At 32.6% G+C, this 139020-nt stretch overlaps 1 protein-coding gene across 2 annotated transcripts; it reads right to left on the reverse strand.

Annotated features, from left to right (window-relative positions):
- Window positions 1-50482: 50482 nt before the first annotated feature.
- On the reverse strand, window positions 50483-121606 carry mdy (diacylglycerol O-acyltransferase). Of its 2 annotated transcripts, XM_085824628.1 has the most exons (16): window positions 121166-121606; window positions 109160-109247; window positions 103767-103807; window positions 103594-103679; window positions 96178-96230; window positions 93015-93117; window positions 88525-88674; window positions 86993-87061; window positions 82226-82329; window positions 80265-80345; window positions 76801-76845; window positions 71199-71311; window positions 67420-67573; window positions 65835-65897; window positions 64942-65052; window positions 59693-59830 (listed from the first exon to the last, which is right to left on the reverse strand). In XM_085824628.1, exons 1-15 carry the CDS (start codon window positions 121276-121278, stop codon window positions 64960-64962), a joined length of 1356 nt encoding a protein of 451 aa, XP_085680754.1. In that variant the 5' UTR covers window positions 121279-121606; the 3' UTR covers window positions 59693-59830; window positions 64942-64959. The 2 variants fall into 2 exon arrangements, with proteins under 2 accessions (XP_035224200.1, XP_085680754.1); XM_035368309.2 differs by lacking the exon at window positions 64942-65052 and having other exon boundaries at window positions 50483-59830; window positions 121166-121601.
- Window positions 121607-139020: the final 17414 nt, after the last annotated feature.

A 139020-nucleotide genomic window follows, 5' to 3' on the forward strand; every position in this document is an offset into this window, starting at 1 on the left:
AATATTTACAAAGTAAAATACAGTGTAATAAATTCTAAAAGTTCCAGGACTTACCAAAAAAAAAACAGAGGACAGTCCTTTCTTCTTGCTAATTAAATATTCAAGACTCTTACAAAAATATTTTATTGAATAATACAGAATGTTTCTTCAAAACAAAAAGCTGCAAAGAACTATAAAAACCTCCTCCAATTTGAAACGATATATTAAACAGAAGCTCATATAAAAACTCCCCACCGCAGTCAATTGTACTCTAAATACTAGAAATCTAAATCTAAATTATCTCTGATAATCTTCTTCTCTTTTATCAGAGATGGACAGTCTCTCCAAAAAGGTTCGTGATTAAAATCCACCTCTCTACCAAATTTTTCAAAAGCATCTTTACATTTAATACATTCTATATTATCACTCTGACATTCTTCTTTCCGTGCTTGCCAAAACACTTAGAACAGGACTTATCATTTTTACAACACTTCCTTAAGTAACCAAAGCGTAGACAGTTCATACATCTCTTCGGCTGAATAAAAAACTTAGCTTCATAGCCTTCCAACCAAACTGTACTCGATTACAATTCAAAATTTCCTCTTGACATTTAGGAGAAATTTCATAAATTTTGTGTGATACACCATATTCGCTTGTTTTGATGCGAAAAAGAGAACGTACGAATTACCATCGCAAACACAATCCTCTTTTATTCTAGAACTAAGGGCATCATCTTCAACCATATCACTAACATTATATATAATAATCTTTGGTCTAATGTATTTATTACGTCGTGTTCGAACCAAATTTTTTAACTGTACATGGTCCTGAATTGCATTTTCCAGTTTAGAGACATCCGATCGATTCTTTAATTTCAGAACAATGTCCCCATTCTTTTTTCTAGTTCTTGACACCTATATCACTGGGTTGTATCTGATTGCATAACTCATCATAAACGTCGATGTCATTGGCCACAGGTTTAATAACTAATTCATTTGCCTGTTCCCTTTTTCCTTCTTTTAATTCAACAGAAGAAACATTTTTACTTTCTTCTCTATTAGAGGAACTTAATTCTAACCTTCTAACTGGGGCATCACACTGTATCATAGTCAACTATGGGGTGCTGACTCGGAGAACCGAAGGGGAATTGCGGTACTCGAATTCTTGGACAGTAAGCATTTCATTGTCATCAACGCTCAGGACTCACCGCCTACCTTTGAAACATCTAGAGCTCGAGGGTGGCCAGATCTAACAATATCAACTCCCAATACAACTCCGTACATACAAGATTGGACAGTGAGTGACCTGCCGTCACTCAGTGATCACAAAATTATTACTTACAGGCTGGATACTCCTATAGACTACATAATAAAGAAAAGATTCAAAACGGCATTTGGAGGACATTCCGTTTTACGGGAACACATTCGAGCGCATGTAGAGAAATTTATCAAAGATTTCAACAACTGCCACGACAGAAACTCCTTAGATAATCTCTACGACTTACTAGTTACAAAAATAGTGCAAGCCGCCCACAAAGCATATCGTTTGAAATCTGTAAAGGCAAAACACTCGATATCCTGGTGGTCACCAGAGCTTAACACAGAGAGGAGCAGAGTTCGAGCACTTCGCAGAAAAGCACAATCCACGGTAGATCCATATCTACGGCAACTCAAAATGATAACATACAATAAAGCCAGAGCTTTATATAAAAGAAAAATTAAAGAGGCTAAGTTAATCTCATGGAGAACTTACTGTAGTAATGTCACTAAAGCCTTTGGACCTACTCAAAAGATAACATGTAACAAGGTGTTTCGTCCTACGACCCTTTCGCCTATGGTCAATAGCACTGCCTCATCCAACATCGAAGTAATCAGTGAGATCATAAATGCAGTTTTTCCTGATGATGATGAAGAGGATTTCTTAGAGGAGCAAGAGGAAGCGAGAAAAACCTACAGTATGAAATTTCGCCAAGTTACCAGAAGAGACGAACTCCCTCCTACGCAAATGGAAGTGGATAACATCATACATACTCTGGCACCCAAAAAAGCTCCAGGTCCGGATGGAATTGATACTATCATCATTAGAGAGATACACCGGGAATTCCCAAACTATTCCTTGCGGTCATTTCAGCTTACTGGAAACATCAGTACTTTCCTAAAAATATGAAGTTGGCAGAAGTGGCGTTATTCCTAAAATCAGGCAAAACTCCGGCAGAACCTACATCTTACAGGCCAGTCTGTCTACTGCCAGCGCTCGGTAAGGTATTGGAAAGAGTAATTCTTTACAAATTGGACTTCTTCCTGCAAAGGAACAACGCCCTGCATCCCAACCAATATGGATTCCGAATGGGCAACTCAACTGAACATGCCATAAAAGACTTAATGGCCACTATCAAACAGAACAAGGATAACAATTTGCACTCACTGGCAATAGCCATTGACATCAAGGGAGCCTTTGACTCCCTATGGTGGCCAGACGTAATAAATTTGCTGCACAACATGGCGTGCCCAACAGCCATTATTACTGTCCTTCGCTCGTACCTTCAAGATCGAAGTGTACAAGTAACATCAGACAGCGGCATTTATGTCAAAAATGTCTTTAGAGGATGCCCACAGGGGTCATGCCTTGGACCAACACTGTGGAATATAGTGGCAAACTCGGCATTTCGTCAGTTTGAGAGCGTAGAATACGCTCGAATCATAGCCTATGCGGACGATTTTATGCTAGTTGTGGCAGGAAGGAGTAACTTCGAAATGAGATCTCAATACTGTCTTGATCTGTTCTCCCAATGGGCCAGAGCACATAAGCTTCAGATTTCGGCAGAGAAAACTAAAGCTTTGCTCATAGGACGCAGCAGGCAGCTAAGACGCAACCCAAGCATTAAACTCCATGGGATACCGGTAAAATGTTTCCCCCAATTGAAATATCTTGGGCTATTACTCGACAACAGACTTTCTTGGATGCCACATGTCAGGAATCTTAAGACTCGAATTAGCATCCTAAGCAACAACATGAGACGCATGACTTCACATAAATGGGGTATCTCATCTAAGCTACTAAAAATTTGGCATAGAACTATTACAGAAAGAGTAATAACTTATGGACCAGCAATCTGGGGTGGCGAACTTACCTCTCATATGAAAAGATCCCTGCTCTCTATTCAGAGACAGCAGCTACTTCAAGTATGCAGGGCCTACCGTACCACGTCAACACTAGCCCTACAACAACTAGCAGGAATTCCTCCCCTAGATTTGATAGTAGAAAGGGAGGCAGCTATCGTAAGGGTTACCAGGCTGGGTCAAACTTCAACACTCTGGGGTCATAATTATCACCACTCGGACTACGAGGAGCAAAACAACTGCAATAACTTTCATCGAGCAGCTTTCAATCTCTCTGACGGTATCAGTATAAACGACCAACCAATTCAGAGGTACAGTAATAACCTTTTCACAGATGGCTCCAAAACTGAGAACGGCACGGGCAGCGCCTTCTGTGGACTAGAAAATGGAGTTGTAACATTCGAGTGGAAAAGGAAATTAGGCTCGAACAACTCGGTACACCAAGCAGAGCTTCTAGCTATCAGTGCTGCAATTAGATATGCGAACACGTGTCAACAGGAGAAATTCTCCATACTCAGTGATTCGGCATCAAGTCTGGCGGCTATCGCAAGTCAAAACAGCCGGAGTCCATTGGTATACAGAATTCAGAAACAGCTTCTGACAATGCCTATTTCGCAAAGACCCACTTTAAAATGGGTTCCCGCTCACACAGGGATTCAAGGCAATGAAGCCGCTGACCTACTGGCCAAGCAGGCAGCCAACTGCACGGATATATTAGAAAGACCAATTAAACTTCCTTGGTCTCATATTAAGCGAACAACTTTGACAAGTCTGCTACAAAATTGGCAAAGTAGATGGACAGAGGCAGAGGTAGGACGAAGGACATTTCGCTTACTGCCAAAAGTTAACATGGAAATAAAGACCCACTGTGCTAGCCTAACACAGTTCTTGACAGGTCATGGACCATTCCCAGTATACCTGAACAGATTCAGACTTAGGGATACTCCTTTCTGCGAATGCGGAGAGGAAGGCGACACGGACCATTATTACTTCCATTGTGTACATACAAGAACCTGGCACTTGAAGAAACCAGCGGACTCTGCCTGGGCAATGTGGACGACTAACACACTCAAAAACAGAATAGCCCTTGATAAAATAGAGAAAATCTCAGGACACTGCCTAAGCAGAAACAACCGTGGATAATATTATAATGTTTCAAAATTTCAGAACTTAAAGCAGATAACCAGAATAACGCTTAGTGCCTTGCAGTTAACAATATGTAAAAACTGTTATTAGTTTATAATATTCAACCTTGTTACTCTGGAGTCTTCCCCGCCGTGATGGTATATAATTCCGTTTGGTTCATGTCCGTGGTCGGAAGCCATCATAGCGGTGCACTCACTCACTCACTCACCTTTCCACTAAATTTATTTTCGATGAATCTTTATATTATGGTAACTTGGCAAATTTTTTGGCGAAAATTTGGCAACCAACCCTGCTACAGCAACCTGCTAGTTTTGTTTTGGATGCCATTTTGTTTTCACAAAATAAAAAGTAAAGGCTGCTTTTTTTTTTTTTTTTTTTTTTTTTTTTTTTTTTTTTTTTTTTACTCAACACTTTTCCAACAATCTGCTAGCCGAATAGCCGAATTACGCTTATACTAGAACTTTTATGGAACAAAAATGCTTAATCATGACGAAGATTAGGTGCAAAATTGGGAGAAAGTGCAGAATCGCAAACTGCTTGCCGCGTTTTTAAGAATTGCACACACACGGTATCCATGTACACGTCGATCTATTTTCACTTAAAAAAACATCCCAGAATTGCACAAAAATAGCATTGTGCACACTCTTGACTTTATCTATGTACATATCGACCTATGTTCACTTAAAAAGTCAAAGAAAATTGACAAAAATCCAATTCTTCTTACCTTTGTAAAAAGCGGCAAACAAATAAGTGGACGATTCTGCACTTTAGTAGCGAAATTGTTTCTAAGTGCTTATTAGCTAAAATCACGATCGGAATTTTTCGTAAAATGTCACATTACATGTCTCATAATCTCGCATTTCTCTGAGACAAAATAATCTATGATTCAAACTGTGTACTTCTCAGATTATTCCTAAAGTCCTAGTTAGTAACCTTTATCGCCTTACCAAAATATCGCCAAACTACCTGTTACCATATTCTAAAGATTAGCCTTATTTTCTATCATCTGTTTAATTTCTTCTTTAAACTCCAAAAATAATGTTCCTTCATTATTTCACCTTTTCCATCTCCAATAATCTCAAAAGAATTCCTACGGGCCCATCTAGAAACAGCATCAACCTGTTCACAGGGATCCCTAACTAATTCTCTTGGTATACGTTTAGTCTTTACCTCTTCGGTACTTACGTATTATCGCAACCAGGTTGGCGCTATTTGTAACTTTGAGTAAAAAGTATGAATAGAAAGAAAATGTACATTTATTAATTACAGATAATTTTTAATACAGTTTTTTATATTATTTTGTTTTAAAATATAAATAGCAATTAAACCCTTCCGGTTTCGAATTTGAATAAGTTGAACCCTACTTACGGCAACCCTACGTGTTATACGTAGTTTTGTAAAAAGAGCATGTGGAGATTCACAAAATTTTCCTGCATTTTCGTGCAAATTTTTGTAATTTATGAGAAAAGAGCAGTGTACATGGATAAAGTCAAGAGTGTGCGCAATGCCATTTTTGTGCAATTCTGGGATGTTTTTTTAAGTAAAAATAAGTCGACGTGTACATGGTTATGGCGAATACGGTTTTCAATCAGTGCTAAACGCAATAGCCAAAAGATTTATTAAATCTTAAAAAATAATTCTGCAACTTATTCAAATTCGAAACCGGAAGGGTTTAGTAAGTTGCAGAATTATTTTTTCGGCGGAAATCTTTTGGCTATTGCTTTTAGCACTGATTGAAAACCGTATTCGCCATAACCATGTACACGTCGACTTACATCGTCGTCGATGTTTTTCATGTCGATGTTCACACGTCGATGTTTTTTTAAGTAAAAATACGACGACCAGAATTGCACAAAAATGGTATTGCGCACACTCTTGACTTTATCCATGTACACTGCTATTTTCTTATAAATTACAAAAATTTGCACGAAAATGCTGGAAACTTTTGTGAATATCCACATGATCTTTTTACAAAACTACGTATAACACGTAGGGTGACGTAAGTAGGGTCGCCAAATTTGGCAATTTATGCGAATTTTGGCCTGGTTGCGTTAATACGTAAGTACCATTTCTTCAATAATCGTATACATTCCTTTAACAATATTAAATATTTCCTCATCACTTTCACTCATTTTCTTTAATAAAAACGTACTATTTAGAAAATACAATAATATATAAGTACTGTGGTAAGGGGAGATAAATATTAAATCTAAAACATTAAAACATTGATCATCAAATCCTTAAAAAGCATGGTCGCTTAACACACACAACAAATAAAATTCTTTTTTATTTACACAAGTAAAATCTATAATTACTCACCATTTAATTATTTCAACTACATTTTTTTCTTATCTTCAGTAAGAAATAATTTTTATAGAAATTCACCTTTAAAAATTCTTATTTTCAATGGTTTCACTCTTAGAAGCGCTACGATATTTCTCAGTGATCTTTAAACCAAATTAAACAAGCAAAAAACCGCTTTAAAATTCTTATATGCATGTAAAACTCTAAAAAACATTCAAAAACGAAAGTTCTACGCATAATCCAATAAATCAACCGGCGGGCAGAAAAACGTACTAGTAATGTGGCTCCAACATATCTAGTACTTCTTCCTAGTAATCAATAAAACGTTCTTACAATTTTGGCAATAGGGCTTGCCAAACTTTTCGAAAGGCTTATCGAGTCTTGACTCACCATTTTTATTAATGAAAATAACATCATCAAAGACCATCAATTCGGACTTCGCCAGGAATTTTCAACGACTCAGCAGATCGCCCGAATCGTGGAATTCATAGGTGAAAATTTTAATAAAAAGGAAGTAGTTGCTGCTATTTTTATGGACATAGAGAAAGCCTTCGATAAAGTTTAGCATCGCGGTCTTATCATCAAGCTGATGAACTATAATTTCCCACCTGCCATCATCCATCTAATCGCTGATTGTTTAAAGAACAGAACTTTTCAAGTTAAGATTCAAGATATAACTATTCCACCACAAGATAAGATAACTATTCCACCACAAGAAAAATTCACGCGGGTTTACGACAGGGGTCGGTAATTTCCCCGCTTCTCTATAATTTATATATTAATGATCTTCCTAATATTGAAAATATTCTCATTGCGTGTTATGTCGACGACACAGCACTTTTATGCCACTCACTTAATCCATATCATGCAAGAAATAAACTACAGAATGCCAGTGATTACATTTAATTCTGGTAAAGGATGGAAAATAAAAATTAATCCCGAAAAATCAAAAGTGATTTCCTTTAAAAAAGAAAATATCCCTCAAGACTTAGAAGAAATTACGCTGAACGGGCAAATCGTGTCTCGTGACCACCAAGTAAAATATTTAGGTGCTTATCTCGACCAGAAGTTAACTTTCAAATTTCATGTTAATTATATCAAAGCACAACTTGCCTTAATGAGCATTTACTCTTTAATGTGCAAATATTCCAAGTTAAATATCAACACTAAATGAACACTCTATCTACAAGCATTCCGACCCATAATTCTATATGCCGCCCCGGCGTGGGCAGCTACTGTACGTTCAAACAGAGCAAAGTTTTCAGAGTAAAACTCTCAGATTCCTATCAAACTCTCCGTGGTTCGTTAGGAACACTGTCATTCATAATTCTCTAAAGATTTTACCATTAGATGCCGAATTACTAAAGATTACATTCAAATTCTATGAAAAATGTGATTCCTCCACTCACGAAGTTATTAAAAACATAGGGAAGTACGACTATCTAATCGAACAACCGCATGTTAGATGGTAGTTCTTGTATATATTTTATTACTTTCAACTATTTAAAGTAGATTTTGTTTCATCTTTATCATCTTATTGCGGACTTTGCCCGGTAAAGAGGCTACTGACTTTATCATCATTAAATTCGTACATCACGAGACAGTCTACTTCCCTATGAGTACTAAGTAAGGTGACCAGATTTTAACATTGGTAAAGCGGAACACAAAATTTTCAGGGGGGGATTTTTATTAAAAATTTGGTCTATATGAAGCAACATAAATTTTCATAGAACGTAAAAATAGTATTGCAATATATTTTTTTTTAATTTCAACATAAGTACAATTTACAAATATAATACATTAAAAAATTACGTACAGTATTAATTTATTCTTTGGCCAGTTCTCATTTAAGTGAATTATTTTAGTAGATTGCTGTTGTATTTTGTTGAATAACTTTTGGACAACTTCTGTAAATCTGAAGGAGTGATTGTGATTATTAGCATGAAAAGATTTGCTAATGCTAATTTCATTTCTTCGTCTCCATAAATTGTTTTCCGAAAAAATTCCTGCATTTTGGAGGAAGATGCAGTAGTATTTAAATATCTTTTATGTTTCTGCACCCCTCGACTGTTGTGAAATATCATTCTTCCAGCCGGGCGAAATAGAAAATTACATTTCTCACATTTAGCACATAATCGCTTTTAGTTTTTTTAACAAAAGGAAATTCACTTCTTAGATCATCTTTGAATTTGCACCTTCTGTTCTTATTCATTATGTTAAAAATCTAAAGAAGTAATTTATTATAAATTTATAAATTGTACTATAAATTTTTGTCTATATATATTGCTTAAAAACACAGTAAATAGGTACATAATTACATGAACAAATTTTATTCTTAGTTTAAAAATTAAATTAATTTTTTTGTTATAAAGTAACTATATTTTCAAAATTATTTTAATTTGAATCCTATATTTCTTTCTAAATAATAACAATTCTAACTTGTATTATTTTTTCTCTGAATTTTCCGTAACGTTAAATCGTAAGCATCACTTTGAAGGCCGACGCTAGACCTTTTGCCGCCACTATAAAAATCACTTTAAAATTCTTATATACATGTAAAACTCTAAAAAAACATTCAAAAACGAATAATTCAATAAATCAGCCGGCGGGCAGAAAAACTTACTAGTAATGTGCTCCAAAATATCTATTACTTTTTCCTACTATACAATACAATAAAAATACTGTCTGCTAAATTCAAGAAAATAATAAGAATACTGTCTGCTAAATTCAAGAAAATATATATGCTTATGAAATAAATAAATAAATCACGTTCCTAAATTACCTGAATAGCTGATTTGTTGACATCACTTGTTTAACTAGCACTAGCACGCAGTACGATGTGCATCGCCTGAGAGACAGTTGCAAAATGTTTTCGTCATTGCCAGTACCAAAAAATGCTATTAAGTCCAAACAATGGTGATCGAATTCTAACAACTGATCAACAATGCGAACTTTGATAAGCAGTTCTCGATAATCAGCTGTCAGCAATTATTTGTTATTATTAAAATTTAACATTATAAAATTAACAAAAATAATATAAGACTCATATCCTGACAAATTGTTAAAAATCGGGACGTCTGGTCACCTTAGTATTAATATATAAGTACTTTCGCCTCAGACGAAAGCACAAAAATTTCTGAGACTTGTTTTATTATTTTCTATTTTTACGTTATACGATACTGTGTCAAACTTACGATAATGTGTAAAAGATATGCCAAAATTATCCCTGACGATATCTAATTGTTATTATTGCTTATTCAACGAAGACTTCATCCGTGGCCGATAAATGGCGCCGCGCCTGATTAACTTCTTCACTACGGAAGACATAGCACTTTCAGTATAACTGCACAGGATTTTTTCCACTTTTATGGAATTTAACGAACTTTTACAGGTTCTTAGGGGAATGATAAACATGTAATGGTAAAGGCCTTAGGGTCGAACAATCACTTAACGAATGATGATCTCCGACAATGGGGCTAAAAGTCAAAAACATGAAGTGCAAAACCCGACAGTTTCAAATGTAAACAATTGTCCGCCACGTTAACTCTAACGTCACTTCGGAAAATAAATTTCAAATATCTCTAAAAATACAAGCAATACTTCGCTAAAATTTGATATGCAGATAAATAAACAAGTAAGTAATCGTATTTAAAAGTCAAATTCAATATGCATAGTCGATGTAAAGAGAAGAAAAAGCAAAAAACTCACTTAGAATATGCTAATGAGCCATTCCGTATGCATCAACTTTAAGTATTGCCTTTTCTTCAAAAATAACGCTTGTAATCCAAATCCGAGTAGAAATATTCACTTCATAACTTCAAAAATCTTCATAATATTACACTTGCACAAGAAAAAACACAATAATTACCAAAATATAGACATTTTTCTCGGAGCTCTAGAAATCACCAACCAACATGGATGCTACCATGCGCAGAACTGCCGCCCAGCCGGTATAGTGGTTGGCGTCATTGACTGCCTTGGCACGGGTTCGAATCCCGAAGAAGGCATGGATGTTTGTAAATTTGTAGTGCCCATGCTGTATGGGGGCATTGTAAATATGCGGCAAGTCGAGGGTTGATGGAAAGAGAAGAGGAGTGGAGTGGGAAACCCTCGGACCCATCTTTCCCAGGGTGCTTTCCATTAATATTTGGGGGCCGGAAGAGCTAAATCGCACTGTCACCTGTAAGATGCTCAAGACTGTTACCAACGGCAAGCGCATCTTCGCTCCTTCCCACGGGAATGTCGTAGACTTCGCTGACTATAAGGTCATACAAGTGAGTATTAGTCAAAAACAAAGTAAAAAGATGCTGCATTGAAAACTTGGATTAAATCAACATCGTTTACATGCTCTCCTTCAAAACATCCCTCTCTGTGCGCAGTACATTTATCCAAAGCAATTTTGGAATACATTTATAAGCCCATTCCTTTAAAATTTCTTAAAAATATTCTAAAAAACGTGTTAAATATTGAGAAACGCCGGAAGTTAACATAATATTACTCTACAACAGTAACGACTAACTTCCTCGAGAGTCAAGTTAAGTCCGTCTTCGGATCAGGCATCAAAATATGTTATAGTAAATAAATGTCTTATATACTGTTACGTTTTTCCTATTCTTCTGACACCAGTTGTTGCGTTATTTTCTTCCTTCACGTTCGAACGGGGTTCGTAGATTTGGAGTGAATAACGACGACACTTGATGAAGTATCGAAACACACTTTATTTAGACAATACGCAATTAGACAGCTCCAAAACACGTTTCACAGTCGTCGATGAACTACTATAAATACGCTGACACGATCAGCGACACAGCCTTCAGGTTATCAGGCTATCACGGTGGAGACAGCTTCCTGCAAAGCACTCGAGCACAGCTCCCGACTCTGCTTGGTCGTTCTCGGAACTCTACGTACTCTCGAGACTCTCCACGCTACAACTCGCGATGCACTCAACGACACACAGAGCACAGCTCACGACTTTTCGGCTCAGTCGTTCCCGGAGCTTAATACACTCTCTCGACGATGCACTAACCGCGATACAGTAAGAGACTCTTCGATGCACTTGACGACCAATTCGGCGCTAGACTTCGAGACACTCGCTCAATGACTGACTATCAACTCGCTAGACGAGACACACACACTCGATGAGAGACGCACACTAACTGAGTGCGGAACAGCAGGGTTTATATAGCTTTCGGCTTGTGTTCGGGAACATTCTGTGCTAAACCGGTAAGAACTCGTTTCAGAAGGTTCTCTATCCGTCCATGGTATATCGCCAATTTTGTCGCCGAATGGGCGATTTCTCGCCAAATGTGGCAGCCCTGCCTTCCTTTGCCATTCTTATGGCAAACCTAAAACTGCTTTGCGGGGAAGCTATCTTCCCGCGCCTGTACATTTCGTAACAATACTATTAAACAGCACATTTTATTTTCCTTAAGTACGGTATGTTATGTTCAGCAAATAGTTACGTATATATCCTTGAATAATAAACATCATTTATTTGATGACTTCGGATTGATTTCAAGAAACCTTTGTACTAAAGCAATACTGAGATGATTCGAAATATGAAAACATATAAAAATTCATAAATTCCTTCAGTTATAATATACTTTGCAAGGATTTATTTATTTTTATCTAACTAATTATTTTATATTAAGTAGCTTTAATGTCATTTGTGGCCCACCAGCGGCCGAGCGGTAAAGTCGCTGAACGCTGGTAGTTCGGTCCGAGGTTCGAATCCCGCGAACGGACTGGCTGCATGGGCGTTTTCGTGATTTTCCCCATGTGTAACGTGTATACGAGGCCTGTTTCCCGTAGAAAGTCCTCCATGGAGGCATCCCTCCCCTTAGGCAGATAGCCCTCGAGGCTTTGCCATAATCACACACACAATTTAATGTCATTTTTTCCGTTTACCTACCTCCTTAAGTTTGTGCATATCAGATAAGGTAGAAAGAGATAATACTTAAAGGAATGTTATAGATTGTTGAATCAGAGCGTGTTCCGCCTGCTGAAGACCACGTTACTAGTTGAAACACCTCGATATCAGTCTGTCTAAGGCGTTGCGTTAGTCTTGCCATTAGAGTTTGTTATACCGACATAGGTTAGAGCCAACTTACCGTTATGAGTCTGTGTAGTCTTTGGATAACTTACGACTTAACTTAGTTGTAATTTGAACTCATTACTTTTCAGTCATGCCATAAACGCTGGCGGGTTTTATAAACACAAGAAGTGCCTTCTGTTAAATTACTGCATTTTAATAAAAGGGTCTTTTACACCCGTCTTACGTTCTCTGTTTTCTTACTCGATATAGCGATAAGTCTTTCAGCTTCAGCATGAGTCTCGATTTAATTTACGCTTCCCTAGACAGTGAGACTCTGCAACTTTACTAACTTAACCAAATAACTTTTATTACTTTATAATGTGCCTTAACAGTGTTCGGTTTGGCTTGTTTAACGATGGCAAAGCACTCGAGGGCTATCTACGTACAGAGACTGTTCGCACATTTTTTAGACGATTTTGGTAAGCGGTAATAAAATCTCGTATGCTGCAAAAGAAGTAATTGCAATTTTACTATGCTTTTAAAAGTCAAAATTATCGTCTGTGGCTTGAAAGTTTTGTTTTTATTCAAAATGGCGAATTTAACAAAGCAGTGGTTCGAAGGATATATTTACACTCCTTTCGAAGAGAAATATGCATACTCCGTTATCCAAAAACGATGTGAGAATCATGGTTTTGTGATATCTAAAGCGTCGATAGGTAATATCATCAACAAGAAAGGAAAAAATTTCAAACTGGAGCCTCAAGTGGGACAAAAATTCCAAACAAGTATCCAAGGAAAAAACGGACATCTTCGACTATTGTAAAGGTACGTTGTTTAATGTTAAAAGAAGATCCCCCTAGTCAAAGGACAGTTGCAAAATCATTAAAATGCTCGGTGTCCACTGTAAACAAAATGACAAACGTTGATTTAAATCTTAAGAAAGCGAAAAAACGCAATGTGCATCGTCTTCTTCCAAAGCATATCGCTCAACGCAGGACACGCTGCAGAATTCTATATGAGAAACACTTATCCAAAGAAAAATGGAAAACAATTGTCACAATAGGTAAAGCATGGGTGTATTTAAATGATTGTAACAAAAAAGAGCCATTTATTATCATAAAAAGGGAGAAAAAATTTAAGTACATGGTTCAAAGAATCGAAAGAAAGTTTTTCTAAGGGATTCATGATTTTTGCTGGTTGCAAGTTAAAAATAAAGAGAGTGCAAAAAAATGTCCAGATTAACTCCAAATACTATCAGGAACATATTTTATCGCCAATTTTTCTGAATGAAATACCATCGCTTTACACACAGTGCCATCAACCTGTGAGACTCTATCAGGACAAAGCTAGCAGTCACACATCAAAATCCACTGTAAATTTCCTAAAAGAAATGGAACGAAAAACTGGTATCAAGGCCATACCCTTCACTGATATCCCTACTAAATCTCCCGATTTAGTATTTAGTATTTTAGTAAATCTCCCGATTTCACTGATATCCCTACTAAATCTCCCGATGTGTCACCTATGAATTTTTGTGCTTTCGGACTTTTAAAAACTGCATTATCCAAACGTTGTCCCAAAACCCTAGCAGGATTCTGGAAAGCTGTTCGTGAGGAATGGGATAGAATACCTCTTCTGCCACTTCAAAAGGCATTATTATCCTGGAAATTGCGGTGTCGAAAGATAGTTCAGAATAAGGGATGTCAAACAGAACATTTAAAACACAAGAATTTTATGTAATTTAGTTTTGTGAATACAATATACATCGTCTAAAAAATGTGTGAACGGCCTCTGTAAGAGGAGGGATGCCTTCGTGGAGGCTTTTCTGAGGAAAACTGGCTCGCATACACGTTACACATGGGGAAAAGCATAAAAACGCACGTGCGTACAGCCAGTCACCAGGGGTTCAAACCCCGGACCGTACTACCAGAGTTCAGCAGCTGGTAGGCCTCTCTTTAATAATGAATATAAACGTGTTGATGATTATTTCTATAACGATGTTGAAAGCCTACTATCGTGTGACAATCATTCACATTTTCTGTTCCTCCTTTGAAAGATTTATGACAGTAAAAAAAACACTTGGTCCTGCTAATTGCTTCATGTGGATAAGTCTGAAATAACTTATTTATGGCCTCATTCTACTCACATGCCCACACTATTACTATACAAAACGTATTATAAGAAAAATACTCATTAATCCTATAATACTTTCATTTCAAAAAATGTCAATTCTTTTCTTGTAAGCGATGAGCAATCATTTTGATCAAGCCATGTGTAGTTGGAAATTTCGCGGGTGAGTTTTTTTCCCTCTATCTACAGCAAATGAAAAGATTTTCACTGAATAAATTGTAATATTTCGGTCTCCTGTCGCTCATGTGAGATAAGCGGCGGGGGGGCAGTATTAGTCCTCGGGTTATGCTGACCTTTGTCACACAATTGATATTGGTAACAATAACACTTGTGTAACAAAGGTAACAATATCACTCTTGTCACAGTTTATTTCATATTATTATTTCATTATATTAAGAATTATCAATTATTTTTTTCGGCATGAAAATACCATTCTTGTTCTATGGTTAAAATTGACTTCTAATCCAATGAGTTGGCCATATTTTTAGTGCGATGACATGAAAAAATTTTCAGAATTTTTGGGAGACATAACTTGTTTTATTCTTCCAGAGATTTCTACAAAAAGTTTCATAGCATCAACCTTCGAGTTCAACTGGATTTCATGATTATCTTCTGATTTGTAACTCCACTCGGAACACTTCTATCTTTTTTCCAATCTTTCCCCCCACCCCCAATAATCTAATTTTCTGTACTTTCGAATTATTACCTGAAGCAAAAATGATTTCTTATTTAACAAATTTGGTAAACAGATCCTCTTCCTTTGATAATCTTTAAACGAAATTTCTTATATTAATATTCGTTTCCTTTTGAGATCTCATGTCAACTTCTTTAGTATTCATTTTAAGGATAAAAATAAGGGCGAAATTTTACTCATAGAATAATATCCCTCACACCTTTGATACTTAGATGTTATGCGTTTCACCGCATAATTTTATGTGCTATTTCTACCACCGGAACTGGTTTATTTGATTATGGCAGAATACTTGAGGGTCAACTTCTAAAGCGAGGACTGCCTTCGAAGGGAAACTGGCTCGTACACACACGTTACTCATGGAGAAAACCACAAAAACGCCCATGCAGCTAGCCCGTTCGCGGGATTCGAACCTCGAACCGAACTAACAGTGTTCAGCGACTTTACCGCTCGGTCAACACCTTAACTGAGTCCCAGTAGTGACACCAAGCGTACGAAATCCTAAACAGGTACCCAAATTTCGAGAAATGCAGCAAGAAAAATAAATAAAATGAGGCTCAGGCTTCGCGAAAAGAAAGGAAGTCTCGCCAGTGAGGAGTAGAATTTTTTGTCACAGAAAAACCTTTATAAAAATTACTTGCATAACATATTGTCTTAAAAAATGAGTGGTAGTTATAAAGACTTTTCCTGAAATACAACTGCTTGTTCTTTTTTGCATAATCAACAAAATTCGCAAACTTTACTTATTAAAATAAGTAATTAATCAAACTAAGCATGAAATTAATGAAAATTAATCAAACTAAGCATGAAATTTTATAAACAGACAGGGGCGTAGCTAGAGTTTCCAGCGCCCGGGGAAAACTGAAGAATTTGCGGCCCTTTCTGTGTGTTAAAAATGGGAAATATTTCATTTCGGAGACAGATGTCCCCGCTTGCACTACCCTAGCTACGCCACTGCAAACAGAGAAATGAAATCGTCGTATGCATATTTCTTCCAAGTGAAGTTTTAGTAGCTCAAGAGCAGGCATTCTCAACATTTCTGTCTCATGCACACCTTTCACCATAGCTAGACCATCATTCTCCCCTTCCTTCCCCAAGCTCGAAATATATATATATACATTTATTCAAATTTAGAAACAAAAAAATGTTAATAAATACTAAAACTTGAACAAAAGTAGCTTTTCAATACTCGTAAACTAAAACTAAATACTTAACAGGTAAATAAAAGGATGATCTCATTACCCCCTAAAACTATGAAATCCCCCCGCGGTTGAGAACCCCCGCTCTAGAGGTATGAACTGGTCCTCATAGGGCGGCAGCAACAGCAAGAGCTCCCGATAAGACCCATTCCTCCAATCACGGCCTCTTAATATAGCGCCCATTCTCTCCAGAGAGGCAAGGTATGAACTCCAAATTCCCCAAGAGACATCTGAATGGTAGTTAATCTTAAAGGGTCGCGTTGCAGCTCATTGCATCCCAACGGGGAAGCAAATTCTCATTAAACTGCTGCGAACAAGGGCCGAAGGAAACGGGGTGGGGAAGCTGCATTCGAAGATTAGGTATTCTGATATATCCCTGCCCGTTAAACGCGACACTTTGTGCATTTAGATCTGTTTCGAAACTGCATTTGCTCTCAGAAGCAGTGGTGCCCAGCTAGTTATTCGCGACCCCTCCCCAACTCATTTCAGGTAGTGAATGAGTTGGGAAATAATGATCGGCACTATTTCCTGAGGAAACGAGGACTGACAGTACCCTGTCCTCTACGAGGAGTTTAATTGGTCCTGTTTGCAGAAGGGAATTATCCGGATTGGAGAGAAATATCCGAGGAATCCGATTATAACAAAGCTGCACCTTTATTGTGGATGGTTCATTCAGAAACGCTGAGACCAATGGCTTGTTATGCAAACGGTTATATTCAACCTCAAGAGAATGATAAAAGCGAGAGAAGTGAATGATTATCTTTCGCACAGCGGAGGAATTACTTGCCGTGTGATGATCGAGAACGGCTAGACTTCCAACTACGGAAGGTATTAACAAAAGCCTTCTTGAGGTTTTAGTTTTCAAAAGCAATACCAGTGTTAAGAATTTTTAATTAAGTTATTAATGCCGAATTAAACACCTCAACGGGCATTCATAAATATGCAAAATAATACTACTTTCAGATTAAAATTCAAGAAAAAGAAATGATTCTATATTTGGTAAGAAATATATTTTATCATACACAAATTAGATTGCTAATAATCATAAGAAGTATCGCTCAGTTAAGATTTTTTTCGAAAAAAATTAAATCAGATAAAATATTAAAAAAATAAGCGATGAAAAATAATTATAATAAACAGCTGTAGAGAATAAATTATATCGATTAGCCACTTTATTAAAACTAAAATAAAAATGTTAATTATTTAAGAAATGCGTTTGCTGCATTAAATCGCATGACTTGTCAAAACATGATGGGCTGATTAAATTTTAAAGAGGAATTCAAGACCTTAGCGAACGCCCACCAGCGGCCGAGCGGTAAAGTCGCTGAACACTGGTAGTTCGGTCCGAGGTTCGAATCCCGCGAACGGGCGGCTGTATGGGTGTTTTCGTGGTTTCCCCATGTGTAACGTGTATACGAGCCAGTTTCCCTTAAAAAGTCCTCCATGAAGGCATCCCTGCCCTTAGGCAGATAGCCCTCGAGGCTTTGCCGTAATTGAATAACCTAACCTAACCTAACCTTTAGCGGACGGAAACACTGTGAGAACTGCTTACACACAAGATTGAGAAAAAAGTGAAATATTATATAAAGATTTCATGTTTCTGTCAAAGGCATCCTCCAAGGCAAGTGGTTGATATATATATATATATGTGTGTGTGATGTACCAGCTTTTGTCTGGAATAAATAGAATGGTGAAGAATCATAAATGTAGTCGTAGCTTAAATTATCAGACGATAAATTTAAAAAACAGGATCCATTTATTATTGGTCAGGAGAAATAACAGTTACAAAATCATATTTCCGGAGTAAATAAAAAAGAATTACTAATAACTTTTTGTATGAAGTTTACTGCATCGTTATATTTAAGAAAAAGCCACCGATATTCCTTTGCGAGTCCTTTTATAGTCTCTGGAAAGGCGGAGCTTCCAAGAAATGACGTCAGCCAATCCAGTTCGCTTTAAATATTTCCAGAACATTCTAAAACTGTACGTGTAGAAAAGGCGGGAAAAACAACTTAACTACCGGGCTGTGGATTTAATTCCACGTACTTTCAAATAAGAGAACGTCGCCATTAAAAATGAAAAGAACATACAGTTAGAATTTTAAGTGTATTCTTGATTATGGAATTTTATTATTACATATATATTTTAATATGTACAAAATAATTACATATATATTTTAATATGTAATAAATAATTAAAATTTAAATAATTTACGAAAGTAAGCAGAAACAATGTAATATTGAATATAAATTATTCTTATATTGCATTTCCAATTTGGGAGGTTGCAATAAATTTTATTTTAAATTTTATTCATACTAGAGCGGCTAGCCGCCTAAAATAGGTATAAAATAAAATAAAAATATATGTAGTATGATTTTTCTGAAACTAGTTAATGTAATTTTATGGGTCCCGCTAGTAACTAATAATAATTAAATTGAATCTGGGTTTATTGATTTTAAATAGCTTAGTTTGTTAATTAATAACGGAATAAATTTGAAAGAAACATACCTTACCCTTTGCTGAACGACAACACACTGCCGCATGGAAGATAAAAAATGTTTATTTTCGGACAGTGGCAACAAATTTCATTTATATCACTGAGGTGTGGGTTTAAATTTGAAACATCAGTATCCTACATTTTGAAGAGTGGCAACGCAAGCTTTAAAATCGCTGAATTTATTAATCAAATATTCATTAAATTTTCACAAACTAGAAAATTAATTAAAAAGAAATTCGAAATTTATAATTTGACCTTCGAGGTTCACATATTTCGCTGGAAGTCTGTCTACGTGTGTTGACACTTTGGTAGATCTATATGCCACCGTTTTTCTAGAATACGAGGAAGACACACACACATACATACAGATTTTTTATTATTTAATATTAGAGATAACACATATTTTTTATTTAAATGATCCTTTCTATTGCAAATTGAAAAATCTTTCAGAACTTTCAATTCTTACACAAGAAATGAGAGTATGACATTAAACCGATCGAAATAAACTGAAAGGTATATTAAACTGCCCTCAAATTTGTGAATGGAATTTCTATATTTTTTAGAATGTCGCATGATAAGAAATATATATATGTGGTGTACCGGCTTTTGTTCGGAATAAATAGATTGGTGAAGAATCATAGATGTAGTCGAAGCTCAAAATATCAGACGATAAGTTTAAAAAACAGGATCCATTTATTATTATTCAGGAGAAATAGCAGTTACAAAAATCAGATCTCCGGAGTAAATAAAAAAGAACTACTAATAACTTTTTGTATGAAGTTTACTGCATCGTTACATTAAAGAAAAGATTCCGATATTCCTTTGCGAGTCCTTTTATAGCCTCTGGAAAGGCGGAGCTTCAAAGAAATGACGTCAGCCTCGTCAGCCAATCCAGTTCGCTTTAAATATTTCCAGAACATTCTATAACTGTACGTGTAGAAAAGACGGGAAAAACAACTTGACTACGGGGCTGTGGATTTAATTCCATGTACTTTCAAATAAGAGAACGTCGGCATTAAAAATGAAAAGAACATACAGTTAGAATTTTAAGTGTATTCTTGACTATGGAATTTTATTATTACAAATATATATATATATATGTTAACTCTTTGGTACGTGCATGGGTATTTATGTAACGAAATGTATTTAATGTAAGTTGCAAATATTTCGACAAGATTTCTGGGGAGTTTCTAGTGTCAAAAAGATGAATATATTAGTATTTCACATATTTAGTATTATGTAGTTAATTTGATATTTTCAATTTTATTTTATATACATTATTATGTATTTAGCAAATATGTTTTATTTTATATGTTTATTAATGCATAAATTATTTTATTTAATAAATATATTTTCAGGAAACGATTTTATTGATAGTGCTACATTTGTATATTATGCTTTTGAGTTTTTCATAGCCCTTTTGGGTCGCATGATTTCAGATGTTTTTTCATACTCTAATGTAAGCTTTTCTACAGTTTAAGAACACCAACTTCGTATAGATCAACTATTTTTTACTTCCTATAAGATAACAGCCCTTTAAATCACTTTCAAATTGATACAAAATAAATAAAAAATAAATACCAAGAAAAAGATTCAAATGTTATTGCAGCAATTAATGGGAAACCAAGCCCTATTAGGTACGAAACATGTTGATTAAATGCCTGATGTATCAAACGTTTCGATACCATTTGAAGTTGGAATATATACTACTAAGAGGTGGGCAAAACCGCTCTTTTATGATATCAGATCAGAAATGTTCGCTCAGTGAACTGAATAAGTTCTTTACTTACGACTCGTCGCTCAGTAACAATCACCTTGGTGAATAAGATCGGGAACGGGGAGTGAATCAAGAACTGTCAGCAAAGATGAAGCGGAAAGAATCGAACAAGCAGAGCATGTGATCACGAGAATAAACTCAATCAAACGTAACTCCCTGGACTGATTTCTTTCAAGTGCAGTAAAACCTCTTTTCTACATAGAACTAATACTAAAATTCTAGAATAAAAAGTGTTCAAAGTTTTAAGAAGATAAAAATTAAAATTCACTCTCCCTGAAAAGGGATCCCATCTTGGCGAATCTTTGGAATATGGTAACAGGTAGTTTGGCAACATTTTGGTAAGGCGATAAAGGTTACTAGCTAGGACTCTAGCAGTGTACATGGATATAGTCAAGAGTGTGCGCAATGCCATTTTTGTGCAATTCTGGGATGTTTTTTTAAGTGAAAATAGGTCGACGTGTACGTGGATGATACCGTGTATGTGCAATTCGTAAAAACGCGGCAAGCAATGGGCGATTCTGCACTCTGTCCCAATTTCGCACCTAATCTTCGTCATGATTAAGCACTTTTGTTCCATAAAATTTCTAGCATAAGCGTAATTCGGCTAGCAGATTGTTGGAAAAAAAATGTTGGAAATGTTGAGTTAAAAAAAAAAATGCCTTTACTTCGTGAAAACAAAATGGCGTCCAAACAAAAACTAGCAGGTTGCTGTAGCAGGGTTGGTCGCCAAATTTTGGCCAAAAAAATCGCCAAGTTACCATAATTCAAAGATTAACCCCGATCTTCCCTGCCACGCTTCCAGCAAGAGCTCTTGGTGGTTTGGTTTAATTTAATTTAGGAAAGCACTTTAAGACTATCTGCCTAAGGAGGGCGATGCCTTCGTGAAGGATGTTCTGAGGGAACTGCCTCGTATACACGTTACACGTGTGGAAAACACGAAAATGTCCATGCAGTCAGCCCGTTCGCCTGAATTAGAATCCAGGTCGGCACACCAGTGTTCAGCAATTTTACCGCTCGGCCGCTGGTGGCCGAGAGCTCTTGGTGGATGAACACTAAAAGAATTGCCGATCTTTTTTGACCAATCAAAATTTGCTCGCTCAATAAAGTGAATCTATTCTTTGAATCAGTTCAACTCGCAAACGAATGGCACATCTCTACTGCTCACATGAGAAATAGCTCACATGAGAAATAATACAGCTGCCTACTATTAATATGTAATGAAAAGTCAAGAAACTAATTACAATCTCAACTTGTTACTATAAAAGCTTTCTGGTGACCACTAAATCATTAACAGCTAACTGTGACCCTGTTGCCTTCTACTATCCGGCATTATCTCCTCAAGTTTTAAAAATAACCGACTTGTGTTTTCGGTCGTAGTTATAGGGAAGTCTTTTATAGCTTGGATTGTTACTTCTCGCGGCCTTGTTTGACTTTGTCCTACTACAGGACCTATTCACGGTCGTATGAGCAAATTGAGATTTCGAAGGCTTAATATGTAGTTTAGTAATTTTCATATTCTCCAAAATAATTTCTAGGTGCTTCAAATGTTCTTCCTTCCCAGGTTTCGGAGAATACTGCGACATCGTCAAACTCCAGCAGTTTTCGTTAATATGGGTATAGTTTCAAACCGTTTATGGTTTTTCAATGCGCAAGGAAATGTGGATGTTGACTTTCGAAAATTTCGGAATTTTTTCACTGTAACCAAAACCTTGAGAGCTCTATTGTTTCAAATCTTCACCAAAGTTATATTGGATGAAGGCCCACGTCGGCACCAGCGGTAATGAAATTGCTGGTAAGCTAGCCAAGGAGACCGCCAATTCTCACGGTCATTGCGGTTGCAGAAATGCCTTAGAAACACCAAAAAGAAGAAGACCACGAAGTCTATCATTTAAAACATAACTTTATAGAATCTCGTATTCTTTGGTAACATAAACTAAAAGCTGTAGAATGACTGTAGACGAATTATCCTCAGATCTTAGGCTACAGACAAAGTCAGAAGAAAGGTTTAAATGACGTTTTCAATTACGTTTACAACTCTACATAAGCCTATATCTTATTTAAAATATTGTGTTGAATCTGATCTTATTTCATTATAGAAATCAAACTGGAATTCAGCAGACACAGGAAGAAGAACCTTTCAGTTTTTACCAATTCCTTAAAAAAAAAACCTCATTTCTACAAGTCGCTGAATAACTCTGTTTCTGGCAACCCACAATCCATTCATTGCTTATCTCCACCGCTTTGAGTTTCATTTTACGGGTCTCACCTGGAACTGTAGACCATTATTTGTTTCATTTCTCAGTAACTAAAGACTTACGCAAGAAAACGCTAGACTACGGTTTTCACAAAGTCTTAAAAGTACTATCTTAAGGAATAAACTTGAATCACATATAAATTATCTCTCAGTAAACAATGACAATTTAAAAGCAACGTAAACGTTTGAATTCAATCTACTTATTCCTCACAACTGTTATCGCATAAGTCGTTATTTAATATATTATTTATGTTTACATTCTATCTCAAGGAATAAGCTTGAATCACACATAAATTATCTCTCAGTAAACAGTGACAATTTAAAAGAACGTAAACGTTTTAATTCAATCTACTTATTCCTCACAACTGTTGTCGCATAGGTCGTTATTTAATATATTATTTATGTTTAGATTTTATCTTAAGGAATAAACTTGAATCACACATAAATTATCTCTCAGTAAACAGTGACAATTTAAAAGAACGTAAACGTTTTAATTCAATCTACTTATTCCTCACAACTGTTGTCGCATAAGTCTTTATTTAATATATTATTTATGTTTAGATTTTATCTTAAGGAATAAACTTGAATCACACATAAATTATCTCTCAGTAAACAGTGACAATTTAAAAGTAACGTAAACGTTTGAATTCAATCTACTTATTCCTCACAACTGTTATCGCATAAGTCGTTATTTAATATATTATTTATGTTTACATTCTATCTTAAGGAATAGACTTGAATCACACATAAGTTATCTATCAGTAAACAGTGACAATTTAAAAGCAACGTAAACGTTTGAATTCAATCTACTTATTCCTCACATTTGTTATCGTTAAAGTCGTTTTTTAATGTATTATTTATGTTCACATTCTATACCATTTTGTAATCTTTAGTATAAAATTTGGTGTAAAAATCAATGTAAAGCAAACTGATGAAAATTGAAATTTAAATAAATAGTCCCACATATAGGTAAACAAGTCGAAAAAGCCTAACTAGTGTACGGCAGCCTATACTGTGGTTTCCTCTCCTGTTTCAAATCATCGCAATCTCGAGCGAATACCTTCAAATATCTGAAATTTTATTTTGATTGAGCGGGTTAGTCGCTATAGCTTCACATATATCGGGAAGTTATTTTTATGACCACCCTGTATTTTTTTAGCATAATATGAAACTTATACAAAATTTTCGAAATTTCATTGTAAAATAATTTGGTAAAGGATTTTGCTTAACTGTAAGCTAACCGTAAATTTACTTAATATATTTAATATAGGCTAGACTGAGCTGCAATATCCAACAAATTCCTAAAATTTGAACATTTACAAGTCCGCTCGGTTTACCATAACTTATTCTCATCCTAATTTCCAAAAATACTTCATTTATTTCACTGACTAGTAAATTTCCATAAGGCCAATACAGTTTCACATCTCATTTAATGATGAAGAACTTGTGGAATTAAATTCCTTCTATGTCTGGCATTCATTCTTTCATGAAATTCATTTTCGGAACAGATGAGGTTTCCACTTTGCCTTAAACATATATCTGTATTAATTCAAACTAACATTTTCTTCATCGTCATTTCATGCTCTTTAAATAAAGGTTTGTTGCCAAAGCATTTTACGTGAAATACCAAGGTATTAAATACTTTCTCCAGTTCTGCTAATGAAAATATTATCACTGGCAAGAGATTTATATCTCTTGTCTTGGATAAATATTTCTCTGGCCCCAAAAGTGCAATTTTCCTGACACCAAACATGCTGCTCTGTAATCCAGATTAACGACTTGAATGGGATTTGGGTGGGCATGAGAACTATTTAAATTTACTGTGTGTTTAAACTGTGACCGCAGTTACTCAGAAGTTAAAGCTTCTAGTAATACTTTATAGATGGCTGCACCTGTTACTTATGTTACATCCATGACAGAGCAATCCACCGTTCCTTATTAGGTTAATCAAGAGACTTACTTAGTTACTTAGTTTGTGATTAATTGTTTACTTCTAAACTGAAAGTCGTTTTGACGATACAGGTCTTATCTTACGTCTCATTTTAGGAATTAAATTTGAAATCGTCTCTTTATTAATTTCTTATAATTTGTGATTTTTTTGCGTTAATGCCTAAGTAAAGGACGTACAGCAATTGAATTTGAGCTGAAAATGTGTGAAGTATCTTCTGAAAATGTTTATTTCATGATAAGTATTCACAAACCACTTTTAAGAAATTTTGGTACTTTTCCGTTTTGCCGGCGCAAGCGATAAAGTCGCCAATAATGGTACAACCGATGCCAAACGGAATATTCTCGCTGGTAACCTTTTACGCCTCATTTTCAAAACAAGTCGCAGCTTTTTCTTATCAGATTGTTTCTTTCAATACTCGCATATCATTACATAGAATTTTTATCAGATAGTTCAGTTTTATGTCTAAGGCCATTTTCTGTATTTAAGCCAATTAGGATGCAATCACAGCGCTTACCCGAAGCCGAAAGTATAGAAAAGGTAAAGTCAAGGGTTAAATTCATCAATTCTAATGAGAATGCATTAGCGAAGTAAAGCACTGAAGTTTTACATTATTTCTGAGTAAGCTATTCGTACGAATTGAAATATTTCTTGCATTTAAACTTGTGTTCCAAATTAAGATTTAACTTGAAATCAATGTAGATAATTACTGAGAGCATTAGATTTTTGTAGAGTAGTTTACGTGAGATGAGATCGCTCGGGGTCACGTGATATGAACCGGCGAATCAGGATGTTGAACCATGAAAGCATAGTAAATTCTTCAATTAATGTCTTTTTACAAATTTGTTGTCTTTATTTATTGGCTTTTTATAAAATTTTAAGCGATATTAAAATGTTTATTCCTTCTTTTTTAAAAAGAATTCTTAGAACTAACATTTTTCTAATAATTTTTATGTGTATACTGTATGTTGTCGCCAATAAAGTCTGCTTGGCGAGATTTGCGCCTGCGAAACGGAAAAGTGCCGAAATTTTTTAAATCGCTCAGCGATTGTGTTGTCATTTGTCTTTCCTTCCGCTACGCTTTTAATATTGAAATAAAAATTTAATATTAATATTGAATAATATCTTAATCTCATATTAACACTGAATAAAAACTTTGACTTGAGAAACGTTCAGGTGTAAAGGTATGATGGTTTTATGAGTTATTTGAGATACCACAGAAATGCACAAGACGAGCGCCGCATACCAGCGGCCAAGTAGTTACGACCACTGAAGATTGGTAGTTTGACCTGGATTCGAGGGTAGGCAAACGGATTGTGAGGTTGGTTTTAGCGGTTTTCTCCATGTGTAAAGGAAAAGTGAGCCAGTTTCCCTCAGAAAGTCCTCTACGAAAGCATCTCTTTCCCTAGGCAGATAGCTTTCGTGTGCTTTGTCATACTCGAATAACCTTACTTAAAACCATTAGACAAACACCAACAATTAGTCTTTTGCTCTTTTAACAATTCGGGACAAGTCACAAAATAGATATTTAATGTTAAGCAAATATGGCTAATCTTTTGAATATGGTAACAGGTAGTTTGGCTACATTTTGGTAAGGCAATAAAGATTACTAGCTAGGACTTTAGCAGTGTACATGGATATAGTCAAGAGTGCTGCGCGCAATGCCATTTTTGTGCAATTCTGGGATGTTTTTTTAAAGTGAAAATAGGTCGATGTGTACATGGATGATACCGTGTATGTGCAATTCGTAAAAGCGCGGCAAGCAGTGGGCGATTCTGCACTTTGTCGCAATTTCGCACCTAATCTTCGTCATGATTAAGCATTTTTGTTCCATAAAAGTTCTAGCATAAGCGTAATTCGGCTAGCAGATTGTTGGAAAAAAATGTTGGAAATCTTGAGTTAAAAAAATAAAAAAAAAAAAAAACATGCCTTTACTTCGTGAAAACAAACTTCGTGAAACTAGCAGCTTTCTGTAACAGAGTTGGTCGCCAAATTTTCGCCAAAAAATCGCCAAGTTACCATGATCCGAAGATTAACCGCAAATATATTAGAATATTTAACTGACAGTTGAAGTTATTTGAAAGCAAAGAAAATCGCCCCCAAAGAAGTCAGAAATAAGTTACACCCTCGCTGAAAAGCCAATCGAGGATGCCACTGGCTATAGGCCGCTACTTATGCTATAGAATAGGCACTTCAAGGTCATTTTCCTCATCTGAATTCCCTCGTAAGTATGTGCCTAAGATGGCAGGAGTTGTTAAAATCCCCTAGTTTACGTTACCAAAAGTTGCGGCGATACTAAATGTTGCGAGTTAACTGTGCGGTGATAACGACACATGTCGCGAACAGAAGTAATTCCTCAGTCGCTGCGACCATGAAGTGCCAAATCTACATTCTATTTCGAATGCTTTAGATGCAACCGAGATCTATGTTTAAATAAAACAGATTTTACGTAGACTTCTAGATGTCAACGTGTGTAGAAATACTAATTATGATGGGATAACTGACGTGGACCATATTCTCACGGTCAATGCGGTTGCAGAAATGCCTCAGAAACACCGAAAAGAAGACCACGAAGTCTATCATTTAAAACATAACTTTATAGAGTCTCGTATTCTTTGGTAACATAAACTAAGAGCTCTAGAAAGACTGTAGACGAATTATCATCAGGTCTTAGGCTACAGACAAAGTCAGCAGAAAGGTTTAAATGACGTTTTATGCAATCACAAAGAGTTGCAGAGACGACCCCATTCGGACTTAAGCCAAAACTTCTAGCTTTACTTAGACAAGTAATATTGAACTTAAAATAAAATGTAATTAATGTAGCCTAACGAATCATTGATAATTTAATCGCGCAGGAAGGCTCTGACTCGTAGAAGCCGGCATGAACAAGCTTAGTGGCTAGAAGAATTCAACACCACAGAATCAAATTACTATTAAGTCAAAGCAACAATGTGGCCTTCAAAAAGGCATAACACGCTCTAAAATCAACTTTGAAACTTTTCTTAAATAGCACTTCTTTCTCGCTTTAACTTGAACGCACGCTAACTGATCCGCATTTTGGCAGAAAAGCGTGAGTGAAATGGAATGAGAGTAAAGTTAATTAAATATTAACTATTAGTCAAAATACAGGGTGATCCATAAAGAAGTATACAGTTTCAATGCATTGTAAATCAAGAACAATGTAAGATATTATATGTTACCTGATTATGGGATTATTTTAAGTTTTGTTAAATACAGTTACAGATGTTCTGCCTGTGAACCCTTAGCCACACGACACACATCGAAGCGGTAATCCATTTCAGCCCAGACGCGTGTTCAGGTATCTGAATGAAGTCCATCGATAGCGGCTGGGATACGCTGTTTCAGCTCTGCTAGATCAACAGTAAGGGGAGGGACGAATACCTTGTCCTTTAGGTAACCCAACAAGAAGAAATCTGAAGGTGTTAAGTCAGGACTTCACAAATTCAAGAACACAAAAAGCCTTCTCCACTCCAGACGTCGCCATTTCGACTTAGTCACATGACACGGCTACAGCCGAAAACATCGCGGACGAAAACGTCGCAGAGAAAATAACGCAAGGCGAAAACGTCGTGCTACAAAACATCGTAGGAGAAAACATCGTAGGAGAAAACATCGCAAAGAGAAAACATCGTGATACAAAAAATCGTCGTCGAAAATAAAGCGGTTCAAAAACTTCGCAGTTTGAAAACATCGTCGTCGAAAATATCGTGATAAAAAATAAAGTATCTACAAATCATCGCATGACGATAACATCGCAGACATGCTTTTTTCAGGCTTTAATAACTGTAAATAGATATTCCCATAATGATTTGTGAGCGAAAGATGTAAAGAAGGATAAATTTTACTTTCACACTTTTTTATTAACTAATAAAATTTTGCTGGAAAAGTAAGAAGGAAACTTAAGCATAGAAAATTAAATGCAACTTATAGATTATAATTTTAATGAAAAATTACCGGTAAAAACTTTATAAAAAATGATTTATTAATGGTCTTTGTTAGTTAACTATGTCGGTTTAAAATTCTATTAAGTGCTATATAAGTTGCATTAATTTCCTATGCGTAAGTTTCCTTCTTATTTTCTCAGCAAAAATTTATTAGTTAATATAAAATATGAAAAACAAATTATCCTTCTTTCTATCTTGCGATCACAAATTATTATGGGAATATCTATTTACAGTTATTAAAGTCTGAAAAAAGCATGTCTGCGATGTTATCGTCACGCGATGATTTGTAGATACTTTATTTTTTACCACGATATTTTCGACGACGATGTTTTTAAACTGCGAAGTTTTTGAACCGCTTTATTTTCAACGACGATGTTTTGTACCACTATGTTTTAGAACTGCGATGTTTTCTCCCACGATGTTTTTGTAGCACGACGTTTTCGCCTTGCGTTGTTTTCTCTGCGACGTTTTCGTCCGCGATGTTATCGGCGGACACCCATGACTCGCATGTTATTGCCTATGTCACTTCCATCAGGCGCGAGACACAAACTTTGAGGTTACACCTACCTTATGGTTCGTTGAGGTCGTACGTGTCTTTGACTGTTACTGGTTTACAAGCATCTGGAAAGTGTATACTTCCTTACGAATCACCCTGTAAATGAATCTCCACAATTTACCTCTGTATTTTTGAACGGCAAAAGAAATTCTCAGACTTGCTTCGAAAAGTATAGATAAAATTACAGTTATGGATACTACTTGCAAACTATAACCACATATCCAGATTAACACTCGAATACTAAATCCTGGATAAAATTTCTAACCTTTTTATTTAAGACACAATAACACGCCGAATAAATACTAATTCAGAAGTCAAACAACAAAAATCAGCGTTATATTTACAAAATTTTCACAGGACTAGTTTCGATGGTTTTACCGAACCACCATCTTCAGCTGCAAAACCGCAAATGAACAAGATAGGAAATAATGATTAGATAAGATAAGAAAGCCTGGACAAGAATAAGCAAGTGGTGCCATCTGTTGGTGAAACCAGAACTAAAACATAATTTCTTTAAAGGCCGAAAGCAAATTTGGATTGGAATTAGGATCGTTAACTTGAACAGAAAGATTTTTATGAATGTGAAATGCCTCTAGAAAATCCAGTTCTCCAATGGAAGATGTTTTTAGCAGTTTATTCTGAAAAACCAAGATCTTGTGAAATTCTGATATAGGGCTTTTATTTCTCAATTTGTTTAATGCTCCATGATATGAAGCAGTATTCATAACTATAACTTTGTCTATATTTCCGGCTGTAAACCTAAGAATGTCTTTTACCATACAAAAATAACGGTAAGCTATGTTTAGTTACGTTTATGCTTTGCGGTCTTCTTATCATTTTTCTTGGGACATTTCAACAATCCCAGTAACAGTCGAGATATTGTCTATAACAAATATTACAACATGATAGTATTTCCGTAACAAGTTTAGAAACGTAGATATGATGTTCATCTAAATATTTCATGTACCGGTTTCATATGAACACAAATATTGGTTGTTTCCAAAACATTAATATATACTGTAGATTTGAGAAAGACATTTAAAACTTTATCGGAAATAAACTCGCTTAAGCAGAAGATATTAAAGTGAATAAATTACGATAAAGGAAATAACAAACAGTAACGCCATCTCATGAACAATAACCAGAAATGTGATGTGAACACCACATCACTTCCTTGTACAACCTATTAAATTATACACATTTATTCGCTGCATTTTATTTGAACTTATTCCCTCGAATTTCATTAGAGATATGTATAACGTTGCACATATTTTGCAGAAATTTTTAACTTTACAGTCATTTATTCTCCCATCAATAAAATTCCGAGTTCCATACTCAAGGACCCCATTCCGGATATGCATTCCTGGGGTATTTATAGGATTCTTTGCCAGTGTGGTTTAATTTACATTGGCCAAACTAGGAGAGCCTTAAAATTTCGCGTCAAGGAACATGAGGCATATGTTAGAAAAAAGGAAACACAGAAGTCTTCTGTTGCCCAACATTGTTGGTCCGAAAATCACACTTTCAATTTTTCTGCTGCCAAAATTATTCAAAAAACATCTTCCATTGGAGAACTGGATTTTCTAGAGGCATTTCACATTCAAAAAAATTTTTCTGTTCTAGTTGACGATCCTAATTCCAATCCATCTTTGCCTTCGGCCTTTAAATGGACTTTAAAGAAATTATGTTTTAGTTCTGGTTTCATCAACAGATGGCGCCACTTGCTTATTCTTGTCCAGGCTTTTTTATCTTATCTAATCATTATATCCTATCTCGTTCATTTGCGCTTTTGCAGCTGATGATGGTGGTTCGGTAAAAACATCGAAACTAGTCCTGTGAAAATTTGAAAATATAACGCTGATTTTTGCTGTTTGACTTCTGAATTAGATATGTATCTAGTTCAACCAATTCAGTTCTCAATTCGCATGCAGGCAAAAATGCATAAAATCTCGAAAATCTTCATTAAATTTGTAAAATACAGAAAAATCTGAAATACCAAATACAGTCAAAACAGTTTAAAAAATACGGAAATACCAAATACAGTTAAAAGCAGTTTAAAAAAAAATAATTTATGCAATTAAAATTAGAATTTTTACGCAGAAGCAAGCAATTTGGCAGCAAGCAAGATAGCAAAATTTTCGGTTGCACAAAATTGAAAGTTAACTTTTCGTCACAGTGACAAAAAGTCACTGAAGTTGGTGCACGGACTGGGAACTTAATTCACTACTCTAAAAAGAGTTTAAAATTTAAACAAATGGGTTAGACCCATTTAAATGTTTAAATCGTTGATAATTCTAGAAATTAGTGCATGCAGATAAATAAAGGCATAAAATCCTTAACCACTATAATAACAACATAATCAATCACTTTTAAAGCACAAAATGCAGTTTACCAACATATAAGAATAAAAAAAAAAAAAAAATGAGCCCACCAAGCTGAGTAATAGAGTGGCAATAAATATGTTAATACATTTATATATGTTTGGGACGTCCGATTTCAACGAAAAACAAAGATGCACAATTACATGTTATACCAATTCCATATACAAAATTTTAACCTTCTACAGCTACTCGCTGTTGAGTTATGCGAGATACCGGGTGGTCATAATTAAACTGACAGTGCTCACAGTGTTCTGTAGCGCGATCTATTTGCGAGAATGACGCCACATTTTGTAGGAAGATTAAACAAGACGGGGGACGAAGGATTCCGCGAAAAAAAATTAGTTCCAAAAGTCACCGCTAGGGGAATATTTGGCGCTGTGTAATAGAAAATAGAGTGTTAACAAATGCAAATTAATACGGAATAAAATTACCTTTTATTATGGATATGGCTTATGGAATATGGATATGCCTTACAGTACGGTATGGAAAATCTTACGAAAGATTATCATTTGTACCCCGACCATGATAAGCGATTGACTTTTGCTCTCACCTTTCTTGCCAGAATGGAGGTGGATGATGCTTGACCGTGATGGATGATCTTATGGGGAGACGAGGCCCACTTTTACCTGAATGGAACTCTGAATACCCAGAACTGCCGAAATTGGGATGACAAATCACCACATGCAGTCACAGCAATTCCCCTACATTCACCAAAGGTAACTGTTTGGTGAGGGTTCACAGCGGAATTTATCGTAGGTCCATTCTTCTATGAGAACATTACCTCGACAGGACCGGAAACCTGCTCTGTTACCGGAGAGAAATATCGCCACATGTTGAACAGCTTTGTCATTCCGGCACTTCAGCAAAGACAATGCCTGGGAAAAATCATTTTCATGCAAGATGGAGCCCCTCGACACGTTGCTGTACGGGTGCAACAGATGCTACGACAGAAATTCACAACAGAAAGAGTCATTAGCCACTACTTTCCAACAGCATGGCCACCTCGGTCGCCTGATCTTACCCCATCCAAGTCCAAGGTCTATCAAGGAGTGGTCCAGGACCTGGCTACGTTGAAGGATAACATATCACGGACTGTACGCTAGATTCCTGCAGACATGTTACTTTCTGCTGTTGTGCATACTGTGCACAGAATGCAATATATGGTCCACAACAACGGCAGCCACATTGAACCTTATTTGAATGCAAAATAAAAGGTAATTTCCTTATTGATTTGCTTTTGTTAACACTCTATTTTCTATTACACAGCGCCAAATATTCCCCTAGCGGCGACTTTTGGAACTAACTTTTTTTTCGCGGAATCCTTCGTCCTCCGTCTTGTTTAATCTTCCTACAAAATGTGGCGTCATTCTCGCAAATAGATCGCGCTACAGAACACTGTGAGCACTGTCAGTTTAATTATGGCCACCCGTTATATATATACATACGCGTAGAGACGTCACGAAAAAAAATCCCTTCCGGATCCATTTTGAAACAATTTTACATTTCGTTTTGGGGGGAAAAAACCCTTTATTCTGTCCGTACGTACAGATATCACGCAAAAACATCGTTCAAATGGATTCGAGAGAGGTCAAAATGGATATTTTCCTTAAAATATCATACCCGAAATTTTTCACGATTATAGTATTTCCTTTACTTCTTACAAGGAAATAAAAAAGGACATAAAAAGAAATGATGAGCTTTATAAATAGTTCGGGGGAAAAGAAGGGGTTTGGAACTGAAATTATTAACTAATTTCATAGATTTTTCTGAATGTCGGAAGTTTTCAGGAAATCAAATTCATTAGTTGAAGAAAGCTTCTAAATACATTTAACAAGGTGGTGGTGGGGGAGTAAAAAGATTGATCAAAAGACCAATAACGACAGCACACAATGGAAGAATTTTTTAACACGAGATTCCTTTCTTTTAACGAGAAATTTCAAACTCTTCTAATTTAACTGAAGTATGTTAAACCTACTTAATTCTCCAGGAATGAAAATCGGAAATAAATTCTTTGAGATCTGAATTACGAGTATTGTTAAACGGGAAAAAAATGAATTGAGGGGGGAGGAAGAAAATCCTGGCAAAGTATTTGCTAATAGAAGTAAAAATTAGAGTTACAAGGAGATTATTGATACGGCTTTTAAACGAAGAATTGTGTTTGTAATGCTAAGAAAAAAATTCCAAAGTTTTATCAATAATAAAAGACGTTAAAGCTATGTCAATAGCAACAGATCTCAAATATTTAACTTTCTGAATAAAAAGGCAAGCATGTCTGGAATGTCTTTCTTACAGATGCATACTAGTCAATTCATTTATAATTGACAGTATATTTAAAAACAGGAAAATGTTTGTCTTGTTTTTTTCCTTCTACACTCGAGATTAATAATTTTTATTTAAAAGATATATTTCTTAATTAAGTTATTCACTAAGACACAATTTAATGAATATTGCACTTTAATTTTATACTGCTTTCCAACAAATAAAATTTTGATGAAAGCCACTATGCAGACGTGCCTGATTGAAAGGTTTTATACCATTCTGTGTTTCTCTTTTCTGGTATCAGACGGACAGTTCTTTGCTGTGTTTTGCTAAGATTATACAAAATGTTTCCGAATTCGACAGACAAAGTGATGGTAGGCATCAAAAGGATGAAAAATTGCCACAGAACATGCGGTCGCAAACCAGCTTTAGTGAAAAAAACTACAAAAATAGTTATGAAGGGTGAGATGTCAAATGGAACAAAAAAGACTAAATAATAAATAAAAAAACATTAATTCGACAAAAAGCAGGATTACAGTGCATCACAGTTCAACGTTAGAAAGGTGACAACGAGAGAGTTTTATAGGAATTGTTCGAAGATGCGGCCGCGAAGTCAAAGGACAAGTCAAAGGACTGCTGGACACGCTCATTACGTGTGGCATCAAGCATTTAACGTACGAATTCTACCTGAAAGGTTCAGTCGGCATTTGCTAAGAGTTACACCTTCTGCACGTGGAAGAGGTGCATTGTTTCTGCGCGCAGAACCTTCCACACCATTTTATAACGAATACCCAGATTAGCTGCAGCCAGTCGTCGGCCTTTATTTTCGCAATCGTTGGTCGTGTTTTGGCAATTTCAAATTTAAAAAAAAAAAAAAAAAAAAAAAAAAAAAAAAAAAACTAACTTTTGTCAAATAACAAAATCTAGTTTTTAATACGGTCTCCCAATTCCTGTATTTATATTTGGGAAAGTTTAATACTGGCTATGAAAAAATAAAATTACAAAGAACTGGACTGTTGTACGATAAAAATTGACCGAAATATTTCAAAATTCGAAACTTTTGATGTCATTTTCAACTTGCCTTGATACTTTAACATAGTTAGAGTAATTCTAGGAAATAATTTTAAATGAAATGCAGCAAAAAATTTGCATAATTTAATAGCCGTCCGACCAAGTCACGTGGTGTCCACATCAGAATTTTTCAGAAAATATTTAAGAAATTTTGTAGCTAATTCCAACTTATCATTTCAATGACTTATCATTTCAATGAGGCAATGCCTCGTTTGCTTCACCCTTAATATCTGTTTTTGATTTCGAGAAAGTTCCAGAAAATTCTCCCGCGCGATTTAAAATCTCATAAAAAGGAGGAAAAACCTTTCAATTCAGTTGTTATTGTAGTTAGTTAGTTAGTTTGTTGTTGCTTTAAGAGTTTGTTTAGAAAACTGCTCTTGTTGATCGTAACGAATTCGCGGATTAGCTTTCTTTAGTTGTTTTAAATTAAGCTCTCTTGAACGTTTGAGTAGTTAAAAAATAACTACTGTGAGATATTGCAATACTGCACGAATATCTGAGGAAATTTAAGCATTTTTGTTGTAATAATAATAAATTTTGTTCATTTTTCGTCGGATTTGTGCATTCATTTCATAACGAACCCGTACGCACGCAACAATTTTTGGTCTGAGAAGTGGGATATTCCATGATGCCGTAGAGGAAATTTCTATTTTCGGCTATGGATCCAGGAAGTAAAAACTCGGTTCTTGCGGATATTGTGATATCTTCTTAAGCTATGATTTTTCATTTTTCAAAAAAAAAAAAAAAAAAAAATTGTTGCATGCGTATGGGTTCGTTATGAAATGAATGCACAAGTCCGATGAAAAATGAACAAAATTTATTATTATTACAACAAAAATGCTTAAATTTCCTCAGATATTCGTGCACTATTGCAATATCTCAGAGTAGTTATCTTTTAACTACTCAAACGTTAACTACTAAACGAGCTTAATTTAAAACAGCTAAAGAAAGCTAATCCGCGAATTCGTTACGATCAACAAGAGCAGTTTTCTAAACAAACTCTTAAAACAACAACAAACTAACTAACTACAATAACAACTGAATTGAGAGGTTTTTCCTCCTTTTTATAAGATTTTAAATCGCCCAGAATTTTCTGGAACTTTCTCGAAATCAAAAACAGATATTTATTTATTTAATGTTAAATGCAGGTGCTGTTGTATTTTTAATTTTCCGGCTTAGCTTTCCTTCGTCACGCGCTGCACTTCACGGGGAATAAACAATTTAATTTATAATTCAACTAACATTAACTATTAAATACCAAATCCGTAATAATATATTCTACCGACTTTTTCAAATATGTCTCTTATTTATATTATACTAGTGTCTAAATTCTAGTATATGTAAAAGCGTTGTACTTTGTGCATATATTCTTCGTATTAGCAGGCGAATATTTTGTCACAAAAGGAGAAAACTTTGTACATATTAAAATATATATGTAATAATAAAATTCCATAATCAAGAATACACTTAAAATTCTAACTGTATGTTCTTTTCATTTTTAATGGCGACGTTCTCTTATTTGAAAGTACGTGGAATTAAATCCACAGCCAGGTAGTCAAGTTGTTTTTCCCGCCTTTTCTACACGTACAGTTTTAGAATGTTCTGGAGATATTTAAAGCGAACTGGATTGGCTGACGTCATTTTTTGGAAGCTCCGCCTTTCCCGAGGCTATAAAAGGACTCGCAAAAGATATATCGGCGCTTTTCTTTTAATGCAACGATGCAGTAAACTTCATACAAAAAGTTATTAGTAATTTTTTTATTTACTCCGGATATCTGATTTTGTAACTGCTATTTCTACTGAATAATAATAAATGGGTCATATATGTGATGTATCAGCTTTTGTCCGGAGTAAATAGATTGGTGAAGAATCATAGATGTAGTCGTAGCTTAAAGTTTGAAGTTTAAAAAACAGGATCCATTTATTATTATTCAGGAGTAATACCAGTTACAAAATCAGATCTCCGGAGTAAATAAAAAAGAACAACTAATAACTTTTTGTATGAAGTTTACTGCATCGTTTCATTAAAGAAAAGGCCCTGATATTCCTTTGCGAGTCCTTTTATAGCCTTTGGAAAGGCGGAGCTTCCAAGAAATGACGTCAGCCTTTCCAGTTCGCTTTAAATATCTCCAGAACATTCTATAACTATAAATATCTCCAGAACATTCTATACTTCTATAACTGTACGTGTAGAAAAGGGGGGGAAACAACTTGATTACGGGACTGTGAATTTAATTCCACGTACTTTCAAATAAGAGACCGTCGCCATTAAAAAATGAAAACAACATACAGGTAGAATTTTAAGTGTATTTTTGACTATGGAAATTTATTATTACATATATATCCACTACTGAAATAGTGTGTAACACACTGTATATGAAATGTGATACACACTATAAAAGTGACACTTTAAACAAGTCGAAAAAAATAGAAAATCAACAAATGAGTTTTAAAAGAATATAACTGAAACATATCAACTTTGCTAAAAATGAGCCCGAATCTCATCAGTAGTACATTCAGTTCTACAAGTAGAAAGAAGTCAAATCTAATAACGAATTGAGCCTTCCCGCTAGTGTCAGTAATACATTACATCTTATCATTTATCAGTCGTTATTATGTGGTCCTATCATTATCAGTCCAAACATGAGATATCTCAGTGAAAGATAACATTTTCGTAAATATAGACTTCTCCAAGTATCTGAACTCCCACTATCCGAATCGCTTTCAGATTTCAGAATTTTTCAGAATCAACTGAAGAAGAGGAGAAAAAGGAAAAAAAAGCTCAAAAATAGGAAGAGACAGGAGAAGATGAGGATGACGTGTCACTTGAGGAATTAAGAAACATTCTTTTGCAAATTCCTCGATGTTCAGAAGTAAATGCTGAGGAGACAGCAGAATGGATGGTGTGCGATTCGTCAGATCTTGGGTTTCAAATTCTAAATGATTAACTTATTGAAAGTGTCGAGGAAGGAGATGACCTTAATGTCGAAGAAGCAGACTCGGACAGACTAAGCTAGTGAAGCGTTTGCCGGCCTTGAAACTGCGCTGAAGTAGGTGGAGCGTCAGCCCGAGGGTGACTTCATGCAACTTCTCATTATCAAGCGGACGCGCGACCCGAAGACGGATGAACGCAGTCAAACACCTTACTTTGACTGAGATGTTCAGCAAGCAATGACTTTCAAAGCATTTGTAAATAATCAAAATCGTAAAAACAACCTTGTATTTAGCGTAAGTATATTGAAACACTCAATCGATTTCGAGGGCAGCTAAAGGTCCCTCCTCATCAGGAGAAAGAAATACCTAGAAAGAAGAAAAATAAAAGGAAGGAGTCTCAGAAGCACGTGGTCCTTATCAGCACTGCACGTGGTTATAAACGGATTTTTAATCAGAGTTACACTGTTACTACTTTTACTGAGCCAGGCTATCTGATCAAACATCTAACACAAAGGACAAGGAAAAATTAGCGAAGTTAAAAATAGGGAGCGAGGGGCAACTGCACCTTCACGCTCAAAATCTGAACTTCGAATACTGTACGCTATACAACATGTACGTAATGCTGTACTGTACGCTATACAACATGTACGTAAAAGTGTTGCCTTTTCATTTTAATTGATTAAAACTCCTTTTTCTTTAAAAATATTTTTTTTTCTTCCATTTTCAACATGCATTACATACAATTGTAGAGTCATTAGGTTATTTCGAAGCAGGAGAGACGGTGTGGTCACTTTACTTAATCTGTTCCGCCAAACTAAGTTAATGACACTACAGGGTTAGGAAGTTATCCTAGTCATTGCTAGCAATCTAACGGTTAGGCTGCCTTTCTACATTTTACATTAATCTTTAGTTTATTGGATATAATTATTTTCATTCACTTGCTTCATTATCTCTAAGATGTCCTTGCTGTAGTAATAGTCCGTGAACAGTTATTCGCAGGATATGTGATGCAGTCGGAAGGGAAAGAACTGCTGTCGAAGGTGCTCTGTTAGAGAGCAGGAGAGCAGGTAATGAAGTGCGTACGCGTCTTTCCCGCGAAAACCGCAAGAATAGTCTGTAATCGTCTGAGGAATCGTCTGTAATACGCTGGGAATTTCCCGTGGTTGGTACAGGCTTGGAGGAAGAGTCGGTTGCATTTCAGCATCTTGAGAGAAGGTATTGGGAACTAACTAACTAATTTCATACCTGCCTCGCAAACTTAATGGCATTACAGAGACTGATAAAATCAGTCAGAAATCCACCCTATAGGTGGCTAGAATACTCCTGCTGGGCCCGGGGTCCCACACTCCCGAGACACCAACAAATTTATGGTACTCTCTGATGATCGCTCAACGATCATCGAGCCCACCGCTAAACACGAACCAGTCAAGACCACCGTCCCGGCTGGGCCGAGATCACAGTGGGGTGGGCGATGACAACTTAGGGTCGATGACCGGCCGTTAATTTGGGCTACCTGCCAGCACTACACGGGATGCCCTCTCCTTAAGCTTTACATGGAATTCCAAGGACAGCAGTGACCAGACTCTCGATGGTCCAGTTTGCTATTTGGCTACCAATACCCTGGTGGAAAGGACTTACACCTCCCGGCCCATGAAGAGCAAGTATAGACTTACCCCATGGACCATCGGGAACCGCCAAGTTCATAAATTTTATACCCCGTGGCCGAGACTGCCTAGGTACAGATCCTAGCCAGTACTGCGCAGAGTACTCTACGTCGACCCCCGGGGGAGGAAGGTATTGGGAAGATGTTGTAAGTAAATCTTCCTGTCTCTTCTTCCTGCCATCGTGATGACCATGTCTCTTGAAATGTTGTCTTGAGGAGCCTTTCTGCAACTTCTGCGGAAATCAGAACTTCCTTGTCAATTTCTGGTTTGACAGCTGCAGTCTTAGCTAGTTCATAGAAAAATGAGCAACGCCCTTGCCGAGAATCAAACCACGGACCTCTGGAATACGCACGCAGCGTGCAGACCACTACACTACGAAGGCATGCTTAGAAGGCGGGAGAAATACCTTACATACTCCCCCTTTAAAGACTGGGATTTTTAGGGGACCCAATCGTCAAATCCTGGGTGTGAAGAATCATCATCCACCACCCTTTTAGTTCGGGCGTCACTGTAGAGTCATTAGGTTGTTTCGAAACAGCACAGATGAAAAATGAGCAAAGCCACCGCCGGGATTCGAACCACGGACCTCTGGAATACGCGCACAGCGAGCTGACCACTACACTACGAAGGCATGCTAAGAAGGCGGGAGAAATACCTTATAATTAAGTGTATGTAGACTCTTTCTTCGAAAAAAATCCCATGCGCATCGGTGGTTTTGAGATTCAGTGGTAATCCAAGTTTGTCGAAAGTGTTGTGCTTCAGCAAAACATAATATCACATCTCATATCAATAAATTAAAATCAATAATCACCAATCAATAAAATATAAATTGATTTAATTAAATATAATAATATCTCAATCTCAGAAATCACACATCAACCATCGAGTCTCAGAACACAATGGCGCTCTCAGCGCCCTCTAGCGTTAGGCGGGTCTTACCATCCAATTATCCGAATTGATTATCTGAATGGCCTCCGGTCCCCACTGATTTGGATAACTGGAGTTCTACTGTACCTAAGCCCACCAGCGGCCGAGCGGTAAAGTCGCTGAACACTGGTAGTTCGGTCCGAGGTTCGAATCCCGCGAACGGGCTGGCTGCATGGGCGTTTTCGTGGTTTTCCCCATGTGTAACGTGTATACGAGCCAGTTCCCCTTAGAAAGTCCTCCACGAAGGCATCCCTCCTCTTAGGCAGATAGCCCTAGTGTGCTTTGCCATAATTAAATACACCACACCACACCACACCACACCACCACTACTGTACCTAAAATCAATAAGCTTCATAAGCAAAGCCCTTGAATTCATCGCCTTTATTTTGAAGAAATGCCCGATCATCTACCTCTTATACTTACGAAATAGAGGAATATTAGCTCCCTAGAAAACGATTTAATACCACTGGCATCCAAAGCAGCAGTGATGAATGCGATGGTCAAATGATAATACGGTCCATCCAACAAACTTTGGACATCCAAAGCATTGACGCCGTGAACTCGAATAGAATCCACGGGACACCTCCTTGACATTTTGACTAATGGTCTGTGCTAACGAGATTAATTTAGAAAGAAAATGTAAGGGAAACTCGGCTAAAGTTTATCTTCCGATCCTTAGTTCCGACACGCTCTAATGGATTTATAATTTCTGCAACTGTTCAACAGTTCTGGAAAGCTTAATATTTAGTTGCAGAGAGAAGTCTGAAGTACATGGGCAGGATAAGCTTCCTATCAGTTAGGTCATGGAGACTGGACCAAGCTGTCAGACGGAGAAAGATAATATTAATCAATCAAATGGTAGAATTAAATGGGAAGCAGATTTGTCACTTTCAAAGTTTATAGCTGGACGCAGTTGCTTGCTGCTAAAGATTTTAGAAAGGAACGAAAACGGGATATCTCAAAGGTATGACACATGATACTTATATGGTGTTCGTACAAGAAATTTAGTTTAACGATGACTAAGTTAACGAAATTTTGAATACAATTATATCTTGGGTTCATTTCTTCAGTTGAACTTATACAAGAATTTTCTTTTCGTTGGTTTTTGCTTGAAAGTTCCTCTTGAAAAATTTGATTTCCTTTTACAGAATATCAAATTATACGCACTTTTTCCTGCATTTCATTCAAACTTATTTCCTTGAATTTCATTAGAGATATACGAGTATTTCTCATTCAATGAATTCAGTTCTCACTTCGAAATTGAAAAGGCAAAAATACAGGGTGATCAAAAAGTCAGTATAAATTTGAAAACTTAATAAATCACGGAATAATGTAGATAGAGAGGTAAAAATTGACACACATACTTAGAATGACATAGGGTTTTATTAGAATCAAAAAAAAAGTTCAAAAAATGTCCGACAGATTACTGTTATCCCAGCCTTTTTCTTCGAGGAAATGCGTGATTCTGGTTTTGTAACTGCTACCGTGACGAGTGAGAGATACGCCGATATGTTACAGAATCGCATCGTCCCCAGCCTGGCTGATAAACACCTGCTGGAACGTACATTTTTACGCAGGATGGCGCTCCACCCCATATTGCTAGACGCGTGAAAGATCTCTTGCGCGCGTCGTTTGGTGATGATCGTATGCTCAGCCGCCACTTTCGTCATGCTTGGCCTCCCAGGTCCCCATACCTCAGTCCGTACGATTTAGGGTTACCTGAAGTCGCAAGTGTATCGTGATCGACCGACATCTCTAGGGATGCTGAAAGACAACATCCGACGCCAATGCCTCAACATAACTCCGGACATGTTTTACAGTGCTGTTCACAACATTATTCCTCGACTACAGCTATTGTTGAGGAATGATGTTGAACATATTGAGCATTTCCTGTAAAGAACATCATCTTTGCTTTGTCTTAATTTGTTATGCTAATTATTGCTTTTCTAATAAAACCCCATGTCATTCTAAGTATGTGTGTCAATTTTTACCTCTCTATCTACATTATTCCGTGATTTATTAAGTTTTCAAATTTATACTGACTTTTTGATCACCCGGTACATTACAACTCAAAAAAAACTTCATTAAAAATTGAAAGATACAGAAAAAGCATAAAACACCAAATACAGTTAAAACAATTAAACTTTTTTTTACAATTAAAATTAGTTTCTACGCAAAAAAACAAGTAATTAGCCCAGCAGACAAGAAGGTAGATTTTTCGAGGCACAAAACTAAAAGTTTCCTTTTGGTCCCACTCCGCAAAACGACACTGAAGGTGGAGAAAGACTTAATTCACTATTCTGCTAAGATTCAAATGTAAACAAATGCGGCTGCTCTGGTAAAAAAAGTTATGTTTAATACGTTATGCACTTCATTTATATTCATTACTCCACGAGGCACAAAACTAAAAGTTTCCTTTTGGTCCCACTCCGCAAAACGACACTGAAGGTGGAGAAAGACTTAATTCACTATTCTGCTAAGATTCAAATGTAAACAAATACGGCTGCTCTGGTAAAAAAAGTTATGTTTAATACGTTATGCACTTCATTTATATTCATTACTCCATTTTCCTTGCCGATTTTCGGACCACCAGGCGGTCCAGCGGTAAAGTCGCTGAACACTGGTAGTTCGGTTCTAGATTTGAATCCTGCGAACAGGCTGGCTGTATGTACGTTTTCGTAGTCTTCGCCATGTGTAACGTGTATACGAGCGAGTTTCCCTTAACCCTTTCCAGCACGCTACCTTTTAAAGTCGGAGTTTTGATTTAAAAGAAAAAAAAAAAAAAAAGGTAGGCAGGCTAGGCTAGTAATTAGGCCTAGAGGAGTACACAAGTAAAATTTTGTGAAGACAGCACTTATCGATTTAATTTTGTGGGTGTGCCCAAAGTGGCACACTGATTGAATAGAGCTTCGGAAAGAGTGCTGAAACGAGCATTGTTGTCAATGAACTGACCGATGAGATGCGGAGAAACAAAGAACACAGATTCTCAGTTGTCCTAGATTATGGTGAGCCCGGTCTGGGCACACCTAGGGTTCGCCGTTTGATTTTAGGCAAGATTTCGAGGTAAAAATTTAAAACTAATATAGAATAAGGAGATTAGCCTACAGCCAAAAAAAATAACATACAAATTTCTTTTCAAACAATTCCTTTTATACCCTAAAAAAAACTGGAAGATATCTTTGAAAAATGAGGGTCTTAAAAAACCAAACATGGCTAAAATATATGGACTGTTTTGTGTTGAGCTGCCATCTACTATAAATAAAGGAGGTTCTGAGTAACATATAGTAGTAACGTATAAATCCTTTTTCATTCTATTTTTCTCTGCGTACGGAAGGAAATTTTTAGGTGTGTCCAGACCGGACGCACTGTACCGCAAAGAGTTAAAAAGTCCTCCACGAAGGCATCCCTACCGTTATGCCTAACGGGCTCAAGGCTTGGTTTATGTGATTACGGCATAGCCCTAGGGCTATGCCGTAATCACATAAACCAAACCCCAGCTTGCCACTTCTTTTTGAATTCTTTCCCAGCCAACTTATGATGATTCTTGCCCCACCTGTGGCTGGATGGTTCTGACCGATGAATGCTGGGAGTACGATACAGGTGAATGGTCCAGCTGAATGGTTAGTTTTCCCCATGCGTAAATATTAATACTAATCAGTACACCTTAGAAAATTCTCCACGAAAGGCAGACCTTCCCCTAGGCAGGTAGCTCGTGAGTATTGCCGTATTCAAATAAGCAATCAAATCTGAGATTCTTCTGATGCATAAATAACATTAAATAACTTTTTTGGAAGGAAAACTAATATTTCCAAAACGAGACAATAATACTATGCTCTTTCTTTCATTGTTACTTTTTTAAATTTTTCTTTGCTAAAAAAATCAATTTTTTTTTTTTTTTTTTTTTTTTTTTAAATCTGAAAGGTTTTAGATTTTAACAGTCGCACAAAGGCTTTGGTGAGGTTTTTTACGCTCTCGCCGAGATCGCAGCCTACCAATCTGCTACTAACCAACACACTACACTACACTCACTACTACTAATCCATTTTTTTAGAGGGGGAGAGTCTTCTTCGCTTCAATATTAAGCATCATTTTCTTCGCACTTACGCCATATACAATTCAAGAGCAAAATTACAAAAAAATTTAGGGCAGCATAGCAGTATTCGTTTAGAATCGCGATGCAACGTTAAGTATCGGCATACTTTTTTTTTTTTTTTTCTCTTCCAGTCTTTTCTCAATTCATCACATTAATGTTCAGTTTTCTTATAAGATGGCTTTACAAAACACGTTTTTCTTGTCTTTTTATTGTGTGTTTAATTATTAAATATCACATTCTTGGCGCTTATGCCGAATAAAATTCGATTCAACAGCAAAATCACAAAATATTTAAAAACAGCATATGTTTAAAATTTCCGATAGACAGTCTCGAGCGCTGGAGATAAAATGTTTTATTCCGTACAGTGTTGCCACTGGTCGCTTTGAAATCGTCGACTTTCTTAATCAGCAATTCGTTAGAGTTTCAGAAAATATGAAATAGATAAAAAAAAACAAATTCGAAATTCAAAATTCGGGTGAGGACTACGTTATTCAAAACTGGATGGCTCTAGGTACTGTTGGTTTTTCAAAGAGAGAGAGAAACATACGTACACATCCATACGTACACATCCAGAGAGAGAAACATACGTACACATACGTACACGATTGCTTGGAAGAATTTTTTAAATGTACACATCCAAGAATCCATGCAGATTCTTCATTACGACGCAAAATGCTGTTTCGAGACTAATATCCCACACAGGACTAACGATCCTTTCGAGCTAATAAATACTGTCTTTTTTTTTTTTTTTTTTTTTTCCGCCTTTTAAATATGGAGTAAATGATTTCTGTCACATATTTTTTTTAACAGTTCATATTTTCAAAACCGTATTGCATAAGCTAAATGAATTTCATTTGAATGATAGATTACGCTAAAAAGCTAAATAGAGTAATAAAATAAAATACAGCTTTCTGATGCCGTATAATTTCGTTAATTCTGTAGATTTTATGCTGAATTTCAACAAACGTTGAACAGAGGTGTTGAATAATGCAGAAGGCAAACAAGATGAAAGGAATATAGAAACAAAGCTTTCTTGTCTGCTAAGTAACTTAGAAATAGATAAGAATATCCATACTCCCGTTTGCTTAATTTTCAATTAAGGATTGTAACTGCACTTCACACAATACCATTTAGGAAAGGACGAGAAAAAAAAAAAAAAAATGGCAAAAACTTCTTTCGTGTACGTATGTACATAATGACTTGCATTTATGAATTTTTACAGAATTTTCGTTCTTAATGCAAGAGATTTGAAAGCGCAGCATGGAAACGTAATTAAAGAATTTTTAAGAATACATAAAAAATTTCATTCAATCAGTTGACGCTCATTAAAATTGCAAAACGACATCACGTTTGCTACACATTCTAACGAACATTTGAACTAATTAAGAAAAGAGCTCATTCATTTTTTATGTCTGGGCAAAAGGAAAGATACGGATCGATATATTTTTTTATCGCTTAAGAAATCTCATTAGAGAAAGGAAATTTAATTGTTAACTGTTAATTACGCTCTCTTATTGTCTATAAACTTCAAAACTTCATAAGAAAAAAAAAAAACCTAGAGACACAGAAGTAAATGAAAATAAATATTCCAGCATTCGAAGATAATCCACAACAAAAAAAACAAATAAATACAAAAGCTAATTGCTCTAAGAAGAAAGATTTTCTATTCACTGTCATACGAATGATTAAAGCAATACATTAATTTTAAAACTAAAATAACAAGAATTTTTTATGCTAAGGTTGCCGGATGAGAGGAATAACATTATCAAATAATACTAGTCAACTAAATTATATCAATTCGCATTTTAATCCAGACCACATTTTAATCCATTAGATCTAGTATATATATAAAGAAGAAAGTCAGTGTGTTTGGTTGTCCTCTAATAATTCAGTCACTACTACAGCTATCGTCACCACATTTTCTACAGTCCTTTTCTGGGTCCTGGAAAAGATCGAAATCCACTTTTTTCCAGAAAAAAGTAACCAAAATCAGAAATATTCATTAAAAACTCGTAAAGAAGATAATTTTTGCCCTCATTTTTCCGAGTGGCAACAGTTTCGCAAGCTGGAAATGAAAATCCGCTTTATTTCGAAAGTTGTTGACACTGCTCGCTTTCAAATTCTACAGTTTGTTAATAAAAAATTTCTAAGTTTTACGATGAAATAAAAATAGCATTGCCAAGTATTTAAATACGTTATTCCAGATTCAAAAAATTCGTGGTAAGCCATTTCGACTATTTCCATCTTCGTACGACTTTAATCAGTGGAAATATTAATTAAAAACTCTGAAAGCGCTCATTTTCGCACTCATTCTTCCGAGTGGCAACAGTCTCGCGCGTTGGAGATAAAAATGCTTTATTTCGAAAAGTGTTGCTACTGCTCGCTTTCAAATCGTAGAGTTTGTCAGTCAAAAATTTGTAAAAGTTTTACAAAATCTATACATATAAAGAAAAATGTCTGTTTGCGTGTTTGTTTGTTTGCTCGCGTTATTGTTTCTGATCCATTATGATGAATTTTTTGCCACATTTAATCGACTAAAATTGAATATAGGTGAAATACTGAATGGAACTTCAGCTTTTATGATCATTTGATTAGAAAAACAAAAATCATTGAAAACTGCGTGCCATTGTTGCTAATATAATGAGAGAGAATTAGTTTATTTTTCGATTGAAATGTTTTATGTGCGTTCCATATCGTATCAGACTGAAAAATGTATGACTATGTATCGTATTTTTAGCATCGTTAAAATGTTAGAATTTTTAGCTGTTTTTAGAGAAGGATTACAGCGGTATCGTTGTCTCTGTTACATGCATTACTTTCAATCTAACTTAACTAGCATAGAGTACATCCGCTAGTATAAAATAAACTTCAATATGCATCGGAACATAAACAGCGCTAGAGAAAAAAATAACTAAGATACAGAAGCTGTTCGCACATTTTTCAGACAATTTTCCTTTGCTAAAAAAAATTTGATTGCTTGGAAGAATTTTTTAAATGTAATTACATTTTTGAAAGTATACATTATTATCCGTTACTGGACAGTGTGTTCACGAAAAATGGCACTTTTAAAGAAGCAGAGAATGGAAGGCCATGCCTCTGTTCTTTCCGAAGGAAAGTTATGTTAGATTATTTAATTACGGCAAAGCCTCGAGGGCTATCTGCCTAAGGGGAGGGATGCCTTCGTGGAAGACTTTCTAAGGGAAACTGGCTTGTATACACGTTACACATGGGGAAAACCTCGAAAACACCCATACAGCCAGCCCGTTCGTGGGATTCGAACCTTGGACCGAACTACCAGTGTTCAGCGACTTTACCGCTCAGCCGCTGGTGGGCCCGAAGGAAAGTATGTGCATCTATAATTATTAAAAAACAGCTGTGAAAGCTGTGGTGCTTCAATATCTAAAGCTACGATAGGTAATATTGTTAACAAAAAGAGAAAAAAAAAAAAAAGTTTGGTTTCAAGTGGAAAAATTGTTCCAAATACATACCAAGGGAAAAGAAAAAAAAATGTTTCGATTGTTACAAAGGTGAGATTCTTTAATGTTAAAATAAAATACGCAAAGTCAAAGGACAGTTGCAAAAGTATTAAAATGATCAGTGTTAACTGTAAACAAAGTGATTAATACTGATTTGAATCTTAAAAGGGGGTAAAAACATAATGTGCATCGTCTTTCTCCATGACATACCGCCGAACGTACTAGTAGAACGCGCTGCAGAATTCTTTATCAGAAGTATTTTTCCGGACAAAAATGGAAAAATGTTGTCATAATAGGCAAATCTTGGGTGTATTCAAATGATTACAATAAAAAGAGATTGATTGCACTAAAAAGAGATTCATTTATTAACATCAAAAGACGAGAAACAATTTTAAAACATGATTCAAAAGGAAGTCTTTCAAAGAGATTTATGATTGTTGCTATTTTTTCATATGAAGGGAAATTAAAAATAAAGAGAGTAGAGAAAAATGTTAATATCAACTCCACATATTATCAGGAACATACTTTGTACCCAATTTTCAAATTCGAAATATATTCTCTTTACCCACACCCATTGTAGAACTACATAAAGACAAAGCAAGCAGCTACACATCAAAATCCACTGTTAATTTCCTGGAAAAAATGGAACAAGAAATAGATATCAAGTTCATATCCTTCACTTAAATCCCTATTAAATCTCCTGATGTATCATCACCCATGGATTTTTGGGCTTTTGAACTTTCGAAAATCGCATTATCCACACGTCGACCTAAATTTGTCAAATTTTCCGCAAACGCTCAACTCAAATACACTGCCCGTCAGAAAAATGTACAAACATTTTAGCGGAAGAAAATTCTTCATTATGTGTTAGTACCGAGAAAAGTTATAGGTTACTATAATCACACAAAATTATCAGAAATATAGTCTAAAGGGTTACCTTGACTCATTTCTTAAATAAGAACATTGAATTTATGACCAACCTCCCAAAATGATTATTAGTGCTGAAATCTACACACATTGTATACCATCAGATGTCTCCTACTTAATTACGTATATTCATGCAAAATAAGATTGAATACAAGTGGCAACATGTCCACAGTTCTGAAAAGACTTTATTACCATAAGTACAAACCCCTACTTGTAATCCTTCAGTACAATCGCCTGTGAATTACCACAAGGCATTATACACCATCAGCACATCCACTCTGCTAATACTACGACCGTCCGAAAGCACAGCCCCCCCCCCCAAATATTGAACATTTAAAAACCTGAAAAGCAAAAAGGTTTCTGTTCAACATTAGTATAATAAAATATTCACATTAAAATAGACAAAACAAAAAAAGGAAAATCAATTAGGTTAAATGCAATTATTTATATAGAATTCAAGTACTTAAATAATTTATATAAAGGGCGATATATACTCAGATGTCCACAGTTCTGAAATGACTTTATTACCGTAAGTACAAACCCCCACTTATAATCCTTCAGTATAATCGCCTGTGAATTACCACAAGGCATTATACACCATCAGCACATCCACTCTGCTAATACTACAACCGTCCTAAAGCACAGCCCCCCCCCCCAAATACTGAACATTTAAAAACCTGAAAAGCAAAAAGGTTTCTGTTCAACATTAGTATAATGAAATATTCACATTAAAATAGACAAAACAAAAAAAAAGGAAAATCAATTAGGTTAAATGCAATTATTTATATAGAAGTTAAGTAATTAAATAATTTATATAAAGAGCAATATATACTCAGCATAAACATTACTATTAAAGTGTTTTTGTTTCTAGTGTTTACAACTGCAAACATAGTGGTTAAAAATTATCGTCAACTACTTTCCCTTTCTAATGCAAAAGGCTTCAAAAAATAGTCAATTTTAAGTTTATAATTTATGTGAAAACAAATGAGATTTTAAATCTCATTTTGATCCTCAGATGCTCAAGTTGCATCTGAAGTTTTAAAGTTCATATGCAAAATTCCAATATGCTGTTTTTGAACTTTGAAAATTTTTAACTGCCAACTAAAGTTCACGCTTTTGAAACACAAATAAAAATAAGACAATAAAATATAAAATAATTGAGCAATATTTATTTTACATGGTTCATTCTAGTACACACATACAGCAATTCATTGAAAATTAATATAAAAACTTCTTTGCCCTCCTCTTTAATCTCTAATTAAAACATCATCACACATGTAAACTCTGCTGCTCAGCAGCTACAACAAGTCATATTTAGAACATAAAATGTACATGTAATTAGGTTACATTTGGAGAATTTTACATTGTCTAAGAGACAAACATTGTCTAATGTTACAACCTATCATTAAACACAAAAGTTCGGAAATAATCAACATTAAAAACGCTTGACAATCCAAATAGAATTCCATAGTTAAAAAGACTTGCTTGGAATCCTCCAACTGATCAAAAATACGTTAATCTTCGACGGTATATTTCCTCTAAAGTTAAACTATCTAACATAATAAAACAACTTTTCCTATTTTTTGATTTACTTAGAATGGAATGCATATTTTTGAATCAAAACAGAAGTTTTGTTTCAAACCTCAAAATCAAACATAAGCTCTCAAAGAACCTCTAATTAAGGCACATATATCAAATATACAACTGGGATTCAAATACACAACATGCCTGTGTGTTATATATAATATATTACGAAATACTGATACTTATCATTTAACAAGTGAACCTACTGATATCTATGAAACATGTACTCTACAATAATGCACCATTAAGGTAGGTTTTTAATATTTTGTGAATATAAATAATTTAGATTACATATCATCTACGATTATGTGCATGTGTAACTATATACACAGAACAGATATGCAATCCTTCAATATTATATATTCCTAGTTATTTTAAAACAGAAGTAAATTTCATATTCTATACCAACTGCCCATCAACAACCAAATGGGTTAAATATTAAATAATTAATAATTATTTAATATTTAACCCATTTGGTTGTTGATGGGCAATTGGTATGCTCTGAGACTATATTCTGAGCAAGTCAGTTATGCTCAGAATTTTTCTATTTCTGTAAGTTAAATACAACTGTCCATCAAAGATATTCCTGATAATGCAATTTAAACTTTCTATATATTGTAAAAAATTAAAGAAACATATATATTTAAGTAAAATAACTGCTACAAATTTTTAAGCATTACTTAAATTTTTACTTCTTTTAAACATGAATTCAGAGTAATAATTATATTATACTTTACTTAAATATAATAGTTATTAAAGTAATAATTATTTTTCAAATTAATAATTATTTAATAATTATTTTGTATTTCACCCGCTCTCCCAAAAAGAAAACTTCATTAATATCTCTAAAGCTTATTGCTTATATGAAAATCTTCAACACATAATTGAACAAATGTATTAAGTGTTAAATGACTAACATATTATATATATATATTATAATTAAACTTATTCACAAAAACTATAAAATAGTTCTTTGAGTACATAACCTAGAAATCAGTACTTATAAACTTAATAGCTATTCATCCAGCAAAAAATTCTAGTCATAATTCTTTGTTTGATATATGTTTAAATTTTTATTTTCTGAATATAAATATGATTTCATATATCCACTAAATGTCATTAATTATATATATTATTTTATTCTTTTCATTCTTAAAGCATTACACTACAGTAAAAATATTTTACTTTTATACTAGTGGCTTTCACATGATTTAATTAAAATATATATATATATATGCTTTAGTTCACAAACTAAAAGATAAGTATCAAAACTCAGAGATAAAATAATTCAAAATTTCTGTACAGTTTGAAAAAACAGGGTACTTTTCCGTTTCGCCGGCGCAAATCTCGCCAAGCAGACTTTATTGGCGACAACATACAGTATACACATAAAAAATATTAAAAAAATATTAGTTCTAAGAATTCTTTTAAAAAAAGAAGGCATAAACATTTTAATATCGCTTAAAATTTTATAAAAAGCCAATAAATAAAGACAATAAATTTGTAAAAAGACATTAATTTAAGAATTTACTATGTTTTCATGGTTCAACATCCTGATTCGCCGGTTCATATCACGTTACCCCAAGCGATCTCATCTCACGTAAACTACTCTACAAAAATCTAATGCTCTCAGTAATTATCTACATTCATTTCAAGTTAAATCTTAATTTGGAACACAAGTTTAAATGCAAGAAATATTTCAATTCATATGAATAGCTTACTCAGAAATTATGTAAAACTGCAGTGCTTTACTTCGCTAATGCATTCTCATTAGAATGGATGAATTTAACCCTTGACTTTACCTTTTCTATATTTTCGGCTTCGGATAAGCGCTGTGATTGCATCCCAATTGACTTAATTACCGAAAATGGCCTTAGACATAAACTGAACTATCTGATAAAAATTCTATGTATTCTATATGCCAGTATTGTAAGAAACAACCAGTCTGATAAGAAAAAGCTGCGACTTGTTTTGAAAATGATGCATAAAAGGTTACCAGCGAGAATATTCCGTTTGGCATCAGTTGTACCATTATTGGCAACTTTATCGCTTGCGCCGGCAAAACGAAAAAGTACCAAAAACAGTTGCATCCAATACTAACAATAGGAAAAAAAAAACATTATACTGCAAATAAAAAGATATATGATTATTTTAAAACACTCAGATATTAATATTACAAATGTTTAATATAATAAAAAGTATTGAGTTATCCAGAAAGTTCTGCAGTTTTTTGGTGATAAATACAAATGACACAGAACAAAAGCATAACAAAATTTCATAGAAGCACCATTTTGCTCCATGACTTTTTTCATCTCTCCAGCAGCTGAAAAATTCCTTAAAAAAAAAAATCATCGGATTTATTCAAAAAGAAGGTTTTGAGGTGCTGGTTGATAGTCTCCAAATAAATGAACACCAGGCTGTTCAAAGAATTTTGAAGTGTCTTGAAGAGATTAAAACCTAGTGGGCAAGGTCTAGTAAATATGGGGGATACACAAAACATCCCAGCCATATTTAGTAAATTTTTGTCTGATATTCATCAAAATATCGAGTTAAGCATTGTCATCGTGGAAGACAACACTTCAACAATTAGGCAATTCTGGGCGCTTTGCTTCAATCTGCAAATACTAGCATATGTCTGCAAATGTTTTCTGAATTTAGTCTGATTTGGTAACAACAATTCATAGCATATAATTCCTTTGTCATCTGACCATACAAAAGCCCTCTCTCCATATTACTACAGAAGATTCTTGATTGGCTGACCCCATGACTTTTTCTAGTAACTTTACTCCATAGTATCCATTTCTCATATCAAGTAACAATCTACTTCAAAAAAGGAGCTTTAAGCTTTATTTTTTTTTCAGCACATAATCACATGCCAAAACCCGAGCAAACATATTTTGCTGTTTTAAAATATGAGGTACCCATACATTGATGCAGCTACATACCAAATCTTCTTTCAAATGGTCATGTACTGTATTTTTTAAGTAGTCTGTCTAATAGTTCCTCACCTATACAGGGTGGATTTTCATCAATAGCTTTTTTTTAATAGGTCCTTGCTTACAAAGGATGATTGCCCAAAGCAGGTATCATCTTCAAGGTTGAAATTTCCATGCTTGTCAAACTACCTGTGAACCCTGCCATCTAAAACAGCACTTTGTTATATATATAGCATAAATTTTACAAGCAGTCCGACTAGCAATTTCTTTTTCCCCTTTTTTAAGTAAAACAGCATAATATGACGAAAATTAACTTCTGGGTTCTCCCTCTTTAGCACTGCACTGAAACAAAAATCATGCCACAATACACACTAGAATTACACAATATCATATTTAAATATTTGCTTCGAGCACAGTCACTCTTTATCAACAATAACAAAATAATTAAAGAGAAAAAAATGCACTTTGATTAAAAAAACTGCAGAATTTTCCAGATGACGCAATATTTGTTTCAAAAGAAAATTTCAAAAAGCACCACGATTTTATGAAATCACATAAGTTTTCCAATAAATAACAAAACTTTAAGCTTTATTTTATCACTAATTTATGCTTTTTATAGAAGCCCTTTATTTTTTTAACAATGTAATTGTGTTTATTTGTATATATTGTATTTACTCATAAAATTCTTGCATTTTTTGCCTCCTGATTTTACAATCAAAAAGAAAGATCCACAACTAAACAAGATAAAAACTGATAATTTTCATAACAATTTAGAAACTCTTTATTTAAACACAACCTAAAGTTCATATTATCAAAGTTGCCTTATTATCTTATTATCTCCCAAGGTATCTGTGCCATCTAAATTCAACATAACAGTAATACTAAACAACAAAATGTACTTATTAATTCATAAAATAATTCTTTACGATATTAAATATGTCAAGAATACATATATTGTTCATTTTATAGGAGACCTTAGATGCATGAATTACATGATGATTTGAATTACAGATGTAAATACAATATACAGAAAAATAACATAGTTCCTAATTAACTCAACTATCCAGATATACTCATATTGCTCGAATAAGCCACATACTAATGATAAACGTTTTCTTATTTAAGATTTTCAATCCATATTATGATATATTTGAATGAAGACAGCAAAGTTAGAGAAAATTCTTTAACTAAGTGTAGCTGAAAAGCCATAAAAATGATAAACTACCAGTGCAAATTTAAACTAAATTCCTTAAATCTTATGAGTAGCACACAAACTTGATAAAATTTCTGCCTTCACTTGGTGTTAATAAATATAAATCAAATGAAGTAAAACTTTCTTCATTATTTATTTAAATCTTGCCTATATCTCAATTCAAAAATTCCTAATCCAAATTTTATTTCAATTCCCTAAATCTCATGAATAAATAAATATCTAAATTAGGTAAAGTTTATGCAAAATTCTACGTCTTTTAAATAATAAATAACATATAAATCAAACTAAAGAAAATTTTGGTATGTCTTTCATTTGCACAAAAGAGAAAAAAAGAAATTAACAAGACTGTAAAATAAATGGCTTAGAATTTGATGATTAATACAAAAAATTTAGTAATATCAAGCCTACTTAAACATAAATTTTGAATAAAACTCTTAATCGGTTTTACGAGCAATCAGATACAGGTCCTCTTGTTATCTTCTGAAGAAAAGGGAACTGTGTTTGATTGCTCTCAAAATCAATAGTTTTTTATTCAAAATCCATGTCAAATTAAGGTTACCTTTTATCTTAACTTTAAATTTTACACTGGCATGTTTCTCTTTCAATTTAAATATCACATCTGACTACAAATAAGATTTTTCATGAGAAGTTAAAAATCATTTAGCATTTCCAGTGATGAAGAAACTTTCATGAAATTGTAGCAATACTTGAAAAGCTGACCAATCCAGATGCATTTTAAAACTTAAGACATTCAACATTTTTGTATTAAATATTAAATCACTGTGACGGATAGGCATGCATTTATGTTTTAAGTTGTTAGAGCTGTATTCCATGTAGTTTTTAGATGTTAATTGACCTATACTAGATGGATACACATCCATTTTTCAGTTTAATAGATTAAAAATTCTTAAAATTCAAGAATATTTTATTTCAAATAAAAATGTCAAAAAAAAAAAGACAAAACTATCAATATTTACAATCACAGATAGAGAAGCAATAAAATATGAAAAACTGGTCTTTGGTTAATATACAAATAAATCTAAATTCTGAATAAACCTTCCAGAATCTTCAAAAACCTCCAGTTAAACAAAATAAATTTTTAAAATATCAGAAGAAAATAAATGGGGGTTAATTGTTTCAGATTTTGTTTAAAGAGTTCAATATTCATAATTGCAAACAAAAATTAAAAAATTAATAATGAAAAAGGTAAGAACTTGTGTGAGAAATATAATACAAGAAAAATTGGTCCAATAGATATTTCAATTTGGCACATTTTCTCTTTTACACACTATGACACACACACTTTTTTTAAGAACAACCTGTTTAAAATAAATACTACAATCTATATACCACATATTAACCAAACCTTAAAAAATTTAAATTCAAAATTTTTAATCAAATGATGTCTATACAGTATGTGCAAGAGAACTATATAAATATCTAGACTACATATATCTAGCATACTGAATTAAATAACAACAACACTCAAAGATTTTTTAACTCAGCACTATCCTTCAATAAAAACTGTAATATAGTATAAAAATCACTGAAACATTTATAGTCCAGTTTACAGTACACACAAATATATTTCCATAGATTTACTTTATATACTTTTACTATATTGATTCAGTATGAAAAAGTCTGCATAAACATGTAACAAATAATGTATTATTTGTTTATGCAACTTTGTATTAAATATTCAATCACAGAGACATACAAACACTCATTTTATGTTTTAAGCTGTTATGAGCTGTACTGGATAAAAATATTTAGATAATGAGTCAATAAGACTATAGTTGCGGGTTACAGACACATTTTTAACTAGCAGGTTTCACACCTACATGAAAAATTGTATTTAGTTGGCCATTTTATTTATTTGCACTTATATAATGTTAGTAAAAAAATATGGAAGCTCATACATCTTTTTATAATTACAATATTCATATAGTTGCAATATTATATAGATTAAAAAGAGAAAAAGAAACAACAAATTAAAAAATTTTTGGCTCATTTTTAAAAAGATGCAAGTCCATTGTACATAAAATCTTCAATCATGCTTAATTTTTTTTATGTTGTTCATTCCATGAACAATAAATAATATACAGAAAAATATTAAGTAACTGTTGTAACAAATACTTTTCATACAGATTAAATATTCTCACATTTCTACTTAAATGCAATGTCATTTAATGTTATTATTCTAAGAAAAGAAAGCAATAATAATTTCATCATTTTCAAAATTACATTTTACAAAACGATAAAAATTAGATTTATTACCTACAGTAAAAAATTCAGAAAATATATACTGTTATTTTTTAATCACATTGACCAGAGCTAAGAATAGATGTAGCTGAAAATTAAAGCAAAACAAGGAAGGAATTCAACATTTAACTATCCTCATCAAAGATGATGTTAAAAAACTTATCAAATAATATTACTGTAGCTTTTACTGTAGTATTTAGTTATATTTGCAGACATAGATTTCCAATAAATGAGCTAAAGTAAGTATTGTTTGTGCATTTAAAATTTAATAATACATATTTCTAATCACAGAAGTTATTAAAATCACCTCATAACCTATCATCAAAAATATTCTCACTTACAATGAGTAAACAAGTGAAAGTTACATCACAGAAATAGAATAAAACTAGGATCACTAAATACATGATTTTGAATCTCATATTATGATATTGAATCTCATATTAAGTCTTCTCAAACTTTGAAAGTTTTAAAATTACAGCATTTAAATAAGTTCTAAAGCACATATTATAACACCTATAAAATATTAATTAATGATTACCTTTTAAAGCATATAGCTATTAATATCGATCAAAATACTAATTATAAAAATCATTGCAGAGATAATTATTAGCCATTATATTTTAAAGAATTAACAAAAAATCTGAACAGTACACAATTTTATGAAAAAAAATTTAAATACGCATTTAAATACAACCTATCTTGAATGAAAAAATGTTAATACCTTTCTTGAAAGCACCATGTAATAATGGTGAAATTACCAATGACAGAATTCATATAACTATTATATACATTAAAAAGATTCTATAATATTAGCATAAAAACTATATACCATAAATCAAATATGCATATTTGTCAAAAAGTGACAAAAATTAAATTAATACAATGAATCCATCTCTTAGTCTATTTTGCTATATGACATGGATTATAAGTTAGACTAACCTCAGTTCAGTGTTACAAGAATTCGCCAGATTACCTCTCCCTCCTAAACAATAGTATTAATTAATGTCTCAAATTTATTTTCTTTAATGTTTCAAATATTCACTGCTAAGAAAAAATTTAAAACTGTTAAAGAATAAAGAAGAGAAATTACATAGAAAAGAAAACTGAAATTTGTATTTTTAGTCTTTCTTATCTAATTAACTTTAACCATAACCTAAAATGGAAGAATATTAAAATTAGATATTATTTTCTTACTGCAAGAAATATTTACAATTCAGCTATTGCTGTTTTTAGGTACATTTAACAAATGACAGAACAGTTCATATTTTTTTCTTTTTAATTCCTATTAGAAAGAAGTTTACACTTCATTGAAATATTATTTGTTTATCCTTGTAATAAGCAATATGAACTTCCAAGCGAAATATTAAAATTCAATCAAGTTTAAGCACTACAAATTGAATCTAAAATTATAAATAATTGTTTCAGTTATTTTTTTATTTTCAGTTATTTTTAGATGGGAAGTGAATTAAGCATATAATAATAAAATTCATATAATTTATTATAGTATTTTTATTACATTAGAAGCATGATATAAGTCCTAATTTCCACTAGATGTTCCCAATTAACCCAAACCATCTAAAACAGATTTATATAAAAATATTCCAATGTATTAAAAACATACAGATATATTTCATCATTTAAACAGAGATAAGCAATCTCAGAAGTCACACATTTGATGCAGCACATATACAATCCAAATAAAATGATTAAGAAAAAATATATATAATTCAATATACAATTAACAGACAAAACATAATGACATCTTTGGTCAAAAACTTGCAGCACCATATAATCAAAAAATTTCAACAAAAAACACAATTACACAAAATATAAACTCGACAATTCTGTGAAAATTTCAAGATCTTAAAGTAATTTTAGTAAAAACAGTACATATGCATTTTTAATATAAAAATATAGCCATACATCTTCACTTTAGTGATTAACAATGCAAAACCGTACACTAAAGAAATCATCCTTCCCCACATACAAATCAACACATTTTACTACAAATAAACATAAATTTACTTTGAGGTAACATAAATTTACTTTGAGGTATAGTAAAAGAAATTTCTTCAACTAATAACAATCTCTGTCACATCAGAAAATGCTTCTTTACGTATTTTAAAAAATTAATTCAACAATTTAGATCAAATGAAGACATATATATATAAATTTAAGTCAAGCAAATATGAAAATAGTAACACCAAAAAAGGTAAAAGACATACATTGTCACACAACCATTTGTAAAATATTATTTAACAGCAGCACCTCTTTCAAACTGTTCCAAATTCAAATGCCATAGCGACAGGTACAGTATAATCACATTTTAAGTATAAACAATAATCCCTTTATTGTGCAGCTTCCACATTTTGGTAATTTATCACATAGTAATCATGGTAGTACATCAGGATACAAAGTGGCTGACCAATGATCAAGGAAATCCATACTGCCATGTTACCATATTGATTATGTAAGTACTTCCCCACAAACTTGGAGTATGGCAACTAACATAAGAGAATGTATTGTTACTATTTACATAAATTTATAATCTATCAAAAACGCATTTATGAGATTATTTATGCCATTAGGTTTAGAATTTAATAATGCAGTACAGAAAACAAAATCCATGTTAATGATTTTAAAAACTAATTTACGGATGTTGGCACCTCCACATTGCATGTAATAACTACATCATCTCTAGAGAGTAAATTAGACTGCCAGATGAAAAACAAATGAGTGCGTTTAAAACATATTTTAAGGACTATGTTCTGTAAACCTGAAATATTCCGACATATTTTTTAAGTAAATAATGGAAGTATTATTTTTAAAGTACTGATGCACTTGAGGCTTCTAATTTGATTTATACTTCTGGGTTATAATGAGAAAATGTGCATATATGTAATCCATTAAACTGTTATTTTGGAAACAATGATTAAAAAGAATTGAGCTTAAACAATGTTAAGCAACTTAACACATTAAGTTCCATGTCAATCACTGGTGACTGATACTTTACTTTCCATTTGGACCATGTCAGTAACCATTTTCCATTCAAACCACATCAATTATCGATGACTGACAGTATCCTTTTCTTTCTGGCAGCATCAGTCACTGTTGACTACGAATATATAATTTAAGAAATTATGATATTCTCTCAAATCTATCTTCTGTCAAATTCTACAGCCAGCAGCATATCAGTGGAATCAGATATTACTGGTTAAACAGAAAGGAAGACAAAACAGGCTTCATACTTAGTATGTTAAATTCATACCAAACTTAACTCTTTTTCATTTCATTAAACTGCAAACTTTCTCTTTTGTTTTCTATTTTCTAAGAGTTAAAAACTATACAAGGACTATTACATCCTTTGAAGGCAGGAAACATAAAAAAATCAACAGCACCCTCACCAAAATTTGAACCATGGATCTTTCATTTGCTAATAGGACATGCTACACACTTACACATCAACAGCCTATAAAGAAGAATGCACTAATTGCTTAAAGTCTTACAAATTTAAAAGGGCAACTGGGAAGAAGCATAAGACTGAACTGACAATCAGGTGAGGAAAATGTAACATTCACATCTTAGCTCAAGTGCCACTGTAAAGACTACAGGAAATGTTAGAAAGATGTTACTGTAGTAAAGACTACAGGAAATGTTAGAAAGATGTTACTGTAGTAAAGACTACAGGAAATGTTCAAAGCAGGAAATGTTAGAAATCAGTTACATTCTCTGGGATGTGAATCAATAATCTTGTTAATAAAATATGCTGATATCTTAAACCCATGACAGCATGCATGGGAGAATGAGATAATTCCTTCATGGAAGAATGAGATAATTCCTTATATAATAAAACATAACAGAATTTAGTTCTACTCAAAACTCCTATATGAAATTATGGTTTTCAAAATCACAAAATGTTATCACAAACTATTCTTTCACTAAGGTATATATTCTTTGATACATGCATATTGAGTTAATCTATAATCAATACATACACAATATACATATATATGAAGGAATTATTCGAGAGGTATATATTCTTTGATAGTGTATTGTGTGGATTGATACACACGCAAATATTCTTTTCAATGAACAGAATGACAGAAAGTTTCACTCAGTTGACTTCCACACTAACTTTTCTACAAAGATCAAGAGCATTTAGATGATCCGCATCTAGATGTACCACAGGAACAATTCCTTTATGTCTTGAAAGCAGACATTTTCCACCATTGTGTCAAAAGGTCAAAGAAGAGAAATTAAATTGTTGGAGACATTTTGTATGCTCACATTCCAGAAAAAATCCACCAAAATGGAAAATGTCCAATCATCAATGCAAAAACTGCAATATTGGACTATGTGTAGAACTCAGCTTTAAAATTTAGCATGGTCAAAGCCTGTTTTAAACGAATATGCATTGTGATTGTTACTTACTAATTTTTTATTTACTAAAGTACAAAGTAATTTATTTTTCTTTTAAAGTTATATCAGCTACAGATTGCGGATATACCATTTACTAAAATATTAAAAATTATATTTTACTAATATAATTTTTATAAATTTATAATTACTAAATATACCATTTACTAAAATATAATTTTTAATATTTTAGTAAATGGTATATCCACAATCTGTAGCTGATATATATCATAATTTTTTTTTTGTGTGTGCGCACACGTGCAATTAGACTTAACTAGAAAAACTGCATCATCCATGGAATGCCATCCACATGGCACGAAATGCATAAGCCAACAGCAAAAATGCTACACAGTATATTAACTATAAATCTATACAATAAGCTGTATGAAATGTATAACAGTTATAATTTCAATACAAATTTAATATAAATTAGATTTCTAACATTTAAAAAAAAAATCTGAAAAAGCTTTCAAATTTTATACATTATGCCCAATTTTATTCATTATGGTCATGTTCTTCGAACATAAACCATAAAATTCAATTCAATAGCAATATCGCAAGACAATTTTAAAATGAGCATATCTTTAGATTTTACGATACACAGTCTCGCACGCTGGAGGTAAAAAGGTTTTTTTCTGTGCAACGTTGCCATCGCTCGCTTTGAAATCCTGGAGTTTATTAATCAAAAACTCATTAAAGTTTTATAAAATATGAAATCGATAATAAAACAAATTCCAAATTTCAAATTTGGGCTTTCAGATACCCATATTCACAGTAGGATTATGCCATTCAAAACTGGTTGGCTCTAGGTACCGCTGTTTTATCATAACGTGAGACGCATACATACATTTATGCAGATTCTTCATTATTTAATTTCTGTAAATATAATGCAGGGCTCTAACATTTCATGGCAACAATTTGAAAAGTGATACGCCGTTTAAAGTGATTCGACGCAAAATGCCAAAATGAAAACAATAGTCCTTCAGGGACAAAGCCCCTTTGCACTAAAAAAAAGGGATAAAAAATCCCCCCTCCGAGGATACTTAAGTTTTGATGAATGCTTTTCAGCAACAAAGCAATTTTCTGAAAAATGCTTTGTACTAAAAAAAAAGGGATAAAAAATCCCCCCCTCTGAGGTTGCTTAAGTTTTTATGAATGCTTTTCAGCAACAGGTATAACAAAAAGAGGAAAAAATTATACAGAGACTGGATCCTCAAATAACAGAGAGATGCATTTAAAAAACAATCAAAGCTAAACAAAAATTATTATTTTGTAACAAATGGTCTTAAATATGCTAAAATACATACATATAGCAAAACAATCACACAATATGAGTCATTTGCAAAATTTCAAGCTCTAGATCTTATGGCTTAAAAATTTTCGGATTTCAAATCCTCATTTTCATAGTGTCAAATGTTTCTACCACTAAAAATTCGTACACTCACATGGATTAAGTTTTATTCTCTCAGTGATACAAATTTCTTTGTCTCGTGAACTTTGAGATTCTCTTTTTGGGAAAGGGACTCCTGAACTAATAGCTGCATTTATGATAACTGACATTATTATTACTACAAATAAAATTGGTAGAAAAAAGGGGGAGAATTTTGTTAATAATATCTTTAATATTAATAAAATAATAATATATACACATAGAAAATAATATATCGAAAAAAATTAACAGACACTTTCAATTTTTGTATGCTTTAATGAACATAAAAACTAAACCAAAAAGAAAGGCTTTTAATTTGATTATATGCAAATTCAACATTCTTTTTATAGTAAATACATTTTTTAAAAAGATGAAAATTAAATTCAAAAATCAATGTCGTTTATTTAATGAGGAAAAATATGCTCACAAAAATAATCGGGCACTTTTAATAAACAGCAAAAATGACAAAAAGCTACATTGTGTTTGCTCCTTAATATCTCAGGAGATTACCTTTACACTTGATCACTTAATTTAATCTTTCGGGCATTGATTCCACATTTTTTTCCCTCCCTGTTGTTGTTATTTCTAGACTTATTTTATGCCACTCCTCTTGAATCACTGCTTTCAACTATTGCCATGAAAATATGCTCTGTTTTTGAATTTTTTATTCTAGTTCCTGTCAAATATGCTCAATAGGATTATAATCTGGCAATTGGGGAGATGGCTTAATTAGAACACTTATATAACAGCCAGAGTCTAACCTTGTACACAGTCTGCTTTAGATCATTGGCCTAGTAGAAATGGAAATTATTTTGTATATTAAATTTATGTATTGACGATGCCAAATTTCACATCAAAATATCAAGGCACTTATAATTATCCATACCATCTATAAACTCTCTATTACCAACATAAAAATATTCCACAGATCCTCATACCATAACTCTTCTCTAGCATGTTTAACACTTAGTAATAAGTTTAGGCTCTGAAATTCTTCTTTGGGTTGCAGTAGATGGGTGACTTCTAGCATGTTGAAGTTTTTTTTTTTTTTTTTTTTTTTTTTTTTTTTTAGTGACAGAAAATTTTCCTGTTGCTACTTACCCATGATATTCTATAGATTGCATTACTCTTCTTACAGTTTCTGGACTTACACATATTCCATATAATTCACGTAGTTCCGCAGTAAGTTTAGGAGCACTCAGTCTTGGATTCTTTTTAATATTCCTTAGAATTTCATTCCAACCGATAACTTAAGTGGTCTTCTAGATTTTCTTTTGTTTTGAATACGATTCTGTTTCTTATAATGCTTAATAAGATCAAAAACTGTAGAATTACTTTAATTAAGTAAATTAGCAGTTTTTCCAACATATTTCCCTTTCTTTTGATGCAAATTAATAATTAATCTGCAAATTTCAAATGATGTTTCCTTTGTGACAAAGCCATTGTAAGAAAACATTAAAATAACAAACATTCTCTAAAACTAAAATCTGTATTGTAGAAGCAAATGATTTTTAGATTATTGCCTAGCTTCTTTATCCACACTAATTCCATAAAAGTTCGTTTAATATTTATAGCAGATGAGTTTAATTAGAAATTATGAAAATATCCAATTAATTTTGTGATACTTTTTTCCCCATTCCAGCCTAAAACATCTTTTTAATTTACTATTTAATTTTTTCAAATTTATTTAGCACAAAGGGGAGAAAATATGTATTCAAATGAAAAATGTTTTTTAACATTTTTGTCAGACACTGTATATATTTCACTTACATGTAAGTCAAGCAGTGACTAAATGGCTAAAGTCTCAAAATACTGATAGTTCATTCCATATTCTCTCTTAGAAGTTGAGTGGATTGGCTGCCCAAGGTTTTTGTGGTTTTCCTTACATGTAACATAATACAAAAAAAAAAAATTCACCTCAGATGAGCCTTTACATAACAATCTCCTTCTATAAACAGCCCTAGTGTACTTGCCACAATCAAATCATTCAATACATTTACGTTAAAAAATGTATAATTTAAAAATAAAAAACTCAACAACTCCAAATATAGTTTTAGAAGCACACTTAAAGGATTTAGAGTAACAGAATTGGGTATATAGACCATAATATGCAGAATATTTATAATTAAACTAATTACATCACTTTTGCTTAAATTGCTAAATGTTAAACTTTATAAGATACAGAAAGTTCGTCTTAGAATAGTAAATGTTTACAAAATGCATTACAGGTTTTTATTCCCAAATATACTCATATGACAAATATTATTAAGCCCTTGATAGACATAATTAAGTCACCATTAAACAATGTGATTTATTTTCTGATTTAGAAATCTGACTTATCTCTTACTTATCTCAATAAAGAATTTATAAACTTTAACATTCTGCAGACAGCAAAAAGTTTTGCTGGCTGATTTCTCTTCCCCAAAGACATATTCATATCACCATGGGTTTGTTATCATAAAGGTGTTTAAATTTCAGACTATAGCTCCTTTTTTAATACCAAAAGACAATTTAACAACAAAACTTCAAATTGCTAAAATAATAAAAGCATTCAGCAAAAAATTGCAAATTACTCATACACATAGAATATGTTAAAATAACTATTTTTTAAATATTTTGATTAATTCAAAGCAAAATTACTTATTTATAAAAACGTGACTTACTTGGCCAACCATTCCAAGAAAAGCCCAGATCCTAAACATCTTTAGAGGAACACTTACAAGATACTAAAATGCAAGAAAATAATATCAGGTAAACAGAAAATTATTCTACTTAATATCAACACCCTAAATTATAATAATCAATCAATCACCATTATAGATGTTTACTTAATACATCATAATCAAAATTAATTTTAAAGATAATTTTAGTATACAATTATTATCATCCTCGTGAATTTCACAGTCTTCAGAGAATAATCTGAAACATCCACAATTTATTTTCCATATTCAGTGAAGTTACATCAAAACATACTTTAGCCTCTACTTAAGCATCCTATTTTTTTTAAAGTAACTTTTATGCCAACATATTTTTAAAAAAGCAACAATTTAAAGCAAAAAAATATTTTAAAAATATAATGTAACACAACAGCATACAATTAAAAATGCTGGTTAATTTCAACATTCCTTATTAATAAGCATATTCAAAACTGAAATTTTGAAAACTTAAAATTTAAAATGTACATATTGAACAACATTCAGAGATGGACTTATGAAGTCACTCAAGTCACAACTACAAGGAGCCCAGCATTCCCAGAGGCTTCCATAAGTAACAGTGAAATGGGCCACTCATTTCATAAATGCACCACTGACAGCATTATCATATATCCAAAAGCAATTCCAGAAATTTTAATTTATGTTCATATAATACTGCTTGCAGTTTTGTTGTGCTTATTCTTAGAATTGTTAGGTTTTTTATTAAGCAAATTATTCTGTCAAAAAATTAAAAATGACAGAAGTATTTTCACATCTTATTTTTTGCATTCTGCCATAAATAAGTCTATGGCAAAAGTAACCACTGTTATGCACACTGTCCTCTGATTTGTAAGAACAATAGTTTTACTACCTCTAATTATGTTTGTACTTATCTTGCTCATCAAACTCTCACTAAAATTATTTAGATTGATTGCAGCTATAATATTAAAAGATTATTTAGATTGATTGCAGCTATAATATTAAAAGATTATTTAGATTGATTGCAGCTATAATATTAAAAGGTTTGGCTCAGTCTACTGTCACTATCTGAGTCACATCACATACAGAAATCTCTGGCAAGAATTTTTAGAGCTTTGAAATACTGTTGGCCCTTGAAATTATGCTTTCAAAGTAATTACAAATCTGATTTTATTCAATGGTACATCACTAGCAATATTTTCTTAATTTGTTAATACAGTACTTCATTCATTGATTATTGATGAAAATTCATTCCAAAATAAGAAATTGTTGCTAATCAATTAGGCATAAGATCTCTCATTTATATTTTACATTAAAAATAATGCACAGCTCATCAGAATAGCTACCATTAGAGCCGTTTAAAAAACAATTACTATTTCTAAACAAGATTTTACACAAGTATTATTATTGTTTATATCTATTAGTGCAATTAAAAGACATTCATGATGCTATAAATTATGTATTTCGATAATAAAATTTCTAATATTACATTCTGCATCCACTACTGTCTGCTAAAAAATATCAAATCTAATGGCAATGATAAATTTCTAGGCAATCATAAATTAAAATTACTAACCTCATGGAAGAAAGCAGATACAAAGAACACAGCAGCAGCTGCTTGGGGCTTTGTGAAACCAAAATTCAAAAGAGGTATATACAAATGTCTTACACACCACTTATGGACAGGAATATTCCAATTCTGCCAAAAATACTGCACTGATTCAGCATTCCTAAAACAAAACAAAAATTTGTTCATTCCGATTTTTTTAAACCATAAACATCACAAATGATAAATTATAAACTTTAACTTTTCAAAGAAAATATCTCACAGAAAGAAATAAATGCATAAGCATTAAAAATGCACGTAGTTGAATAAATAATAGTGATATGTTAACTAAAATACCACACCAAAGGACAAATGTTGACGATACTAGCGCGACAAGAATCAATGCAAGTTGCCGAAATTTAAGGGACTAGTTTCAAGAGGTTTGAAAAGAACTTGCTTCTTCAGCTGCAAGAGTGGCAATGAGTCTTGTGGATAAATAAATAGGTTTTATTCCCACCTCCATAACTAGTTTTGCAATTTAAACAACTTAATGTGAATGATTGTTGCCTTAATATCTTCAATATAAAAAGATAAATGTTGTTTGCATACTTGTAACTCAACCATGCAAAATAAGTCAGCAGACTGACCCATAATTTTGCAGCAGATATTCCAACGTCATACCTGTTCTAAAGGGAAATCCAAAAACTTAAACAAGCATTATCATTCAATGAAACTCTTGAGTCCACTTATTTTGAATTTATTCAGTATAAGATTTTTGAGTGATAGTATGATAAAGACACATAATATGATGCTTCAACATATGTAAACAGATAGTATTCAACAATTATTAGTGAACTATTAGTGAACTATTAGTGAACAACTATTAGTGAATAGTAATCACAAGAATTTTGAAAAAATTCTAGACACATTTATTTTATTTGCAACCTTCATGAATGTAACATATAAATGTGGTTTAAGGTAACTACAGTAGCATTTAACAAAGTTTTAATCTGTCATTATTATTACGGGTATGCACAATTACTTTCTCAGCGTTTAAGAGGTTTTTAACATTATTATATCGGGAAAATTATATAATATGCATAAAAAAAATTGCCATTATTTTTGGAGAGAGGCAGAGTGCCATTTTTGACTGCATAGTTGCCAACCTTGAAATCTGAAAAACAAAGAGATTTTTGCAAGCACACCGAGAGGTTTGTGGTGATGCCATTGCAAAAGAATTCCAAACTGATTTAAACTCAGTTCAAAACGTATGATTCGAACAAATGTATGAATGCTCATAAAATACGATTTCAAAAATCATTTGGATCTGTTTTTGTAAGTAAAGATCAAAGTGGAATCATACTACTACCAGAAAGATGGGAAAAAAAAGTACTGTATCAAAATGGTCAATCTGCAATTCAATAAAATATTTTTACATGGAATACAAATTCCTATGATAAAATGAAATTGCTTTCTGAGTAACCTAATATTTAATTACATTTAATACAAAAAGTGCTATATTTATGTGATAACATATATGGAAAATAATGTCAGTGCAAGGAGAAACTTAGAGATAAAATATAGAAATTCTTTAGAAAAATGAAGGATTCTTTTTGCCAGAAAGCACTGAAGAATTTTATATAAAACAAATACATATTCACCAATGAAATTATTTTCAAAGTAATTTTTACACACTTAAACAAGAAAAAAATAAATATCTAAATAAATTCACAAATTTTTTACAAAAAACCCAGAAGCAAGACTTTTGCTAAACTGACTCCTTGCACTAATTTTGCCGTTATGTTCAACATATGGGCTACAAAAGAAATTTTTGGATTTTTCAGCAAAACATTTCTGTGTTGTATATCCTCTTTCCTTCACCATCTTTCTATTTTACCTTTTTGGAAGCTTAATTAAGTTTTTAAGGTTTTTTTTATTATTTTTATTTGATCTGTCACTCAAAATTTTAAATTTAAGCATATTTTTTTTATTTATATCATTAAAACTAAGCATGAATCTGTCACTCAAAATTTTTAATTTAAATCTAAATTTTTTTCATATATATCATTAAAACTATGCATGAATTATAAGCCTGCAGAGGTAAAGCATATCATAATTCTATTGTATATTTATTTCTTATTAAAAATTAAATGTTTGCAATTACTTATATAATTTATAACTATTTCATTTTTCATAACTTCCTTCTAATGTTCTTTTTTCTCCTTTTATTGAAAGAAACTATGCACTAGTGATTCATAGCAAATTGCAGTTATTACCTTAATCCATTTGTCATTGTTTCATTACAAAAAAAAACTAAACTAGGCAGTACCTTTATCATAAATATTTGAAAATAATCATTTCTATCTTGCTGACCATTAAAATTGCTACACTCTGAAAGCAAATGTCAAATTTGTATGAAAAGCACTACATGCCAGGATATGCAAATGAGTAGCATAGCAACACATGCACACAAAAAAAGGTACAAGTAATACCATCTACATTATGTACATATGGGAAAACTGCACAGCAGGTTTTTCGTTTGGTAATTGCATTCGAACATTAATTTTTTGTGTAAAATTTGTGTTATGCCTCATGTAAGAAGGAGAAACTCCTATCAACATGTGGCAACTGTGGCAGGATTGTGGTACATCAGGACTGCGGTTTATCATTCCGAGAGCACTGCTGTTTGTGTTAGTCAGGATCCCATACCTGTCAGGTGACTATGGTATCAATCGGTAAAGGGAAGCCATACAGAATGCTATGCAGCATCTCAGCCAAGCTACTAACAAACAACAGAACATACTTGTTGTCTTCCCAGTTTTGTCGGATCATGCAGCCGACAACAGTTTGCATGGACAGTGTGATGATATCTGCAGCACCACAGATTATCAATACGGTAACAACCGCTATGGCTTTCCTTGAAGCTACAGCTGAGACAGATGTCTCTACAATGGTATAATGAACAATGACACTAGACACAGGAACATTGTCTTTTCAGATCAATCAAGTTTCTATATACAGCATCACGATGGACACTTCCATGTATGGAGGCACTGTGGAGAACGAATGTTGCCAGTTTACATTCGTCAACATCATACAGGCCCAGCACCTGGTGTGTTGGTACAGAGTACCAATGAGTACACAATCCAGTCAGTAACCTTTCATTTGAATAACCAGGAATGTGAACAGTCGCAGTTACCTTTTTGTATGTTGAGGCCTATGGGTGTGTCCTATCTTCAAGGCCTACATATGCCATCTTTCAATAAGATAATATAAGACTTCATACTACCTGTGTTGTCCTGATTTCACTTGAGACAGAGGATATTTGGCTGCTACCCTAGACAGCATGTCCTCCAGATTTGAGAACATCTGGTTGTGGATTGCTGAAAAACTGGCACACCACCCATTATATTCGATGAAGTCTGGAAATGAAGCCACATGGAATAAAGTATCTGTAACTATCAACTAAGCTTGACTCAATGACCAGCCATATTACAAACATTGTTGCTACCACAAGTGCACCATCAGCTCTGCATACCACAATCCACATGCAATTAATAAGATTCTGTTGTTTTCTTTCCTTTTTGATTTAGCAATTTTAATATAGCCAGCAGTGTATATACACTGATGAATGAAAACAAATAAGTGTTCTTTGTATGGTCTAGAAACTCTCTCCACTAATTTTTCATATGCCACATCCTGAAGATGCAATTTTTTAATCCAATCTGTTTTACATGTTTATTTAAAAATTCCGGAGTTCTTTAAATCCTGCAAGAAATCTTTTTTAAAATGTTACTTAAGAATCTTACCACCAATCGTTGTAAAAATATCTGTCTCCAAACCTCAAGATTTCAGCGACTGCATTCAATGAAGAATGGAAAAACCAATAAAAGAATATAAGCCATATAAAATGATTTGGCACCTAGAAGTAAACCAATGCTCAAATATTTCTTATAAAATTCAATTTTTTTATAATATATCATGAAAACTTATGGTAATATTAAACTCACAAGCCAAAATTTTTAGATAAAACTTAAAATTTTATTTTATATAGTAAAGATTTTCATAAGACAGCATGAATTACACACCTATATCTTACAAAGTAAGTAATTAAATCAAGGTGAAATGTGCATCTAAATAAATTAATAATTTATATCTTAATATTTATAAAGTTTAAAAATTTCCTTTGGTATCATAAAGTGTAACCAAATTTTAGATAGACTGGCAGTGAACTACCACTAAATCTAAATTAACAATGAAACGTGAAAAGCGGCATCTTTTTAATATTTTTTTTATCATGAAAATTATACAAAACATAATATATCAACAGCAGAAGATTCTTAACTTCAAACATAAAGCAACTTTATTAATTTTTAAAAAGCTAGAAATAGAATAATTGCATTTTACTTAATATAACTTCAAAAGAAAAAAAACTGATCCGATAAAGATAATGTAATGGTATTAAATATTAAAATTTTACAAATTAAAAATATAGAGAAAACAAAGAGACCAGTTCTTTTAATTATTAAGAAGCTATTACTATGCCATACAGAAAGAACTCAATAAGGTAACATGTCAAGATTCTGAAATGCTCAAGATATGCCTAAAATATGAAATTCTTCAAATCTTCTTAAAGTCTGAAAACCATTTTCATTGCATGGAAGAAAAATCTAGAAGTTAAAGAAAATCCAAAAAACTTAATATATTCTTTCTCAACAAAATGTCTTCAAATTATTTTAAAGACTTTTGAAACTTATGTTAAAAGAAATTAAATACAAAAGATAGACCTGAATAGAAAGCATAAAAGGAATATTTTGGAAAAAGACAACAAACAAATCAAAATTAATTTGAATGAGATTTACAGAAGTAAAGGAAGATAACATAACTAAAAACTAGGTAAAAAAATGGCATCAAACTGCAGAAGATAAATGGTCAGACTAAAGCCTTATAATCCAGCAACACATGAAAAATTTAATAAAGAATGAAACATTATTAATACAGCATAATCTGAATTTAAAGAATACCCACCAAGAATATCATGAACTGGAAATTATGCTAATTTGCAATTTAGAACAAAGTGCAGTAAAGAATTTTAATATTTTGATAATCAAAACTTATTATCAGGCTTTTAATCCAAGTGCTCAACATTATGTTGTCATACTTTATTTGGCATCTGTTAAGCATAGTTATTTTTTCCCATTTTAAGCATTCATCAGCAATGAAGCTAAAACATTGAATTTGCTAAAACAGTAACAAATCTTTTTTAACCAAGCAAATACATTACTGCTGCTAGAAAAATAAAAAATAAAAAATATTATCACTGCAAAAGTTAAATACAGTGAAATATAATGAAATGAAAAATCTTGACATTTATAAAATAAGACAAAAAATTCAAATAGCATCAAATATATGGCTTTAATTATGAATGGAAAATTGGAAAGAATGGATTTTCAAAGATGGAATATGGCTGTATAAAAATTTGATAATCAAACTTTACAGATCAAGTCTGGATTGCTGTTTGATTATAGCAGCATAATCTTTACTCAGAATAATGGAAAACATCTAGATTAGTATCATTGGTAATAAATTTTCTTTTTTCAGCTAAATTCTTAGGAATAGAACTGGATATTTTTTACCAGACTTTTCAATTATATAATAAAACCAAAATTATTGCAGAAATTTTGTAACAATAGTTTATTCAGTTCAGAATTTTATTTTTTAATTTGTTAATTTTCCTATCAGAAATGTACTATAATATTATGCAGTTAATGCAAAATACCCAAACTTCCCAGAAAATAATGTAACCAATTACACTGCCTACTTTTTTATTCTTATGTATTAGCCTAAGGTAAAATGTAAAATGTGCCCAAAACAGCTTGCATAACTAGGATTGAATAATGGCTTAATCCTGGCTCAAAAAACCAGCCAATCACTTATCATCTCAACTTGAAAATAAAGAGTGATAAAAAAAAGCAACAAAAAAATTAAAGTAAAAACAAATTTTTATATTATGCCGAAAACGGCATTTTATTAATGTTTTGTGTGTTACCTTTATTTATTAAATATCATGTTCTTTGCCCTTAAGGCACATAAAATTCAATTAATGTTCTTCACACTTAAACCACATAAAATTCAATTCAACCTAAATATCACAAAATATTAACCCTCTGACTGCTCAATTTGTGGAACAAAATCGCTTCCAAATTTTTTTTTTTTTTTTTCCATATTTTAAATCTATACATATTGGAGAATTCAAAAATGCACTTTTTCTTTCTAGAAAATATTTTTATATAGATTTTTAACATGAGACACTAAGTTGCCAGAAAAACCAATTTCAGATGTTATTACCAAAAAACAATTTTTTTAAAAAATAAATTTCAATCGAATTTCAGTTAATTTCTATTTATTGCATAATATAAAAAAGTAAAATGTGTAAAATTTAAGAAAATATAAAGCGATGAGGGAAAAATACCTTAGAAATGCATTAAATGTATTAAATGTATTAAATTAAATGTTTAGTATGATAGAGTTCAAAACAGGGTTCAAGACAAAGTCCAACTTCACAGTTTTTGTACCAGATTCAATAAATCTAATTAATAATCAATCAAATTATTAATCTAATTAATAATTCAATAATTTAATTAAATAATCAAGATATATCGCTGAACGTTTTCTAGCAACCATTTCTGTAAAAAAAAAGTGCCAAAAAGTGAAGTATGAGCACTAATACCACATGCCTTCAAATGCCGCAATTTAGTGGACAACTAACGACATCTGTTGGCCAAAACGTAAACTAAACGCCTAATACTGTATATAATTTATTTCAATGGTTAAACAGGGTAAAAACAGTATGCACTCTTGTTGCCCGTGGAAATCGTGGGATGATCAGCCAGAGGGTTAAAAAACAGCTAAACAGCATACACAGCCTCGCACGCTGGAGATAAAAATGATTTTTTTCTCTACAGTGTTGCCATTGCTTGCTTTGAAATTGTTGAGTTTGTAAGCCAAAAGTTCATTACAAAAATTTAAAACAGATAATAAAAAAAATCCAAAATTCAAAAGTCGGGCTTCCAAGTGCCCATGTTTGGTTGGAGGACTAAGTTATTCAAAATTTGATGGCTCTAGGTATCATTGTTTTTTCACAATGCAAGAAACATTTATGCATTCATGTAGATTCTTTGTTATGCAGTTTCTTTAAATATAATACATGGTGATAATATCCGGTGGCAACAGTTTGAAAAGTGAACCAACACACAGTGTTAAATCATGCAAAATGCAGTTTCTTAATAGCCTTTTGGGTTTAACACCCCTTTTGGCTAAAAATACAAAGCAAGAAAATGGTATATCACAAATGGCTAAAACTGTGATGTAAATTTCAGTGTGTTGTTATCCAGGCATTAGTTAAAACTTAGTTGTTAGTTTCCTGGGCAAACTTTGTTCATTAAGAAAACTAATACATATCATTTATATATTTTAATTATCTTAAATTATATTCATACTTATACAGGCTAACTACATAAATTTATCAGAACTAAAGATTTACCAAAGAAAGAAAGAAAATTGAACTACATCAGATTCAAGAGAACCTACACAATAACAATGATAATTAGATATTAAAAATTTTAAATGCAACTAAAAGGAGGGAAAATCCATATAAATCACTAAAATTTAAATATTTAAATTTTTGGATCTTTTCCATCATGATAACATGCATAAAACAATTTACTGTAGAAAGATATATACGCCAACTCAATACTTAAAAGCGAGAAAACATACTTTCATCATCAATCCTTTCATACATATCTAAATTTTCCTAATTAGTAAGAAATATAGTTCTTAGATTAGTTATATCAATGGAAAAGAACAAAATAGAATTGTACACTTAAAAAAAACTTCTTGTTGACAATATTCATTTTGGAAACAAGAGCACTGATATTAGAACATGTTTAGTTTACGAGGTGCATCCAGAAATTGAGTTTCCTAAGTCATAAATAGAAAGAAAAGTTACACAGTTAATGATTACATGGAACATTTATTGGAACAGCTGCAGAAATTGCTGAATGATTTTCACAACTTTGTGAATGGAATTAAAATGCTTGTCATACCATGGAATCAACTTTTGTATTCCACTGTCCTAGAATTCTGTAACCTGGACTGAAACCAACATATTATAACTGTCTGTCCTCTTCATCTCTTAGAAAATACTGAATGAACAGCAATTTCTTGAGTTGCAAGAAAAGATGGGAATTGCTGAGGGCAAGATCAGGACAATACTATGGATGGTCAAACACCTGCCAGCAGAATTTCTGCGTATGCTCATTGAGACATTTGTGGGCAAGCCTTTTTGTGGATCAACACAACACCTACACTGAGCATCCTGTGCCTCTCTCATTCTGGATTGCTCGTTAAAATTTCCAGGATGCTTGCCAGCAAGGATCAGTATTTATTGCTTCATTTCTAGCTATAAAGTCAATAAGCAGAATGCCCTTTCTATACCAGGGTAACATACCCCTCAATTTTCATCAAGACAGAGTCTGCTTGAATTTTGTCTAGCATGGAAATCCATTGTGATGTGAATTTTGTCTAGCATGGAAATCTATTGTGACGTCAAAGCATCAATTTCTGCTTGGTAAAGTAAAAAACAGCCGTTCTTCATCAACTGTGATAATCCTGTTGAGAAATCTGTCACAGTCATGATGGTATTGCTGCATAAAAGTCAATGTTGATCTCATGTGTTTATGTCTGGATATCATGCTTTTTGGCACCAACCTAGAACACAATTTCTGGAATAAGAGGTGCTTTGTGACAACTGTATGCAGCAAGGAATGATGAATCTGTGGAATCAAGGAATCTGTGGAGAATGATTTTTGAAGGTACAATTCTTAATAATATACTGCTGCAGCTTGTGCACGAGCTAATCATAAACATATTTATAACCTTAAAAATTGCCTACAGCAATGACATGCCATCTGCATGCTCATGATATCAGGAACATAAATTTGATGTAGCTATGAAGAATTCTGATCAGCACTACTTTCTATGAATTCAGAAATTTTATTACTGATCTAACCTCACAAATGATAAGTGTAAAAATAAGGTCTGACTTTAAGCTCCTGCAACTGGAACACTACAAGTAACCAGGAAGTGACAACTGTCACTATGATAAGCACATCTCAAACCCTTCAGGCATGCACATAGGCCTCAGGCATCTTTCACAATACATAGTTTGTCATCCATTGTCAGCATGGAAAGCTTATTTTCTGAATGCAACTTATAATAGTAACCAATAGGCAATGTTGGTGCATATATCTTTCTGTAGAAAACTGTTTGATGCATGTTGTTGTTCTAGAACAAAAAAAGATCCAAATTTTCTGAACAAAAAATAAAAATTATTAGACTTTGAATATTTACTGCTAGTTTTAGAAGCCGCTCCAGCATTCGTGAATAATCCATTTCCTAAATGGAAGAAAAAGAACATAATTTTATTTAATTATTCCTAAAAGGAAATTTTTTAATTTAAAGAAAAAAATTAGCATAATACTTTATAACAATGAAAGTATATTTAAAAGTACAAAGTCATAGAAATTTTTTAACAAAAATTGAAAATAATATACATCAAATCATATGGTAAGTGCAAAACACAGAGAATGTACACATTTTTAAAATGATTTCAATAAAGAATTATCCTTTTTTTTATTAAAAAAAGTGAATATTTTGGAATAAAAATTTTTGGCAATGAGAAACATTGTTTGCTACTTTTAAATTTATTCTTTTTTCAAAATGTTGCATGTCAAAAAGCTGTGGCTTGAAGGATATGCTACTTTTAAATTTATTCTTTTTTCAAAATGTTGCATGTCAAAAAGCTGTGGATTGAAGGATATGCTTTTGCCCTTTATGAAGATAGATATTCTTATTCCATTATTCAAACATTATAAAATGTAAACATATTAAAATTTTTAAGTACAAAATAATCAACTTTATTATTATTAATTAGAAAGGGGAAAATCCCATTAATCATTGCGTCTGCATGGAACAAAGCCTTTGAACATGTACCCAAAAAAGGTATGTACTATTTCTAATGGTTCAAGTTATACTGTTCGTAACAATAGAAAATCCACTGATGCTATAATCAGTTGCAAGTCATTAAATACATCTGTAGCAGCAAAAAATAAAACAATAAGCAAAGATTTATAACTCAAAGGCTCATAATGTTCACCAGCTTTTGCTGAGGCATGTGGCTCAGTGCAGAACAATTCGTAGAACCTTGTATGAGAACTATTTAGCAGGAGATAAATGGAAAAACAGTGGGACCCTAAATGACGCAAGTATTTGCCCAAAGGACTGCCACAAAAAACAGGTTTATTTATTATTTGAAAACAAAGAGAGAAAAATGTGTAAATCCAGTTCCATCAATGCACAGAAAGTTTCAGTAATGAGTTTATGACTGTTGCATGATTCTCTTATAATAAGAAATAAAAAATAAGAAGAGTGGGAAAAAAATTTAAATGAATTCAATATACTATCAAGACTTACATCCGACACAAACAGAAAAAATTCCATTTCTTTATCCCAAAAAGTGAAAAATTCATCAAGACAAAGCAACAAAACACACTTGAAAAAGTACAACTGCATTCCTTGAAAAAATGAGAACTAATACAGTTATTGAATGTATAACTTTTCAAAATATTCCTCTGAAGTTCCGTGACCTTTCAACTATGAACTATTATGCCTTTAGTTTCTTGAAAGAGCTCTTTCTAAGCACAAACCCACTACGATTGGAAATGGAAATCAATGCCCTTGGAAATTTTACAAAAAGCTCTTCTATTGTGGAAATCACGATGCAGACTTATAAGTCCAGAAAAAAGGTAATTAGACTGAACATTTTAAGAAGTATTCTTTCCGTTTTACATATTAATTAAACAGCCCTAAAACTGCTCTCAAAATGCATAAATACCCTCTGCATGTGTCTCAGTAGATGAGAAATAAATTTGTGAACTAATAATCAATAACATGTAATAGTTGCTGACAAGAAATATATATTTCCTTGCATAAATGGATTTACCATGAATTCTAAATAAGATTAAGTAATTAATTATTACTTACAGCACGTAGTTCTTCGCTGTATTCTTTTTACCACATTTGTGACAATTGCGCAAGTTATTTAATATATAAAATATATCTCTTTATTTTAAAAATGTTCCATTTATCCTACTTTACTTTCATAAAAACAATTTTCATCCAAACAAAAACAAAAAAGTACAAACTTCTCTCTCCTTTTTTTCGAGGGAGGAGGAAGAAAATGTGAAACTATTATTTACCACTTGTTTTATACAATAGCTGGAAAGAAGTAAGTCTAATTTTGAAACAGCAAACACAGACCACGTACTATACACCATAATTCCAGGTGGTAGTGTATGTATATACTTATTCTTTCATTTATAATTTTTTATCATATTTACTTATAATACTGACAAAGTGCAATGGACTTTTTCCTTACATGCCAAAGCAGGTATAGACTTTGATGTGTTTTATTTGATATTCTCAGTGTTTATTACATTTCATCTCAAGTGTAATGAGCTCTACAGTGTAATAAATCAAATCAGTGTTTCGTAAATCCAACATGCAAGGTCCGACCCTAGACGAACTTAAAATTATCAACGACTTGTACATATTATCTATTACAATCTTATTTTATTATACCTATTTATCATTATTTTACTCATTTGATTGCAGATGCCATGAAAATTACGTATTTACACAGAAAGACATGCTTCTACATGCAAGCAACAAAAGATTTCCCACATTGTAATTGGCGCCACAAGCAGGCGCTCATATCTACTTCTCTACGAGATTACTGCACTCATAGTGCTAAAGACTTTCCACTTGTTTGGATTATATTATTCATTCTTCAAATGCCATAAGAACTAATGAAATTAGACTGGTAAAGGCAGTCTTAGACCACATGCCTTTTACACAAATGATGATCTGCAAATAGCATACGTATTTTGGGCAGCTTTGCCAGACGTTTTGTTTGTTTATAGAGAACAGTCAGACAGACAAATATTTTAGTAAAAAGTAAAAAACACTATTGTGTTTCATTGTATTTTAACACATGACTATAAGTCTTTCACATGAGGTAAAGCAAACTATAAACCCAATATTCGACAGAAGACCAATCAGTCATTGAAATAGTTTATACAGTGATCTAATGATTACAACTTACGATAAAACGTTAATAAAAGATCTTTGTCATCTTTCTTCTCACTTAAGCCTTTACCAAGTCTCTTACAACTTCACTGACACACTATTATTACTGCTATAATGAGGAAAATACAAATGAGCCACTAAAACTATTTGGAAAAATCATTCTCCAATCATTCTTCAAAGTGTGTTTTCTAGAAACTATTACAACATCACCAAGGCCTGGAATATTAAAAGCTTATATTTACATTTCTACCTGAGCAATTGACAGAATTCCACTCTATTATGAATTATAAAGTATTATTTTATATGTATATAAGAATACAATATTTAAAAGCTCTATCAAATACACAAGAAAATATATGCAAAATTATAACAAATAAATGAAAATAAATACACAGTTATAGTAAACAGGTTTAAACAAATATAAATAAAGAAAATATTTTCATAATGTTGAAATATAAACTCTGGAAATTCTTAGAGTTGCAATTTTATAAACTAAAAATTATGTTGATTAAAACATACATTCATCAACAATACAGATTCAATAAACTGTACTTAAAAACAGAACCTTTTAAAAAATATACCACTGGAAGTAAGTGACATTTCAAACATTTGTTCATTAATTTTACTTATTAATTGATTACTATCAACATGTTATGTAAAATACAAACCTGTAACGGTTTCAAAGAATTATTGATAGTAGGCACGATCCATTGTTGCACTAAACACAGAATAAGTTGGGAAAGAAACAGCTGTAATGAAGAAAATATTTTTAAATGTTAAATGTATAAAATTTAAAATTAAAATGCAATACAAAATATTTGTAGGTAGTTTCTCTTTCTAAAATTCATATCATCATTCCTTTTATAATTCTACCATTCCTTCAAATTCATTCATAAAATTAAAATTTACAAGTGCTACCTCATAATTTTGTAAAAAAATTTTATAAGAATTTTAAAAAAGGCATTATGGCTAATTTCCTCAATTAAATCGTCTATTTAATTTATCATTGAAAAGATTAATTTGTTTACATTTTGCTTATAAATTTGCATTTATATTCAATTTTGATGATAATTAATTTTGTAACTGGCTTAATTTTTCATCTTTTTGCCTACATTTGTCGCTATTTTCAATTTAAGTCATTTTATTTACTATTAAACTTCCTATCACTTTATTTTCAGTTAAAAATTTCACTACGCAAAAGGAATTTTTTTACTATTTTATATTGCTCAGCCTATAAAAGTGAATACCTAATTAGGATTATTAGCTTTTACTTCGTGCAACTGAGGGTTTGTCAGTTTGGAATGTTTAAAGAGTTGAGAAAGCATTTTCTCAATCATTTCTAAAATTTTGATATAAGTAGTTTTAATATTACTGCTAAATTAGAGATAGAGGTTAGATTAAATTTAGCATAAAAGATGAGTAAAAGAGAAGTCATTAACATTACTTAACATTTCCAAGACACACTCATCTTTCAGAATGGAATTTCATTTCTTGAAAAGTTTCCGATTAATATACATTTTTAACTATATTTGGTTTATCATTTCATTACCATTTTCCTTTCATTGCATTTGGTTATTATAGACATTTTACTTAGTCTCGGCATAGACAATTCATTTTACTATACACTAAAAATTCAATTTTCATGACTTTTTTTAATTCAGATATGAATGAGACGAAAGCTATTGAAACTAAAAATTTAAAACTAAAATGCTAAACAAGATATTTACAAAAGCATTCTCTTTTCAAAATTCATGTTAAAAAAAAAACATTCCTAATATTATGAATTACAAGTATCTTCAATCTCTTCAACAGTTCAAAAATATAAGAGTGATTTCAAAGATAGACAAATTGCTGAAATGCAAAGTAGAACACTTATGTTAATAAATGCATTTTAGCCGTTATTGTACTTCTTAATGATGCTTCCAAAAGCTATTCCTCTTGCTATAAATTAAAATTTCAGAAGAAATAAATTTTATTTATGAAGAAATAAAATTTATTCCTTCTAATCAGAAATCTCTAATCAGAAATTTTTTTCTAATCAAAAAAACTTAATAATTACTGACTGAATATTTCATTGTCTTCACAGTCACAATTGTATACTCAATGCCTCAAAGTAATAACTTTAGTATTTACAAAACACAAAGGGGGTCTTTGGTGAATGCAGAAAATAAGTCTAAAACAATATAAAATAATACAAAATAAAATTATTACATTTGATACATTCTGCAGTCCTTAATAGCACTGATAGCGTTTCTACTATTTATTTCTACACATGAATAAAAAATATGTAGAGAAAGATTCAGTTAAACAAATAGAAACACTCACTGCTGTGATTCAGCATTTTTGCTTTAAAATCTACAGTTTTATTATTATTATTATTATTTTATTTCTTTGTAAGTAAATTCAGGAGAAAAATGAAATGTTATTCTAAACTAGTACATTTTTAATAAATAAAGCTATTAGAAAGATAGTCATTGAAAAAAAGAGCAATAAAGAAATATAAAAATTAGTTATAAACATAAAATAACTTACAACAGAATTGTATACATTAAAGCTTAAAAAGAAGGGCAGGGAAACTTTATTTACAAAGAAAAAAAACATTCAAAGAAACATAAAAATGGAAATATACCATTTCCAAAAGACGTTTAACCAAAAATCGTTTCCTGATACGAGCTGTACGTGGAAAATTCAGCTCATAGCACAATGTAGGAGCAAACAGAAAATAATATGCATCTAAAAGGAAAATATTTCAAATTAAACAAATAAGAAAACCAGAAATAAATTTCATAGAAAATATAAAACAAACAGTATGTTTATGTTGAGAAAATAATACTTTCATATCTTACAAGGAAAACAGTTCTTAATGGAAGAAAGATTTGTATAATGCTAACTCATAAAGCTTTTAAAGTAGCAAACTTTTTGCTCATTTCTGCATCTAATATTTTACCTCAACTACTAACATGAAATCTGCATGACTCTATAGCAAACTTTTTGCTCATTTCTGCATCTAATATTTTACCTCAACTACTAACATGAAATCTGCATGACTCTATGCTGCCTTCTTCTTTCTATTAAAATTCTTTCTGACATACACTGCTCATGATTCACAAAAATTTACCATTTCTAATGAATGACATTCCAATCCAATTCATTCTTCCTGATGCTTTCAGAATTCTACGAGTTTATTCTTTCGTATATATCACAAGAACCTTAATTGTATAGTTTTCTTCAATAAACAGCATTACCTTTTCTTTTTGTAACACCCATTGATTTCTTCATATATCTCATTATTTCAAACTTTACACAATTTGCCATTTCAAAATTTATTATTAAAATTATTTTTAAAAATACTTTTGAGGAGACTAAAGAAGAGGAACTTATGTCAAATTACCCTCAATATCATATATATATATTTTTTTTTTAATCCAAAACTGCTTTCTTGCTTAGTTGTATACTGAAAGTCTTGGTTACTTCTTGAGATTGTATGATTGACCAGTTATTGGCTTGGCATAAAGAACGGTAGCCACAGAACTGGTTTGACAAGAGTCAAAAATATGCTTGCAGGGGGGGGAGAAGAAAGAGAGAAGTATACGAACAGAAAATGGTGGATTGTGTGGCAGACACCAAGGGTTTGTTATTAGAATTAAATATTTTTAAAAACTCTTTAAAAACCAACTAATCTAGGAATGCAGGGCCCCTTTCACTATAACAATACTAAACTCTCAACAGGAGTATAGTGACCTTCAGGATGTGCAGAACTGATTTCTTGGCTGGGCCAGCTTCCAAGAACCTGGGACTTCAAGAAATAAAGTTTTAAAGAACTTTATTAAAAGGGACCAAAGAAATAAAGTGTGTGAGAGAGAATTATAGTAAAACATCTATTAAAGTGCCCTCAGTGCATGATTTTCAGACTGCCTGCATATCAATGGGTAAGTAAATGTACAAGATCAACCATGAAAATGGTTTATAACACTAATCCTCTATTATTCTTTTAAAAATTGCTTAGTGACAATATGAAACACTCTAGTATCGTAACTAATTCAAAATCATACATACAAAAGTTTACAAAATCTTTCCAATACTCGTGAATTGAAAAACATTAATCATCACATCAGAGGGATATTTCAATATATGCCTCAAATTAGGTGCTCCAGACTTTAAAATATTATCATGTCTTGCCATAATTAGAAAAAGTGTCTATACATACATTAAACACAGGCAACCATTTTGTTGTCAGAGTTCACAAAAAGCAGCACAAAGTGTCGTAACAACCAAAACAACCAAAATTTTTTAATCTTTAAATTCAATTTGCACTTTTTTTGGGGGGGAGGGGAGGTATTACTTGCAATTTTAAAAGTGATGAATTATAATTAATTTTATAACTTGTATTTCCGTGGAATTATTTATTTTGTAACCTTTTCAAAAATAAATATGAAGCAATTTGTTTAACATATAAAAGACTATCTGATGAAAGCAAGTCCTTTCTTTAATATTTTAATTCTATTGCTTAAATGTGAGATACTTAGTGATAAAATGTTTAAATATACTCTACATTTGTCTTGAACTAGCTTTATCATAAAAAATATTTGTATAGTAAACTATATTGATTGATTTTAAAACCAATCTAAACCTAATGTAGTTAAGTTAAATTAAACAATACTGTTCACATTTTTAACAAAGTTTTACACGACTTTTATAAAAAAAAAAGTATTTTTACTATGATTTCCTTGACATTGCTGATACAATACAATAATTTCCAAATGGAGAGTTAAATATTTGATTTTTCATGTTCTTTAATCTAAATTCAAATTTTTCTTTCAACTCAAATCAAATCAAATTTGTATAGTTTCCAAGCATAATTTTGTGTGACATGCAAAATTAAAACTTCAACTTATATCACCCAAAATTTTAATGTCATTTCAAATGTACACTTACAAATCAATTTTAATAAAATGTTTTAAAATAACATTTATCTTACTTTAAAAAACTAAAATGCATTTTTCCATAACAACTATCTATGAGAATCCCATTTATTTCCAAAGTTTTCTTTAATATTCCAAAATCCTTCTCTTCAGCATACTTTCTTTAGAAAACATTTTAAAAAAGAATTTAAAGAATTTTGTATATTCCAAAACAGCCCTTCATCAAACAATCTTAAGATTACTAAAAAACAACTTTCACTAGCAATTTATAATAAAACTACCACATATTGGTTTGTTTTATTTGATTATAGCAAAGAACTCGATAGCTATCTGCCAAAGGGAAGGAATGCCATCATGGAGGACTTTCTAAGGGAACTGGCTCATATACATGTTACACATGAGTGAAACTATGAAAACGCACATGCAGCCAGACCGTTTGCCGAGATTTGAACCCTGGATCGAACTACCAGTGTTCAGCAACTTTACCACTTGGCCACTGGTAGTCCTCTACTACATATTAAATGAACAATCAAATACTATAGTCACCACTCTACTAATATGGTTTACAGTATGTATTCCCAACCTTTTTCTTGCTTTGACCCCTATTAAAAGAATGGTTTTCTTTATTGACCCTCTTATATTTTTCTCTAAAATAAACATCATACAGTATAATAGTAGAAATAATTGCATACAAATTACTTTTAAAATACCATGCTAAGGACATAAGCAAAAATTTTTAAACAAAAAATGGTTTATTAAATTTATGTTTCATTACTTTTTGTACTTGTTTTTAAATTTTACAAATATGAACAAGTTTTTAGAAATAAATTTAGATTCTAGTAGCATAAAGCTTCAGTTTTATATAATGCAATGGCTGTACTTGAAGTACTAATGCAATTTTAAACGAAATACTAAAAAATAATTGTGTAAAATTGTTTAACTTAATTTGTAAATCATTTCAGCCCCAGAAGTATTCAACCTGTTTCTTGTTTTCTTTAACAAATTAATGACTTTACTAAAATCTGCTATCACTAGGTAATACAAGGGAAAAGTCAATATTGTTGGTTTGGTAACAATTTTTATTTTTTATTTGAGATATTTCTTTCGGGTGACTTTTAAAATTCAAAATTTAGCATACCCATGTGTTTTGAATAAGACTTGTGCTTGATCACCCTTCTTTAATGCAATCGGCCTCTGTTGCATCATAATATCAATATCAACACTATTGCAATTCATTTGGAGTATCACAATTGAATTGTTAATGTCTTGGGAGAAAATATTTTAACATTTACATATACTGCAAATGACTTCTATATAGCAGCATATCATTTGAGAAAGTTATGAGTTACTCACACCTCCTTCCCTTCCGTTGTGTGTGTGTGCTCCTGCATTTGATTTTTTAAATTACTCTTACTGAACAAAAATTTACATATTTTAAAAAAATATTATTGAATTTTAATATATGTTATGTAATTTTTTGCATTTTCTCCTGTGTTCTTTTTTACTACATGAAACAGCTTTGTATTAATAAATAATTATGGATTTTATTAATATATTTTTTTAATCAGTGGGATTCCAATTATGCCAATGGACTGTATAACTGATAAATGATGCCCTTAAAATTTCATCGACTCCCCCCCAGAGGGTCTATACCAACCCCATTAGAAACCCCTAATTTACAGAAAAAAAAAAAAAAAAAAGGTAGATTTTTTCCTCTAGCTAATTTCAAGGCAATCATATAAATTATCAGCATTTTATTCTATACATACTTCAAAGAAAAGTAGGCTATTTTCACTCCAAAATTAAAATACTGGATATCCAGCATTATTTGATTTAAAATAACTACTTCTTTAGCCCAAAGATTACAGTACACAAAAGCTTCCAAAAATTATTTTTCATTTATTTCATTATAAAATTAAAATCCTAATCAATAAAATAATTAGATTAGTCACATAGTGCAAGTTTGATTAGAAAGTAAATGAAATAAAATATGTACTAGTTATATTTAAAAAGCTGTGTAATCTAGGACAAAATATTGCAATGAATCCCATATTAATGATTTTCTTCTAAAATAATCTATTTTCTAACAATACACCTTGTATTTATGCAAATCGAAGATATTTTCCCTAACAGCTTGACACTTTAAAATTGAAACATTCAACAAGAAATACAGCCAAGTCCATTGGTAATTTAACAGACTCATCAAAACAACCTTTCCCCACTGGCAACTGAACACAGGCAACTGAATGTTACATCTGAAAGAAAAGCAAAAACCAAACACACAGATAACCACACCTTACACACAAATCAAACCTATACTCTAGGCTTCTGCTTTTGCTTACCAACAAGAGAGCAATATATGAAAATTATTAGTCAACATTATATAAAATATTCACCCTTTCAAACAAACATAAAAATATAATTTCATAAAAATTTTTCAATTATTTGTCTTACTGGCAGAAATAACTGTTTACCTTTTAAATTCAAGTTATCAGGATAATGTACTAATGTCGAAGAAATAGTACCATTTCCAACATCTGTTCCTAGAATTTAAAAGAAAAATTAATTCAGCGACAATTTAAAAAGAAAAGCTGCAATCAAAATTAATTAAATAAATCCAATAAAGGAAACAATATTTAAACAAGATTGCATTTTTAAATGGTATGCACCTCTTTAAATTTACCTCTTTAAATGGTATGCAAAGAAATTGTGCATTAATAAAAGTAATGTACAGTACAAAGTCTTTAATCTGGACTCGTCAGGACTTCGGCGATTCCGGATTAGGGGTTTTTCGGATTATAGATCATCAATTTAAATCTCGTAAGATGGCATGCAGAAATTATAAAATTAAAAATATAAAAGTGTAATTTATGAAATAAAGAGCAGTTGTGCTCTAAAGCGTATCAAAATTTACAAAAAAAAAAGCTTAATATTTATTTGTTTACTATATTAAACATTTCTTTCAATGTAAGTTGTTATGTAAGTTCAATATAAGTTGCTTCGTTTTTTGTGCTAATACTTTCTCTTTAATTCTACAAACAGACATAATTTCTTGTTCAGTTCCACTGTTCAAGTCCTGTAATTGCTGTGTCGAGAATACTGACCAAATTGTGAATCGAAATTTTTTCGTTTTCAATAACCTCTCTGTCACTTTCTTCACTATCGGAAGCGGTACATCGAAACATGCTTTCGCTTTGTAGATCCTTTGGCAGCTCTAGAATCGGAAACTCTTTTTGAAATAATCAAAAGTTCAAGCTTACTTTTTATAAAATTGCTCTAACAGTCTTCAAAAAATAATAAGCCGGATCCAATTAGAAGATTAAGAAACAACGCAATCTGTAACATTAACTGAAATAGATAATTAGATAATTTTAGCCTAGCTTATACCGTCCGATATACATTAAATGCATATATCCATGCGTAAACGCATTATGCATTTTAAAGCTTTGAGGTCCGGATTATGGACGTTCGGATTAAGGACTTTGTACTGTATAACTAAGTTCTTTTGCTCCCTCTAATTGCAATAACTTTCATTTGTTTTAATTTGCTTGAGATAATCTAAGAAACCTCTTTGTGTGCTTTAATTTGCTAGAGATAATTTAAGAAACCTCTCATTCCCAAAACTTTCCATTGAGGAAACGGGCAAACCTAAATTCCAAAACTTCTATGATTTCTAAACTAAAATTAAGATATTTACATTGTAATGCTTTATCATCATTCAAGTACACATAAAAAGCATTAATAGTCTTTGCATGACAAAATGAAGCCATGTAAACAATGTAAAATGACATACAATATTACAAGCACTGCTTAGCAATCAATACCTATTTCATAATAATTGCACACTAATCAATAAACATTTCACAATGATTATATGCTAATCAAAAAACATTTCATAATGACTGTACAGTAAACATGAAGAATATTTCATAATGACTGCATGCTGCTTCAAAAACTTTTCATAATAAAAGTAACTGATTTAAGAATAAGACTCAAAATAAGTTACCTCTTGGTCTACCCCTGTCAGATGAAACACTGCGTCTGCGAGTTTTCTCAGCAGGAACTCTTTTTTCTCTACACCAATAATTCACCATATGATAAGATATTAGCTTGAGAAAAACAATGCTCACAAATCCTAACACAAAGGAAGCAGCAACTAAAAAACAAAAATATCATATAACTAAATCTTAGCCAAAAAGAACAGTTTAAATTTTTATGACAATAAATTATTAACTATAAAACTTACTGCAAGACATACATCCAGCGGTATCTCACTTAGCACACATAACCTGTCCCCCAATCAGTATTGAAAAATGTGAATCATTTGTTATGCCTTTAGTATTTGTAGTTTTCAACAGATTACTATAGGATAATTTTTACCTACTGCTGAATCTGGTCTGAAATTGCAGACATTGTAAAAGATTTCAGCAACTATTAAAAACCACCATCAGATTTGAAAACACGGGAAATTTACTAATTTCTAGTTATAAAAAATACTCACATAAGTTTTGTAGTTTAGTTTATTCACTTTTTTTAGGGCTTTCTCGTGTTTCTGGTCAAGGAAAGACTGCAGATCTTCCTTCACAATATAATATTAAGAAACACATTTTCTTTCTACCCTTTTACTAGTTGTTATTCACTTATATGTTGTTAAAACAGTGAAACAAATTTAGCTCAACATTTTGTGCACAACGAAATTTATGAGCACTTTGTAATGCAGGACAAAGTTCATCGTATAACACATTTTTTTATTTCCTAGATGAGTTTGACGTATCTCCTACCCACCCCCCAAAAAATCAGTTAGAAGAAGTGGGAATCAAGAATGAATTCAGATTTTAACAGCTACCCAAAAGGGGTCTTTTAAAGTTTGAAATGGTTCACAGAAGGGATTATTGACAGAGATGGCCAGGGTCGAATAGCAGAACATATTATAGGATATTAGATGAATTTAGACTAGCATAGGAACATTACATAACTTCTATATATTTAAAAAAGTGAAAATATGTAGAGTAAAAAATAATTAATGTTTTAATTAGATATATCATGAATTAAATGTCCTTTTATCTCAATCAATCAGATTAAAAAGTAAAAAAATATTTTTAAGATATGCACCTACTGCTTCTAAATAGTTTAGTTTATTAATTAATAACAAACAGGTTCAATATGAAAGAATAAATCTTACATTCTTCTGAATAGCAACAGACTCAAATGAACAGTGAAACGCAAGATCGCGCTTCAAGATTAATAGCCCTTTAGGCTTAGAAAAAAAGAAAGAAAAGCCATGCTCATATGAAAAATAACTACCATCTTATTAACAATAAATAATATATTTAAAAATATAAATAAGTAATATAAGTAAAGCAAGACAATTCTTAAACTGAAAATAGTTTACTGTAATCAATAATGACAATTTCATTATCAATAAAATATCTTATTTTATTATAATGTTCTAAAAAATAATTATAATAAGACAAATTAGGTCACACTAATGATTAATTCTGAACTAATGACTAAGTTTCATCCTAATGACTAATAAAGTGTCTCAGTATAAAATTTAAACTAACTGCTGTATTTCTTCAGGCTTAAAGAAGCGAGCAGATTTTTCATACATGTTTCATATTGTGTGTTTGAAAATTAAGCAATAATTTGTCCTTTATTTCTAATTAAAGATAACATGTTAATTTAATTTTAATACAAATATTAATATTATTAATAAAATGCTATGCACTGCCTCTAGAGAATTAGGAAAATTCCGCATCAAAATTTTAAATAAAGAATAATACAAAATGAATGCAAATACAAACACCAAAAGGTGCAGAATTATGATTTTGTCATGGTGTTGACAATTTACAGCTCTGCAAATCAAAGCCATTATATGAGATCAAAATTGCCATTCAGAAGAATTTTGTTTTGACGTATTGTATTTGACATATTATATTGTATCTTCTTTAATTAATATGTTTTAATATTTAGAAAATAGTATGAGCAGTGTCAAAATTATTTAATGGTAATCACACACAATAGAAAGCAAGTTAATATTTGCAATTTAAAATTATTTTCTCATACTAAAATAATGTAGTGAAAATTGCAAAGTAATGAGCTAATTCAACATTAAAAGTTTTAATTTAAATTTTGGAAATGGATTATTTTGCAGTGTGCTTTTCAAATAAATTCTAATGAAATGCAGTAATATAGTTATTTAAACATGACAAATAATTCTGTTATAACAGAAATGACAAAATAATAGGAGAACATCTGACACTCCGCGGATTGATAACTGCAAAAAAAATTTTATCTGCAAAACCTCAGCAAATTTTCATATATTTATTAAACTAGTCTTTAAAATTCATGCTACAGTAAACTTGTTACTAAAACAATACCTTAATAATGTATCCATAATATACATCTATATTTGCATATATGCAGAGTAATTTAAAAAAAGAATATATTAATTGTATTGAATTTAGTTAACCCTTTATTTGGCAAGATTGCTCACAAGCAACCAGTCATTTCATCATTTGCCAATTAAAGGGTTAATTAAAAGGGGAAAAACCTGCTTAAACTCCACCTCATTTTTAAATAAGCACTTCAGATTATGAAACTGAAAAGTCTCAAACAGTTTCCTTGCCATCAAACTTTCAACAAGATTCTTGGGCTGACTGATTTTAAGTGTCCTCATTCTCAGATATTATAAATTACTTACATCCACGGCTTACTGGGGGTTTAAAGCCAAGCCCATTAATATAGCAATACATAATGTATAGTGAAAAACTGATAAATGAATTTTAATGGATATATATTCTATACACATTCTGTTTATGACAAAACACAGAATACATAATGAAAAAGGTAATTTTTATTCATATTATTGCATTCATACGGGTTCATTATGGATTGAATAATGCATACAGAAATGATGATAGCTTGAAAAAATTAATTTTTCAAAAGAAACACTTTACAGTTCTACAACTGTCAAAAAAAAAAAAAAAAAAAAAAAAAACTCATACAGCTCTTCCCAGTATCACAGAGCACAATCAGTAGTTATACTTAAAAACTACTAAGAATGTTAAAAACAATCTAATGAAAAGCAAAAGGCAAAACTCTCGCAGATATTTTAATACTCCAAAGCCAGCTGTGAATCAACACCTGAGAAACTGATACTCTCCCTGGTCTTGTATAGTTTTACCCCAGGCAGAGAGAAATCTCTAGTACCCTTCACTTCTTGAAATGAATGGAAGACATATGAAGGCCAGATATGTTACAGTTAGGCATCAATTACAGTTATTCAGGGACCAGAATAAAATGTCACCCAGTTTGGCAAATTTTTGGAAAATTTGGTGACAAAAATTAGTCACCAAAACCATCACCAGCTTGGTCATATCTCAGCAATTTAGCGAGATAGCCATTTACCTCAATGAGTTGCTCCTATAATCTTATTTTTCTGGCAGAGCTTCGTCTCTTACAAATATTTTGTTACATTATATAAATAATACTACACTGTTTTACGTATAAATTCACTAAAATTATTTACATCCGTACAAAATTCATGACAATATATATTATTAAATGCAACTGAGGTTTCCACCTATGACAGCAAATATCTTTGTGAATACAATACAGCAGCTATCAGCTCTGTTTAAAAGCCTGCAATCTAATTATAAAAGCAAGTATGTATCAAGTAGCTGATGACAAATAGCAATTTTTGGAGGGCAGAAGGTTCTTTCTGAAGATTAATCTAATTTATACATGCTTAGAAACAAAAATTATACCTTTATAGATGTCCACCTTAAAAAAACTGGAAGGTTTTTATACTACGCAGAGACACTATTTCAAAAGAAATACAAATAGATAAATTTGATTTAAAATTATTTGGTAACGAATGATTCTATGAATTTGGTAACGAATTATTTGGTAATGAATGAATCATGCAGGTAAACCTAGTAATGTACCATTTAAAGTTTTAAAACAAAATTAAATAAATATTTGCCTACTAAACATCAGTTTTATATATTATACATATATTTATCTTTGCAGAAAGCTCTGCAAATTCGTACTAATGATTGGAATAACTCAAATCATATGCAAATTTAAACAGAAAAATTATTAGTAAAAAAATATAAAGTCTGCATACTTAATGCTTCACTAAGAAATAAAAATGTAGCCCTTTTTAATAGATAAGATTTTGTCCTGGTGGGGGGGGCGGCAAGCATTTTCTTTTTCTTCACTACTTCCTATTAAACAGCAGTTCCAAAGCTAAATTGAACTGGGATTCCACTGGGAGAATTTAAAGCTCTACATTTTGTAACCTTTTCAAGTCAAAATATCCTAAAATCTGTGGTTTTCTTATAAAACTAACATAAATCTAAAGCTGAATTTCAGATAATTTGAACCCCAAATTGGCAAAATTCTTTTCCAAGTTTAATCAAAATTATTTTTAATTTAATAATGTAATGAAGATACACAATGTTCTTAAAATATATTTAATTAGCTCATTACCTGCATGACAATCTGTCAAGTAGACTACTAAAGGTGGAAGCAGAACTTCAGCAGTGAGTAAAGCAACAATTAATACAAAACCAATTTGCTCATTTAGTCGACCCTATGAAAAAAAAAAAAAAAAAGGATCACACTGTGAGTACAGGAAAAAAAATTAATAAACACACAAGCTACACCACTAGAAATATTATTTTGAATACAACAGTTAAACTTTATTCACTTTAACTCTTTGAAGATTAAAATGAAGATGGTCTTTCATTCAAATGACCACAACCACCCAAAATGGGCAAGATTGTATTATTTTCTTCCTTTCCCTAAGCTATGCAGTAGCAGGTGCAGTTTCCCCAAATGCATTGCAACAGTTTATTGCAGACAGCTTGTCCTAAAAGGCTAATGGAAGCTTTTTTATTAGGAAGTAGAATGGACACAATTTGAAATCTTCACACCTCTTTGTGCGTTAATGGATGGGGAGGGGAGGAAACAGATGGGAAGGGTAATGGACGGGGATGGACATTTCAGTATTTTAAGCATACAGGTTAGTGAAGAACTTCCGTTTTCTAAGGGTTAAACATAGGTACTTTTTTGGTTAATGGAGCACCATTTGGTAACAAATGTAAATACTGGTATGAAATTTAATAAAAGACAAGAATGACAATTTTAACAATAACAGCTTCATTAAAAGGACTATTTTACTAAATTCAAAATGAATATAAATGACAAACACAAAAATTCACAAATAAAAATGCACATATTTGTCCCAATAGACATTATACAGTGATTCATTCCCAGTTGCAGAAGAATGAATTCTACAAACATAACTTTTCACACCAAACTTAACCAAACACATGTCAAAGAGGGAATGCACAGAATTTTGAACCAGCCTCTATAAATTCTTCTTCTCACAGCATAATCTTTCACTGCAGCATTATTTTGGTACAAACAAAGCAAAGATGATACATTAATTTTCGAAGAATTTAATAATAGCTATCCAAGACATCTTGTAATTGTCAAAGCATGCAATTCATATTAAATTTCTTTCTTTAAAAGAAAAAAATCAATATAGAAGCAACTGAAAAATCTTAGAGGGAAAAAGATTATTATCAGTTATTCATGATGTAAAATAGTTTACCACATTTGGTACTTTGTCATCTATTAACCTAAACATATCATACTTAACATTCATAAATGCATTAAAAATCTAAAATATATCATAGATATAAATCCACACATAATTAGAAAGAATAAAAATTCACTTAGGCAGGTACCTCCCCCCCCCAAAAAAAAAGAGAGAGAGAGAGAGAAACATAAATACATGTTTCTGTTTTAATTTAAAAGAGCCATAGTATTGGATATGATCTTGCAAAACATTTGCTTTCCACAAAATGAAAAAAGTAAAATATGAAATAAAATGAATAATTTACAAAGGTACTTGCATATTAACACAACAACCTTAGCACAATTTGGTGATTTTTTTAACAGATGAAAAGGTAGAAGTTACTTATCATGCGCAAGTTGGTGGAAATTGCACAGGGAAAAAATTTCATATTCCGGCAAGGTAATAAACTAATGCACAGCCAGACCTAATATAAAAACGACTACTTAACCATTACAAGCTATAACTACATACTTTTACTCAGTTCTCATGATACCAACACCATCAAAAATATCCCTCTTACACTTGAAATAAGTATACAGAGCAAAGGTAATTTCAAACAAGTCCTACAAGAAGAATGGAACATAGTAATCTTAATAGTTTAAATAAAAAATGTGCACTGATAATTTAAGATGCTTCAATTATTTTTTAGCTTTAGGTTCTTAATTTCAACCTCAGTATATATCTGCTTTGAAATATATCCAACTTAATATTCAACCTGTTTGGATGCAAAAACTTTGTTAGATATAAACTATTTGTTTGGAATGCAACTTGAAGAGTTCCATGAGTAACAACTGCAGACGCTAAAATTGTGTATTGCAGACGCTAAAATTGTGTATTGTCTCTTTCAAGACACTGCTATGACTGTCCATGAGCATCAGTATGCTTGTTGCTACTAATCAGTAAACAATCCGCACTATAAGTGTGGATTTTATGTTCTTTCGTGTCGAATTTTTTGTATATTCATTAACCCTTTGACCTATAACCACGAGTCTGACTCGTAGTAAAGAATTTATGCCATAAACATAAGCCATGAGTCTGACTCGTGGTACAGAATTTGTATCATAAACAAAAGCCACGTGTCTGTCGTAAACAAAAGCCACAAGTCTGACTCGTGGTAAAGAATTTGTGTCGTATACAAAAGCCACGAGTCTGATTTGTCTTTTGAGGAATTTGTGCATAAAATGCCACGCATTATATTAGAACAAGCGACTGGAGTTATTCTACATCGAATACTTTTCCTTTAATTGTAATGTCAGTATTTTGTTTTTTTCAGTTGCTTCTGACGAAACTGGATGATCTGTTATAGTTCCCCGTAAAGCTTCATTACGCTCACGTGTTTCAAATATAATTTCGTATAAAGAATTTAAAAACTCTTATACCCATCATGGCAAACTCTTATTCCCATCATACCCATCATGCAATTATTTTTGACAACTGATCAATTGATTATGATTTCACTCTAGACGTCTTAAAATTATTTGTGCCTAAACATTGTTTATTAATTCACAATTCCTTTTGTTACACTGAAATATATATGTCATGAAAAGTACGGCTGAACAGTTGAATGGCATGGTGCGTGACCAACTTTCTTGTTTACTATAGCTCAAGCAATTGGCAGATATTGTGTAGGCCAAGGAGTTAACCATGAGTATGAAAATGACTGAAATCAGATCCTTAAATAAAAAAGACTGACTTCATTTAATCAGAATTGATTACTTCTTTTGAAAGCAACATTTATCTTGAAAAACCTTGACGTAAAACTTAGTTTTGGAGAGCAAACATACCTAAAAGTACTCAAAAAGAGTTTTTTGAACTAAAATATTAGACAATTCTGAACAAACCCCTACGATATAGTATACCATAACTAATCTAAAAAAAAGAGACTACCACAGAGAAAACTCTGCTGAAAACAACAGAGAGAAACAGAATCATAAAGTTGAATTGGAGAGTACAAATATTTAAATCACATTTTATGACATATAAACTCATACAGATGCACTCACTCACCTTTGAAAGCAATTTTTCTATACCTAATGATAACAGTGGAACAACAGTCAGTCCTAAAATTTAAAAAAAATTATTCAGAAATGAAATTTTATAAATTGCAGAATTTAAATATACTGTTTATTCGATAACAAAAGCAGAATTCTGGATAAAATTAGATAAATTTGAGAATTTTTTAAATTAATATTATAATTCACATAAAATTTTAATTTGGATCACATTATCATTCTTTTTGGGGGGGCACACAGTGTAAATTCATGTTTGGACTGCCTAAAAAAATTGCTCCGATTTTCTTCGTACATTACTTTTTAGAAACTGACTTTGACAGTAAAAGGTAACTTTTCTTGATCCCGATCAGCATTTCAGTCAGTATTATTTGATATAGATACAAAATTTTCTGTTGTTCAAATACTTGACATCTTTTGCATAATAACTGCCGCTAAATCTAACAAAAATAAAATACCTTCATTTTGATGATATTGTCTGATGAACGGTGTTTCATTTTTCAATTGTCATCATTTAAAACTGCTTACAGTTCTATGAAAACAGACTGGTTTAAAAAAATTGCCATCTGCATCCATGGTGTGCCATACCATCACTTTTCTTGTGAATTTTTCTTTATGCGTAAGTACACAAATTAATGTTAGGGAATATTGAATAATATATAAGTGCAAAATTCAGTATCAGGGAATGTTCATTATAGCACAAATCAGTATTTGTAAATGCTAAATGTTAATATTGAATTTAAACACTAAAGGATTTTAAAAGTGGTAAAAACAAAAAATAACAACCCTTGAGTTTACCTTGGGTAGTATTTTAAAACTGGAAAAATAATGCAAATTATAAGTTATTTTATAACAGCTATTGAAAAATGCCTATTATAAAAACATTTTGATTTTTAGTGTTTAATTATTTAAGACCCTATAACTGGGAAATGAGAGATTAAAACACTCACTTTGAATTTAATTTATACCCCAGTTTTACATCTGAAAAATCTGAAGGAAAAATGTGGCTTATATAGTATTTAAAGCCACTGCTGAATTTAGAATTAAACATTAAACATGAATCATCATGATATGAAGAGTTTCCTCACACTTCCTGATAGAATGAATTGCTTACAAATTTTTAGGCAAGTTATTTGTTCAGTTCTTCTTAAAAAAATTTTGTTTTTTGTATTTTTAGAACCATTTTCTTGGTACAAGATTTCAAGCCCATATCTTGCTTAATTAGAATTTTTTCATACCCAGTTATAACACATAGTTAACTAATGTACACTGCTGGCCATTAAAATTGCAGCACCAGGAAGGAATGATCTGATGAACGTCAAATCACATGAAAGGAAGAAGTTGGGATATGCAAATAATTAGTATTTCAGCACATTTAAATAATGCAGGAGGGAGAAACAACATCTGAAGCACTGCATAAAAGAAAAGTTGTGCAGTGGATTCCTCATTTGGAAAGGTTGGAGTTTGCTCATATCGTGTTATGTCTCAAAAAAGAAGAGGAAACATTTACCAGCAAGTGTTGAAATTTAAGAGAAGCAGAATCACTGCCTATCGAGAATATGGATTATCATTCAATGATATCATCGGGTTGCACTGGTCGACATCCAACCACTGTCATGTGAATATGGAATCAATGGGTTGCTGAGGGTCATACTGAATGGCATGCAGGATCTCAATGCCCTCCCATGACTAATGACCAAGAGAGCAGATATATTGTGACGTCAGCCCTACAAAACCATATGACCATACGGACCATTAGCCAGGAAATGGGCATGTTTGCAGCATGCACAATATCAGCATGAACAGTGCATCGACGTTTGCAGCAGCGTAGATCAGCATGATGACCATTACTTCATCTTCCTGGGACAATGCAGCATAGAGAGAGACATCTCTGATGTGGCAAATGATGAAGCTGGATACAGAAGTGGCACAGATGAGTCCCAGATCACTTTTCAGATGAGTCCCAGTTTTGCATGCAGTATTCTGATGACTGTGTATGTGTCTGGAGGCTCCTGCTTGTATTCAGTATCGGCATAGGGACTTTGTACCTGACGTGATGGTTTGGACAGCTATTGGGCACACAACATGCACATCTCTAGTTCGGATTGACAGTAATTTGAAAGCAGACTGGTATATTTCTGACATCGTATGTCGAGTGGTTCTGCCATATCTTCAAGGCCTGCCAAGTGCCGTCTTCCAACAAGATAATGCAAGGCCACATGTTGCATGTCATGTTCTGACCTTCCTCGACACACAGGGTATTTGATTGCTGCCCTGGCCTGCATGATCTCCAAATCTGTCACCCATTGAATACGTCTAGTCATAAGTTGCTGAGAGACTGGCCCGCCATTCGTTTCCAGCTAATACAGTTGATGAAGTGTGGCATAAGCTCGAAGCAGCATGGAATGCTTGAAGCAGCATGGAAGTGTGGCATAAGCTTGAAGCAGCAAGACTGGACTTGCCTGATTATGTCATCAAAGTCCAGTTTGACTCCATGCCTAACTGGGTAAGGGCTGTTTTAGTTGTTTCTACTAATTTTGCACCCTTCTACACCTCCAAACTGCTTATAAATTTAATCATTTTGTCTTCCTGCCACACTGTTTAAGTGCAATAAATATCTTTTTTTGCATTTGCTTTCCTTCATGGTGTTGCAATTTTAATGGCCAGCAGTGTATTTGTCTTGTTTTTATCAAATATGCATTTTAGATATGCAGCATAAGATAAAACAAGTACAGTAATTAATTTAGAAGACCACTTGTGCTTTTGCACCTGAGGATGATGATTCAGTAAAACCATCGAAACAAGTCCTGTAAAAATTTGAAAATATAACGCTGACTTTTGTTGTTTGACTTCTAAATTAATACTTGTTTGGCGTGTTATTGTATCTCAAGTACAGTAATCCCTAAATAATATAAATAATCTATTCCAAAAACACCTGTATAAGTTGAATTTCTAAATTTCTTCAGTGTATCTTTGTAAAAATCTAAAATATTTATCACACGTATGTATGGATATATCTACGCATAGTATTAGACAGTATTTTATACATGAAACATCATGCAGCATTGACTTGAATATAAATTGTGAAGACTCTCTTGCTGAAGAATATCTTGAAGGTCATGGTATGAAGTGGATGGAATGGCCAGCTCCATCTCCATACCTGAATCCAGTAAAGCATCTTCGGGACAACCTTGGGAGGCATGTTCTCCTCCAAGATCATTAGGTAATGTCTGGTCATTAACTTCCCATTTCATTTCACTAACCGACTACTTAATTAAGAGCATGGAATGTTACCATCACAATTTTCCTCAAGAAGTTGTGATATACTGCCTCTCCAAGACTGGATTTCTCAGCCAAGAGTGTTTTTTTTTTTTTTTTTTTTTTTTTTTGTTTTTGTTTTGTTTTGTTTTTGTAATTTGTGTTGAACATGATGAAACATTCTATATCATATAAAGAAATGTTTAGTGAACATGTCATCTAAATTTCTTGTTTCTATGTTTCTTCATTCTAAAATCAGACACAGAAGATGCTGTTCCTTAACTTTTGGAGGGTAGTGCAGAATGTGAAGAACATCGTGTTTCAGCAGAAAGTGCTTTTAAAAGTGGTATGAAACGAATGCAATCCCAAAAAACAGTTCAACAAAACGAACCTACTACTTCTACTCTAATTTCAAACACATCTGCAAGAAAAGTTAGTTGTATATTCTGTGATCATCCTCATCCAAACAAGAATTGTCAAAACCAGTCAACAAAGCGTTAAGATGACAGAAAATCCCAATTTACGAGACAGAAATGCTGCCTTGTTTGCCTTAAGCCTGGTCATATGGTAAAAAAAGTGTCACAAGAGCGTAAAATGTTTGATTTGCAGATGAAGGCATTATACATTAGTTTGTCCAGATTTACATTAAGATATTAATTCATCATCAAAGGACAAAGTAGCAGAAGAAGAGCAAAAATCTATAGAGACTCTGTTGACAAATCTTCCCTCAGAACAAGAAATTTATTTGAAAACAACCACAATCAGACTATGGCAGAGGGATCAGGAAATCTATGTGAGAGCGTTGATGAATGATGGATCACATCATTCTGATTTTGAAAAGAGCTTAGTTGCTGAGTTAAATCTTTCTCTTTCCAGAAGGGAAATGTTGTCTCAAGGACCATTTGGTGAAAGAATTTCTCTGGCTGCTGAGCACAGCAGATACGCAATAAGTACTAAAAAATTAGATCAAAGGTATTCTACTTCAATGTCTCTGCTCGATCAAGAGCAGATTTGCTTAACACTACGCATAATACATGATGAAACATTAATTGTAGAGCTCTCTTCTCGAGGTATAAAATTGACAAGATGCTGAAAAAGATATGGCATCTGTAAAAGTTCTTCTAGGAGCTGACATACTTGGAAGCATTCTGACCAGAAAAACTGAGGTACTTATACCAGAGTTTCAGTTGAAGAAGTGTAGAGACCTTACTAGGTTGGACAATTTTAGGACTATGCAAGAAAAAGCACGTGGTTTATGTGGTCCTGTTAAACCTCCAAAATAACGAGTTGCTGAAGATATGTTATTTAGAAGCTTTGGCCATTACAGGTCATGCAGAAAGAAAAAATAAGATCCTTCTTGAAGAAAAAACTTTCATCCATTTAAGGAAAACCTTAAGGATATGTGAAAATCAATGTTTTAAAGTTGTTTTGCAGAGTATATAACAAAGTCATAACTTTGCATGTTAATAAAATGCTTGTTAAACAAAAATAATTTTGAAGCCTATGATATTGTATTCCAACAGTGAGAATTAGGAGGCATCATAGAAACTGTTCACATGGAGCAGCTTTTGAAGCTTAGTCATTATCTTCCCTCACAGGCCTGTTACCAAGCCATCCAGTAGTACTAAAAAGGTTGCCTAATATTGACACTTCTTTAAAGCAATCTGGATATGCTTCCTTAAACTGAGTGTTTGAATGTTGAACCAAGTCCAATACGTCAGATACCATTACTATTGCTGAGATTCTGTTCAGGTACCTCAGGGATATTTGCTGACAAAAAAATGGACTTTTCTGCAAACAGGTTAAGGACTGAAGACAGACATATACTAAGGTTCTTGTGGTGGGAAGATGCGAAACACAACAAGCCTAAGATTTATAGACATTGGTGAGTGGTTTGGAGCATCTCTTCCAGACCTTACACACAGAAAACTTTGAAAATCTAAACGTAAACTGAAAGAAGGAATTCATGTTGACAATCTCGTCGCAAGTATTAATGATATAAAAGAACTCAAACAACTGAAATCTCTAGCTATACAAATAATGAATGATACGTCATTTGAACTGAGATGGGCTCATGCCAAAGTTTTCACCTCCACAACTGCCAACTCTTATATCCCACCATCAGAATTTTTAAAATATACAGCACTTCTTTATGAAAAAGACATTTATAAACAAAAATAAATCAAAAAGCATTGGATTTGCAGTTCATCAAACATTCGACAAAAGCTTTTACTAATGGAATCCAATCTTTGATCACAAATGATGATCAATAATAATTACATTAATAATATAAAATATTAAAATTAATGAAATTTTAAATTTGCTTATATATCACTGGCTTTTTTCCAACCCCTATTATTTTTGCAATTGACTAGCTAGATCATTTATCATCATGATTATTTTCTTTCTATCATGGTAATAATAGAGGTAAAACAACCATCATTTTGCAAACCAATTAAATTCTCAATTCCATGACAACATCTGAAATGATATTTATAATAAATTAATTATAATAATAATATATTAATAATAGTTATAATAATATTTAAATGCAAACTAATTATCTGATTTTTCCCCACCAATTTTAATGAAACACTGAACCCACTAAATTATACAGAAATTCTAACAATATATAAAAATGAAATTAATATTTGTTGAAAATATAAATGAGTTACCTTAATCCTCAAATCCTGAAATAGATTCATGATCTAAAACTTGAATCTTCATGCTATTTTCATCATTCAATTTTTCAATTTTAACCTAAAAACCATTAACCCCTTAACTGCCGCGGAAAACGCACAAGATTCATTTCCCAGTGCCATGGTTTTTCACACAGGCGCGTGTAGTTATGCGATGTATTAGGGGAAAAATAAATGCAAGTTTTACTTTCTAAAAACTGTTTATTTTCACAAAATAAAGTATAAAAGAAAAATTCAATGCAGAAAATTTAATGTTTTGAGTAAAAGTGTAATAAAAAGATGCAAGTATAATAAAAATTATGTTTTTATAAAAAAAAAATATCCCTAAAAATTGAGTTTCGATCAATTCATTTTTAGACTAGAAAGTGTAATATCAGGTTTCTTTGTTATACCTTGTGAAATCAGTATGCCTAAAAAAACATACATTTCTTCTGAACTGGTTGAATGCCACGATTTTGTTCTTGATTTTTCATTTGCAAGGTGTTGGTTCATATACTCATCTACAAAACGGTTAGTTTCAGTAACAATATGAAACCTGAACAGTTCATGAAAAAATAATTTAAAAAAGATAAATGGGTTTGAAACGTCCATTATATCTTTCTTTATTCCTGGAACCTACTACAAAAAGTAAGCGAAAACAGAGGACACAGAATAAAAAAAAAATACGTTTTACTCAAACAACATCAGCCAATACCGGGCAGTCATTACTTTCACGGCTTTAAACACATCCCTCTCTCCAGTTTCTCAACACACTTTTCTGAAATAGTATCCTCCTTCGCATACTTTGTCAAGGTCATAGTGGTGTTGCATTCCAAAGCTTAATGCATTTTTATTAATAAAATAAAAATGCAATTCTAATTTCAGTGGACTTGGATTACCAGTGTTACCTCTTGGTGATCCTAAATGGCCCCATTCAGTTTTGAAAAGTACTTAGCATTCTACATTTATCTGTGTTAACTCTTGAGATAATCCTCACCCATTTGCAATTCTTTGATTTAAATGGATTTGGGATAATTGTTAAAATCTTGAATTAGTAGTATAAAGCAATGAATTGAAATCAAATACTTTCGTCTAATTATACTGAGAAAATAAACCTCAAGATTTACAATATAATAATATATATACAATATAATAATATTTAATAATATACTTCATTTATTGAATTTCATTTGCATCTTTTAAATAAAAACCATACTTTCAACAACTGCATTCTTAAATTTGATTTGCATTAAATACAGATTTTTAATTTTGCTTTACATAAGAATATTTAGATTTTTCTTTGAGTCTTCTTAATATTCTTACATAAAGAATTCGGGAGATTTAAGAACCATTTAAAGAACAGATTCACTGAAAGCCAGGATTCATACAAATAAACTAAAGCTACTAACATACAATAATTTAAACTCGATTACAGTAATTTAAACCTTACTAGCAAACAAAGAAATGACATATTTTACCTAATAATATGAGTATGGAAGGGGATTCTGTGGGCTTATTTAAAAATACTGTGAACCATTGAACAGGATCAATCAGTATCCCATACCTGAAAAAGCACATTAAAAATGAATAATTCAGTAAAAGAAACAAATACTATAAACTAAATTATTTATAAAGTCAAATCTAAGCTTACTTAATAATGTTTTCTAAGGCAACACGGGCATTGGAAAGAACCTATAAAATAAATTAATATTACAAAACAACAAACAATTATAGTGTAATATTATCATGTACAGCAGGAAATTTTTTTCAGGGGGATCAATTCTGTCAAATGTGAAATCAGAATATCAGTAAAACATATTAATTATTACTTTATTAAAATAAATAACTTAAATTTCAAAAAATAACATCATTTATCACAAGAATATATCTTAAGTATATATATATTTAAGATATAAAAAATATGATAGATACTTTAAAAACAATTGGCGACATTAAAATTAACTATTCTAGATTTGGTGCTCGTAGCCTTAATTCATCTGGTCTTCCAAATTCAAGATCCTTCCATGCTACATACTTCGGTATAAATACCGCTCGCAAGAAATTACGTTATTCTTTTCCCTAGTTTTTACCTTACTAACATCTATGTGCTGCTTCGCTTCTCAAATGCTTACGTCTTACTTTTAAAATCAGTGTACATAAAAACTATCTTATTGAAATATAACTGGATAAATCCCTTGTCTACAAAAATGATCAAGTGTGAATTATAATAAAATAAAATTATGTTTTGAATTGACTACATTAGGTCTAAGTACATAGACTTAGGCTGCAGTGCATCAAAATATATATATATATGCGCACATGTGATGATTTAATGCATGGGAAGAATCCAATATTTTAATTTAACAGCTTGCAGTTGTCATGGCCAGGGATGGATATTTACACATATATGTAATGAAACTGTGGTTTGATGACACAACATGAATGATTTGATTGACAATGCAGCACAAACTTTGCAAAGTTATAATTTTGAGTTACATATTTTATATATTACATACCTAGAAATGTTCTGGCTAAGGAAGATTAGAATTCTATTTAAAGACAAGCCTTAAAAAATTAAATCTATTCTTAATGAAATTATGTACAAATCAGTATTAGATTCAGAAGTGTTTCTAAATATTTCCCTATAGTTCTGTTCTGAACATGAGGAAACAATTCCACTCTTATTCTAAATACAGAAACTAGTATCTTGCTAATACATATTTTGGTACTTTCTATAATCCACATTTCTACTGAAATGTCACAAACTTATTGACAACTTCAGAAAGCATTCATGAACTCACTGTCAACTAATTTTTCACCATGCTAATGCATGAAAGGCAACAGCCATTTTCAAAATTACAGCTCACTAAGAATTCCACATAAAAGCAGTCAATCAATAAAATTTTACAATTTAAAAGTAAGAAACATTGGTAATAAAACATTTACCAAGAAATCTCTTTATATACATTGTTACGAAATGCACAGGTGCGGTAAGATTGCTTTCCCGCAAAGTAGTTTTAGGGTTGCCACATTTGGCAACAAAGTTGGTGATATGCCATGGACGGATGAAGAACATTCTGGAACAAATTCTTACCGGTCTAGCACAGAATGTCCTCAGACACAAGCCAAAAGCTATATAAAGCATGCTGGTCAGCAGTCAGTTAGAGAGTGCCTCATCTAACGAGCTGATAGTCAGTCATTGAGCAAGTGCCAAGTGGGTCATCGAGTGCACCAAAGGAGTCTCTTACAGTATTGCGGTTAGTGCATCGTCGAGAGAGCATGTTGGGCTCCGGGAATGACTGAACCGAAGAGTCGGGAGCTGTGCTCTGTGTGTCGAGTGCATCATGAGTTGTAGTGTGGAGAGTCTCGAGAGTATGTGGAGTTCCAAGAAAGATTAAGCAGAGTCGGGAGCTGTACTCCGGTGCTTTGCAGTGAAGCTGTCTCCACTGTGATAGCCTGATAAACTGTGTCGCTGATTGTTCCAGCAAGTATATAGTAGATCTTCGATGACTGTAAAAAGTGACTTTGGAGCTGTCCTGATTAATATTGGCTAAATAAAGTGTGTTTCAATACTTCAGCAAGTGCCGTCGTTATTCGCTCCAAATCCGCATGAACGCCGCACTTACAAACGTAAAGAAGAAGAACATAAGAACTGGTGTCAGAAGTGGGGTTTGCGAGTGAATGCCAGTGGCCCGCCTGCAGAGGAAGGCCATGGCGGAGAAAATGAAGACTTTGACGGACTTCTTAGCCGGAGTAAAAGCCGGATATGAAGAGATGAAGGCTGAAATGAAAGATGGACTGGCTGAGATAAAAGCCGGATATGATACGCTGAAAGCTGGATAGCAAGTGATAAAAGCTAGATATCAAAAGATGACAGCTGAGATCAAAACCGGACTGGAAGAGAAGAAAGCCCGATGAGAAGAAATAAATGTCGTCCAAGAAAAGGTGCAAGAGCAACTTTAACAGGTGAAAATGGAGCTTACAGAAGAAACTGGAGACATAGATGATATGGAAATGGTATCTGAAGAATCAAAGGATGAAGAAATGATGGAAGTAGCTAATGAACTGTCTGAGGAAGATCAAGAAATGAAAGACAAAACAACTAACGGAATTAAAGAAAAAGAATGAAAACATGAAGAAACAAAAGACGGGAAAGAAGCTTTTGATTCTCAAGTACCTGAAGTGGAAGAAAGTGAAAATGCGACTGTTCAGTTCGTCGAAACTGATAGTGAAATTACAAAGTTGCATGCAGCAGGTGTTGAACCATTTGAAAGTGCATGTGATGCAGAGATGGGAGAAGTTAATGTGCAGCTTAAGCAGTGAGCTCCAGTACTGCAAGAAAATTCACCCACTTCGTAAACTGGGTATGTGCCTCAAATTGCAGGTTTTGCAGACAAGGATTTTATTCTAAACCTGGATACTTCTGCTTGTAAAGGATCGGACTCTATTTGTGAACCTGGTGCAAGCATCGAAATTGACTTTCAGAAAATAGAGGTGAATAAGCATGTACCATCTGCTAAAAATACCGAGGTAAACTGTATGCATGCTACAAATGAACTACAGAGTGGTGAACGAACTGTTTTAGATCTCTTCCTGTGGATGAAAAGTCTGAAAGAACTGAATCTTCAGACTGTGATGTGCAAAAGAGAAATACATCTGAGAACTGCAGTGGGAAAGTATTTGACCCGGGTATAACTTAATGAAAATGCTGAGATTGAAATTCCTTCAGAACTTTAATTTGTATTATTTGAAATTGTGATGTGTTTAATTTGTGTATATAACTTGTACATAGTTTAAATATCTGATTCTTTAGTTATGTTATTTATTTACACCTTATGTTTGTTTCATTACATTTTGTTTGTATCGAATTAGGCTTCTGACCAAGGGTTGTACTGCCCAGGACGTGCAATCCTTGAGAGGGGGCAGCGTTACGAAATGTACAGGCGCGGTACGATGGCTTCCCCGCAAAGCAGTTTTAGAGTTGCCATAAAATGGAAAGGTAAGCAGGGTTGCTACATATGGTGAAAAATTTCCCATTTGGCAAAGTTGGCGATATGCCACGGACGGATGGAGAACCTTCTGGAACGAATCCTTACCAGTTTAGCCCAGAATGTTCTCAAACAAGTGCTTCGTCTAACGAGCTGATAATCAGTCATTGAGCGAGTTCTGAGTGGGTCGTCGAGTGCACCAAAGAAGTCTCTTAGAGTATTGCGGTTAGTGCATCATTGAGAGAGCATGTTGAGCTCCGGGAACGACTGAATCGAAGAGCTGAAAGCTGTGCTCTGTGTGTCATTGAGTGCATCGCGAGTTGTAGCGTGGAGAGCCTCGAGAGTACGTGGAATTCCGAGAAAGACCAAGCAGAGTCGGGAGCTGTACTGTGGTGCTTTGCAATGAAGCTGTCTCCACTGTGATAGCCTGATAACCTGAAGGCTGTGTTGCTGGTTGTTCCAGCGAGTGTATAGTAGATCTTTGATGAATTAAAAGTGAAAATGTAACAATATATATATATTGTTACATTTTCACTTTTAATATATATATATATATATATATATACTTATACTCTCCCCATAGGCAAACTGATCTGTTTTTGCTAAAAAAAATCACTGAATTGCACAAATTTGGCATCATGCAACTGTGGAACCTTACACAATAGCCAAATCAGATGTGTTACATACATACTTGGGCTGCCACATAAATACTTTTCAGTGACATCGTGGGTTTCACCATAACTATTTTGGCAACATACTGCTTTGCCTTTTGAATACATTTTCTGAACTTTTTGGTGGGGTCCTATATTTTTGGTGGTATCTAGGAAGTGTCTAAATTTTTTTATTTAATTAATCCTATTTCTGTATCAAATTTTAATTTTATTCATGCGAAGACAAAACTAAAGTTAAAGCAGATACAGTACAAAGTCTTTAATCTGGACTCATTGGGACTTCGGCGATTCCAGATTAAGAGTTTTTCCGGATTATAGATCATCAATTGGAATCTGGTAAGATGGCATGCAGAAATTATAAAATTAAAAATATGAAAGCATAATTTATGAAATAAAGTGCAATTATGATCTAAAGAGTATCAAAATTTACCAAAAAAAAGCTTAATATTTGTTTACTTTATTAAACATTTCTTTCAACGTGCGCATGCATAAAGCATATATTACGCATAGTCGAAATTAGAAAATTGCAACCTGAAAATTATTCGATGTGTATTTGTGATGTTTATAATGATGAGGAATTTGATTTAAATCATATCAAAGACGGAGTACATCGAGATGAAATACTACATTTAGTAAGGAATTATAAGCCGAATAAAATAAAAACATCTGCTCTGAAGATGAGGATAGTGCTGAAATTTATAGTGGATCCGCCCCCCCCCCCCTGCACAGCAGCGTGAAATTGATAAACAGATTTTGGAATGGTTCGAGAAACAAAGGATAAGCCTTTATCCATTTTTTGCAGCAATTCCACTTTTTGTTTGATGGACATCGAAACATGCTTTCGCTTTGTAGATCCTTTGGCAGTTCCAGAATCGGAAACTCTTTTTGTCATAATCGAAAGTTCAAGCTTACTTTTTATAAAATTGCTCTAACAGTCTGCAAAAAATAATAAGCCAGATCCAATTAGAAGATTAAGGAACAATGCAATCTGCAACATTAACTGAAATAGATAATTAGATAATTTTAGCCTAGCTTATACCGTCCGCTATACATTAAACGCGCATGCATCAATGTATTATGCACATGCATAAACGCATATGTGCATGCGTAAAGCACATGCATTAACGCATTATGCATTTACACATGCGCAGAATGTTTGTAGCTTTGAGGTTCGGATTATAGATCATTTTGGATTATGGACGTCCGGATTAAAGACTTTATATTGTATATAGTTATAACTATGAACCACATATTTTAACAATGCACATGGAGGAGGAGTGGAAAATTTAATTAAAGTATGTTTAAAACAATTCTTGAAAGGCAAACTAATAAAATAAAAAATAACTTTAGAATACTCTAAGAATTTAGAGAAAATGGAAACTTACCAATAACACGATACATAGATTCAGAACACCTCTGTAATTTGTATATCCACTTGAGGAACTAAGTAAGGAGTCCCTCTGCTTGTGAATACTAAACAAAATAATATGCAGTTATATAAATAAGTATAGAACCAAAACGTAAAAATGCAATAGACTATTATTTTGAAAACAGTAAATTTTTAAATCATAGATGCATTACTTTAACATAAAACATGAGGAACGATTTCAATAAAATTTAAACAAGTTTTTAAAGTAAAAACAAATGGGGTACTTTTCCGCTATGTACATGTCATGCATTTTGGCAGCTGTGAAAGAGAAGCCGAACAGACACTCAGACTCGATGATAGTGCTGTCTGGGGACTAAACCATTTGTGTGTATGTGTGCATTTAATTTAATACATAAAAATTCAGCCCAAATGCATAGGTGCTTAACAGAAAAATACCCAAAACAGATTTACTAGGGCCACACATGCATGTGCATACACACATATACATATATATATGTAGCATTGTACTTTTGGTGGAACATGAAAACAATTCATGTTCTAGCGTTGCGTAGATAACTGGATATTATGGTGTAGTGAATGATCGGATGGAATTTTAGAAGCATGACCAGCTTGATAGTTAAACATCATTTACCCCTGAATGACAAATTTCTTAACACATAACTGTTAAAAGATTAGAAAGGCTAAACGTTCCCCATAATTTTAAATAAGCAATTATATTTTAAATAATGGTGAAGAGCTAGCAGAGGCCGAGCAACATACTGGCTGCAGGCAGGAGAAGAGACAAAAGAGAGAAAAACTGCACAGATAGGTGCAAAAACTATTCTAATCTATGATTGGTTAATTTTAGTTTTAGTTACATTTTTCAAGCAGCATTATGTAACATAGAAAGATCTCGAATTTGGGAGAACAGATGAATTTAGGGGGAGAGCACCAAATCTAGAATAGTTAATTTTGAAGTCGCCAATTATTCTTAAAGCAGCCATCATAGTTTATTAAGCCTTATATATATGAATGTATGTATGTATGTGTAAAATAGATGTGTAATTCAGTAAAATCTTGACTATCCAGAAAGCATTTTTTCAGTTTAAAAAATCCTGCATAGTCAGGAGGAATACCAGTTTCAACAAACATTTCAGCTATGAACACTCTCCAGTGACAGGAGAAAGGGAATATTGTTTCTGGGCAAGTTTCTTTAAGCCTCATGCATTATTACATCTGCTAACCTTACAAGCAGCAATTGAAACAACAGTATGAAAGGATGAGATTCAAATTACCGGGAAGGAGAAATGAAGATACCTTATTACATATAGTAATGTATGTAATATACAATATTACAGAAATTATTCATAAAAAAATCAATATTAAATACAATATTACAGAAATTATTCCCAATGTCATTTCCACACATTTCTGGTATTAGTTCGATACTTTTTTATCTATATATATTGTTGCATTCTACGGGCTCATGGAATTGGAGTAACTGATGATAATACTTAAAGAACAAAAAGACAATTTATTTGACAGTGTTACACAAGGGAGTTCAAAAAACACTTTTACAGACATCGAAAAACTACGATAAACACACTGATGCAATTAGCAACACATCCTTTATGATACAACGGTGAAGAGAGCTTCACAACAAATCACTGAAGTACAGCTCCCAACTCGGTTCGGTCCTGTCAACCTAATTTCTGAACACAACATACCACTACACTACTGAATTCAAGATACTCCTTGCTCCGTGTATAAGCAGAGTATATATAACTTTTAACCTACCATCCAAGAAGAAGGAAAACTGCTAAGAATTTGTTTTAAAATGTTCTTGCTCCATCTATAGCATATCACCAATTTTGCCACCAAATGGGCGATTTCGTGCCAAATCTGGCAACCCTAACATCACTTTGCAAAGGAAACTATTTTACCATAGCTGGGCTCCCTCTCTGTTCTAAAAATCATAATAACTTCTCTGGGTTGCATCATTTCTAGATCATTCCATTTTGCATGGCATGCACAGTGCTGATGACATAATAATTGGGAACTAAAACTTTAACCCAAACCAAAACTTTTCTCGTCATGTGCTTCCATATCGGATAACTCCACACTTCAGCTTTGCTCTTTACCCTGCTAAGGTGTAATTTCGCTGTCTTGTTTAATACTGCAGTTATATAAAAAATGTAAATGTTCTGTGAATAGACACAACTAGAGTGCCAAGTGTTTACAGCCACAAAAGTTAGTTGCAAATAAAAATGGAATTAAAACTGCCTTGACTGCCAAGTTTCTTAGATATTACCAAGTCAATATATTGTTATGTTTTTCCTTCTTCTTTTTTACATTTGTATAGGGTTCGTGCAGATTTGGAGTGAATAATGAGAACAGCACTCGATGAAGTATCAAAACACAATTTATTAGCCAGTATTACTCAAGACAGCTCCAAAAGCACATTTACAGTCATCGAAGAACTCCTATAAACACGCTGAAACAATCAGTGACACAATCTTCAGGCAATCAGGCTATAACGGTGAAGACAGCTTCACTGCAAAGCACCAGAGTACAGCTTCCGACTCCGTTCGGACGTTCTCAGAACTCCACGTACTCTCGAGACTCTCCACACTACAACTCACGATGCACTTAACGATACACTAGAGTACAGCTTCTGACTCCTCGGTTCAGTCATTCCCAGAGCTCGACATGCTCTCTCAACGATGCCGTAACCGCGATACACTAAGAGACTCTTACGGTGCATTCGACAACTAACTCGACAATAGGCACTCACTGACTAACAACTCGATGGACTCCGCAGGGACTAACTCTCCGCATACCAGCAGGGTTTATATAGCTTTTGGCTTGTGTTTGAGAACATTCTGGGCTAAACCGGTAAGAAATCGTTCCAGAAGTTTCTCCATTCATCTATGGCCACCAAATGGGCATTTCTCGCCAAATGTCCCAAACCTGCCTTCCCCTGCCATTTTCTGGCAACCTTAAACCTGCTTTGCAGGGAATCTATCTTAGCACACCTGGACATTTTATAAAAATATTAGCAGCATACTACGCAATCAAAAATCTTTCTCTTTAGTATGGATCTACATTCTATCAATATCTGAGTATTACGCATCAACACTGCTCCGTCGTTTCCTTGCTATTATTTCATATATATATATATATATATATTTCGGTTTGAATTAATTAAAAACAGTATCATAGTCAACTTAAAATAGAACTTTGAACACATCATAGTTAACACTCTAACTGGCTCGGCCACGATATACATGGCCTGAAAAATTTTTTTGATATCTATAAGAACATATGTATACATGCATATTAAAATATATCAAAGAAATTAAGCCAATATATTAAAAGTACACAAATCCAGGTATAAAATACCAGGAGAATTTTTACATTAATATTAGGAAAATAATGTTTTCTCCTGGTAGTTTTGGGAAATTTGAGTTTTCATGAAAATCCTGGCCAGTCAGAGGGTTAATTAAATAAGGAAAAGATGTATCAATTTTTTATTCTGCATAGAAGCTGTAATGATGATCTTATTGAATGAATACCATTCTTACTGCTTGATATTACAGGTAGCAAAAAAGCAATATTGAAAATATGAATAAATACTGCAACTTCCTTTTTCATTGTTAAATTCTGGTACTCCCTTATTACAGTGACCCCTTACCTTATTTAGTGACTTTAAGATTGCATTAAAATGCATAGCTATGATTTCACAAGGTCATGAAGCACAAACGTAATGTAATTATGCAAATGATAGCAGCATCTAGGGACGAAAGCCTCATCTGCAAGTACAGTTCATTGTGTAAGTAATTTAATGCATTTCATTGTGTGTTTACAGTTAATGAACTTGCCAAAATGCACGGCAGATACATAACGGAAAAGTACCTCGAAAATGCTATTACACACATGCTGTTTCTTAAGATTATTTTGGATTTTGGCTAATCTTTGGAATATGGTAACAGGTAGTTTGGCAATATTTTGCTAAGGCGATAAATATTACTAGCTAGGACTTTAGCAGTGTACATGGATAAAGTCAAGAGTGTACACAATGCCATTTCTGTGCAATTCTGAGATTTTTTTTAAGTGAAAATAGTTCGACGTGCATATGGATACCGTGTATGTGCAATTCTTAAAAACGCAGCAAGCAGTTTGCGATTCTGCACTTTCTCCCAATTTTGCACCTAATCTTCGTCATGATTAAGCACTTTTGTTCCATAAAAGTTCTAGCATAAGTGTAATTCGGCTAGGAGACTGTTGGAAAAAAATGTTGAGTAAAAAACAAAAAAAAAAAATGGCTGATCTTTGGAATATGGTAACAGGTAGTTTGGCGACATTTTGGAGGCGATAAAGGTTACTACCTAGGACTTTGGAAATAATGTGAGAAGTACTCTTCCGATTACGCATTATTTTGTGTGAGGGAAATGAGAGATCATGAGATATGTCATGTGACATTAATGGACGAATCACTGTTCTTTAATCGAAAAAGGGGGTATATTTGTAAAAATATCTGCTGTACTTTATAGCAGTAGTTTCATTTTATGTTCTGTGAAACAGTGTTGTTTAATATTTGGATCGCATGGCCGTATATAAAGTAAATCCGAAATTTTGATTGTGTTTATGTGTAATTCAAAAGAATTGCTTAATTGCGGATAAGTATGAATGTCCGATATGTGGGAATGAAATGACATTGTGTGAAAGGAAGGATATTACAGATAGTTTAAATGGCAGTGCAAGAAACCTGGTGAAAATGGACATTTTGTGATCCGCCATGCACTCAAGATTCTGTAGAAGATTAGGTAAGTTAGTATTTTTAATTATTTGAGGATATTATTTTTATGCATTGTTCTAAATGTAAGGAGTAAATAAATTAATATGGTATTATTGGAAAATTGTTATTAGCAATAATTTAGTTTAAAGTAATTATGATTGTAAGCTAATTTTTATTAATTTAATGTATGTGCTTATTTATATTTTAAGTAGTGTTTTTTAATTTAATTATATTTTAATTTATTTATATTTTAATTTAATGATCGTGATTTTGAGAATTATATGTTTGTAGTATTTTGGAATACGTTTGAGTAGAAGTAAATGTGCATGGAAAGAATTTAAGTATTTTACACTAAGTATTTGTAATCATTTTTAATGTTTTGTTATAAATTCATTGGTGACGTTTATAATAGATAATTTAGAGGTAAAAGTTTTTGGATATTTTATTTATTTTATACGTGCAAATGTCCATCCTTGGAAAGGGTATATACTTTTTCGTGATCAGGTAATTTCATGTATGTCCTTTTTAACGAATTTAAAGATTCACAAAATTTTCATGCATTTTCATGAAATTTTTCTAATTTATGAGAAAAAAGCAGTGTACATGGATATAGTGAAGAGTGTGCGCAATGCCATTTTCGTGCAATTCTGGGATGTTTTTCTAAGTAAAAATAAGTCGACGTGTACATGGTTTAATGATATTTTAATTAAATGAAACTTAAGTTTTTGGATATTTTATTTATTTTATACGTGGAAATGTTCATCTTTGGAAAGGGTATATTCTTTTTCGCGATCAGGTAATTTCATATATGTTCTTTTTACCGGATTTACAGATCCACAAAATTTTCATGCATTTTCGTGAAATTTTTCTAATTTATGAGAAAAAAGCAGTGTACATGGATATAGTGAAGAGTGTGCGTAATGCCATTTTTGTACAATTCTGGGATGTTTTTTTAAGTAAAAATAAGTCAACGTGTACATGGTTTAGTAATACAGTCAAAAGTCGTTAATTCGGACACCCATAATCCGGATCTCAAAGCTAAAAACTTTCTGTGCATGCGTCGCATTGACACATGCGCATAGGCGTTTACGCGTGCGCGTAAGTCTTCTTACAACTGCGCATTTGTGTGTGCGCAAGCGCAGAATACGTTTTCGCGTGCGCGTTTTATGTATAACGAACGGTATAAGCTAAAATTATCTAATTATCTAGTTCAGTTAATGTTGATGATTATGTTGTTCCTTAATTTTCGAATTGGATCCGGCTTATTATTTTTTTGCAGACTGTAAGAGCAATACTATAAAAGTAAACTTGAACTTTCGATTATGTCAAATAGAATTTCCGAATCTGGAGCTCGCAAAGGATCGTACAAAACGAAAGTATGTTTCGATGTCCATCAAACAAAAAGTGGAATTGCTGCAAAAAATGGATAAAGACATGAAGAATGTGACAAAGAGGTTAGTGAAAACGAAAAAATTTCGATTGACAAGTTAGTCGGTATTCTCGGCACAGCAATTAACGGGACTTGAACAGCGGAACTTTGTAACTGAACAGAAAATTATGTCTGTTTATAAAGAGAAAGTATTATCACATAAAATGAAGCAACTTAAACAACTTACATTGAAAGAAATGTTTAATAAAGTAAACAAATAAATATTAAGCTTTTTTTTGTAAATTTTGATACCCTCTTTAGATCATAATTGTTCTTTATTTCATAAATTACGGTTTCATATTTTTAATTTTAGAATTTCTGCATGACATCTTACGCGATTTAAACTGATGATCTATAATCCGGAATCGCCGAAGTCCGGACAAGTCCGGATTAACGACTTTTGACTGTATTTTAATTAAATGATAGTTATTTTGTGAATTTTATGTTTGTAGGAATTTGGTATACGTTTCAGTTGAAGTAAACGTGCATGGAAATAATTTAAATTTTTGACACTAAGTATTTGTAACCATTTTTAATGTTTGCGGTATGAATTCGTTGGTGACGTTTATAATATAATTGATAATTTAGAGGTAAAAGTTTTTGGATATTTTATTTATTTTATACGTGGAAATGTTCATCCTTGGAAAGGGTATATAATTTTCGCGATCATGTAATTTCATATACAGTCAAAAGTCGTTAATTCGGACACCCATAATCCAGACCTCAAAGCTACAAACTTTCTGTGCATGCGTCACGTTGACGCATGCGCGTAAGACCTTTAAGGCTACGAATATGTTTGTCTGCGTGCACAAAATACATTTACGAGTGCACGTTTAATGTATAATGGACGGTTTAAGCTAAGCTAAAATTATCTAATTATCTATTTCAGTTAATGTTGCAGATTGCGTTGTTCCTTAATCTTCGAATTGGATCCGGCTTATTATTTTTTGCAAACTGTTAGAGCAGTTTTATAAAAGTAAGCTTGAACTTTCGATTATGTGAAATAGAATTTCTGATATATATTTACTAATATGTAAAGGATTTACAAAGCGAAAGTATATTTCGAAGTTCATTAAACAAAAAGTGGAATTGCTGCAAAAAATGGATAAAGGCATATCCTTTGTTTATCTAAACTTTAACTTTTGTTTATCTAAACTTTGTTTATCTTTAACGCCCCAACGGGCGCGCTATCAATTGGAAGTTGATCTGTCAGCACTATCCTTATCTTCAGGGCAGATGTTTTTATTTTATTTGGCTTATAATTCCTTACTAAATGTAGTATTTCATCTCGATGTACTCCGTCTTTGATATGATTTAAATCAAATTCCTCGTCATTATAATTCTTTTCCGATAGCGAAGAAAGTGACAGAAGTTATTGAAAACGAAAAAATTTCGATTGACAAATTAGTCGGTAGACACAGCAATTATAGGACTTAAACAGCGGAATTTTGTAACTGAACAAGAAATTATGTCTGTTTATAGAATTAAAGAGAATGTATTATCACGTAAAAAACGATGCAACTTAAACAAGTTACATTGAAAGAAATGTTTAATAAAGTAAACAAATAAATATTAAGCTTTTTTTGTAAATTTTGATACCCTTAACCCTTTGCGACACGCATATTTAAAATATATTTTAATCTTTAAAAAAATGCCTTATAATAAGTCAGATGGACTTACTTAAGTGCCTTTAAGGCTTGAAAAAAATTCTGAGCTTTTATTTTTTACGGTGGAAGGTGGGATACTGTTTGTCCCACCATGCAACTAGCACATGTCTTATAGCATATTGCTGTATAGCAGGAAAAAAAAATCATATGTGGAATGAATAAACAAAATAAAGCGTGCATTCTAAAATATTCATAATAAACACACTAAAATGCATTTTGTACTTATTGCATATATGCATGACTTGTAAAATTTTGCATATGCGCATTTTGCATATAGTATATATTTAATATTTTTAAATTTTAGGAACAAAAGAAAATATTTTCTTGAATATTATTTTAAGATTAAAATTTGATACTTGTACATATGATACTAAATAAAATATTAAAATTGGCACTTGATCCAAAAACATTTATATATGATTAAAATTAAAAAAAGTCATTTTTCATGAAACTTTGAAAAACATGTTGTTTCATTCTTTTGTAAGCATAGAGGTACTTCACATGTTTCACACATCCAAAATGTTTGTCGTTCTTCTTTCGATATGCTGCAATATGCACATCTTCTCCTGCTCGTTCTCTTTGGCGTTTTACTTACATTTTTTAGTCTCTTTTCTGGTTGTACGAACGGGTTTTTAGTTTTTATTTGAACTGGGGATTTCAGTTTTCTTTTCAGCTCTTTCTTGCCTGCAAGTGCCATTAGACCTTCTGTAACTGAGAGAAGAAAATCTTTCATTGTTTTTACATCATGATCAGGTTCGCGAACAAATTTGAATAAATGTGTTTACTATACTCGCATCTAAAAAGTAAAAAAAAAATCATGTGCCACCATTTCTTGCTTTTGCGGTCTATTTCATATAGTCCTTTCAGTTGATCAATCAATCGACATATCCCATATTCTTATTGTATGAAATAATGCTGTTTGGGCACAGTACTTTTTTTTTTTTTTTTTTTTTTTGTCTTTCCATCTCGTTCTTTTCTATTAATTTCTTTCATTTCAGTTGCCTTTTCCAAGCAAGACAGGATAGAAACAGATCTTTCATCCTTCCATTTTATGCAATAAATTGAATCATCGCTAACTGAAAAGTCTATATATTCTCTTGACATAAATTTGTCTTTTAAATTTTTGGGTAGATACTTCCGATCCATATTTACAGTGCCACATGCATAGATGGGTCTGTGTCTTTAAAAAGCGAAACAAATTATAACTACTTCCCTTTCTTCTTCAGCAATAACTTCAACCTCAGTTATTATATCCTGGATTTCAATTTCATCTGAAACAGAACTGACATCTGAAGCATTTGAGTCGCAATCGGATGGCAATTCAGCAAAAAGATTCAAAGCTTCCTGAGTTGTTAATTTTTTTCTAGACATTTTAGCACATCAGAGCATACAATGGATGTAAAGCGTGCGCAATCATGAAAAAAGTAGATGCAAAAAAGAAAAGAAAAAATAATCGTGAGTGCTGCCATCTATTGAGCGGAAATTCAAGTGTGTGGTGGGACAAATTTTAACCCACTTATTTCAACTGCAAAATTAATGTTATAAAATATTGAATCCAATTAAGATTTTTGAAAATAAAATACCTTTGAATATTAAAAAGAATCATACATATCATAAATTGTATACCGAAATTTTTAAAATATTGAAAAATGCGAGATACATGGATATCACTCTTGTGATCCTATTTTGAATATTTTTTGCTTATAAATTTAAGCCCTGGTATAGTAGTAACATCTACTGAGAAAAATAATAACTAAAATAGATTATTTTTAAAAGATTAGAAAATTTCTAACGGAAATTGCTAACTGAGAAAATAAATATTAATTAGGTGGGACATATATTGACCCACCATGCCGCAAAGGGTTAAATCATAATTCACCTTTATTTCATAAATTATGGTTTCATATTTTTAATTTTATAATTTCTGCATGCCATCTTACCAGATTTAAACTGATGATCTATAATCCGGAATAATCGATAATCCGGAATCACCGAAGTCCCGACGAGTCCCGATTAACGACTTTTGACTGTATGTGCTTTTTACCGAGTTTAAAGATTCACAGAATTGTTTTGCATTTTCGTGCAAATTTTTGTAATTTATGAGAAAATAGCAGTGTAGATGGATAAAGTTAAGAGTGTGTGCAATACCATTTTTGTGCAATTCTGGGATTTTTTTTTAAGTAAAAATAAGACGACGTGTAAATGGTTTATGTGTATGTGCTATTCTGAAAAACGCGCAAGGAGTTTGCGATTGTGCACTTTTTCCCAATTTTGCAGTTAATATTTGTCATGATTAAGCAGTTTTGTTACATAAAATTTCTAGCATAAGTGTAATTCGGCTAGTAGATTGTTGGAAAAAGTGTTGAGTAAATAAAAAGAAAAGAAACATGTCTTTACTTCGTGAAGACAAAAAGGCGGTGGGAAAAAAAAAAAAAATAGAGGGTTGCTGTAGCAGAGTTGGTCGCCAAATTTTCGCCAAAAAATCGCCAAGTTACCATAATCCAAAGATCAACCACAAGAACATATGACAACAGCAAAAATTTTAACATTATGCTAATATAAGAACATGTGGCCAGATTTTGGCAAGATAGCTCAGCTGATTAGAAATTCAATCTCAGGGCTGCTATAATAAGAAAGAACCTAACTATGAATGATTCATTACAAAAGATCCAGCTTCAGTTAAGATTTATTTAGGATATTAGAGATAAGAGGAACTATATACCGACCAATATACTCAACCAATAATATTCTTATGAATGAAAATGAACACAGTATTTTCCATGCTTCAGTATCTAATTTAAAAAAAAAAGAAAGGAAGGAAGGGAAAAAGAAAGAGGGAGATTACTACTAGTTATCAAGTATTTCATATTGATGACAACAGTTTTAATTTTACATTACAGAATACAAACTTAGAAATAGTGCATTCTAAAAATTGCTTTGCACATTAAGTCTGGCATTTCTTCTCATGAATTCCTTTTGTTTAACTACATTGGGTGAATTCTTATTTTACCAAAGAACATGAATAACTTTTGATTGAAATTAAATTTTTAATGCAAGGATTTATACACTATGGTTTAGGAATATAAATATTATATGAAAATACATTTCAAAATATGCATCCATTATTTTCATCACAAAGAAACCAAAAACAAAATATAAAAATAATACATCACCTATCTGAAAGAAAGGAGGAACATAACAAAAACTCAGGGTGAATGTCAGACAATGAAATCAGTGCAGTTGCAATGGACAGCAAAGTTTTTAAAATTTACAGAAATAGCCAGCAGCAAAATTTAGGCATGGCAAAATTTTTAGAATTTGGTGGAGGCACTAGGCAACAGAAATTAGGACTAAATTTAGATTTAAATTTTTAGAATTTGGGAAAATGCATGGCAGCAGAATTTAGGACCCAAAGAGATTGCACCAAGCAGCAATAACCTAGTGCTGATCATGCAAAGACAACATCAAAAATTGTTCTGAAGCTTTATCACCACTACTTATGTATACCTTCAATGACAAATAATATGCTGTAATAAAAAAGGCAGCACTTTTTCTTCACATTATTCGATTATTTTTTAAATATTTTACAAAAAAAAAAAAATCCCTTTTCAAATTTTAAATTTTCTTTAATTAAATTCAATACAACTTTACGCTTTCTTACAACTCAAACTTGTTATTTTCAGCACAAAATAAACTCCTCGAACATTAAACACAAAAGAAAAATAACACATCTAATAATAATGAAAAAATTACACTTCAGAATTTCTGATAAAAAATCAACTTTAGAACAAGTTTTCGAGAAATATTAAATGTATTTCAACAGAATATGACGCAATATTTTGATAGATCTCTTTTCAAGGACGAAAAATTTTACGTTCCTTAAGAAAGAAAAACTTTAGTATGTTTTCTCGAAATAAATAATGCAATTCTCTGAAATTAATGCCAATTTACAGTTGAATATTGCCTAATTTTGAAAAATACAGCTATCACTTGCACATACAATTGCAGAGAGTTGCACAAGATGAAACATGAACTTTAGACGAAATATGAATAAACGAAATATGAAAGAAATTATAATCTAACGGAAATATTATGTGTAATAAAATTAAGCCATAAAACATGACTTACGGTTTATCCGGCTGCACAGCACGAATTCTGTTTTCTTTCTGTGATACCCCTTCAACTTGTGTCACGCTTTTCGCTCGACGCATTCTTACTGTACTTTCTTCCCCTATACCCATTGCTAAAATAAAAATTAGATATTTGATATGTTGTTTAGGCTACATATATTTGCTAATAAATATTACGCTAATTTACAGTCTGCGCTTAGGGGAGGTTAAATTGCACGAGCACGGTCATGAAGTCTGCGTGATAAACAGATGTAAACAAACATTTGCCAACGCTAGGTTCACGTGAAACGCACCCCTTCCCTTTCTTTCATCATTAAAATGAAAAATCCTTTATTCGGGAAACAGCCGTTTAAATACACTTTTTAATGTTTTTGAGAATTACGCTATTTATTCAATGTAATATATATGCATTCATTTATAATCTATCAATCTACAAGATTCTATACAGAAATGCAGTGGTTTCTATGTTTCTAAAGTCTTGAAATAGAGGTCGTTTCGTGGCTTCCTTTTTCGTGACAGAAAGTTCCTTTCATAGTTTAACTCTTTGCTGTTTACGTTGAGAGATTAATTCTTTTATAAATACTGTCGCGTTTTATTTTTATAAGAATAAGAAATTTTAAAAAGCGAAATTAGCTCGCGTTACATTTCCTTCAGTTATACAGGTAATCTCTAAATCTAAAAATAATATATTAAAAATAAACTGAAGGCGAATAACTTATAAGTAGATAAGTAATAACTTATTAATTAAATAATGTATTAATAATTTTCTAATTAAATTTTAAAAAATAACAAATAAATAAGTAAAAGTGCTCTTATTTGCTCATAATTATTATTAATTTTACATTCAGAGCTCTGCTATTTTCATTTAATACTATCAAGTGTACTTTCAAAAAGGGACTGAGCTTTTCAAAATAAGATAATATGCGATTTAATCACAAATTTGAGAAAAGAGTACACACTTTGAAATCTATTTTCTCATTCTTTTTGTATCAGGATCATTAAATGCTCAGTTTAAGTATCATTCAACTGAGTATTTAATGATCCTGATACTAAAAGTATAAGAAAAATATAGTGTATAAGGTATCATAAAGTTTTATGTGAGATAAGCAGAAATTACAAAGTTTTGTGTAAGATAAGCAAGCAAATTCGAAGATAACTATGGATTTAATATGAAAAAAACATTAATTGCAGATATTTACCAAATTTATAAGCCGTATATTTACAAAAACGATAGAGCTTATTTTCAAAACATAAAAACGTAAACAGTGTTCAGTTGTAGCTGGTATTACTCAAACAACTTCCCACTTTACAATTTGTAGGATACCTATAAAATTGCAACATAAATCAAGTCTATTGGGAATTTTAACACGTCGATCAGCTCTAGTGCATAAACATGGGACTTTGGATGAGGAATCATCATCTTCAATGGAATCTGAATTATTAGCTGCAGGGCGTAAAGGCATCTTCGTAGAGCCACTCTCATCAGCCCTTCGAGCATTTTGAGCAATGAGTGGTAACTTTTCCGAACGGTTCATTTTTAAGGAATAAAGTCCTTAATAATAAGGACATTTAAGGAATAAATTCTTGTTAAGGAAAAAAGTTGATTTTTAAAGAATAGTCTCAATTTCTCTCTATCAGCTATTCTCACTCTGGTGACTCTTGATTGTGCAACTGCTCCAGAAAAGACTTCCATGACGATTCCTAAAAGCCAGTTGATACACTTGCCATCAGTTTCTAGGAGAACGACCTCCCCAAATGTTCAAGATTCTTCCCAGCTCTTACCTTTATGAATCAACATTGCTAAATCCTAGTTTTGTACAAAACGCAATCTTATATTTAGGCTTTTACTGTCGATTTCGTCTAACTCAGTTGTTTCAGGGAGTTAATGGCAAACCTTCCGAATTGTCGTATGTAAGTGGCCTAGAGTTTATTGTAGCTTCGCAGTCACATAGAATAGTTTCTAAATCTTAATAGTCATGACTTTTTCTGCCCAAAATTCTTCTGAGCATCTCGTTCAACATTCTAATCATATGCTCCCACCATCTTCCCTACCAGGCGGCTGTTTTGAAGCAATGAAGTTTGAACTGTTGTCAGTGCAGATTATATTTACCACTTCGAGCAAAGAATCTCCTTAAAGCCAGTGCTTAAATTGCGCTGGAGCCCGGCTCCGATGCTTCTCAAATTTTAAGATAAATTACAATTTTAGCCGGAGCGCACCGAAGCCCTAAATAAGATAAGCTCCAGTACTTCTTTTTATAAAACTGAACCACAATTTAAAGGGAACAAAATTCAGAATTCCTAACGTTTTAGTTTAACAATAAGCAGACCTTGCAATACTCTATTTCCCTAGAAATACGAACTCATGAGGACATGAGACGTTCAAGTAAAGTCCCCTCACTCACATGCGGAAACCTTTCTCTTTAAGAAAAGCAATAAAGTTGGGGAAGTTTGTTTAGGAACGCCTAAATTTTGCGCCATGCCATTTTATCTAGTGTATTGTTATCGATGCTTACAGTTAGCTATCTTCGCAGGAAGCAAAATTTGTGTTCTGAAATGTGCGTTAAGTGACAGCGAGTACAATAAGAGTGAAATACTGAGATAAACTGCTCAAGCATGTCCTATACATCGTCTTCCCACAGTATCCACTAATGGAGGGGAAGCGTACTTTACATTTAGGAGTCCGATTCGGGACTCTTTTACCCCTGACACCCATCTGCTTGATGGCTATAATTATATCGACAGAGAGCCGCGGTCAAAGAGAGCGTTCTTTCTCACCGATTCCCCTCATTTTTTGTTTCCACATATTCATACTCTCATTCTGTTTCGCTTTGGAATTTTCATCCGCTACACTTTAAGTATATTTAATTTTTGTGATGATAAAAGAACTCCCCCCCCCCTACGATCAGAACTTAAATTGGGTCGGAACCCAGCGGATGTCGGCTCCGGTGCTTCTTAGTTTTTGTAATAAATCATAATTCTTGCCGGAACGCACCGGAGCCCTGAATAAGAAGGCTGCGGCACTTCTTTTATGTAGTTAAATAACAGTTCAGTAGAAATTTTATCTCGAAAATTTTATTTTAACAATAAAATTATATTAAGTTTCGTATTAAATTTCAATTTATCTCTTTACATTTTATTTAATGTTAATTAGTTAATTACTTCAATCTTTAATTATTTCAATAAATAATAATTAATTATATAATAATTATCAATTAAATTATAATTGATCAATTATATAATAATTATCAATTAAATTATAATGAATTAATTCTGTAATAATTATTGATTAAATAAGAATTTATAAACATTGATTAAATGGCTATTAGTTAATTTGATAATAATTAACTATTTAATTTTAAAATTATTAATGAGTTTAATAGTCATTGTATTCTATTAAAACTTAATATGTTTCACAAACTATAATCAATCAACAAATGGACTGTATTCCTACACTTTTATTAAATTACACTTGTCAGCGATGCAAAATAATTGATACAAAATAAGCGAGCCATTCTACATGGCTGTCACAAACACAATTCTATCAATCATTTATCTTGTTGCCACATATAAAGTTCAAAACTAAAGGAAGAAAAGCAAAAGGAATTTACGCTGTTTGCAACAATAAAATGAAGCAAACGATACTCACATAAACATCCTGGCCCTCGTTGAAATCCCCTGGGATTTCAACAGTTGGAGCATTTTGAAACTTCTTAGTCTGTAATAAAGATAAACATAAGAAAAATAATACAAAATATTATATGCGAAGCAGTTCATAGTTTTTTAGTCATAGGAAGAGGACACAATTTCACGACTGGTCGTTTAATGACACCATGACCAGTTTTAATACTAGCAACTCTGACTCTTTGATCTGAGCCCGGATGAACAGCAATTATTCTCCCTAACCTCCATTTAAGAGTCGGAAGGTTGTCTTCTTTGATGAGGACTAAGTCATTGACTTCTAAATTGTTTTGACATTTTTGCCATTTAGGTCTTTGTTGAAGCTGAGACAGGTATTCTCGACTCCATCTTTTCCAGAACTGCTGAAAAATAAACTGTCTCACATGCCATCTGTCAATGTGATTGAAGGAACTATAATTTAGGTCTGGTTCAGGTATGGCAGTTAAAGACGTTCCTATTAGGAAATGACCAGGCGTTAATGCAGTTAAATCATTTGGATCAGCCGATGTTGGACACAATGGCCTAGAGTTGAGACAAGCCTCAACCTGCGCTATCAAGGTCTGAAATTCCGGATAGGTCAGCACAGTAACACCAACAGTCCTTTTTAGATGTAATTTCATTGACTTTACTGCCGATTCCCATAGTCCACCAAAATGGGGAGATGATGGCGGGTTGAATATCCATTTTATTTCCTCTAAAGACAAAAATTTGTGAATTTCTTGATTTTGCTGACATTGCAAAAAACATTTTCTGATTTCTTTGTCTGCACCTTTAAAGTTAGTACCGCAGTCACTATAAATCTCAAATGGTTTCCCTCTTCTTGCAATAAATCGTTTCAATGCACTTAAAAATGCCTTTGTTGACAAATCTTCTACCACTTCAAGATGTACTGCCTTGATTACAAAACACACAAATAAGCATACGTAATATTTAAATGATTTTTGTCCACGTCGTGCACGATGTTTAATCATGAACGGTCCAGAAAAATCTATTCCAGTTCGATGAAATGGTCGTGATTGTGTTACTCTAGATTCCGGTAGATCAGCCATTATTTGACTTGCAGTTTTAGCTCTAAGTTTACAACACGTAATACAAGATTTCACTACTTTTCGGATAGCAGATCTAGAAGCTATGATCCAAAATTGCTGTCTAATTAAAGATAGAAGAAGTTCCGGTGCTGCATGCAGATATTTGACATGAAAGTGTCTAATTATGATTTCTGTCAGATTGTGTTTTGAAGGTAATAAGATTGGATGTTTTTCATTTTCTGATAGTTGCGCATTTTTCAGTCTTCCTCCTACACGTAACACTTTGATGTCATCTAAAATTGGACACAAGCTAAGGAGGTTGCTGTTTGTAGGTAAGTCCTTTCCCAACTCCAAACATTGAATTTCTTTAAAAAAGTGAAATCGCTGTATTATTCGGACAATACAGAAAGTTGCAGCTCGAATTTCATTACTAGATAAAAAAGACGTATTTCTTTCTAGATATGCTACTTTAGAATTCGATATGAATCTTAATATCCAAGCAAATATGCGTTGTAACTTTGGAAATGAAGATATATTTGATATAATAGCAAGTTCCTGTACAGGTTCAGAAACTACAAATGAGACTGTTTTACGTGCATCTGGTAATGCCTCTTCATCTATAAGAATATTTTTAGATAAGGCAATCTCACTGCACTTTATCCAAGAAGGACCATTCCACCACAATTGATGAGATAATAGTTCTGCAGGAAATAATCCACGTGAAGCATAATCAGCTGGATTTTCCTTTCCATCAACATGACTCCAGTTCTCAGGTGGTAAGATGGATTGTATTTCAGAAACTCTATTGGATACGAATACTTGCCATTTTTTAGGATCTGACCTTAGCCATGACAACACGATTTGTGAATCACTCCAAGCTTGCACTAAATCAAAATTTATAACTAATGCAGCTTTTACACACTGAATCAAGCGTGCCAATAACACTGCTGCACATAATTCCAGTCTTGGAATCGTAATAGATTTTAATGGTGCTACACGAGTTTTAGCTGTTACGAGTTTAACATTAATGTCAGAGTTATTGCAAGTTTTGATATAAATAACTGCTGCATAACCTCTTTCAGACGCATCACAAAATCCGTGAAGTTCACATCGAAAATAATCAGGTAGCAGAATTTTCCTAGGTATATTTATAGAATTCAAAAGTTTAATTTCTCTACATAGATTTCTCCAATTTCGATCAATCTCTTCTGTTACAGGATCATCCCATGATAACTGTAATTTCCACAATTGCTGAAGGATCATTTTAGCGAGAATTACAAACGGAGCTATCCACCCCAATGGATCGAATAGTTTTGCTACGAATGACAAAATAATTCTTTTAGTCGGAACACTTTGATACTCTATTACACCGACATTACATTTGAATTCATCATTGTCCGGATGCCATTCCAATCCCAGAACTTTCAATGGTTTGTCTTCTATTACACGATGAATATTGTCACTATCTGTGTTTGTTAAACCAGAGGTTTTTAACAATGACGGTTCACTTGTCGACCATTTGTGAAGCTCAAAACCACCCCTTTTTAGCAGATGTTGCAATTCGTCTATCAATGCAATACCTTCCGAACTATCTTTTACACCAGTTAACATATCATCAACATAAAAATCTCTTAAAACTATATTCTTTGCCTTTGGAAAGTTCAATCCTTCATCAATCGCTAACTGACTCAACACTTTAGTTGCAAGATATGGAGCAGCTGCAGTTCCATATGTAACTGTTTTCAAACGACAAACTTGTATTTGCTTATATGGGCTATCTCTCCATAATATTCTCTGAAAATCTCTATCTTTTTCATGAACCTTTATCTGTCTGTACATCATTTTAATATCAGCGGTTATTGCAATGTTATGAAGTCTAAATCTTAGTAAAATACAAATTAAGTCATCTTGTATTTTTGGGCCTATCATTAGTGTATCATTTAAAGAAACACCTGTGGTTGTTTTAGTGCTCGCATCGAAAACAACTCTCAATTTTGTTGTTAAGCTAGAGTCCTTCAACACAAAGTGATGTGGGATATAATAGTGTTTATTCTCTAATTCATAATCTGTGTCTGGCACTAATTCTACGTGTTCTAGTGAAAAGTACTCTTTCATAACGAAGATTCCCCGCTAGATGGATAGATGATGTCCAGAAAGATTTAAGGTTAATTAGAGTACCTATAGAGGGCTATTGTGCCGAATGGGGTCAGGTGGAAGAAGCTTGGAGAAACAGCCTTGGCCTGTAACAGGCAGTGGAGCTTATGAAGAAGATGATGATGTTCAAACAATGAAATTATACTCGAAAAACAAATCTGTTATTTTGATGACTTTTTAAGAATCTAAATAGTCAGGTGTATAATTTTCCTTTGCTAATCATACAAGATCTACAAGACTATTTATGTGACATGGGCGCACATATATTGTTGCGTTTTCGTTTCTTCTGACACCAGTTGTTTCGTTATTTTCCTCCTTCACGTTCGTACGGGGTTCGCAGATTTAGAGAGAATAACGACGACATTTGATAAAGTATCGAAACACACTTTATTTAGCCAATATTAATCAGGACAGCTCCAATAACATTTTTTGCAGTCGTCGAAGATCTACTCTAAACACGCTGGAACAATCAGTGACACAGCCTTCACACTGTCAGGCAATAACGGTGGAGACAGCTTCCTGTAAAGCACCCGACTCTGCTTTCCGGAGTACAGCCCCCGACTCTGCTTGGTCGTTCTCGGAACTCCACGTACACTCGAGACTCTCCACGCTACAACTCGCGATGCACTCGACGGCACACGAGCACAGCTCCCGGCTCTTCGGTTCAGTCGTTCACGGAGCTCAACACGCTCTCTCAACTATGCACTAACCGCGATATATACTACGATACTCTTGCGGTGCACTCGACGACCCAGTAGGCACTCGCTGCCCGGCTGTCAACTCGATCTACTCAGCAGGGACTGACTCGATAGACGAGGCACACACTCGATGAGAGACACACACTGACTGACTGACTGCGGACCAGCAGGGCTTATATAGCTTTCGGCTTGTGTTCAAGAACATTCTGGGCTAAACCGGTAAGAATTCGTTCCAGAAGGTTCTCCATCCGTCCATGGTATATCGCCAATTTTGTCGCCAAATGTCGCCAAACTGCCGATCATTGCCAAATGTGGCAATACACTGCCTTCCTTGCTATTTTATGGCAATCCTAAAACCGCTTTGCGGGAAAGCTATCTCATCGCGCCTGTACATCCCGTAACAATATGTTAACTTTCAATTATTAATTTTGGTTTTAGAATTAGTCGGCTGAAGATATACTTTAAAAAACCAGATATACTTTAAGAGATACCAGATCTTACTTACTTACCAGATATACTTTAAGACTTAAAATATACTTATACCAGATTATAGACTAAGATATACGTATACGAGACTTACCAGATATACTTTAAGAAATGAGAAACACTCCTATGACCTCAGAGATCACGTGACTTATAATTAATGTAAACAAACAACGTCATTCTTCCTCCTCTGTTGCAGAATGTATCTCATTGTTATTTAACAGTAATGCACAATGCTCTTCATTAACAATGATAAATACAAGCTCATTCAGAAATATTCTGTTATTACAACAGCAATATCCAAAGAAAATCGTAGATTTAGTAAGGAAACGAAACATAAGCGTTTAACACCCATCAAAGTGATGCTATTGAAAGAAAGTCATAGACATTCAGGTTTGTAGATATTCTTTCCATAGCTATAAATACATTCTAATTTCTGTTTCATGTAATTTTGTCTCATAAAAGTCATAAATTAAGTTTCTCTAATGTTTGCAAAGTTGAAGAAGTGAAAAAGAGGTATTTTTTTGTACTAATTTAGTAACTCTTCCTTTAACTTCATTTTACTGTTAGAACATTAATTTCAGATACATATTAATAGATAAATTAAAATCGTTAAACAAAATTTTAATATGATAAATTGTATGAAAATTGGGTACTTTTCCGTTTTGCCGGCGCAAGCGATAAAGTCGCCAATAATGGTACAGCCGATGCCAAACGAAATATTCTCGTTGGTAACCTTTTACGCCTCATTTTCACGACAAGTCGCCGCATTTTCTTATCAGATTGATTGTTTCTTTCAATGCTGGCATATAATTACATAGATTTTTTATCAGATAGTTCAGTTTTACGTCTAAGGCCATTTTCGGTAATTAAGTCAATTAGGATGCAATCACAGCACTTACCCGAAGCCGAAAATATAGAAAAGGAAAGTCAAGGGTTAAATTCATCAATTCTAATGAGAATGCATTAGTGACGTAAAGCACTGCAGTTTTACATAACTTCTGAGTAAGCTTTTCGTACGCATTGAAATATTTCTTGCATTTAAACTTGTGTTCCAAATTAAGATTTAACTTGAAATTAATGTAGATAATTACTGAGAGCATTAGATTTTTGTAGAGTAGTTTACGTGAGATGAGATCGCTTGGCGTCACGTGATATGAACCGGCGAATTAGGATGTTGAACCATGAAAGCATAGTAAATTCTTAAATTAATGTCTTTTTACAAATTTATTGTCTTTATTTATTGGATTTCTATAAAGTTTTAAGCGATATTAAAATGTTTATGCCTTCAAAATAAAAAATTCTTAGAACTAACATTTTTTTTTTTTCTTTTTTTTAATATTGTTTATGTATACAGTGTATGTTGTCGCCAATAAAGTCTGCTTGGCGAGATTTGCGCAGGCGAAACGGAAAAGTACCGGAAATTGTTGAATTAAAAAGGAAACAAGATTTAACCCAAGGCTAACAATGATTACTGTATGAGGCACTGGAATTTTAACTTTTTTAATTTTTCGTTCGATTTGAAATAAATATATCATATATTTATTTCATATCGAGATGTGTTATTTTGTGTTTAAATAATTATAGTGATAAGAAATATATCATTATATTTAATTAGAAACAAAATTTTGAAAAAATTCGACAATATAGTAAAAAAAAAAGAAAAAAAAAAAAAAAGAAATTTCTGTACTTTTTGTTTTTGTAATGCTAATAATACACTAGTACTTTATTAATTTCGATTACTAATGATTAATTTAAATATCAGATATGTATCGATATATGTGTGTGTGTGTGTTTGATAAAAGCAGTAGACATAGAAGTAAGAATGTTTCAGAAGTACTGATTGTGTTAGAGCAAATCTTGATCTATAATAAAAAACAAATAGATTAATGGATTAAACAAACTGGCAGCCGAAGCATATTAAATATTCAAGTTTATTTTAGAAAACATGCTGCGGCCACAGACAACTTTACGCACAACTCGCGCCTTTTCAAAATGTTTACATTTTTGATAACTTCGCTGGAAGAACATAGCAGCAAATAGCGGTCAGTCTACGTTGAAATGCGGAAAGCGGGTGACTTCTTATGGATAAAGGATGAAATCTTAATTCAGAATGAATTAGTTTCGGTTCGGTTCCCAGTGCATTTGATTGGATAATTAATACTGCTATAAAATTATAATTAGCTGTTTGAATTTTAGTTCCATTACATCACCAGCGTAAAACCTCTTCTGTTTTGAGGGCCGTAAAAAGATTGCAGCGAAAATGTATGCGCAAAAGCGCCAAATCTAGCAAACGCGCCCATTTAACAGCGCGCCAAATCTAGCGTACGAGCTGATTTCAGATTGCGTAAGTTTAGATAGTTCTATATTTCTTAAGACGCCATTGAAATACTAGTTTAATTTTTAAATCCTTTTTTGATTTAATTATATATATATATATATATATCTTATGGATTTAACAATTTGGGAATTGCCCATGACGAAAAGTCGGCAATAGAATTTTTGGTAAAGTGCAGAATCACTCACTGCTTGACGCGTTTTTAAGAATTGCACATACTCGGTATCCATGTGCACATCGACCTGTTTTCACTTAAAAAAAAAATCCCAGAATTGCACAAAAATGGCACTGCGCACACCCTTGACTTTATGTGCACATCGACCTGTTTTCATTTAAAAAGTAAAATAAAATTGACAAAAATCCAATTGTTTTTACCCTTGTAAAAAGCGCCAAACAAATAAGTGAGCGATTCTGCACTTCTGAATTCCGATTCTGAATATTTTCAAAGAATAGGCATCATTCATTATAGAAAATTACGTTTGAACAACCAACGAGACGAAATTATGCTTTAGCGATAAGTCGGTAGCGAAATAGCGATTCAGGCATCCATTCAGTTATGTTTAGCAATTTTTATATAAATTATAATAATGATCTGAAATAGTTATTTACTCTTATGCTTCCATTCAGTCATGTTTAGCCTTTTTCATATAAATTATAATAATAAAAAAGTATTATATGAAATTAACCTTTCATCTAATTAAAACATGAATCTTAAATAGTTATTTACTATTATACTTCCTTTCTTGCCGCAATTATTTTTGTCAGCATTGGCATCAACAATAGTTTGGCGATTTTTTACGGCCCTCGAAACCGAATAGTACCTTTTTATCCTAATATATATCTTTACACATATATCTTTATATATATATGTGATGTACCAGCTTTAGTCGTAGCTTAAATTATCAGACGATAAGTTAAAAAAAAAAAAAAAAAAAAAAAAAAAAACAGGATCCATTTATTATTATTCAGTAGAAATAGCAGTTACAAAAATCAGATATCCGGAGTAAATAAAAAGAATTACTAATAACTTTTTGTATGAAGTTTACTGCATTGTGACATTTAAGGAAAAGCCCCGATATTCCTTTTGCGAGTCCTTTTATAGCCTATGGAAAGGCGGAGCTTCCAAGAAATGACGTCAGCCTCGTCAGCCAATCCAATTCGCTTTAAATATTTCCAGAACATTCTATAACTGTACGTGTAGAAATGGCGGGAAAAACAACTTGACTACGGGGCTGTGGATTTAATTCCACGTACTTTAAAATAAGAGAACGTCGCCATTAAAAATGAAAAGAACATACAGTTAGAATTCTAAGTGAACTTGACTATGGAATTTTATTATTACAAATATATATATATATATATATTTCACTCAGATTTACTAAATGAAATTAGAATAATAGTTTTAAATCTTTATAGCGTGGAAATTCTCTTAAATGACAAGCTACATTTTATCGAGTAGAAATTTAATCTTAAAGACTGCTAACACTTTTAGTTGTAAAAATTAGAGATCATCTTTATTATGTTACGCAATAAGTAGAAGCTTACAACTTAAAAAGATACTCTCTTAAATCTTAACTTTTATTAATCAGTAAATTTATTATTAATCAGTAAATTATGTTGTTTCATTAAATATATTGAGATTTATCCTCTTTATTTCATTAAAAGGAGAGACTCTATTTGTTTTAAAAAATTCATCCTCGATTTGTTTTATTGTCATCTGTTTCTTCAGAAGCAGAATAATTATTCCTATTAGAACGGGACTGCATTATCACTTCGGTTTGGTTTATTTCATTACGACAAAGCACTCGAGGGCTATCTGCCTAAGGGGAGCGATGCCATCGTGGAGGACTTTCTCATGGAAACTTTTTTTTCGCAAAGGATGGAAAAGTAGCTCGTATGCACGTTACACATGGGGAAAACCATGAAAATGCCCTTGCACCAGCCCGTTTGCCGGATCAGCATGGGCTGCCCTTTCTAACAATAATAAGAGCTAGGTTCCGGTTATTGTGCCCCCAGACCTGCTGCTGTCATAATATGATAGTGAGCCAGTGTATGCAACCCCCCCGGGGGTGTACACCTGATTAAGCAAAACGAGTGAGTGTTATTATCCAAGGATGCGTTCTTAGATGACTTTATAAAGAAAATCGGATTCGCATTCACTTCACATTCGGAGAAACCATCAAAATCCCATATAGACACCTGGTTCCCTGGAAACTGAACCCAAATTAAACTACCTGTATTCAAGGGGTTATTCATTACGTTACTCATAAGTGCCTTAAAGAAAAAATCAAACTCAATTATTCTTTATTCTTAACCTGCTTTTTTTTAAACTAAATTTTTTTTTTCGTTTAACACAAACTTAAAAAGTTATAATGAAAATCTAATAAAACTTCTATTGGTGATGTTGAAGCTTAAGCTGAAATAAAAATTATCATTTTTTGCGTTTAGGTTTGGTAAAAAATTGTTATTTTAATCGCATTGTTTACGCCTTATTAGCTTAAAGTATGTGAGTTTGAGCTGAGTACATTTTCGTTAATGTATACAAAGCAGGAAAGATTTAAGTATTTTGCGACTAAAAATAGAAAACTATTATATTATACGTTAATTAACAAAACTAAATACGTGATTGCATTGTGCTACAATGACTATATTACATGTGAATTTCGTTTTTGAATGTTGGCAGAGAAATTTGCTCCTAAGAACAAGAGAAAGGAACTGTTTTATTGCAAGTTTCGTGGTCTCACTAATATTTCTGCTAATGAAATGGCAGCAGATGTGATGCTGAAAGTAGCAGATGATACATTCCTTGTGCATAGCTTTGTTCTTGCTTATTACAGTCCAGTATGTAACAAAATCCTCAAGAAAAGTACCACACGTATGGTATGTATTATTTCATTTTCTTTTCTGTAAAATGCAATTCAAGGTTATTCATTTCAGGTTAGAAAGGATCTGGATGGAGTCGACGATAGATCATTGAATACAATTTTGAAAACTCCGAACAATTTAAAAATTGGTGGAGTGTCTTGTCGCATTATCACTAGTATTTATCTTCCTTCTATGAATTAAAGGAAGTATTAAAATCGCGAACATTTTCGAGTATCATATTTCAACGAAAATATTTATTTTGACCACTATCGAATGTAATTTAACGATGTTTTCGCGTGCCATCTTACAACATACAGTAAGGACTCTTTTTTTCCCAAAACAAGTTGTAAAAAGGATTTAAAATAGATTCGGAAGAGATTGTTTCGTGACGTCTGTACGTACGTACTTACTTATCTATCTACCTATGTATTTATCTCAAAAATGAGTAGCATCAGAGCGATGAAATTTTGTATATACGACTGCTATAACATGGAGCTGTGCACTTTCCTTTTTGGTTGCAATCGGCCGCACCAAAAGTATTCAGTGGAACGAAACACGTTTTTCGTTACTCATTAATCAATTTGATTTAAGGCTCCAAACCACTTTTCTCTTGACAAGTTCTGTTTGAAGCGTTAAACAAAGGATATTAATTTTTTATTTTTAGTTTTTTTTTATGTAGATATTTCTCTCTTTTTTTTTTTTTTTAATATTTTTCCCTCTTTGAAGTGAACATTTTTTTTCAATTTTGTAATTTTCTTTAATTTGCGTTTTATCAGTTTATATTGTAATACGGGGAAAATAAGATGAACCTTTAAATATTTAATTGCGGCATTTTTTTTCGTTCTGATTTTTGAGAATTTTGTTTATATATATATATATAATATATTATTATTATATTATATATATATATATATATATATATATATAATATATACATTGAACGGGAGTTGGTTTGTTCCCCTTGAAAAGTCAACTAATTTCCGATCAATGACAATGATTACATGTTTTAATTTTTCCTTTTACAATTGAAATATTATTCTTCGTGATGATTTAACTCCAGTCCCCGTTTAAACATTATTAACATTTTGCTTTCAAATTACTTCAGAACATCTTTCAAAATATAATAAATCTTTCAAATATATCAAATCAAAATATAATAAATCTTTCAAAATATAATTTCAAAATATAATTTACTTACCAGTATGGATACACACTTTTAAAATAATTCTACTTTAATTAAACTTAGGAGATAATATAATCAATTAATCAATACTGTTTAGGAAATAAATTATATATATATATATATATATACCCACTCTGTTATTCGGCTCAGCTCAGTTTTTTGTATTCCTATATGTTGGAAAATTGCGCATTTTTTGCTTTAAAAACGATTGATTTATGTTGTTCTTATCTTCCAGCTAAGGTTTTTACACTTAAAGTTAATCTGCATGCAATAGCTGTAGAATTATCAACAATTTAAAAGTTGTTTAAGTGATGCTAACCATAATTTTTTTCTTTACCATAACACTTTAGCAGCCATATTTGTTTACATTTAAAACTTAGCAGAATAGTGAATTAAGTCAATTTCTGCACAATGTTTTTAACCCGAATGGGACCAAAAGTAAATTTTCATTTTTTTTGCACCAAAAAATCTGCCTTCCTGCCCGCTGGCAGCCGAATTGCTTGTTTTTAAACTTAATTTTAATTAGACTAAACACTAAATTTAAAACCAAATTTTAAGAAAATCTAATTTTAATTGGAAAAAAAATTAATTCTTTTTTACCTGTATTTGGTGTTTTATATTTTTCAATTTTTAATAACGATATTTTGAGCTTTTTATGTATTTTTGTCTTGCTGCAAAGTGAGAAATGAATTAATTGATTGAGAATCATATGTCAAAAGAAATTCGAGGAAATAAGTGAAAGGCAGCAAAAAATGCTTATAATTTAATATTCCGTACAAGGAAGTCATGTGGTGTACACATTATATTTTTGATAAAAGCTTTTGCGAATATGATAATAGCATAATGTATGAAAGCTCCATCTTTTTTAAGACCGATTATTCATCATTTTCATATGTACAAAACGAAGAGTTTTAAAAATCGGGTTTTAAGACATCGACCGCTGTAAGAGAACGATCCGTTCATAATGCAGTAGGAAAGATGCATTGAATTTATATACCGTACTATTTGAAGCAACACCTTTTAATAGAAAAGAGTGTTTTGAAAATATGTTTCATTGTAAGTTCACGATAAATTTCACAAGAATTTTTCACAGAGCATGTTGGTTATTTGTTACATCGAGTTTCAGATGAAAGTATTGATAAGTTTGTAACGATAAAGAGGAAAATGTCCTTGAGAAATAAAAATGGAATGGAATTTTATTCGTATCTTCAGAGATAACGTAATTCAATATACCTCTAAGTATCAATATAATGGTTTAACCTCGAGAACCTCGAGAGATATGCTTGATTCCTGTTACTTAAACAAATATTATTTTTCTAGATATCGCTTTTGTTTAAAATGAAAGATAGATTATAGATTTTGCTTTTATTTTAAGCAAAATCTAAAACAAACGGGGCAATATACAAAGGCTGTTTGCACATTTTTTAGACAATTTTTGGTACTTTTCCGTTTCGCCGGCGCAAATCTCGCCAAGCAGACTTTATTGGCGACAACATACAGTATACACATAAAAAATTTTAGTTCTAAGAATTCTTTTTTTTTTTTTTTTTTTTTTTTTTTTTTTGAAGGCATAAACATTTTAATATCGCTTAAAACTTTATAAAAAGCCAATAAATAAAGACAATAAATTTGTAAAAAGACATTAATTTAAGAATTTACTATGCTTTCATGGTTCAACATCCTGATTCGCCGGTTCATATCACGTGACTCCAAGCGATCTCCTCTCACGTAAACTACTCTACAAAAATCTAATGCTCTCCGTAATTATCTACATTAATTTCAAGTTAAATCTTAATTTGGAACACATGTTTAAATGCAAGAAATATTTCAATGCGTACGAATAGCTTACTCAGAAATTATGTAAAACTGCAGTGCTTTACTTTACAAATGCATTCTCATTAGAATTGATGAATTTAACCCTTGACTTTTCTTTTCTATATTTTCGGCTTCGGGTAAGCGCTGTGATTGCATCCTAATTGACCTAATTACCGAAAATGGCTTTAGACATAAAACTGAACTATCTGATTAAAATTCTATGTAATTATATGCCAGTATTGAAAGAAACAATCAATCTGATAAGAAAAAGCTGCGACTTGTTTTGAAAATGAGGCGTAAAAGGTTACCAGCGAGAATATTCCGTTTGGCATCGGTTGTACCATTATTGGCGACTTTATCGCTTGCGCCGGCAAAACGGAAAAGTACCCAATTTTCTTTTTAATTACAGAAATATTTTACTTTTAATTTTTATGCTTTAAATGTTGTGTTTGATAACCCTTATTCTTCACTGTGTTTCTACACACTAATTTCCGAGGAAATAAAGCCTTTTGGAGTATCGAAAGAGGCATTTTATCCCAATGTTCACAAACAGCTTTCCAATGTCTAAGGAGGTACATTGGTGACAGATCAGAAAATTTAGGGATCTAAGTGAAGGGTTTGGCCTTGATACCCGTTTCTTATTCAATTTTTACCAGGAAATTAAAAATAGATTTTCACGTGTCAATGCCTTGTTGCTGATGCAAGTCTACTGATTGATCACACTGTGTGTGAAGAGAAGGTATCTCATATTTGGAAATTGGGTGCAAAATCTGTTTTTGATAATATGTGAGGGTGACCTTAACATATTTCTCCACTTTCTTTATTTTTAATTTGCCGTTATTGAAAAAACAGCAACAATCATAAATCTCTTAAAAAAAACTTTCGGGGCCCACCAGCGGCCGAGACGTAAAGTTGCTGAACACTGGTAGTTTGGTCCGAGGTTCGAATCCCGCGAACGTGCTGGCTGCATGTGTGTTTTCGTGGTTTTTCCCATGTGTAACGTGTATACGAGCCAGTTTCCCATAGAAAGTCCTCCCCGAAGGCATCCATTCCCTTAGGTTTTACCGAACCTCCATCCTCAGCTGCAAAACTGCCAAAACCGCGGTGGTGGTTCAGTAAAACCATCGAAACTAGTCCTGCGAAAATTTTGAAAATATAACGCTGATTTTTGTTGTTTGACTTCTGAATTAGGATCTCTTTCTATTGCAGTCAGGATCTGGATCGTCAGTTTCACTTCTGGCCTTTGCTACAAAGGTGCATATACCAGTAAATATCTTGGCCTTGGGCTTTCCCTTTATCTTTTTATATTCGTTCAAAGGCACACTATCTCGCGTGCCACGTCCTGGGGACGAAAAAAACTAGAAAACACCGGTGGCAAGTCAGGTAAATCAATCTTATGCAATAGTTCAAATTCTTAAACAGTAAGCTGAGTTAAGACCATTTAAACAATAAATTGTTGCTGAAAGTAATTGAGTAGGTGCGGCGTGAGATATTTAACATTCCACTGAGCAAGCTATGTGAGCGTTCGTGGAGGAGGAGAAATAAGTACTTCGATATACACTGGTGTGCAAAAATTAAGGACGAGACGGTTTTTTCTATATAACTTTGTAC

Source organism: Stegodyphus dumicola, chromosome 10 (genome assembly GCF_044657685.1).
Source record: "Stegodyphus dumicola isolate Sdum_Otavi_A_Nest chromosome 10, ASM4465768v1".
In the NCBI taxonomy this organism is placed as follows: domain Eukaryota; kingdom Metazoa; phylum Arthropoda; class Arachnida; order Araneae; family Eresidae; genus Stegodyphus; species Stegodyphus dumicola.

Coding starts and splice junctions, on each gene's coding strand:
- mdy (XM_035368309.2), bottom strand. CDS start 121,278: ATGGGTATAGGGGAAGAAAGTACAGTAAGAATGCGTCGAGCGAAAAGC. Junction 103,808..109,159: donor ATCTATGTATCGTGTTATTG/GTAAGTTTCCAT, acceptor TTTATTTTATAG/GTTCTTTCCAATGCCCGTGT. Junction 67,574..71,198: donor TATTTTTACAACGATTGGTG/GTAAGATTCTTA, acceptor GTTTTGTTTTAG/GAATGCTGAATCAGTGCAGT.